The sequence below is a fragment of the Perognathus longimembris genome, chromosome 4 (genome assembly GCF_023159225.1).
Source record: "Perognathus longimembris pacificus isolate PPM17 chromosome 4, ASM2315922v1, whole genome shotgun sequence".
In the NCBI taxonomy this organism is placed as follows: Eukaryota; Metazoa; Chordata; class Mammalia; order Rodentia; family Heteromyidae; genus Perognathus; species Perognathus longimembris.
The window spans coordinates 90,978,033-91,114,057 of record NC_063164.1 but is presented as its reverse complement, the minus strand read 5'-3'; the positions used below and the strand labels follow the sequence as shown (position 1 = coordinate 91,114,057).

The following is a 136,025-nucleotide window of genomic DNA, read 5'->3' as shown; positions in this document are numbered from 1 at the left end:
CTTAATAAATACCTCTGCATTTTCCATCCCACTACATTCTGGTTTTCACTATTGCAGGTACCTATTTTATGTATTAATCCTCATCAGATATATGATTTACAAGTAGTTTATCCCATTATGTAGGTGTCCTTTTCACTTTTGTGTCCTTTGACATCACGTGAACGTGATTTTAATGTAGTTTAACTTCTTTTATTTTCCTGTACTTTTTTTTTTTTTTTGGCCAGTCCTGGGCCTTGGACTCAGGGCCTGAGCACTGTCCCTGGCTTCTTCCCGCTCAAGGCTAGCACTCTGACACTTGAGCCACAGCGCCGCTTCTGGCCGTTTTCTGTATATGTGGTGCTGGGGAATTGAACCTAGGGCCTCGTGTATCCGAGGCAGGCACTCTTGCCACTAGGCTATATCCCCAGCCCTTTCCTGTACTTTTGGTGGTTGCTTTTTTTTTTTTTTTTTTTTTTTTTTTTGCCAGTCCTGGGGCTTGAACTCAGGGCCTGAGCACAGTCTCTGGCTTCTTTTTGCTCAAGGCTAGCACTCTGCCATATGAGCCTCATTGCCACTTCTGGCCTTTTCTATATATGTGGTGCTGAGGAATCGAATCCAGGGCTTCATTTATACGAGGCAAGCACTCTTGCCATTAGGCCATATTCCCAGCCCCTGTACTTTTGGTATTATCATAATATCTACAATGTCGACTCTTCCAGCTCATAAAGAGAACATCTTTTATTAATGTCTGACCTCTTCAGCATTGTTTTTAGTGTACAGGTCTTTAGCCTCCATGGATAAGTTTTTTTTTATATTTTACTGTGTTTTGTTTTGTTTTTGTTTTTTTTTGCCTGTCCTGGCCCTTGGACTCGGCCTGAGCACTGTCCCTGGCTTCTCTTTCCTCAAGGCTAGGCACTCTGCCACTTGAGCCACAGCACCACTTCTGGCCGTTTTCTATATATGTGGTGCTGAGGAATCGAACCCAGGCTTCATGTATACAAGTCAAGCACTCTTGCCACTAGGCTATGTTCCCGGCCCCTATTTTACTGTTTTTAATGCTATCATAAACTGAATTAATTCCTTTCACAGTGTTCCTAGCATGTACAAATACTGCTAACTTTGTAAGTTCATTGCATTCCACAGTTTCACTGATTGTTTATTCCAGCAGTTTTGTTGGGTGGATTTTTTATTTTATTGTCAGGCATTTATAGCAGGTCATCTGCAAACAGGTAGTTTTACTTCTTTCCAGTTTGGATGCTTTTTACTCCCTCTTGCATGGACAGTTTTCTTCTAAACTGTGTTTCTTTGAATGGTTCCTGTTGCTACAATACACTTTCTCTTAGCAGGTTTGTCCATGTTGCTGGATTGAGAGGTCCCTTTTTGTCTGACTCCATGTTGAAGGGAAGTGATATGCAGGTCAGGTAGATCTGTGCCAGTCAAACTCTTTTGGCAAAATTTAAACAACAAAGAGTTTTGGAGGTAGGATTTACCTGGAGTCAACTGAGTTTACAAAAGCTAGCTCATGACAAGTACTTTAAGATCCATCCTCTGGAGGCCCTATTGCAAATGCTCGAGAGATCAAACTTAGTTAACAAAAGACAGAAAAGCCATAGTTAAAGTTTGGAAACAGTTGAGTGACTGAGTGAGCAATCTAATTCTATCAGGTTATTTTTTTTGTTTTTTTTTTTGTTGTTGTTGTTGTTGTTGTTGCCAGTCCTGGGCCTTGGACTCAGGGCCTGAGCACTGTCCCTGGCTTTCTTTTTTGCTCAAGGCTAGCACTCTGCCACTTGAGCCACAGCGCCCCTTCTGGCCGTTTTCTGTATATGTGGTGCTGGGAAATCGAACCTAGGGCTTCATGTATGGGAGGCAAGCTCTCTTGCCAGTAGGCCATATCCCCAGCCCCAATCCAATTCTATTGTATACAGCACTTTTGGATAATAATATTGACAGCATTGTTAGAAACATTAGGTTTTCCTTGTTACAATTAAAAGTAAGGTTTTAACAGTACAAGAAATGTATCCAATGCCTAATGTATGAAACTGTAACCTCTCTGTAATTCAGTTTGATAAAAAAAAAATGTATATAAAATAAAAGTAAGGTTTTTCCAAATGGCATTTAGACAGTATAAAGCCATGCTATATATAACATACAAACATAACACAGAAATACTCTTTTATTGGCCACCCAGAGGCCAAGGGCATTAGAAACAATTTAAGGAGCTCTCCCACACTAGAGACTACTTGCTTCAACTTCTGAGAGCCTGGGGAGTGAGATGAGACTAATTCTCTCTCTCTCTCTCTCTCTCTCGCGCACACACACACACACACACACACACACACACACACACACTTAGGAGAACAAAAGTTCTTTCGGGCAGAGAACAGACTAGCAAAATCTCAGTAGAGACACCAAGTAGAAGGATTCCAGAGGAAATAAAAACCTGGAAAGGCAGTTAATTTCCTGGGGAACATCTCCAAGATGCAGGAGAAGATTCATTCGACCATGAAAGAATTGTAAATGTGGAGAGTGTCTGCTTAGAAATAGGTCATGATAACACTGGCTAGTGACACACTAATCCTATAAGGTAGATGGGTGAACCCACGTAGTACCAGAAGGAGGGAAAAGAACCAGGAGTCTATGCCCTGAGTGGGCAGATACATCTGACAACCTTTCTATAGGTCTAAGTCCTGTGGTAGGGACACGAAAGCCTAGACACAGGGGACTTCAAACCAATTAGAGGAATTACAGCAGAAGAGATCAAGGAAGAGTGCTCTCTTGAGGCTAGTTGTAGGTTGGCCACGCCACTTTATACAGAGGGTGAGTGTGTAGATAGTGTGTCTCAAAGGAAGGAAGACAACTCCTGCCATTGCCCAAGCAGAGTGTCCCTTCCTATAGAGACAATCTTACACCTAGAGCTCATGGAAAGATAGTCACTGTAACACACAAGGCAGGTAAAACAATGAGTCATTTCCAATACATACTTTAGTAAGCAGGACACGTGTAGTGTAGCTCCTTCTCTATATCTCTATTTCTTCCAATGTCTGTGTTTCCCTGTGGCCATGTTCATTGTCTAACAAGGAATAAGTAAGCCAAGTCCTGCATGTCCCCTGCAGTCTAGTGGGGCAGAGGAGGCTAGAAATCTGAGTGAGCACCTGGTAGGAAAAGGAAGCACTTAATTACCTTGGAGGAAAATGAGCAGCACCTGGAAGGAACTTCAAGTTGTGCCTAGCTGAGCTTCCCAAGATAATATTGAGTAAGGAAAAGAAATCATTGTAGTCCAACAGTAGAAAACACTTGTGAAGCGGTGAACAAGCATGTCTCAATCTGGACAAAGTTCAGGCATGGTTCAATCCTCCTGCAGAGACAAACACATTAGAGCTGAGTCAGAAACAAGAGGAAAAGTGTTGAACCTGGGTAACTGCAGTCGGAATCAGGACACGGGGGATGCAAGGCGAGTGAACCAATGCATACTTTATTCCAAGAGGGCCAGGGTTTATATAGGGATAGAAACCAATTTTACAATTACAGGGTAAAAGATCAATACAGCATGACATTTGTCTCAAATACAGAAGTGGAGGAAATTTCCAATTGTGAGGGCAGGAACTTGATACAATGCCTTTCTAATTACAGGAGGTAGTGACTACAAAGATTGTTGATATCAAAGCAAGGAATTGTATACAACCTAGGTAGAACTATAATTATCTACTAGCTACTATCTCAATCTTGACTTCTCAAGTACTTGTGAAAATAACAATGAAGAGACTTTTCTGTTTATTGTGATAATCTAACATTAAAGGCAGCTGGTCAAGCAAGTCTCCAAGCAAGTCTCCAGGCAAGTCTCCTCTAGGAGACTTGCTAAATAGGGGGAAAAAGGAGATTCTCACAACAACTGGTGGCTACCTTTGGCCCACAAACACCAGAAACTCCTTACTGGGAATGTTTTCCCAAGGGCCTATTAGTGTGCTAATGAGGCATCGGAGTAACCGTGCCGGGGCTAAATTTTTCCACTGGTTGGAGACTTTAATTCTCCAACAATTCCCCCTTTTTTATTAATATTCCACAGCCGCTTCTCTAGAAAGTTTAAGGGCAGTTAGTAAAACATCAGAGGAATTATTCCTAGTGAAACGCTTCATTATAGCTATGATGGAACAATATCCTAAGAAAAAGACACATAAGTATCAAGGCAATAGAGGCACTTCCAACACTATGGGTAATACTTTGCCACCACCCCCTAGGGTCTAGTCCTTCTAAGGTCTGAGCTAGTCCTTGGGCTATATCATCAATAGAGGAGGCATCTGGCAATTCCTTTTGAAAAGCTTCAAAAACCTCCCTGTACAAGCTTTGTTTACTTAACGTACCATTTAGTAGGGCTCCATCCATCTATAAGCATTTGTATATCATTCCATTCACATTTAGAGGCATTATATTTATAAGGTGTTACACAGACATGACTAGAATTCCAATCGCAAGTCAAAAACAATCGTTGCTGTAAAGCCAGATATTTCTGTCCAAGCCAAAACACTCCTCCTTTGACAGCTTCTATCTCATCTTGAAGGTGGGCATTTACTTCCAGCTGGTGTTGCCACAAATTGTGGGAGTCCTGGTGCCACTGCACCATAAAGTCATGAGTTTGTACGGATTGTCGCAATGCGGCTCCGGATACTGCTGCAGTTGTAGCAATGGCAATCAGTCCAACGAGTCCTGCAATAATCAGTCCAATGGCACGACGACTCCTCCTCAGAAGCCGCTTGAAAAACTGCATTACCAATCCTTGTACAGGTCCTCCAGCCCAGGGACGATGCATGCGAACAGGAACCCAAAGGGAGTTGCGCTGGGTTAAAATCATGATCCTATCTTGACTAAAATTAAAGGTGACATTGTTATTCAAGCAAGTATACAATTTACAATTTATGCAGGTAATGGCATTCTTAGTTATGTTTATGGGGCCGACCATCAGTACTTGTGGAAAATGAACACAAGCAGAGATATTATAGGTCTTTACAACTGTGAAGTTGTAGGAGGCCGAGGTTCCTTTAGTTCCTGAGTAAGTTCCATTGGCCAGCAATACAGGAGCCAGAGAAGCTGCTAATTTCCAGAGATGACGTTGTGGAGGAAATAGCCTGTTTCCATGGGCGAGAGCAGGCCGGGGGTCACTAAAGCCTGCTCCAAACCACCCTAAAAGCTGTTTAGCAGACATGGCATTGGACATGTTCATAGATAAAGTAGGGTCACAAGATGAGTTATATTCAGTGCAGTTTTTCAACCACACACCAAAAGGTCCCCAATCATACCAAGTATGTTGGGATGTATTCCAAATAGTTGGAAAAATTCCTCGACAATTTTCCCAACGTCTTTATCAGTAAAGTTCAGGTTCAGATAAGTAAAATTGTCACATTTAGGCAGGCCAGCAGGGCTAGGATAATTATCTAATTTATAAGTATGATATCCCACAGACCAGGAAGACAGTCTAATCAGCCGAGTTCTACTGGAGTTATATGAACCTCCATGCTGAATCCAATATTGATATCTAAAAGGGTAACATGGGGAACGGCCTTGACAGATAGCTTTAGAGAACTGAGAATAAGAGAAGTTAAATGATCTTTCCTCTTCCATAGGAAAGACTGGAATGCCAGACCCATAGGGGGAGAGAGTAAATTAGTAATAGATGTAAAAGAGACAGGGGCTTTTGTCCATAAGTATGGACATAAAGGAGGGTTAGAAATATAGGCCCAATACATTACCTCTGATGTAGCCCCTACAGGTTACCAGTGCACGCCTGTCCATTAGAATGGCCTTATCACTTGGATGAGAATGTTTCACCCCGGTCTTGATGCACAGAGGGATGTTTGTTGCTGGATCCACTGGAGCAGGTGCTAGAAAGATGGGCTGTCTTCTGTAGAAACATAAGCATACCCTCGCCCCTGGGTTAACAACTCCCCGGGGACCCAATCTAGCCCAACCCCCAATCTAATCCAAACAGGCGGAGCTAGGAAGTGTCGCTCAGCTCTTGCTAAAACATCTCCTTGAGACAAATTTAAAAAGTTAAGGACAAATAATGCTTCTGCAATGACAGCAGGGGCTGTTTTATAAATACTTTTCATAGAAGTTGCATATCCCTCAGTACTATCCATACTCCCCCTCTTTAGTTTTGTAATTTGTGTTTTTAATGTATAATGAGCTCTTTCTACTATACCTTGACCTTGAGGATTGTATTCAATTCCTGTAACATGAAAAATGTTATGAAATTCTAAAAATTTTCGTACTTGTTTACTGGAATAAGCTGGTGCATTGTCAGTTTTTATTTGAGAAGGAATCCCCATGACTGCGAATGTTTCTAGTAAATGTTGAATGACATGAGTCCCTTTTTCCCCTGGTAGAGGTGTTGCCCAAATAAAAGAAGAATGTGTATCAATGGATACATGCACATATTGTAAGCGGCCAAATTCAGGGATGTGTGTTACATCCATTTGCCAAATTTTATTAGGAGCAGTTCCTGACGTGTCAATTATTTTTTGAGGGCTACATAAATCTGAATCTCCTTGAAGAATGGAAAATAGATTAGGAATTCTGGGAATTCCTAAGGAAGGGCGAAGCCAATTGATGTCCCTAGTAACTTTTGAAAATTAAGAGTTTTAAACTCTTCAGTACGAATTTTTATTAATTGGGGGGTAATTACTTGTCTTCTAACTAAATATCCCAGACTTAAATGGTTCTTCTGTTTAAATGAATTTTATCAGGGGCTGTTATTAAATTATACTGTTGAAAGTCTAAAGGCAAAATTTGTAACAATTTTGATACAATATTTTTATCAGGTGCAGCAAATAATAAATCATTTTATTGAAAACCTGTAAAACAAACTGGAGTAGTAATTAAACAATCATCTTGATAGCCATCGTTTTCCTATATCCAACTTAAAACAAACATTTTAAATTTCATATCTCAGAATACATTTTTGATCTCAAGTCTTTTACCAAGCCTGGTTGTATTAAAAGAAATCTGGAGCCTAGGTATCACCCATTGCTTCATGCTGCTTGTTTTTCACTTCCAAATTTCTTATCTAGAAAGGCATTCTAAAACCTTTTAAAGTAGAGGCTTTCACACCTTTACCTCGGCCTGTATTTGCATAGAAAAACTGAAGCCCAGGGGGCACATTGCCTCCTGGTTGTCTGCTTTAAAAGAGCCATTTTCCTATATACAGAGAGTTAATGAAAGTTGTGTACTTCTATCCCCCATTAGTTTACATACTTTAAAATATTTACCTGATTATATGTGACTTAAGATTTAGTTAATCTTACTGTTACATTACAGTTTACACTTAAAAAATTTAGTACCTGATTTATTAAAGTGATACCCAAAACAATTGTAATAAGAGTACACTTAGCAGTGTGCCCCAGAATTATAACTATGAGATTTCAGAGTTAGCATATTTGCCTTTTTAATACATCCAAATTGCAAACCTGTACAGAAATCGAGTTATATCAGGTAAATAAACTTTTAACTCTCCTTTAAGATATTCCAATTTTAATCCATCCTAAAGGGCAGTTTTAGAAGTATCAGTCAAATCATACATTTTACCCTGAGGTTTCCAATGTTTATACCTGAAAACAAAAGAAATAAAAGAAAGACCTCCATTGGCCTGTCCTATAGAATGGGCCTATCTCCATCCTACTCCTTAGAGCTTGATGAACTGCCTTGTGGCCAGCTTGCCCTCTCCCACTATGAATGGACGCCACGCTACGGCTGTCCCATCACGTGGATGGCTAAACTGCACTTTTGTCACTTTACCCCTCACTACTGAGGATAGGTTCAAGGGCCCATGCTAAGTTCTTATGTATTTATTTATTTATTTATTTATTTTTAACCATGAATTAAAAGAATTTTTAACTATAGTTCCTTTTAAAATAAATAATCCTTTAAAGCTTTTGGTAATGCCCAAATTCGATGATCTTTTGAAGTTTAAAGTTAAACTAACCTATTTTTACATCATACATTTTTAAAACACATTCACACCCACATACATTTGTGCGCGCGCACACACACATACATACATTCACATATGTAGGTATTAATGTAAACAGAACTTAAAAGCAGTCCAAACAACTATCAGCCGTACATTTTTTAGTGGCAAAAGATGTATTTTCCAATCTTACTCTTGTAATGACCAAAACTTAAAACAAAACCTTTAATGAATGATTTTAGCATTGTTTAGTCTTATTCGCTAGGGCCTATTAGTTTTAGCAAAGTATCTTAGCATACTAAACACTGAAGATAACTGGGTTGGGGTCCCCTGGAGTATTACTGAGTCCACCTAGCACTTGACTCTTAGTGTTTACTCTCAGGCTAAGATTAGCCTAGCCGGCTGTTTGAACTCAGCTCTTAGCAGCCTGCACTATTTCTGCCTTCTTGCAGAAGGAGACACAGTACCTAGTAAATGTTTTGCCCATAGACATGTAAATGGACAACAGAAATAAGGGAAACAAAAGTTTATGTTTAAAACTGGTACCAATCTCAAAGACAAAACTAGTCAAGACAAAACAGAACATAGAAACAGAGGCTTTTACGCCTTGGATGGCATGTCCAGCGTCCACAAGCTGCCAGCCAGAATGATGGAAAGTCCATAGGGCCCTGAAAATTTTCAGGGGGATCCTCCCCAGTGGAGATTTCCATCCCCTGGCAATCAGCCTGCCGAGGCCGCCCACCAGAGGACTTTTTTCCCAATTTAGCACTCCACACGAAACACAACTAATCAAACAAGGACAAAGACACATGAAACATGTAGCGCAGGCGCAAATTAAAAGTGCAATTGCAGTAAAAATTCTCTTGAGAAGTAAAAGAAAAATCACTAGTCCTTCCCCAATTCCAGGCTGATGGACTAAAACAGGGAGTGTCAGCTCCCCTGCTAGTGCCTGGTTGTAAAGAAAAGATGATGGGGAAGCCTCCTTCACTGGAAGGGAGCCATGAGACGGCCCTGTATTACAGCTGTCCTAAATTGAGTGAATCTGGTCAATATCTTGATAATGACAGGTCTGTGCCACACCTCTGGTTGGAGGGGGTTCAATGACAGGAAAAGTTTGATAGCAAGAGAGAGAAGCAGAACCATAGGACTTAGATTAAAGTAAAAGTGGGCTCCGCGGCCGCAATTATTTGTTCTTTACTTTTACCTTCCTGACTGCCCCTGGCAGATCGAAAGAGCATCTGTAGCACTTTGACTGCACTGCTGAGCTGCCTAAATTAGCATCATTCTCTGAAGGAGCATAGGTAGAGGCTGAAGGCTTATTTGATGTTAATTTTTCTTTAACAAAACTGACAGGAGATAGTTCAGGTGTTGCCATGTCTTTTAGCTCCTGCCCAATTTGAGTTTTTACCTCCCCGGACAAATTATAAGCCTTCATAGCTTTTTCCACATCAGCAGCTGATGTTATGATAGCATCAGGAGACATCATGCTCACGGCTGTATGTATTAATGCCCAAACAGACCAAAATGTAACTGGAATCTTGTCTCCACACCGATATTCATTTTCCATATCATTCTCTACTCGTTCCCAGACTTCTAAATCTAAAGTGTCTCCCTCCGGGAACCACAGATTATACTCTACTACCACCTGTCCACACTCATCTCTTTGTGAACACGAGACCATAGCTCCATCCCATTTCAATACATGGTGGATAAAATTAGAAAATGGAGTTGGTTTAGCTTGTCCCATAACCCCGTAATTTTTTAAGAATAGGAGCTCACCACACAGATCCCTTGTCTCCTGTGAATTACACACAGATCCCTTGTCTCCTGTGAATTAAAAATATCTCTCACCTCACTCGAGAGCTCGGCAGTTCCGCAATCTCCTGTGGATCAATTGTCAGGTCCCTGGGTCCGGACGCCAGATGTTGAACCTGGGTAACTGCAGTCGGAATCAGGACACGGGGGATGCAAGGCGAGTGAACCAATGCATACTTTATTCCAAGAGGGCCAGGGTTTATATAGGGATAGAAACCAATTTTACAATTACAGGGTAAAAGATCAATACAGCATGACATTTGTCTCAAATACAGAAGTGGAGGAAATTTCCAATTGTGAGGGCAGGAACTTGATACAATGCCTTTCTAATTACAGGAGGTAGTGACTACAAAGATTGTTGATATCAAAGCAAGGAATTGTATACAACCTAGGTAGAACTATAATTATCTACTAGCTACTATCTCAATCTTGACTTCTCAAGTACTTGTGAAAATAACAATGAAGAGACTTTTCTGTTTATTGTGATAATCTAACATTAAAGGCAGCTGGTCAAGCAAGTCTCCAAGCAAGTCTCCAGGCAAGTCTCCTCTAGGAGACTTGCTAAATAGGGGGAAAAAGGAGATTCTCACAACAACTGGTGGCTACCTTTGGCCCACAAACACCAGAAACTCCTTACTGGGAATGTTTTCCCAAGGGCCTATTAGTGTGCTAATGAGGCATCGGAGTAACCGTGCCGGGGCTAAATTTTTCCACTGGTTGGAGACTTTAATTCTCCAACAGAAAAGTGTCTGCACCATGGAACTAGACAGCGTAACTCAGTGTCTCTTAACCCCATATGTGAGGGAAGGTGGTGAGTTTTCCTTCAGTGGATCCCAGTCACACAAGAAGGGATCCAAGTCAGAAACAGACATTCCATCAGTCAAGCACCAAAAAAAAATGTTACGGAGCATCAGTGCAGCTATCTACCTCCTTCCCTGTATCCAAGAGATAATTCAGCAACATGTAAAGTGTAGTAATGGTGATAGGAAAATTTATTAGGTTATTAGGGTGAGAATGGCCTTTTTTTTTTTTTTTTTTTTTTTTTGGCCAGTCCTGGGCCTTGGACTCAGGGCCTGAGCACTGTCCCTGGCTTCTTCCCGCTCAAGGCTAGCACTCTGCCACTTGAGCCACAGCGCCGCTTCTGGCCGTTTTCTGTATATGTGGTGCTGGGGAATCGAACCTAGGGCCTCGTGTATCCGAGGCAGGCACTCTTGCCACTAGGCTATATCCCCAGCCCCTGAGAATGGCCTTTTTAATGGCATGATTCTCTTTAACAAATGTGCCTTCAGTGTTCACACCTTTAAAACCACTAATTTCCTGATGAAATTGCCTTTTTTTTTTTTTTTGCCAGCCCTTGGGCTTGAACTCAGGGTGGGCACTGTCCCTGAACTTCTTTTTTTCAACTAGCACTCTACCACTTGAGCCACACAGGGCTATTTCTGTTCTTTCTGTTTATGTGGTACTGAGGAATTGAACCCAGGGCTTCATGCATGCTAGGCAAGAATTCTACTAAGCCACACTCCTAGCCCCAAATTGCATGTTTTAGAAATCTTCCTGCTCTGCCTTTTCTCCCAATTCTCACTGTAAAGCTGGCTAAAAGCAGACAGCAAGCAACATCCATGCCTCACCTCCAGTGCTATGTTATCTTAAAATTTCCTCTGCCAAATTCATTAGTTCATTACTTTAAAGTCAACTTTTTTACGGTCTCAGCACATAGACAAAATGTAGATAAATTTCTTGCCAAAATGGAACATGAATGACTCTAGTCCAATTCCCAGTAGAATCTTCATTTCCTCTTGAAAATTGTGAAGATACTTTATTGTCTGCATTTCTGCCAGTATTCTGGCCTTTAATGCTCACACCAGAGTCACCAAGGAAGGTGATTCTTATGTCTTGACTAGAACTTTCAGTACAGTTATAAATAAGATTTACGTTATTGGGGCTGGGGATATGGCCTAGTGGCAAGAGTGCCTGCCTCATATACATGAGGCCCTGGGTTCGATTCCCCAGCACCACATATACAGAAAATGGCCAGAAGTGGCGCTGTGGCTCAAGTGGCAGAGTGCTAGCCTTGAGCAAAAAGAAGCCAGGGACAGTGCTCAGGCCCAGAGTCCAAGCCCCAGGACTGGCCAAAAAAAAAAAAAAAAAGATTTACGTTATTATAATTTTCTTGTTCCTGAACTGAGGGGGAAAGCCTTCAGTGTTTTATCAGTAAAGTATGATTTTTTTTTTTTTGTGGCCAGTCCTGGGCCTTGAACTCAGGGCCTGAGCACTGTCCCTGGCTTCCTTTTGCTCAAGGCTAGCACTCTGCCACTTGAGCCACAGCGCCACTTCTGGCCGTTTTCTATATATGTGGTGCTGGGGAATCGAACCCTGGGCTTCATGTATACGAGGCAAGCGCTCTTGCCACTAGGCCATATTCCCAGCCCAGTATGATGTTTTTTTTAAAAATAGATATGTGGTATCAAATATAATGAATTCTTCTCAGGAGCACATGAAGCCATGTCTATAATTCTATCTAATCAAGGAGCTAAGATATAAAGATCCAGATTCAAAGACAGCACAGGCAGGAAAGTCCATGAGACTTTTATCTTTTATTGTCTCCAATTAACCAGCAAAAAATTGTAAGTGGAGATATGGTGCAAGTGTTAAAATGGTAGCCTTGAGCCTGGGACAGCACACAGGTTCTGAGTTCAAGCCCTAGGAAATTGCACAAAGAAAAAGAGCACATGACACATTTGTAAGGACAGATAATATGCTATGTCATAAAAGAAGTTACTCGGGCTAGGAATATGTCCTAGTGGTAGAGTGCTTGCCTTATATACATGAAGCCCTGGGTTCGATTCCTCAGCACCACATATATGGAAAACGGCCAGAAGGGGCGCTGTGGCTCAGGTGGCAGAGTGCTAGCCTTGAGCAGGAAGAAGCCAGGGACGGTGCTCAGGCCTTGATTCCAAGGCACAGGACTGGCAAAAAAAAAAAAAAAAAAAAAAAAAGTTACTCTAGCTTACTCTTTTCTGTGTACATAGTATGTCAACTTTCTGTGACAACAGCTGAGAAAATAAAGTTGAAGAAGAAAAGATTGCTGGGGGGCTGGGGATATAGCCTAGTGGCAAGAGTGCCTGCCTCGGATACATGAGGCCCTAGGTTCGATTCCCCAGCACCACATATACAGAAAACGGCCAGAAGCGGCGCTGTGGCTCAAGTGGCAGAGTGCTAGCCTTGAGCAAAAAAGAAGCCAGGGACAGTGCTCAGGCCCTGAGTCCAAGGCCCAGGACTGGCCAAAAAAAAAAAAAAAAAAAAAAAAGAAGAAGAAAAGATTGCTGGGCACTGGTGGCTCATACCTGTAATCCTAACCATTCATGAGGCTGAGAACTGAGGATCATGGTTTAAAGTCAGCTCAGACAGACAAATCTTTTTTGTGTTTCTTTTTCTTTTCTTTCTTTCTTTTTTTTTTTTTTTTGCCAGTCCTGGGCCTTGGACTCAGGGCCTGAGCACAGTCCCAGGCTTCTTTTTGCTCAAGGCTAGCACTCTGCCACTTGAGCCACAGCACCACTTCTGGCCGTTTTCTATATATGTGGTGCTGGGGAATCGAACCCAGGGCTTCATGTATATGAGGCAAGCACTCTTGCCACTAGGCCATATTCCCAGCCCAGACAAATCTTAAATGACTCTTATTTTAGTTAACTAGTAAAAAAAGAAATGAAGATGCCTTTAGCCAATAAAGCTAAGCTAGGCCCTGAGTTCAAATCCAGTACTAGCACACCAATACAGACACAGACAGACACATACATACACATGACTTACTTTGGCTCTTGGTTTCAGAGCTTTCAGTTATGTCACTTATCCCTGTCACTTTGGGCATGTGGTAAAGAAGAACTTCATGTAGGGGAGCACTTAGTGGAGCAGAGCTGCTTATCTCCTGGTGGTCCAAAGCAGACAGAACCAGAGATAGCAGGGCTGAGGTTCCAATATACCCTTCAGGAGAAGAGTGTGGAGAGTGAGGAAGGAGGCCCAGCCATTCAGGCCATGTCTCTAACTAGTATAGGAGCTCTGGGAAATTGGACTTCAGTTTTTCCAGTTCTCAGATTTGCTCACTTACTGTAATCTACAATATATATGCGTTTCACTTCCTCTGTATGTGGGTTCGTATACAACCAAAATGTAATGCTGAATCTACAAGATTTTAGGACAAAGTATATAGGGGATAACCAATTAAAGACAATGTTCACCAAGTTGCTTTTGTGTGTGTGTGTGTGTGTGTGTGTGTGTGTGTGTGTGTGCGCGCCAGCCCTGGGGCTTGCACTTGGGACCTGAGCACTGTTCCTGAGGTTTCTTTTTTTTGTTTGTTTTTCTTTACAAGGCTAGTGCTCTAACACTAGAGACACTTCTGGCTTTTTTGGGTAGTTAACTGGAGATAAGAGTCTCCCAGACTTTCTTGCCCAGGCTGACTTCAAAATATAATCCTCAGATCTTAGTCACCTCCTAAGTAACTAGGATTACAGTGCCTATCTCAAGTTGCTTTCTTTTGAAACATCAGTACCAGAACCCAGTATACTATTTCTTAACAGTCCCAACACCTACAATATGGCAAATAAACTTTATACATTTTCAGTGAGTCCTTATGATAACACTTATAAATCTATTTGCTTCATGAAGAAACAGAGGCTGCAGAGAGCCTCTATAACTCAATCAATATTTTCCAATAACTAGAGGCAGAGCATGTGTCCCTGTGGGTGGACCTTTCAGTGTGAGAAGATGAGAAGCCAACCAAAGTCGAGGTGCCAGGCATCCAGACTATACAGGAAGTCTTGGTGTCTCAAGGACTTTTGGAATCAAAGTGGGGTCCATGCACTGTGTATCCCTACATAGATGTCCATGAAGCTACATAAGTCAGTAACTACTTAGGTCATTGGAACGGGCAGTTCCTGTGTTGTCCTAAATGTCAAGCTGAAAAAGTTTTAGAGTAGGCCCTTAACTTGTCAGAAAGCTGAAATCCAAGGATCACTTGGAAGGCAGCTTATGTAAGACTCAAAAGGCTGAATGTGAGGTTGGAGACATGGCTCAGATGGTAGACTGTAACTCAGAGATCTTAGTAACTGCTCAACAATTTTGATGGACTAGCTAGCTCATCATGCTGGACTCAACAGATCATTTAATCTGGTAGACGATGATCAAGACTTCTGAGGACTAGCATAATAATGTCGTGTGTGTGTGTGTGTGTGTGTGTGTGTGTGTGTGTGTGTGTGTCTTTAGTATTACGATTCAAACTCAGGCCAGGATGTCCTACCACTTTATCCTCATCTCCACTTTTGGATATTTGCTGGCTAATAGTAACAAGAATCTCACTGATTTTCCAGTCCAGGTTGGTTTAGAAACTTGATCTTCAGATTTCAACCTCTTTAGTAGCTAGAATTATAGGCATGGGTCATAGGTGCCTTGCTTTTCTGATTATTTTTTTGTGAGACAATTGAAAATGTTATTCATGAGTCAATCTCAAAGATCTGTCTTGGAGACAAATACAAGGAGGAAACAGAAAAAGTTCATGATAAAATTTCTCTCATCTGGGCACTGGTGACTCATGCCTATAATCCTGGCTACTCATGATGCTGAGATGTGAGGATAGCAGTTCAAAGCCAGCCTGAGCAGGGAAGTCCACCTGGCCTCTTCTTTACCAATTAACCAACAGAAAACCAGAAGTGGTGCTGTGGCTCAAAGTGGTAGAGCAGTAACCTTGAGTGAAAGAGCTCCAGGACAAAGCCTAGCCCCTGAGTTCAAGCCCCATAGTACTGGCAAAAAAAATGGGAGTAGGTACTAGCAGAGAGAAGTAAAAGGAGAGGATGTGGGGGTGGGTAAATATGATGGAAGTATTCTATACACATGTATGAAAACAGAATAATCAAACCTGTTGAAATCATTTCCAGACATGGATGATGAGAAAGAGTAATAAAATGGATTGATCGTATCAGGGTACATTGAACAACTAGTACATGGTAATAAAAATGGGGGGAAAAGGAGAATTAAGCTGGATACTAGTGGCTCACACATGTAATTAGCTACTCACAAGGGTGAGGTCTGAGGATTATGGGTGAAGCCATCCTGAGAAGGAAAGTCTCTAAGACTCTTTTCTCCTGTCAACCACAAAAAGCCAGAAGTGGAGATGTGGCTCAAGTGGTAGAGTGCTAGCCTTGAGCACAAAAACTGGGACAGCTCCAAGGCCCAGAGTTCAAGCTCCAGGACTAGAAAAAACCTAGTAATTAATATTCCTATGTAAGAAAGAGATCTTTGTTTAAAACAAAGATTAAGGTGTGCTTAACTCCTACTTTCAGCATGTGGAGCAGAGGTTTTCTGTCTTTTCTATTTCTCTCTACTTTATCTTATTATACTAAAATAAATCCTTGCAAAACTTCTTCCCATGAGACCATGGGACCTTTTGAAATGTTTTCCATGTGTTGATCTCAAGCATCTGTGACATTACATAGAAACTTGGAAGCCAGGAGAGCCTCCTTATCCATCATGCCATGACAGAGATAGGCAAACCTGAGCTAGGAGTTGAACTTCACAAGGCATCATTAGTTTGTAACTTTTCAATCTCTAAATGTCTCTTAGCCAGGATGGAATTTTTTTCTATTTCTACTCCATGGCCTACCTCTCTCCTCTCCCGGGCTGGTCATCCAGGGATGGATGGCAAATGCACAGATGGATGAGGAGGAAGTGGGAGGAGAGAAATGTTCCATTCTCACTGATTCATGGCACCAGTCAATAACAACTGTTTCCTGAGTAACTCAGATACAGTCCTGTGACTGAACATTATCAACTGTGACTCTAAATAGCATGTGGCTGTGTCGGGAGCCAACATCGAAATTCACCCTGACTTCTGGCTTACTCTCAAGGGCGTGCAAGGTCATGGCTTAGGGAGCCAACAACAAAGTTCATCCTAACCTCTGGCTATGTTATTATCTCAAGGACATGCAAGGACAAGGTTTACTTGAAGGACAGTACTAATCCCGAGATGTTTTATTATGTCAACAAGAGTCTGTTATGTAAACCATTCAACCATATCTGGTTTTACTGTCTGTTGTTTACCAATTTCAGGGCCTTCCTGTTTTCTTAAACCTTAGTTAATCCTATGCTATTTCCTGGTTGTCAAACTGTATATAAGCTGGAATTTAAAAATATACATGGCTGCAGTCTTGAGTTTCAATCTTGAGATGCAGACCTCCCGTACCCCATCTTTGCCTCTTGTCTTTATTCTATTGTCTTGTATTTTTCCTTTTCCTTAATCCTCGCCGCCCTCAGTCAGGATTCCCGTTCACTGCCGGCTGGCTCGGCAGGCGGCTGAAAACTGAAGCTGCTTCTTTTTTCCAGGATCCCTGCATTTGCTCCACTTAATGCTAAACCTGTAGGTTTTCTCAACTTTTTTTTTTTTTTTTGCTAGTTCTGGGGCTTGGGACTTAGGTCCTGAGCACTGTCCCTAGCTTTTTGTTCAAGGCTAGCACTCTACCTCTTAAGCCACAGCACCACTTCCTATTTCTGTTTATGTGGTGCAGAGGAATTGAACTCAGGGCTTCATGCATGCTAGGCAAGCACTCTACTGCTATGCCAGCCCATCTCAACTCCTTTTATTCATGCTCCTTCCTTTAAGTGTTGCTTGGATGTCTCCTGGTCTTGACATGACCAGAAGAGGAAATAGGTTGTGCACAACTTATTGTTACAAAGAGTGGCCTTGAGTCAGCCTTTTCCCTTTCAGGTCCAAAGCACCAAGCAATCAGGGGTTAGAGACCAGCCCATAAAAGGGCATGGATAAACTTTCCATGCTACAATTTATCTCACACAAGTCATTTTAATCCATTCACTAATATATGGATCTAAGTGTCAGTCTATGGATGCATGCATTGATGGGAAGAAATAGGCATGGAATTACAGCTTTTCTGTCCATTTTTTCTTTATCTATAAATGTCCCATTTTGCTAGAAATGGAAACAAGGTATTCAGGATTAAGGCATTAACTACAAGGTAGGATGTCCCCTTCTTTGACTTTGAATAAGGCATCTGGGTTTTTGTCATTATGAGAGGCCCCATCCATTGAAGTTAACTCTGGAAGAACCAATTAATTTTGTTTTACAATGCTTCATAACATAGCCAGACACTTAGCAGTTTCAACAGATATAATCTTTTTCACTTCAAAATCTCTTTCCTTGCCTGACATGCAGATTTGATTTCAGAAATCAGGCTTTCAAAGCAATTAATAAAAAGCTAAATTTTGGTTTATAGAAGTAGGATATACTCATACATTCTATATCCAGAGGAGGATATAGGATGCTTGCTCTGCATCTAAAACTAGGCTAAATTAAGTTTTTAAAGTTTGGCTAATAAAGAATCTTCGATTAGCACAGAGAAATTACTACTGAAAATTATTCTAAAAGAAAAAGTAGAACAGAGACATCTTTCTTATTGGAAGGTGGTTAGGGAACTCCTCTTAAACTGATGAGTTCTAATCCAAACTAAAAGGGTATTCCAAAAAGAGTACCTAGAGAGTTGGTATTCAAAGGAAACAATTAATTGTTGAAATTTTGAAGAGGAAGGGCTGGGGATATAGCCTAGTGGCAAGAGTGCCTGCCTCGGATACACGAGGCCCTAGGTTCGATTCCCCAGCACCACATATACAGAAAACGGCCAGAAGCGGCGCTGTGGCTCAAGTGGCAGAGTGCTAGCCTTGAGCGGGAAGAAGCCAGAGACCGTGCTCAGGCCCTGAGTCCAAGACCCAGGACTGGCAAAAAAAAAAAAAAAGAAATTTTGAAGAGGAATTGGGAGAAATAACGCATGGTCAAACCTGCTATTAAAATGCTCCAAAAGGGGGCTGGGGATATGGCCTAGTGGTGAGAGAGCTTGCTTTGTATGCATGAGGCCCTGGGTTTGATTCCCCAGCACCACATATACAGAAAACGGCCAGAAGTGGCGCTGTGGCTCAAGTGGCAGAGTGCTAGCCTTGAGCAAAAAAAGAAGCCAGGGACAGTGCTCAGGCCATGAGTCCAAGGCCCAGGACTGGCCAAAAAAAAAAAAAAAAATGCTCCAAAAGATTATAGTTACAACTTTGGTGTTCTGAGACTTTTTTTTTTTCTTTGCCAGTCTTAGGGTTTGGACTCAGGGCCTGAACACTGTCCCTGGCTTCCTTTTGCTCAAGGCTAGCACTCTGCCACTTGAGCCACAGCGCCACTTCTGGCCATTTTCTATATATGTGGTGCTGGGGAATCGAACCCAGGGCCTCATGTATACATGAGGCAAGCACTCTTGCCACTAGGCCATATCCCCAGCCCTGTTCTGAGACTTTTGAGCTTCTGAAGTTTGACAGGAAAATTAAGCTCTATCTTGGTAATTAACAGGGAAGAAGTATGAGCTATTAAGGTTAAGGAGGGTGGTTGTGATTTGCATAAACAAAAGGCCCTGGGGCCTCTCTTGCTTTGCTACTAAGCTGTAACTAAGTTCAAGGCCCGATACCTTAAAAACAAAACAAAACATGATTCCATTTATATGAGTTAGATAACACTGGAAAGCTCATAGATTAGAATGTACCCAGAGATTGGATGCAAGAGAAAGTGTGAAGTAGGTGCTCATAGTTTCAGTTATGCAAAAATAAGTTCTACAAGTCAGCTTATATCATTGTGACTGGATAACAATATTGTAGAATATGCTTACAAATTAAGCAGACAGATCTCATGTTAAATATTCTTATCACAATAAAAATTTACACATAAGAAAAAGTGGAATTTTACTTGGAAGGGGAAGTAAAATTAGCAATTATTTGTACCCTATGTGTACTTAATATGTAGATGAAGGGAATATATGTAGAATTGAACTATAAATGATCAACTTCAAAAATATCTACTAAGGGGCTGGGAATATGGCCTAGTGGCAAGAGTGCTTGCCTCGTATACATGAGGCCCTGGGTTCGATTCCTCAGCATCACATATACAGAAAATGGCCAGAAGTGGTGCTGTGGCTCAAGTGGCAGAGTGCTAGCCTTGAGCAAAAAAGAAGCCAGGTACAGTGCTCAGGCCCTGAGTTCACGGCCTAGGACTGGCAAAAAAAAAAAAAAAAAAATCTACTAAAGATTTCAAATACACGCAATTTCCTAATTGTATGTCTTCAAGTTCTAACAGAAATATGTAATATAATACTAAAGTAAATGGAATTTTTGTTATAACCACTGTCAGCTTGATGATATAGTTACTGGTAGTTGGTTTCACTTATTCTTTTTTCTAGAAGACTGTCAATCTTGCAGCTTCATTTGCATTTGTAATGAATGGTGTAAACTATTAAAAATTGGGATTTAGCCATCATCTAAAAATTGATACCCCTAAATTATAATTTCCAGAAATTAACCTCATTTGACCAAAGGAGTAAATTTACTTAGGCTAAAACTGAGAGTGAGGAGTAAGTTTTTCTTCCAAATAATACTCAGTATTAGAGAGGTCTCTTCTTTAATTGCATGTTTTTGAATATGCTTTTAAAGCAGAAAACCCTAGCTACATATATAAAAGCAAAATCCTGAACTTTCAAACCAGTATACTTTTGCCAATCACAGTATGCTTGTGTGTAAATAAGTAAAAGACTTACATAGAAGAAAGTGAGCTAAGGTAGAATCAATAGTAACCTGATTTTAAAATATATACTGATGCCGAGCATTTGTGGTAGCTCACAGCAGTAATCTTAACTAAGGAGGCTGAGATCCTTGTATCCTCGTTCAAAGCCAGCCCAAGCAGGAAGGTCCATGAGACTCTTATCTCCAATTAGCCACCAAGAAGCCAGAGTGGAGCTGTGGCTCAAGTGGTAGAGTACCAGTTTTGAGCGAAAAAACACTCAGCGACAGCGTCCTTGACAAACACACACACACACACACACACACGAACATTTGAAATGCCAAATAAAATTATTTAAAGCATGGTTTAATTAAAATGTCCTGCGTACGAACAAGAACCATGTATCTGGGCTGTTAGTTTAAGGGATACTGGATGACACACAGCAGGGAATATTTGGGAATGTCTGGAAAAAATTTGTAGCTGTTACAAATAGGGGTGAACGGCTGGGAAGTGCCACCTGGGCGGTTCACGAGTGACGTCCGGGAATGTTCTCCAAACATCCCACGAAGCGCAGGATGCCCACTTCAGAGGAGTGCGGGGAGGTAACCCCTGGTCATGGATTAACACTCCTCCAATGCAATGAAAAGGCCGATCGAACGCAAAAGTTACTATTACGGCTCTGGCATACACATACATGGTGCCGAAGCCGGGAGTCGGCCGGCAACGAGGGCGCCGTGTAAGGAGGCCGGTGAGTAAGCGGGCCCCTCGGCTCGTAGGGAAGAGCCGCACTGACCGACTGCGGGTCTGGCTGGCCGCGCATCAGCACACTAGCTGCGCTAGCACCTTTCCAAATAGCCGGGAGCAAAGACGCAGCCTCGGACTCACGACTTTTTCCCGGGGTCCGCACGTGGCCCCTACTTTTAACTCCGCTCTACCAAGTTGTAGCAAGGTGTAGCTCTACCAATGAAGTCCAGAAAGAGGACTGACTCTCCAAAGAACGGAGGGCCGCTGCAGCAGAGCGCGCTTCCGCTTCCGGCACCTTCGCACCGCCCCCCTCCGGGTTAGACAACCAATGAGAATCCACGGAGCCCCGAAGCGCGCCAGCGTCCTTAAAGAGGTCTCGCGAGAATCACTCCGTGCCTGTGTGGTGTTTGTAGACTGGCGCGCGTGGTCGGCGTGACTCCCCTTCCTGCGGACTTGCTCCCGCGTTTCCGGGACAGAGGGCAGCTCCGAGTCTTGATGGTGGGCTTTGGAGCGCCCGGGTGTAGGTATTCTCCACCTCTTGGCTTTGCTCGTGCCCGGGACGGAAGCCCAGAGTAGTTGGGACCCTGTAGGGAGATGGGCCGGGCCGGCGGGGCGGAGCGGGGCCGGGCCGGTGGGGCCCCGCAGTCACTCAACCCCCGGCAGTCCGGCCAGGCGCTGCCGAGTGCCCTCGAGGCCCGTCCCGGTCTCGAAGCAGACAGCTTGGACCGTGAGCTTGGAAGCACTGGTCTCGTGGTGTCCGCTGCACTCCCGAGTGTGGCAGCTGCAGTGGTCCCGTTGGATTTCAAAGTTTTTCCGCCGACCACGAGTGTATTCTAGCTTCCAACACGGGGTCCTTCTCTTCCAATACCGAGCTTACCTTCAAACAAAACAACAGCCTTATGTTTGGGCAGGAACAAACGTTTCTCAGTATCCAGGTGTGGAACCAGAACTTTATTTGATTCTTTCGCCATTCATTTAACATAACACTAATTTCACATTAAAAGCAAGGATAATGAATATAAGAGATAGTTTAATCATAGTGAAGTTGAAGAGGCACCGGTAATGTAATGTTTTCTTAGTTTTAGCCTGTTAAACATAAGGTTCTTAGATATGAGACTTTCAGAATTCCCAGTCTGCTTGTCTAAGGAGCCGACTGTGCCCTGCAGTATAAGTCGCGTTGATTAAATAGAATGTAAATGAAGCCTTAAAAAAACCCTATGTATTATTCTTTTTATTTTAGAATTTGAAATCAAGTGCTTTTCAGGTCTATTTGAACACAGGATCCAAGAATACTTGGAGAGAAATCTGTCCTAGAGGATCTCTACCAACCATAAAAATGAGTCCTGCAGATCCACTGTAAGCCTGTAACTTCTGGAATCTTTTTGATTATCTGATGTCTATGAATTATGATCACCATAAAAGAAAATTGGACTGGGAGCCATAGTCCAAGTACTAAAGCCCTTGGCTATCAACTGTAAGGTCCTGAGTTCAAGAGCTTGTATGCCAAAAAGAAAAGAAAAACGTATTTAATAAACAAAAATAACAACGAGCAGAAGTGTTAGTCATCACAAAGAATACTTGCAGTGTTTATAAGTATACTATATGTTTATTAGGGAATATGCAGCTATATATTGGAATCCTGCAGTAATTTTTTTTTTTTGTGGTGTTACTGCAGATTGAACCCAGGACCTCACAGATAATAGGCAAGGACTACTACTATCCTCACAGCCCTTGCTCCATAGGCACATTTCAGTCACTGGCTGTCCCATTCTGGTCCAGGATCATCTCTAACTGCTGGTTGATACTTTTCAGATGGTTTTCTGCTGCCAAAATGTTTTTTGCTTTTTTTGGGGAGGGAGGGGTTGTATTCTGTCTTTCCCTGGTTGCTTTTTAAAAAAAAATTTTTATTGTCAAACTGATGTACAGAGAGGTTACAGTTTCATATGTTAGGCATTGGATACATTTCTTGTACTGTTTGTTACCTCCTCCCTCATTTCCCCCTCCCCCTCCCCCTTTCGCTTCCCCTGCCATGTGTTGTTCAATTCATTTGCACCAAACAGTTTTGCAAGTATTGCTTTTGTAGTCATTTGGCTTTTTTACCCTGTGTCTCTCCATTTTGGTATTCCCTTTCAGTTTCCTAGTTCTAATACCAGTATACACGGTTTCCAGTGTACTCAGATAAGATAACAGATAGTGCAGGTGGCTGTTTTCTTTATATGTGGTGCTGGGGAATTGAACCCAGAGCTTCATGTATATAAGGCAAGTACTCTTGCCACTAGGCCATATTTCCAGCCCTGAAAGTACTTTTAATGAATTTCATTTGAATTGAAACATTTAATTTTTTTCCTTAGTCAAATTTATTAATGGAAACCTAATTTTGTATAGAGTCAGTCAGGTATTCTACAACGGCCTGAATACAAGTTGCTAGTTTATTAGTATAAAATCCACTTCTAAACTTAGAGGAAGATTTTTCCAAGTTTAATTTTTCTGGAAAAGTACAAAATCAGATAAACCAGATTTTAGAAGTAAGGATAGAAGCCTTTTTTGTGTTAGGATGGAGTATTAAAACAGCAGGATTTAAGGTCCGAGTTGTATAAGAATATATAAACCTGTTTTAATAAGGCTGTAAGTTTTTGGGAAGTTATAGAACCTTTTAAAAATTCATGTACATTTGTTCTATGTTACGTTCATGATCAGGAGAACTATCTGATGTTAATGATCTGTTGAATACTTCCAATTTTCTGGCCAAGTTTAAGGCTAAAAAATGATTTTACTCTATAATTGCTGTGATTTTATGCTGAAGTTCCAATTTGCTTGAATATACTCTTAGTTTGCTTGAATATACTGTACTGTTAATACCTTTAAAGTTGAACTTCTAAAAAATATTGAACTTTTTTTCAGTGATGATGAAAATACATTTAAAATCTTAGTTGCTACAGATATTCATCTTGGATTTATGGAGAAAGATGCAGTGAGAGGACATGATACATTTGTCACATTTGACGAAATATTAAGACTTGCTCAGGAAAATGAAGTAAGTTTGGTTTACATTTCTGTGATTTCTGGTATTTCCTTACCCACAGGCTCTTCTCTCCTGTTAGATTTACTGTGAAAGGTTCCCTTACATGCTCACATTGCCTGCTAATTTTGTTGGCTGCATGTCCTTACTCAAGTAAGAACTACTTTGGTGAGCAGTCTTAAGGTTTATAAATCCTTACAAAGTGCTTCATAAATGTGATAATACCGTGGCAACTTCTACTTGAAATGAGAAGAGTACTCTCATGGTTTTTGCTTTTAAAGAACATACACAGACCATACTGGTAGATAAGACATCCAAAATACTCAGATACAGGGTCACATGTAATAAGAGCCATAATAACTTTGAAGGGAGGATAGACTTTGTGACTGAGAGAGCATGGAGAATGTATGCTTTAAGGGAAGCAGGAGTTAGGGCACTGATGTGAAACTTTATGTGATGTATGTAGGTTTGGCTCACCTGTGTGCTGAAAGTCTTAAAAAATGAGACTATCTGGGGATATGGCCTAGTGGCAAAGAGTGCTTGTCTCCTATACATGAGGCCCTGGGTTCAATTCCCCAGCACCATATATACAGAAAATGGCCAGAAGTGGTGCTGTGGCTCAAGTGGCAGAGTGGTAGCCTTGAGCATAAAGAAGCCAGGGACAGTGCTCAGGCCCTGAGTCCAAGCTCCAGGACTGGCAAAAAAAAAAAAAAGAGACTATGAAGGCTATGGCTTAGTGGTAGAGTGTTGCCTAACATGCATGAAACCCTGGGTTCCATTCCTCAGTACTACATATATAGAAAAAGCTGAAGTGGCACTCTGGTGCAAGCCTTGAGCAAAAAGCTCAAAAAAGCCTTGAGCAAAAAGTTTAGGGACAATGCCTAGGCCCTGAGTTCAAGCCCCAGAACTGGCCAATAAAAGAGAGAGAGAGAGAAAGCCACATTAAGGAAGGCTTCAAATGCTAGAATGTGTGATTTATACAGAGTTGAGTAGAAAGTCAGTCAGCAGGAGCATTCCGGCATGAATTGTGGAGACTTAATTTTTTTTTTTTTTTTTGCCAGTCCTGGGGCTTGAACTCAGTGCCTAGGAACTGTCCCTGAACTTCTTTCGCTCAAGGCAAGCACTCTACCACTTGAGCCACAGCACTACCTTCAGCTTTTTCTGTTTGTGTGGTACTGAGGAATCGAGCCCAGCGTTTCATACATGCTAGGCAAGAACTCTACCGCTAAGCCACATTCCTGGCCCTTAATTTTTTTTTAAAGTTGTATTCAGGATGGAAAGAAGGAAGTGAATGGGAGAAATACCATAAAAATAGGCTTTGTGGGCTGGGGATATAGCCTAGTGGCAAGAGTGCCTGCCTCGGATACACGAGGCCCTAGGTTCGATTCCCCAGCACCACATATACAGAAAACGGCCAGAAGCGGCGCTGTGGCTCAAGTGGCAGAGTGCTAGCCTTGAGCGGGAAGAAGCCAGGGACGGTGCTCGGGCCCTGAGTCCAAGGCCCAGGACTGGCAAAAAAAAAAAAAAATAGGCTTTGCATATTTTGGTTAATTCTAAGGGCTTGAGGATGAGGGGAAAGGGATTATTGTGTCTCAAGTATATTGAGTCTGAGAGTAAGTGATGGTACTGTAGTAGAAATAACTATGTGAAACAATTATTGAGGGCCACTGGTAGTGGTGTGCACCTATAATCCCAGCTTATTGAGAGGCAGAGATAGAAGGATCACTGTTCAAGGTTAGTCTGGGCAAAACTTAATGAGACCCTATTGCAAAAGCAAGCTTGGGGCTGGGAATATGGCCTAGTGGCAAGAGTGCTTGCCTCGCATACATGAAGCCCCTGGGTTTGATTCCTCAGCACCACCTGTATAGAAAATGACCAGAAGTGGCGCTGTGGCTCAAGTGGCAGAGTGCTAGCTTTGAGCAAAAAAGAAGCCAGGGACAGTGCTGAGGCCCTGAGTCCAAGGCCCAGGACTGGCAAAAATAAAATAAAATTAAAAAAAAAAAAAAAAGAACAATTTGGGCACTCTAACACCTATGTCTCCAGCAACTCATGAAGCAAGTGGAGGTAGGAGGATTATGGTTTGAGGCTAGCCCAGGCAAAATTAACAAGACCTTATCTGAAAAACAAAACTGGGGGTTTGGCTCAAGTGGTAGAGGCCCTGTAAGTCTTCAGTACCACACAGACAAAAAAATTATGTGGAAAGAGTGGATTTTTGTTTACACCAATGTATTTTTTATTTACACTTATTCTAGCGAGTAGTTAAATGTCATTCTAAAGCTTGAGAATGAAAAAATAAATATAAATATTGGAGACTTACAAATTAAAGTTTCTGGGGCTGGGAATATGGCCTATTGGCAAGAGTGCTTGCCTAGCATGCATGAAGCCCTAGGTTTGATTCCTCAGCATCATGTATATAGAAAAGGCCAGAAGTGGTGCTGTTGCTCAAGTTGGCAGAGTGCTAGCCTTGAGCAAAAAGACACCAGGGACAGAACTCAGACTGAGTTCAAGCCCCAGGACTGGCAAAAAAACCCCTACAAAAACAAATTAATGTTTCCAGCCTTAGCTTTTCTGGAGATTTTCTATTCAGTCTTATCTGTCCTTTTGTTCTTCCTGAACATCCATCACTCTGTCTGCCTGTCTAGCTATCTAGCTATGTATCTTCATGTCTACAAAATTAGTACAAAATTTATAGCTGTAATTCTGAGATCTAAGGAGTGAGATTTGTAATTTTTTTTTTTTTTTTTTTTGCCAGTCCTGTTGCTTGGACTCATGGCCTGAGCACTGTCACTGGCTTCATTTTGCTCAAGGCTAGCACTCTGCCACTTGAGCCATAGCACCTCCTCTGGCCTTTTCTATATATGTGGTGTTGAGGAATTGAGCCCAGGGCTTCATGTACATGAGACAAGCACTCTTGCCACTAGGCCATATTCCTAGCCCAGGAGTGAGATTTGAAGCTAGCCAGGGCAGAAAAGTTTATGATACTCTTATCACCAATATTCACCAAAAAGCTAGAAATGAAGGTGTGGCTCAAGTGGTAGAGCACCAGCCTTTAGAGAAAATTACAAGTGAGTGTGTGAGGGTCTGCATTCAAGCCCAGACACACACATACACAAAAATAACTTTTGTCATTCTTTTTCCAGGACTGTTGCCCATTTTCCTTTCTATTTTAATTGTTTTCCCCTATATCCAATTCACTTTTAAAATCATAAATTCTGTCACACTATGCTGCTTAATATCTCCCAAATGGCCTTGTATTAAATCTGGAATAAATTGAAACTACAAGACTAACTTAATTTGGCTTGATTTATAGTACTCTATCCATATTGGCATACTTTACTCTGGAACCTGAGTGGCTCTGATTCTCTCTGCTTGCAGCCCCCTGCTCTTGGCAGGGCCAACTCCTCAGGTCAAATTTTGCCTTTTTGAAGAGGAATTTTTTGATATCCCCAGGCACTCTGTAACAGAACTCTGTGACAGTAGTCCTTAGTTGTTGATATTGGCAGTACTGGAGGTTAAACCTAGTACTCATGCTTGGTAGATACGCACTGTACCACTTGAGTCATGTTCCCAAACTTTTTTGTTGCAGGATCTCACTAAGTTTACATGGACTGGACTGGAGTTCTTGGTCCCTTCTAAGAAGTTGGGATTATAGGCCATACCACCGTGTTCAACTTCTTTTTCTGCTTTTTTATATTATACCCTTGTACCTAGAAAGGATCTAAGGAGCAGTAGGTTAAGTGACTGGCAAGTGGGCTTGGCTCACCTACATCTATAAATTTATTGAGTAAAAAGAATGACTACTCTCTCTCTCTCTCTCTCTCTCTCTCTCTCTCTCTCTGCCAGTCCTGGGGCTTGAACTGAGGGCCTGAGCATTGTCCTTGGTTTCTTTTTTGCTCAAGGCTAGCACTCTACTTGAGCCATAGCTCCACTTCAGGCTTTTTGCTGATTATTTGGACATAAGAGTCTCATAGACTTTCCTGCTTAGGCTGGCTTTAAATGATAATCCTCAGATCTCAGCCTCCCGAGTAGTTAGGATTATAGGCTTGAGCTGCCAGTGCCTGGCTTAAATTTTTTATTTTTATTTTTTATTCTTGAAGCAGAGATTTGAGACAAGGTTTCTCCATGCATGGGCACTAGAAGTCAGGTTGGCCATCCTTCTACCCCAGCCTCCCAAGTTATGGGATAAACCTTGGGAATAAAACTTTTCTTTTTTCTCTTTCATCTGTGATTTTCTCTCTTTTTTGCCTTTAAAACTATTTATTGTAACACCATTTTCTGTTTATTAGGTGGATTTCATTTTGTTAGGTGGTGATCTTTTTCATGAAAATAAGCCCTCAAGAAAAACATTGCATACCTGCCTTGAGTTACTAAGAAAATATTGTATGGGTGATCGTCCTGTGCAGTTTGAGATAATCAGTGATCAGTCAGTCAACTTTGGTTTTAGTAAGTAAGTATATTTATGTACTAAACTGGATGTTTACTTAGCTGTGATTTCTTTGTGATACACATACACACATTTACAACCATTAAACCTTCCCTTTAGAGGCTAGAATCATATGAAATGTAATTCTTTGAGTTTTCTGTGTTTATATTTAACTATTACTGGAGATTACATGTCTTCTTACCTTTTTTTTTTTTTTTTTTTTTTTTGCCAGTCCTGGGGCTTGAATTCAGGGCTTGAGCACTGTCCCTGGCTTCTTTTTGCTCAAGGCTAGCTAGCACTCTACCACTTGAGCCACAGCGCCCCTTCTGGCTTTTTCTATATATGTGGTGCTGAGGAATCCATCCCAGGGCTTCATGTGTGCTAGGCAAGCACTTTACCACTAGGCCATATTCCTAGCTCCTTACATTTTTTTATTAGCTTATATTAGTAATATGGTGGGGGTGGATTTCACGGTTACATCTCCACACTTTTATGAATCTTATCCTTTTATCATACTCTTCTTTTTCATAATCATAACTTGGTTTAAAATGGAACTTATTTTTGTATTTTCATACCTAATTTGCAGAAATGACATTCAAGATACTAAGCCTATAGTGATCATGTATATATTTTTTTCAATAGTAGCTTGTCTTTTGACTTTGTTTATGGGCTCTTTTGTTGATATTTAAGGTTGATAGAATCAAATATTCATTTTCTTTGAAATGTGTGCTTCTCGATCTTATAGTAGTATTCCTCCAGAACCTTACAAAGAAACCATTATTTATTTTTTCTTAATTATTGTACAAGATTCACATTACATTTAATTGAAATGTTTTCTTAATTTCCTTCCTGTGTCAGGTTGTCTTTCTTTCCTTGACTTTTATGATGATACTTTTGAAGAGTACTGGTCAAGTATTTTTGTAGGTTATCTCTCAACTCTTGTTTTCTGTACACTGTACATAGTGTGGTATGAGGGGAAGTATCACAGAAGTAAAGGCAATTTGATAGTGTCAGTGGGTGTATGACATGGATAGGAGTTTTCATTGATGAGTTTTAACATTGATGGTTTGGTTGAGGAGGTAACTGCTATGGTTCTTCAGGGTTGTTTTTCCCTTTCCATGTAGAAGTGAGTACCTCAGTCCAGTCCATGCTTGGAAGGATGGGAATTCCATTCTACTTCTGGAGGGAGGAATATCAGAATAGGAATATATGTTCTAATCATACAATTAATATTTTGGGAGAAACATTTAAAAATTATGTTGGAGAACAAAGTTTTTGAGATTTTTGTAAGAAATGTCTGTTTTTAACTTTTCTCTTGGTTAGTAACTTCAAAGAGTTCTGTAACATTTAACACTTGTCTTTACTTACGTTTTCTTTTCATTCATCTTATTTTTATTTTATTTTATTATTATTATTTTTTTTGCCAGTCCTGGGCCTTGGACTCAGGGTCTGAGCACTGTCCCTGGCTTCTTTTTGCTCAAGGCTAGCACTCTACCACTTGAGCCGCAGCGCCACTTCTGGCTATTTTCTGTATAGTGGTGCTGGGGAATCGAACCCAGGGCTTCATGTATACGAGGCAAGCGCTCTTGCCACTAGGCCATATCCCCAGCCCTCATCTTATTTTTAAAGTATATTCTATTTTTGAACTTCTTTTCCCATCCCAAAAGACATGTAGGCATATTTGCTTCTCTCTCTCTCTCTGTCTCTCTTTCTTTCTTTCTCTTTCTTTCTTTCTTTCTTTCTTTCTTTCTTTTTTCTTTCTTTCTTTCTTTCTTTCTTTCTTTCTTTCTTTCTTTCTTTCTTTCTTTCTTTCTTTCTTTCTTTCTTTCTTTCTTTCTCTCTCTTTCTTTCTTCCTTCCTTCCTTCCTTTTTTTTTTTTTTTGCCTGAACCTAGCGCCTGAGCACTGTCCCTGGCTTCCTTTTGCTCACGGCTAGCACTCTACCACTTGAGCCACAGTGCCACTTCCGGCTTTTTCTGTTTATGTGGTATTAAGGAATGGAACCTAGGACTTCATGCATGCTAGGCAAGTACTCTTCTACCACTAAGCCATATTCCCAGCCCCTGCCTTTTTCTTTACTGTTTTTTGTATTTCACCTACCCAAGTTGGGATGGAAGTTAAGGCTTCACATATGCCAATCCTTTTTTTGTTCTGTTTTGAGATATAGGGGATTATTATGCTGCCCAGGTTGCCCTTGGATTTGAGGTCCTCTTTCAGCCTCCCAAGTGGTTGCAGTTATAGTTTGTATACCACGATTCTTGGGTACCCTCCTCCTTCTGAAATAGTTTATGGCGATCTTTGTAATGGAATATCTCTAAGTAGTGAGTGCTTTTTTATTGCGTTTGAGGAGTCCACTGTGAGTATAGTTGCTGGAAAGGCAGTGAGACATAGTAATTAAGACTTTGGATTAGGTATTCTGAGTTCAAATCCTGGTTTAGTAACTAGTTGGATTGAGTCAGTCACCTAACCATTCTATCTCAATTCCATCTTTTATAAACTGGGACATAAGCCACTCTTTAGAGTTGTGAAGATTGAGTTAATAAGAATACTGACTGGCATAAAGAAAAGACTGAAGTAATTAAGATTTTTTTTCTTATCTATAGCATTTACAATCTTATTTAGCTATGAATTCTATTTCTTTCACTTAGCATTTTAATATTTATTCAGTAATTTTGAAAATTTTTATCCATTGGTTTTCAAACTTTGTAGTCCATTCTTTCCCATATGAATTTTTTTTTTTTTTTGAGAGGGAAGAGTCCTGGGGATTGAACCTAGAGCATTGCAAGCAGTTTTTCCACTGACCTATATCTACAGCTCTTCTTACTCTATTTTTTGAATTACAAATAACTTGGTCTTGCACTGAATTCTGCTTAACTTCCTAGTCCAGTTTATTAATTCATATAGGAAAATAAGCAAACCAATGTAAAAGGAAGCTCTTTATAGCTATTAACACTATGGCATGATTTCTAAAGTACGTTTAGTGATAAAAGGAGAGCATAGAAATCAATATGGTACCACCCACATTTATATAAGAAGGAAGAACATGTATTCTTAAGCATATAGGGATATATTTTTGAAAATGTGTAAAAGATTAAATTGCCTGGATAGAAAGTGATGATAGCTGGGATTGTTAATATAGGTCATTTGAATTCCGAAGTATATGTGTTGTGCTTCTCTCTCTGTACAGGTAATTATTACACATTTTTTTTTTTTTTTTGCCAGTCCTGGGGCTTGAATTCAGGGCCTGAGCACTGTTGCTAGCTTCCCTAATCTACCTCTTGAGCCACTGGGCCACATCTGGATTTCTTTCTTTTTTTTTTTGTGCCAGTCTGGGGCTTGGACTCAGGGCCTTGGGTAATGTCCCTGGCTTCTTTTTGCTCAAGGCTAGTACTCTGCCACTTGAGCCACAGCGTCACTTCTGGCCATTTTCTGTATATGTGGAACTGGGGAATTGAACCCAGGGCCTCAAGTATGCGAGGTAAGCACTCTTGCCACTAGGCCATATCCTCAGCCCCTGGCTTTTTTTTTCTATATATGTGGTACTGAGGAATTGAACCCAGGGCTTCATGTGTATGAGGCAAGCACTTTATCACTGGGCCATATACCTAGCACCACAAAATTTTTAAAAATCATTTAGGAGATTGTTACCTTCCCTGTAGTCAGCTATTTTATTCTGTTTTGTAATTCTTTTTTTGTAATTTATTTATTAATTTAAACAAAAAATTTTTGACAAGGTGTTGTGCAGAAAGGGTACAGTTACATAGTAGGGCAGTGTGTACATTTCTTGTGATATCTTACACCCTGTTTTTCTTTCCCTTCCCTAGATCAGGTAGACATAAAAACAATACACAGTGTACCAAGAACATATACAGTAGACACGTTGCCTACGCCAAAGAAAATTCGCCTAGGGCTTTAAATGTAATGTCAACATTAGACAATATGTCGACAGTAGTCTTATATGAACGTACATACATAGCTTTTGAGCTATTGTATTCCACTGAGGTCAATTTTTGACCTTTATATGTTGTGTAGTTGTTTGGTTTTAGTTACATAATGTTGGGTCACTGACCCAATCCTGTGGGAAATACCATTTGACAAGCAGCTTTTGGTTTCACAGACCTGGTCTCTACTGTCTCTCCGTCACCCCATCTTAACAGTCATATATCAGGGAGATCATGCCCCTTTGTTTTCTGTGTTCTAGGCTTGTCTCGCTCAACATTATTTGTTCAAGTTCTGACCATTTCCCTGCGAATAACAATATTTCACCATTCCTAATCGCTATGTAGTATTCCATTGTGTATAGGTACCATATTTTTTGGATCCATTCATCTGTGGAGGGGCATCTGGGTTGATTCCATATTTTGGCTATTGTGAATTGTGCAGCAATAAACATGGAAGTACAAATGTCTTTTTGATATCTTGGGACTTGCTGTTTAGAATAGATGCCTAGGAGTGGTATGGCTGGGTCATAGGGTAGGTCTATATTGAGCTTTTTGAGAAACCTCCATACTGTTCTCCAAAGTGGTTGTACTAATTTGCACTCCCACCAACAATAGAGAAGGGTTCCTCTTTCCCCGCACCCCCTCCAGCATTTGTTGTTGCCTGAGTTCAGAGTATAGGCTATTCTAACTGGAGTGAGGTGGTATCTCAGGGTTGTTTTTATTTGTATTTCCTTTACTACCAGGGATGTTGAACATTTCCTCATATGTTTCTTTGCCATTTTTATCTCTTCTCTTGTGAAGTCTCTCTTTAGCTCCTTTGCCCATTTCCTAATTGGTTTACTGGGCTTGGAGGGGCTTAGTTTTTTGAGTTCTCTGTAGATGACAGATATTAGGCCTTTGTCAGTTGCTGTGCTGGTAAAGATCCTTTCCCATATGGTTGGCTGTCTTTCTGTTTTGGTGGCTATGTCCTTAGCTGTGCAGAAACTTTTTAATTTGTAGTAGTCCCATTTGTTGAGTCTCACCCTATTTGTTGTGCCCCTGGGACTCTATTCAGGAAGTTCCTTCCTGTGCCTATAAGTTCTAGCGTCTTTCCTACTCTGTCCTTCAGTAGTTTCAAGGATTCAGGTCTGATATTGAGGTCCTTGATCCATTTTGAGTTGATCTTGGTGCATGGTGATAGGTTTGGGTCTACTTTGAGTTTTCTGCATATGGCTGCCAAGTTTTCCCAGCACCAGTAGTTGAAGAGGCTATGTTTATTCCATTGTATGTCTTTAGCTCCTTTGTCGAATACCAGCTGACTGTAAAAGTGTGGTTTTATTTCTGGATCTTCAATTCTAATCCATTGGTCTTCTGGTCTGTTTTTATACCAATACCAGGCTGTTTTTGTTATGATGGCCCTGTAGTAGAGCTTGAAGTCTGGTATTGTGATACCTCCTGCACTGCTTTTTTTGCCTAGAATTGCTTTGGCTATTCTAGGTCTTTTGCTGTTCCATATGAATTTATGGATTGCTTTCTCTATTTCAGTGAAGAATGTAACTGGGATTTTGATAGGGATTGCATTGAATTTGTATGACAATTTGGGCAATATGGCCATTTTCACTATATTGATTCTGCCTACCCATGAGCATGGGAGGTCTTTCCATCCCCTTGTGTCTTCTTTGATTTCCCTTATTAGGTTTTTTTTGGCCAGTCCTGGGCCTTGGACTCAGGGCCTGAGCACTGTCCCTGGCTTCCTTTTGCTCAAGGCTAGCACTCTGCCACTTGAGCCACAGCGCCACTTCTGGCCGTTTTCTGTATATGTGGTGCTGGGGAATTGAACCCAGGGCCTCATGTATACGAGGCAAGCTCTCTTGCCACTAGGCCATATCCCCAGCCCCCCTTATTAGATTTTTATAGTTCTCGTTAAATAGGTTCGTCACGTCCTTGGTTAGGTTGATCCCTAGGTACTTTATTTATTTATTTATTTATTGGCTACTGTAAATGGAATTGTTTCCATAGTTTCCTTTTCTGCTTGTACATTGCTGGTGTACAGAAAAGCTGCTGACTTTTGTGGATTGAGTTTGTGTCCTGCTACTTTGCCAAAATGGTTTATTAGGTGTAGGAGTTTGGGGACTGAGATATTTGGGTCCTTCAGATATAAGATTATGTCATCTGTGAATAGGGATAGCTTGATTTCTTCCTTGCCGATGTGGATCCCATTGATGTCCTCCTCTTGCCTTATTGCTATGGCTAGGGATTCCAGCACTATGTTGAAAAGAAGTGGGGAGAGTGGGCATCCTTGGCTTGTTCCTGAGTTTAGGGGGAATGATTTAAGTTTCTCTCCATTTAATATGATATTAGCAGTTGGTCTGTTGTATATGGCTTTTATTGTTTTTAGGAATGTTCCATCTATTCCTGTTCTCTCCAGAGCTTTTTAATAAGTATGGATGTTGTATTTTGTCAAAGGTTTTTTGGGCATTGACTGAGATAACAATGTGATTCTTGATTTTAGTTCTGTTTATGTGGTGAATGACATTGATTGACTTACAGATGTTGAACCATCCTTGTGACTGTGGGATGAAGCCTATTTGGTCATGATGTATAATTTTCTTGATCAGTTTCTGGATCCTGTTAGCTAATATTTTATTGAGGAGCTTTGCGTCTGTGTTCATTAGTGGTATTGGTCTGTAGTTTTCTTTTTTTGTTGGGTCTTTGCCTGGTTTGGGAATGAGTATGATATTAGCTTCATAGAATGAGTTTGGGATTTCTCCCTGTTTCTATTTCACGGAAGAGTTTGAGGAGTATTGGTATTTGCTCCTCACTAAAGGTTTTATAGAATTCGTTGGTGAATCCATCTGGGTCTGGGCTTTTCTTTTTTGGGAGGTTCTTGATTACCCCCTGTACCTTGCTGTAGGTTATTGGTTTATTTAGTTGATTTATTTCTTCTTGGTTCAGTTTGGGCAGTTTATACTTCTCTAAGAATTGATCCATTTCTGTAAAATTATTGGTTTTTAGTGAGTAGAGGTTCTGGAAATAGTTCCTTATGATTGTTTGAATATCGTGTGTACTTGTAATTTTTCCGGTGGAGTCCCTGATTTATGTATATGAGTCTCTTCTTTTTTTGTAAGTCTTGCGAGGGGTCTGTCACTTTTATTTATTTTCTCAAAGAACCAGCTTTTAGTCTTATTTATTTGTTGAATGGTCTTTCTATTTTCAATCAGATTTATCTCTTCTTTAATCTTTGTGATCTCTCTTCTCCTAGTCATTTTAGATTCGATCATTTCTTGTTTCTCCAGTTGTTTTAGTTTCTTTGTGAGGTTATTCACCTGTTCTGTTTCCATTCTTTTAATGTGAATGCTGAGCGCGATGATATTGCCCCGCAGTATTACCTTTGCTGTGTCCCATAGGTTTCTTTGTGATGTATTTTCATTGTCATTGTGGCTCATGAATTCGTTAATTTCATCTTTAATTTGGTCTGTGGCTCAAGTGTTGGATAACAGTGTGGGGTTTAGCCTCCAAGAATGTGTATAGCCTCTGTGGTAACCGTTGTTATTGAGGGTTACCTTTATTCCACTGTGGTCAGATATAATACATGGGATGACGTCAATACTTTTGTATTTGCTGAGGTTCTTTGTGTGGGCTATGACATGCTCTATTTTGGAGTATGATCCATGGGCTGCTGAGAAGAAGGTGTATTGGGTCTCTGTAGGGTGGAAGATTCTGTATAGATCTGTGAGATCCATTTGGGATATGGTGTTACTTAGGTCCTCAGCTCCCTTGCTAATACTCTGGGTGTTGGATCTGTCTCTTGGAGAGAGTGGGGTATTAAAGTCACCCACTATGATTGTGTTTGGGTCTATCTTGGTCTGTAGTTTTGTGAGAATTTTCTTGACATATGTAGGGCCTCTTTTGTTCGGTGAGTATACATTTATCACCATGATGTCTTGATTCTGGATTTTCCTTGTATTAAAATGTAGTGACCTTCTTTGTCTTTTTGAGTTGATTTTAATGAGTAGTTCACCTTGTCTGAGATTAGGATGGCTACTCCTGCCGTTTTTGTAGGTGCCTTTGCTTGGAAGATCTTGCTCCATCCTTTCATTTGGAGCCTGTTTTTATCCCTTGCTGTATGTTGGGTCTCTTGTAGACAACAGATGGCAACTTTTTGTTTGCAGATCCATTCTGCCAGTCTGCTTCTCTCTATCGGAGAGTTTATACCATTTATATTCGAAGAGATCAAGGATAAGAGTGTTTTTTCTCCTTCCATTTTCTTTTTAGGCTGTTTTTTCTCTTTTTTTTTTTCTTGTCTTTAGTGAGCTGCTCTTTCTGTTGGTTTCTGGCTATTGTAGTTTGTTTCTGTTTCTGTCTGTGTGTCCTGTACGATTTCTGTTGGGTGGATTCCCCTCTTAGAATTCGCTGTAGGGCTGGTTTTTTATTCACATACTCCTTTAGATCCTCTTTGCTATGGAAAGATCTGGTTTTCTTCTCGAATATGAACTCCAGCTTCACTGGATATTTTATTCTAGGTTAGCAGTGGTTGGTTTGTAGGACTTGGATGGTGTTCTTCCATTCTCTTTGCGCATGGTAGGTTTGTGTGGAGAGGTCTGCTGTTATTCGGATCCTCTTCCCATTGTAGAAAATTTCTTTGTTCATTTTGGCTGCGTTCAGACTTTGCTCTTTATTCTTGAGATCTGAAGTCTTGAATATTATGTGCCTTGGCGTGGCTTTTCTAGGGTCTGGTGTGCCAGGTGTCCTATAGGCTTCGGTTACCTCGATGAGGTCCCTTGTGAGATTGGGGAATTTTTCTGCAATCACTTTATTGAAAATATGTTGAAGTTCTCTGTTCTGGTATTTGGCTCCTTCTTCTATTCCAATTATGTGCAGATTATATCTCTTGTCTTTGTCCACTAGCTCCTGGATTAGTCTGCCCTGGAGCTTTACCGTTTCTTGGAGTGTGGTAATTTTCTGGTTCTTATCGGCTGCATCATTGTCCAAGAGAGAGATTCTGGCTTCCATATGGTCAATTCTTTGTGCCGTGGATTCAAGTGCGGAGTTTATGGATGTCAGAGAGCTATTTATGGTTGTCAGATCAGCTCTGATCGTGGAAATGTCTTCCTTTAAAGAGTTGTATTTTAAATCTATTTTTTCATGCATTTCACTTCTCAGGATGTTAAGGTCTTCTTTAACAGAGGTTTGGACTGTATCCATTTTTGCTTCCATTTCTTTCTTGGCTTCCTGGATGTCCTTTGAGACTTCCACTCTAAACTCCTGGAAATGTTTTCTGATTTCGTTTCTGATGCTTTCCATCATTTCTGCTAACATAGCCTCAGTTGTTTTTTTATTCTCCATCTCCTCTTTAGTTGTGCTGCTTTTTGGAGCTGGTGAGTTGGCTTGTCCCTTGATGAAATTTGTTATATTTCTTTGTGATTTGCGCATCGGGAGATCTGTGGGTGGCTTCCCTGGTTTGGCTTTGTGCTGGTTCCCGCTGGTCCATCAGTGGGAGACTTGTGTCCTGGCTCTGGGTTTGAGTTTGGCTGTTGACCCTTACTGCCTGCCCAATTGGTGAGCGTGACTGTCTCAGTTGTTGCCGACGTGGTCACCCTCACTGCACTTGGGGGTGGGTAGGTTCTGTGTCTTTCTCTGTGGGATAGTGTCCTGCCACTGTTTTGTGTTGACCCTAGAGTGCCCCTGGTGGGGGTTTGCTGGTCGCTGATTCAGCGTGGTTGAGGCTTTTCTCTTCTTTGGTTGTTTATTCCACTCGGTATCTTGGTCAGAGGAGCTGTGTGGATTGCTCCGGGGCTGGTGTAGTTGAGGGGTGGCCCACCCACTTGTGCGAAATGCACCAATCTGAGTGGGCACTGCCGCTTGGGGGCTCTGCCCTCTTGTGGGGGTGCACCTATCAGCGGGCATTGCCGCTGGGGGGCCCTGCCCACCTGTGCTGGGTACGCCTACCAGAACGGGCCCAGGGTTGTTGGGGTGTGTTTGTGCCCTCCCGGGAGTTTGCTGTGGGGGGGGGCGGTATGTGTGGGCCCCAGTAGGATCAAGTGTCTGGGCACAGTTTGGTGCCCACAGACTCTGCACCTGTGCTGCGAGGGGGGCGTGTGATCGGGGCCAGGTGCCCCTGCTGGGCTGGTATTGCCCACCAGTGTGCCTGTGACTTTTGTTCAAAAAGTCCTCGAGGACCAGGCACCTCAGGTGGGGCTTCCAGTGCCTGCTGGTCCCTGGGCCCCTGTTGGGGAGGGGGCGGGGCCAGTGCAGCCGGTTCAGGCTCCTCTGCTGCCTTGGCGCTGCTTCGCCCCTGCTAGCTCCTGTGTCCTCCCAGAGTCTGAGGGGTCCTTTTGCCGCCTGATTTGGGGGTTCTTTGTTCCCTCAGGGTGGGGAGTTGGAGGGAGGGAGCTCTAGCTTCTTTGTAGGGTTTGGGACTCAGAGAGCTGGTCTCCCGTTGGGGGAGGGGGTAATGGGGAACTTTCTGGTCCTGGATTGTGTGTGTATGTCCTGCGCTGCTGTTGGCACTTTGGGGGTGGGTGCTGGGGTGTGGCCATCGGTTGTTTGGTGGTGGCGGCCCCAGCTCTCCCCTTCTGCACTGCCTGGTTTCCCCGCGCTCCTGTCCCATCCTGGCCGTGCGGTCCTGTACCTCCTGTCTGCCGCCGTCTGTCTCGGTTGGTCCGCGCATCCCCTGGGGTCCGTGGAGTCCTGCTGTCTGGACTCTGCGCTCCTAGCGTGACTTTTTGGCAGTCTGTTTGTTGGCACCAGGTCCCCTTTCCCAGCCTGGCCCTATTTGGGCCAGGGTCGGCGGGTGCGGGGAGGGTCCCCTGGAGATTTTCCAGCTCCATGCATATTATAAGCTCTTCTTTTTTTTTTAAATGTATTTTTCATTTCCTGCGTTTCTCTGTTGCTTCTGGCTGCTGGGTTTGCTGGGTTTGCTGGGTTCTTGATGGGGTGTTGGGTGCTGGAGTTCCCAGCTCGCTATTCAGTTGGAGTGAGTTGGGGTGCCTCCCTACTGTGGCGGCGCCATCTTCCTTCTCCTCTGACAGAGTGTGCTAGTTGTTGGGCTCTGGCTGTACCTTTAAGGGGCAGTCCCGAGAGGCCTGCCTCTTCTCCTGCCCTGGGGCTGCGTGGCTGTTATCCACTCCTACCTTTGTGGGGGGTGTGTGGGGGGGGGGTCCGGAACTGGAAAAGCTGTTTTGTAATTCTTAAGCACCATTATTGAATTTTCTTTATAGTAATTTGTAAGGTATTTAAAAAATATAATTGAAATGAATTGTTGCCTTTAATTTTTTTTCAAAGGTACACTGCAAAAAACAAATAAGAAAAGGTAAAAATACTTTGGCAAGCAGGGCCCTGGTGCTTCTCACCTGTAAGCCTAGCTACTCAGGAGGCTGAGATCTGAGGATCACAGTCCAAAGACAGCCTGGGCAGGAAAGTTCATGAAACTCTTTATCTTCAAATAACCATCACCAGAAATGGGGGTGCCACTGAAGTGGGGTACAGTGCTAGCCATTAGCAAAAAAAAAAAAAAAAAAAAAATTCAGGGACAGCATCCAAGCCCTGAGTTTAAGCCCTAGGATTCTCTTTCTCTCTGTGTCTCTCTCTCTCACCATCCCCACACAAAAAAAGAAAAAAATAAGAAAAAAAAATGAAGGAAAGACAGACATTGGCAAATAGCTTGGCAGTTTTTTCAAAAGTGTTAAGACTGTTTAGCACACATTTACAATGTAATTTAGCAATTCCCTTCCATATTTATCTAAGGGAAATGAAATATAGCTACTCAGAAAGACTTGCATGGTTTATTTATCTATTTTATTCATAGTACCCATGCTCTGGAAACACAGGAAAGTCTAACAGGTATGTAAATAAATAGATTGTAATATGTTCATATAATGGCATATTATTCAATAATGAAAACAATGCCTAATTGATTCTTAATGCAATATGGAAGAATAGGAAAACCATGGAGAATGATTCAAGAAGGCAGACCCTAAAGCAAAACATACCATATTACATCTATTTTAAACTCTCAAAAGGACACACTCAATGTATATATAATGAGAAAATGAAACTTATTGGTTATCTCAAGCCAGGCTTCACGATGACTGATTGTAAAGTGGTATGATGAAAGTTTTAGGATAGTGGAAATATGTTTAATTGATTATGATAGTTATTAAGGCATATACACTATTAAAACTTACTTATATATCCTAAAAGTATAAAGTTGTAATCTAGGTGTCATGTGCTATTTATTGCACTAATGTTAGGAAATGTTATGTACTTCTTAGAAACTTTTATTTTTATTTTTTTTAAGGTTTCCATGGGTGAACTACCAAGATGGCAATCTCAACATTTCAATTCCAGTGTTTAGCATTCATGGGAATCATGATGATCCCACAGGGGTAATTATTTCTTTTTTATAGTTTGTAGAAGTTTTAGAAGTGATCAATTTTTCTGTTGAAAACATTCTTCTATTTTATCCTAGTTTAAACTTGATTTGAGTTTATCCACAGTGCCACTTCTGGCCATTTTCTGTATATGTGGTGCTGGGGAATTGAACCCAAGGCTTCATGTATATAAGGCAAGCACTCTTGCCATTAGGCCATATTCCCAGCCCCTTTTGTCTTTTTTCCCCCAGGGCTTTACCCCTGATGTCACTGATACCCTGGGTATTGTATATACATTTAGGGAAGGGAAGGGGAACTTTAAAATGGAGAGACAAAGGATAAAAGACGAACCAATACAACAGCAATACTTACAAAACTATATGCTGTAAACCAACTGTATATAACTAACTCATGGGGGGGGGGCGGAAGTTAGAAAGAGGGAAGGAGAGAGAAAAATATGGAGGAGGTAACAAGTTGGATAAGAAATGTACTCACTGCCTTATGAAACCACATATACAGAAAATGGCCAGAAGTGGTGCTGTGGCTCAAGTGGCAGAGTGCTAGCCTTGAGCAAAAAGATGCCAGGGACAGTGCTCAGGCCCTGAGTCCAAGCCCCAGGACTGGCCACAAAAAAAAAAAAGACAAAAGAAAATGGTGTCATTTCACATGTTACATTGAAAATAACAATGACAATGATAAACCACTTTTTTCTGTAACTTTAGTTCAGTTCACCTAGCATCATCTTTTTAAAAAAAATTTATTTGTTAATTGAACACAAATATTTTGACAAGGTGTTGTGCAAAAAGGGTACAGTTACATAGTAGGGCAGTGTGTACATTTCTTGTGATATCTTACGCCCTGTTTTCCTTTACCTTCTCTAGGTCAGGTAGACATATATACCATATACAATGTATCAAGAACATATACAGTAGCCACTTGGCCAAGCCCAATAGCATCATCTTATGTGTTCATATGTACTGGCTATTGAGCTATTGTGATCTTCTGTGAGGATTATCCTAGATGTCTACTAATTATTCCCAGTGAAGGAAACTATAGAGTTTATGTTTCTTTGGGTCTGGCTTAGTTCATTTAGTATGATTTTTTTTCCAAGTCCTTCCAAAAACAGGTTGAACATCCCTAATTCAAAAACTTGATATCCAAAGTGCTCTAAAACCCGAAAGTTGCTGCTTAGACAGTTTTGGATTTGGGATCATTTTTATAGTTTGGATTTTCAGTTTAAGATGCTTAGTTTGTAAGTCCTGTCCAAATACTCAAGGACTCTAAACTCAGAAATATTCTCATTTTGGATGTAAGAAATAAGTATCCTGTAGCACGTATTGTTTTCATAAGTAATGTGATAGTTCTGCAGGTCACTTTTATATGTACAATATTATTTTGCATAGGCAGATGCACTCTGTGCTTTGGATATTTTAAGTTGTGCTGGATTTGTAAACCACTTTGGACGTTCAATGTCTGTGGAGAAGATAGACATTAACCCAGTTTTACTTCAGAAAGGAAACACAAAAATTGCTCTATATGGTTTAGGTAAGATGGCTTTATTTTACTATTATGTCTATAGATAATTGTTTAAACAATTAGGAGATTGAAATTTAAAGTTAACTTTGTAGCTCTGTGAAAAAAGTGGAACAAATCTGATCATTCCTTATTAGTGACTAAAAATTGGTACATGTTGTTAAAAATGTTTTAAAGTATTTGTAAGGATCAATAGCTGTTAATTCTTGTTTTTAACTGAAATTTTGGTAAAAAATTTGTTTATTATTGGTTGTTTTGCCCTTTTTTCCTTTTTCAACTTGAATTATAGGATAATTTGCACAACTAAATTGTGGTCTTAGAAGTCTTTTTTTTTTTTTTTTTGGCCAGTCCTGGGCCTTGGACTCAGGGCCTGAGCACTGTCCCTGGCTTCTTCCCGCTCAAGGCTAGCACTCTGCCACTTGAGCCACAGCGCCGCTTCTGGCCGTTTTCTGTATATGTGGTGCTGGGGAATCGAACCTAGGGCCTCGTGTATCCGAGGCAGGCACTCTTGCCACTAGGCTATATCCCCAGCCCTTAGAAGTCTTTAAAGGTGTGGAGCATCACTAACATGTTAACTACTAGTCTCATGTAAATATTGACCATTTGAAATATGGCTAGTCTCAAATTGTTGCTTGCTAACTATAAACACAACATTTAAGACATTGAGGAAAATACGAAATCTATTACTAACAAATTGGATAAGTTAAAAATAACTTTTCCATTGTAGTTTTAATATGACTACAAGGAAATTTTAAATTAGTATTTCATGTGTAGTGTCATGTGTTATATAGCTATTGAACAGTACTAGTCTAGGGCTTTATCATCTCTATTATCAAAAATTTGCTTATTTGCTTTATTAACGTCGCTGTCTTCAATTTACTTAGTGGTCAGTAAGTAAAATAAAAGGCCACACTTATTATTTTGTATATTTTATATATCAAGTGCTTTTTAAGTATATTTCAAGTATTTTTTTCTTCCTGGTTTGGCTTTGAACCACAGTCCTCAGATCTCAGCGTGAGCTGCTGGTACTCAGCTGTCTCAGTTATTTTTTTTTATTTTTATTTTTTTGGCCAGTCCTGGGCCTTGAACTCAGGGCCTGAGCACTGTCCCTGGCTTCCTTTTGCTCAAGGCTAGCACTCTGCCACTTGAGCCACTTCTGGCCATTTTCTGTATATGTGGTGCTGGGGAATTGAACCCAGGGCCTCATGTATACGAGGCAAGCTCTCTTGCCACTAGGCCATATCCCCAGCCCCTATCTCAGTTATTTTTAAGGCAAGGAAAAAAATTAACTTTTATTATATTATTCATGTTATATTATAATCTGTATCTGATTCTTCTTTCTTTTTTTTTTTTTTTTTTTTTTTTGCCAGTCCTGGGGCTTGGGCTCAGGGCCTGAGCACTGTCCCTAGCTTCTTTTTGCTCAAGGTTGGCAGCTCTACCACTTGATCCACAGTGCCATTTCCGGCCTTTTCTGTTTATGTGGTACTGAGGAATCGAACCTAGGACTTCATGCATGCTAGGCAAGCACTCTACTACTGCTAAGCCATATTCCCAGCCCCTGTATCTGATTTTTCAAATGATAAAGCAGAAAGTGAGATATTCTGACATTGATAAGTGATGACTCACACCTGTAATTTTAACTACTTGGGAGGCTGAAAGCCAGATGATCATGGTTTGAGGCCAGCCTAGGCAAAAATGTTTATGAGAAAGTTGTTTACGAGACTCTTAAAAATAACCAGGAAAGACAAAAGCATGAAGAACAATGCTTGGGAATTCTGGTAGTGAAGTTCAAAAACACCAGTATCTCCCATCCCCCCAAAAAACCAAAAAGCAGTTTTAATAGTTTTAATCACTGCATATCAGAAATAAGATATCCTGAAAAATGGTCTCTTTTTCTACATTCAAATTAATCACACCTCAGTTGCCTTACTAGCTGAGCTAAGCTATAACTCAGCACTATCTGAGTTAAAACTAAATCAAATCTCTTCATTTACCATTTTCTCCCAATGGCTCATTTCATCCTGCTCTACCTTCCTCAGTTGGATTTTGTATCTATCCCACACCTCTTCTAATCAGCATCTTCCTTAGCATGCTAGTTTCTTTTCTAGACATGTTCTCTACCTTCTTACTTTCTGTACATCTCTGCTAGACTTCTAAGGGTCCTGTTCTGAACAGAAGAGGGCAATTGATCTTTTTGCTGTCCACTACTTTTCTGCCTCCAGACACACCACTCCTTTGTAGTCCAGGCCAACAGGTTAAACTGCCATCCCTCTTTTTCCTCAAACTTTTTTTTTTGGTTGTTTGTTTTTCAAGTTTTGTCAGTGTTCTTGGGCTCTGACAGCTAAGTAGGTTAACTTTTTTTTTTTTTTTTCGTCTTTTCTTTTTTGGTACTGGTGATCGAATCCAGGATGTTGCACTTGCTAGGCAAGCACTTTGCCACCGAGCTACATCCCAGCCCAATAGGTTAACTTTCTCTTGTACTTAGCTTTACATGCCTTGACAATTGTCTCCAATTAGATGTTCTACATCCTGCATCAGCTGTTTATTTCATTGACCACATTCAAAAGAATTCTCCTTAAGAGGCCACTGTTTTAGTACCATATTATTATCTTTTTATTGAGACCTCTGTAAGTAGCAACCCTGTGTACTTCTCTTTTTCCTCTTTATATTATTCACAATTTATTATTTGGTTTACTTGTTTATCTCCTCTTCCAGGCCAAGACAAGTCTATGGAATACAAGAAGCGTAAAATTATTTGAAAAGACAGTATTTTTTAAAACACCACATACATATTTAAAAACATTGTATATATATCAGTATTATGCTTTTAAAATACTTTATCTCATCCCTTACATCTGTTTTCCATGTGTTATGTATCGTAAATAAAAAAGTATATATACCTATACTGTTTAATGCAGTGCAACATTATTACATTTTTAATAAAAATATAAACACAGGACACAATTGTTTATGTTTTCTTGATTTAGAAGGTACATATGCCTGAAGGAAAAGATATTCTTTGGATGTAGCTAATGGCTTCTGCACAAGAACTTGGGCACACATTTATAAATAATATTCTTTTTAAACAATTCCAGGATTCAGACATACCTTTTTTGGGAGTTGGAGGGAGGGTGCTGGTTCTGGGGCTTGAACTCAAGGCCTGGGCTCTGTCCCTGAACCTCTCTGTGTTCAAGCCTAGAGCTCTACCACTTGAGCCACAGTCCCACTTCTGGCCTTTTCTGTTTATGTGGTACCTAGGAATGGAAACCAGGATTTCATGCATGCTAGGCAAGCACTCTACCACCAACCCACATTCTCAGCCCTCAGACATATCTTTTTTTTTTTTTTGGCCAGTCCTGGGCCTTGGACTCAGGGCCTGAGCACTGTCCCTGGCTACTTTTTGCTCAAGGCTAGCACTCTGCCACTTGAGCCACAGTGCCACTTCTGGCCATTTTCTTTATATGTGGTGCTGGGGAATTGAACCTAGGGCCTCATGTATACGAGGCAAGCACTCTTGCCACTAGGCCATATCCCCAGCCCTCAGACATATCTTAAAACAGTAAAATTCAATAATACTTTTGAGAAATGTGATTTGGGAACAAAATTGTTGATTTTTAAAACCAAACTAAGAAAAGAATGTAAAACTACTACAATGTGCATTTCAGGATCCATTCCAGATGAAAGGCTCTATCGAATGTTTGTCAACAAAAAAGTGACAATGCTGAGACCAAAAGAAGATGAGAATTCTTGGTTTAACTTATTTGTGATTCATCAGAACAGGTAAAAATATTGAGCTTCCCAAGTCTGTTTTTAAGTTCACTTGCTTTAGTAAAATGACCTGTTTCTTTAAGATTGTCAGTGCAGAGTTAGACAAAACTAAGATTTACTTTGTGTAACTTAATTCTGAAACCATTTCTAGAGTAAATACCTATAAGATTATTTGCAGTGAATTGAAGCAGCATAAGAATAACAATGAAGCCGGGCATGGGTGGCTCACACCATTAATCCTAGCTACTCAAGAGGCTGAGACCTAAGAATCCATGGTGAAAAGCCAGCCCAGGCAGGAAGTGGTAGAGAGCTGATTTTGAGCAAGAAAGCTCAGGGTCAGCGCCCAGGTCTGAGTTCAAGCCCCAGGACTGATATAAAAACAAATGAATAAAATAACAATGAATATTCCTAAATTCAGTAAAAGTAGAACCTTAACAGTACATTGTCCCTCCCATGATCTTCTATGCTTCCCCATATCCTAAGGGAAGCATTATTCTCATTTTTGAATTATTACTTTGCTTTTCTTTTATTACTTATGTGCATATACAACCTTATATATAACCTTCACATATATGTATAATATCTATATGTATATAATTTTATGTGTAATCAATTTATATGTGTACTCATGTATAATTATATGTCTATATGTATAACACACACATAAATAAAACATGTTCAATAGTACATTAACAAGAGTCATCCATTTTGATGCCTAGCATCAAAGGGCCGTTCATTTTTTTATTATTTAAATTGATTTATTTATTGTCAAAGGGATATATAGAGGGGTCTGCTGAGCCAGCCAGCAGCGAAAAGGGAATCCTGACTGAGAGTGGCGAGGATTAAAGAAAAGGAAAAATACAAGACAAGAGAAAAAAGACAAGAGGCGAAGATGGGGTACGGGAGGTTTGCAGCCTCAGATTATAACTCAAGACTGCAGCCATGTTTATTCTTAAATTCCAGCTTATATGCAGTATGAAAACCAGAAAATATCATAGGCTTAAAATTCCAGAACACAAAAAGGCTTTGAGTTAGCAATACCCAACATAGCTAAGACAGGATGAGTTTGGTTAACATAAGAATGGACTCATGGCAGACATAGTAAAGCATTTCCGATTTTCCATTAAGCCATGTCCTTGCACATCCTTGAAAACACAGCAAGAGGTCAGGAAGAATTTAGCTGCAAGTATGGCTCCCGACAGAGGGGCTGCAATTTCATATGTAAGGCAGTGAGTACATTTCTTATCAGACTTGTTACTTTCTCCCTCATTTTTCTACCACCTTCCCCCCTCCCCAATTCCCTTCCCCCTCCCCCCTCTCCTCCGGTTGTATGGTTGGTTTATAGCATATAGTTTTGTGTAAGTATTGCTTTTGCATTGGTTCGCCTTTTACCCTTTGTTTCTCCATTTTGATGTTCCCCTTCCCTTCCCTACTTCCAGTAAACATATACAATACCTAGGGTACCAAAATCAGTTAGGGCAGTTCATTTTTACTACATGTAAATGTAATTATTTTTTTCTCAAAGACCACTCTACTTTTTTTTTTTTGGCCAGTCCTGGGCCTTGGACTCAGGGCCTGAGCACTGTCCCTGGCTTCTTCCCGCTCAAGGCTAGCACTCTGCCACTTGAGCCACAGCGCAGCTTCTGGCCGTTTTCTGTATATGTGGTGCTGGGGAATCGAACCTAGGGCCTCGTGTATCTGAGGCAGGCACTCTTGCCACTAGGCTATATCCCCAGCCCACCACTCTACTTCTTGAACTACATCTCCAGACTTTTTTTTTCTGGTTCCCTTTTTTTGGTCGTGGGGCTTGAACTCTTGGCCGGAGCACTGTCCCTGAGTTCTTCAGCTCAAGGTTAGCACTCTACCACTTGAGCCACAGCACCACTTTTGGTTTTCTGGTGGTTAATTGGAGAAGAGGCTCATGGACTTTCCTGCCCAGACTGGCTTTGACCTGCCATCCTCAGATCCCAGCCTCCTGAGTAGCTAGGATTACAGGCATGAGCCACCAGCATCCAGCTTGCTGGCTGTTTTCAAGGTAAGATCTACTGAACTTTTCTGATTGGGCTGCCCAAAAATGTAATTTTTCTGCTCTCAGCCTCCGAAGTGCTAGAATTTTCTCTTTTTTTTTGGTGCCAGTTTTGGTGCTTCCGAAAGGGTCAAGAAGCGCATCCGTGGAATGGAGGACACCAAGAGACGTTCTCATGCAAAAGCAAAGGGTTTATTGTAGGACCAGCATGCTGGGGCTCACAGAACTTGCAGGAACTGAGAGCCCCGAGTAAAGAAAACTCAGGGTTTATATACAGTGGAACAAGTTTAAACCTGGGTCAGGGCCGTTATACAACGCGGGAAGCAGATGTCCAGTCAAGGTATATTCTGCGTTTTTTTAGGAACTGAGGTGATAATTACATTTCTCGATACATTCCGGGTGGGGTCCAGTGGTTACAGCCCTTTCTCAATTTTCAGCCTGCAGCTGTTCCTAGCGTTTAGCACATTCTCTGGGTGGGGGTTAGGGAGGGTTTCAGCTGGAGCTAATCTTTACTGCACAAAGTTTCGGTGGAGTCACCAACTCTACACTTGCTTAGGGAAAGAATTTTCTTTTCCCTTACACTTTCAGGGCCTGGGTGCTGTCCCTGATCTTGAGTCACAGCTTTCCTCTTGGCTTATTGTCAGTTAATTGGAGATATGAGTTCATAGATTTTGCTGTGCCTGGGTTGGCTTCCACCATGATCCTTAGATCTCGGACTCCTGAGTAGCTAGGATTATAGGAGTGAGCCACTGGCACTTGGCTTGTTTTAAGCATTGCTTATACACATCTGGTACATACATGCAAGTGTCTTTCCAAAATATGTAAATACAGTTAGAGCAACATTCTTTTGCTAGTAGTTGTAAGAAATGTAATCTATTGGTAAGATTTCATTGTTGTCTTTTCTCTTTCCTTATTTGTGATTTTTTTTTTCTATCAGGAGCCTGAATTATATTCTTAATAATGTATCTACCTTTAAAAAATTAATGTATTTACTTTTTTATCTTGGTATACACAAAGTAATTTCATTACTATTAACCCATACTCCTATGAGAAACAAATTTGCCAACTATGGTAAAGAGTTTGTGTATATATTTAGTGAATAACATCAGGGTTTTTTTGGTTTTTTTTTGCCAGTCCTGGGCCTTGGACTCGGCCTGAGCACTGTCCCTGGCTTCTTTTTGCTTAAGGCTAGCACTCTGTCACTTGAGCCACAGCACCACTTCCGGCTGTTTTCTATATATGTGGTGCTGGGGAATCGAACCCAGGGCTTCATGTATATGAGGCAAGCACTCTTGCCACTAGGCCATATTCCCAGCCCCTGAAAACATCAGTTTGTAAAGTTATTTAATTTCTTTCCCCCCACCCCCACTCTTCTTTTTGGATATGTGATTTCTTTTTTTAAGATACAATCAGATTTATTTGTCACCATTTACATTCTTACATGTTTCTGTTGTTACTCTTCTTTACGAATTATGAAAAGTCAAAGGTTTCTCATTGTGTGGCAATTCTTTGTTTTGGTGCTTGAATTTAGGACGTGGGCACACTGTTCCTAGTTTTTTCGTTCAAACTGACCAACTACTACTTGAGCCATAGCTCCACTTTTAGCTTTTTGTGGTTTAAGTGGATATGAGAATCTCTTAGATTTTTCTGCTCTTGAACCTGGATCCTCAGATCTCAGCCTCCTGAGTAGCAAAGGTTATAGTTATGAGCCACTGGCGTCTGACTAGGTGGCAATTCTTGAGTTTCTACATTTTATTTCATGTTTTTCTATGTTAATATTTTTTTTTTCCCTCTTGCTGTGAAAGGAGAGTCTGAAACTATGAAGACCTTGCATACAAAATCTTTCAGTAAGGACATTTTGATCCACTTTTAGTTCTCACAGTAGTCTCTCAGCATGACATAATGACATGTTTATTTGAAAATTGGCTGTTCATTTTTTAGTAATATTATAATCTTATACTTTAAATGTTTGTTTCTTACATGAAGCAATCCAAATTATAAGAGATTTCAGCTTTCCTGCCTTTCCTTCATTTTTCTGTTAGTCCTTTTAATTCCTTCCTGTTTGCAAATCTCTTATATTTTATTTAATACTGAAAAATCTTATCTCATGTTAAGTCAACATTTTTACTCTTATATGTGTGGGGCAAGGGGGAATATGCACGTCACCCGATACTAGGGCTTAAGTTCAGGGCCTTGAGCTCTTGCTTCCCTTGAACTCTGGTTCATGGATAGAGGTGAGCCACATCTGCAATCCAACATTTCCCTGATTAACTGGATAAGACTCTCAAATCTCAAAGACTTGCGTGGTTCAGATCTGAGGAGCTAGGATTACAGCCATGAGCTACTGGTGCCTGGCTTAGTGTGGTTTTTTTTTTCTTTTTTTACAGGTTCTGTAGCTTGAACTCAGGGCTTGGGTTCTGTACTTTTTAACTTTTTTGCTTAAGGCTGGTGCTCTGCCACTTGCACCACAGCTTACTTTTATTTTTATAATTGTTTTTAAAGCAAACCAGACAAAAACATCATTAGGCACAATCATTTTAGGGTGTGTGTGTGTGTGTGTGTGTGTGTGTGTGTGTGTGTGTGTGTGTGTGTGTGTGTATGTGTGTATGGTTTGAACTCAGAGCCTGGTTCCTGTCCCTTAGGTTTTTTGCTATCATTTGTGGCTTTTTAGTGGTTAATTAGAGGCAACAGTTTCATGGACTTTTCTGCTTGGGCTGGTTTCAAACCACGATCCTCAGATCTCAGCCTCCTAAGTATCTGGGATTATAAGCATGAGCCACTGATGCCTGGTTGAAATTATTTTTATACCACAGTGCTTACATGTAACTCATTTTGATTTTCTGTCTTTTGTGGTATATAATCAGGTAAGTGTTTTTACTATTGACAGAGCTCTTTTTTAACTTGACCAAATGGGGGTGTTCTTTCTCTGCAGAAGCCTTTATGATCTTCCTTAAAATGTAAAATCTGCTGCTTTTTTTTTTTTTTTTTTTTTTTTTTTTTGCCAGTCCTGGGCCTTGGACCCAGGGCCTGAGCACTGTCCCTGGCTTCTTTTTGCTCAAGGCTAGCACTCTGCCACTTGAGCCATGGTGCCACTTCTGGCTGTTTTCTATATATGTGGCACTGGGGAATCGAACCCAAGGTTTCATGTATGTGAGGCAAGCACTCTTGCCACTAGGCCATATCCCCAGCCCAAATCTGCTGCTTTGTTATTTATGTCTCCTGTTTAGTTGTATCTTGCATGTCTGCAAATTCCTGAAGATCAAGAATTAGAACCAAACACTTGGGCAGTTTCTGGCACCAAGATGGATTACATTAACAATGGATGAAGAAGGAAAGATTTATATAGATTTACTTAATATGAGATTTTTCTGCATTTCGAGGAATTTATGTCATTTCTTTTTTTATAAATCTTGATGTAGGAGTAAACATGGAAGTACTAACTTCATTCCAGAACAGTTTTTGGATGACTTCATTGATCTCATCATCTGGGGCCATGAACACGAGTGCAAAATAGCTCCAACCAAAAACGAGCAACAGCTGTTTTACATATCACAGCCTGGAAGCTCGGTGGTTACTTCTCTTTCTCCAGGAGAAGCTGTAAAGAAGTAAGTTCTTTTTTTTTTTTTTTTTTAAGTGGGGGTAGTCCTGGGACTTGAACTCAGTGCATGGGCTCTGTCCCTGACTGAGCCTTTCTGTGCTCAAGGCTAGTGAGCCACAGTCCAGCTTCTGGCCTTTTCTGTTTATGTGGTACTGAGGAATCAAACCCAGGGCTTCATGCATGCTAGGCAAGCACTCTACCACTAAGCCACATACTCAGCTCCAAGAAGTATTTAAGAATAACCTGCTGATCATCCCCTAGGTTCAAGATATGGACAATATACAATAGTTTTATTAAGTCACTTGTAAAGCTCCATCATTTGTTTAATTTCCATCCTTTTCTAGGTTTGGTTGTTTGTGTGTGTGTGTGTGTGTGTGTGTGTGTGTGTGTGTGTGTGTGTGTGCTGGCTGTCTTTTATAACACAGCTAGAATTGGAGGTCATGTTATGCAAATTAAGCTGGTTCAGTTGGTTATAAGTCCTATGTGAATGCTAGACTTAAAAGATAATTATATAGGTAATCACATAGAGGATCACATATACTTACATACGCACAAGTTTGTAACTTTAAAACTTGAAGAACTTAGAAAGGGGGAAGGAAAAGAGAATGTTAGAGGTGAATAATACTGAAATACAGTATACTCATGAATAAAGATTAAAAAAATACAAAGTTCTCAAATAGAGAGCATGGGGATGGAAAAAGAGTAAGATGAGTGGTCAGTCTGGTTAAAAACTGCATATGCACCTATGAAATACCATGGTGGAACCCCTTTGAACAATCAGCACAGAGCATAGGAACTAAACTTTATCCCACAGACAACCTGGTATTTGCCTCTTAAATGTGAGCTGAGTGGCTTCTTGGCAGCATAAGTGTTGGCACCAGGTTCTGTAGCAAAGGACAGCTCTTGAAATGCAGGGAATAAAGTGACTGATTCTTTATGAGTGTCTAATCAACAATTCCTTATTTTCTGCAGGGGAAAACTTAGTCTTTGCCTGTGGTGAGTTGCCACTTATGCCCTGGTCTTGCTCTGCTATCAGAGCCTGACTTGCTCTTTATCATGATCTGACACATTAACTTCTGGGCTCCCAAGAGGGCCCAAGACCTTCCTGCCTCTGGGCCTTGAGTGTGTCCTTCACCTTTTGCAATTAGGCAAGTTTCTATTCACCATTAAAGGCTCCTGTACTGCAATAAAAACATGTGCCTTCCCAAGATATATTTGTTTCCAGGTACCTAGGACCTATGAATATCGTATTAGGTGGCAAAAGAGAGGACTGAGGTAAAGATTTTTTTTTTTTTTTTTTGCCAGTCCTGGGCCTTGGACTCAGGGCCTGAGCACTGTCCCTGGCTTCTTCCCGCTCAAGGCTAGCACTCTGCCACTTGAGCCACAGCGCCGCTTCTGGCCGTTTTCTGTATATGTGGTGCTGGGGAATCGAACCTAGGGCCTCGTGTATCCGAGGCTGGCACTCTTGCCGCTAGGCTATATCCCCAGCCCTGAGGTAAAGATTTTAATAGGAGTTGCATGGCTGCTTGTGTTGGATTATCTAGATGGGTCCTAAACACAACAGTTAACTCTTACAAGAAGGATCTCAAGGGACTATGACAGTCACACAGAGAAAGAGGAGACAGAGTTCATTAATGTGGCCACAACTAAGGTGCCATCAGATACTGGAAAAGATTAATAGATCCCCTCTAGAGCTTGCAGAAAAAGCAGAGTCTTGCTGACATCCTAATTTTGGACTTCTGTTAGGTAAGGAAGCAGGATGTCTGCCTTTTTTCCCCCTGTGATAATGACAATTAGGATTAAACTGTCAAAAACGTACTTTTTCTCTTTTTTTCCCCTTTATTGTCAAAGTGAAGTACAGAGGGATTACAGTTTCATATGTAAGGCAGTGAGTACATTTCTTGAAAAACATGTATTTATAAGACTATGATTGTAGAAACAAAGTGATAAGTAGTTTTAACCTGTGCATTTTCATAAGGAAATTTACACTGGGACTAAGCTCATACTGTCTCCATTTCAGACATGTTGGTTTGCTGCGTATTAAAGGGAGGAAAATGAATATGCAAAAGATTCCTCTTCACACAGTGCGGCAATTTTTTATGGAGGATATTGTTCTTGCTAATCATCCTGACATTTTTAGCCCAGATAATCCTAAAGTAACTCAAGCCATACAAAGCTTCTGTTTGGAGAAGGTAATTGTTTTAAAATTAATGAGATCTACTTTGATATTCAGTACAGTGGACAGAAGCCTTTATGTTCATGTTTTCATAAAGCTAGTAAGACCCTGTGGTAGTAAATAAGTTTGTGTGAAATATATTTTCTTTTCTTTTATGTCATTGAAATAGAGGAAGGTGAAACATGGAGAAACTTTAATTACACTCTTTAGTTTCTCTCTGCTTTTTTTATCCTAATGTGATAATTAGTTGATTTTATTGATGAAAGTATTATTGGCAGATGGATTAGTTCATTTTACTTATGAAAGCATTAATGGCACATGGGACCATATTTTGGAACTTACCCTCTGTAATAATCTTCACTAGGCACCAGTTTCATGTAAGGTACCCTAAGCAAAATGTTTTGCATCCTGTGCTTCAGCATCAACCCCATATTTCCCTTCATGCACTCATTTCCACCCCTAAGCCTCTGTAGAAATTCTGGAGCCCATACTATACTGAGGTGATACATTAAAGACATGAACTTTTTCGTCTCTTTGCTAGTCCTGAGGCTTGAACTCAGGGCCTGGGCACTGTCCCTGAGCTTCTTTTGCTCAAGGCTAGCACTCTTACCACGTGAGCCACAGTGCCAATTCCAGCCTTTTCTGTTCTTGTGGAACTGAAGATTTGACCCCAGGGCTTCATGCATGGTAGTTAAGCACTCTACCACTAAAGCCACATTCCCAGACTGTCAAGAGCTTTTATGTTAAGGACTGGTATTAGTGGAAGGATTACAAAACACTATATTTTGAAAGATGTTATAAATCACTTGGGAAATAAAGATGACCATATAGTGAAAATTTCTATAGTATGAATATAAGCACTATTTAGACAACTTAAAATTGCATTTAATACTGTGGTTTTTTATCTTTATTTTTATTCTAAGATTGAAGAAATGCTTGAAAGTGCTGAACGGGAACGGTTAGGAATTTCTCAACAGCCAGAAAAGCCTCTTATACGACTGCGAGTAAGTTCTGAACTTATTGTAGCAATATACAGTTTACATGGATTGTTTTGAAAAGTAGTAAGGCAAATATTTAAAATCACAACAATCAGCATTGGAAACAAAGGAATAAAGCTGTAAGGATTTGATTTAATACCAGTTTAACTCTTACAAGTTTGATGTACTTGCATTTTGTCACTTTAAAAAGTTTATTCTGTTTAATACGTTGATATTATCTTTTGTTCTTGCTCTCTTTTACCTTGGTCTTCTTGTAGTTTCTTTTCTTTGCTTTTTTTTTGCCAGTCCTGGGCCTTGGACTCAGGGCCTGAGCACTGTCCCTGTCTTCTTTTTGCTCAAGGCTAGCACGCTGCCACTTGAGCCACAGCGCCACTTCTGGCCATTTTCTATATATGTGGTGCTGGGGCTTCATGTATATGAGGCAAGCACTCTTGCCACTAGGCCATATTCCCAGCCCTTCTTGTAGTTTCTTAAACATAGCAGGTACATTCTTATTTCTTCAAGTCTACTCAAATGCCATTTGTCTGTGGCCTTTTTATGATTGCAACCCCATTCTTTCTCCCTGACACTACTGATGTCACTTATTCTTTCCCTTTTTAAAATTTAAGTAACAAGTATTCCCAATTATATAATTTTTAATTTTAGATATGTAGCCTGTACTCTTCATCTAACATGCTAATCCTCTGACTGTTCTAATTAGGGATGTGATTGAAAATGCTTTTCAGTGTAAATTAATTGATTTTTTTTTCATTTTACTGAATTACAATTTGTAACTCTTGAGATATCTTTTCTTCTTCCTGTCTCTTAGCAGTCTTAGGGCATATGGCTTGAACATAGTCCAATAGAGTACTGACTCCTATGTTTTAGACTTCCTTGTTGATATGTATATTCAGAGTCCCCTAAAAAGCTTGACACTCAGGGAGTGTGAATCTTTAAACCAGTGACATTGACATAATCCAAGAAAATTAAAAATATAAAATCTCAGGCCCCGGCACTGGTCCCTTTCAACAGTAGTAGACTCCATTGCTTTTTACAGAATATCCAAAAGATTATATGCACATTAGACCTTAAGAATTTCTGGGGTATAGGGAGTCAAAGTATAGAAAACAGTTGAAGGCCAAGACTGGATGATTTTGGTAATGGCACTAGTTAATATGACCTAGAGCAATTCAGTCTCTTTTGTATTTTTCTTTATAAATTTCTGAGATCCAAGTAAATTAAATGGTGTCTGGAACAGTAAGTGATTTGGTCCTTTTGCTTTCTCCTACTATCATTGTTGTTTTTGAGCCATTATTGTTACTTACTATCCTATAACTGCAACTTCCTACCTGAACTCTGCCTCAGTTAACCCCTCATCCCACTACCAGTCTCCTCCACACTAATGCCAAATTAGTATGTATATAACAGACTTTGCATGTCTTTCCTGATGAAAACAATTTAATGATTACATCGCACTAAGAAGAACAAGTGAAAACTTTACTGTAGCATAGAGGTGTTTACATGATCTGGTTGAAACCAACCTCTTAGACTTCTTCCTCCTTAGCATATCCTGATTAGTAATATTAGAGTTATTTTACCTGGCCTTCACCCATGCTAGTCCTACAGTGTGAACATACTTCTTTCTTGCTTTCTCTCTCTTTCAGCCACCACTTAAACTTCCCCCTTAAGAGTTACTGCTGCTTGTGTTCTTTTTCTGCTTGTACATCTTCTTATAGCAATGTTCACACTCTGCCTGTAATTATTTACATTTGTTTTTTCTGGTCAGTTCCTGAATTAATTTTGTTGTTACTGTTCTGGTCTTGAGGCTTGACTTTGGTGCCCGGGCACTGTTCTTGAGTTTTTTGCTCAAGGCTAAGCACTTATCACTTGAGACACATGATCCCCCCGGCCCCCAGAAGCTTATGAATTATTTATTTATTTAATTTATTTACTTTGTTTTTTGGTAGTCCTGGGGCTTGAACTCGGGGCCTGAGTACTGTCCCTGGCTCCGTTTTGCTCAAGGCTAGTAGTATCTACCACTTTAGCCACAGTGCTACTTCTTGCTTTTTCTGTTTATGTGGTGCTGAGGAATTGAACTCAGGGCTTCATGCATGCTAGGCAAGCACTCTACCACTAAGCCACCTTCCCAGCCCAGCTTATGAATTTTTAACAACAGACTTGTGAGAGTTTTTTGGGTTTTGCTCCTTTGTATTTTGTACTGGTGTCAGAATTGGAACCCAGGGCCAGCCTTTTTGCTCATTGCTAGTGCTCTACAAATCTCCAGTCTGCATTTTGCTGATTAATTGGAAGTAGTCTCCAAGACTTTTCTGCTCAGGCTGGCTTTGAGCCATAATATTTGGATCTCAGTCTCCTAGATTACAGATGTGCACTATCAGTGCCTAGCTGAAGATTGTGTTTTATTTATGGTTGCATCCCTATCCATTTAGCAGAGTACCTTGAACAGTGAGGACACCCAATACAATTGGTTTTCTGAACAAACTTTGTTACTCTTAAGATCAGGAAATTATAAATAAAGTTAGGTTGGAGTAAAATGGTTAAAATCTAGGTAGAAGTAGCTGAATTGTAGACCACATAAGACCTCAGGTTCAGTCCCCAGTAATTCCCCCTCCCCCAGAGATCTGGTAGTTGAAGCAATTTTTTTTAAATGACATGGTGGTCTTTAATAACATGACAGTTTTTTGATATGGCAGATTATATGGGTAATACAATGATAGTTACTTCAAGGGAACCACATGATCCTCTTCAGGGAAACAAATACTGCAGTTTTTCATGCATGTCTGATATTATTAGTGTTGGGGTTCTGGACACCCCCTTTCTCCCCCCACGGGGAGAATGGTAACCACAAACTCTATGAAAGAGCACCCAGCCTGGCCCTCCGCCAGCGGAAGGCCAAAGGCGTGCTCACATGGGCAAACGCTAAGTAGAGGACGGGTTGCTGAAGCTTCCCCTCCCCCCAGTCCTCCCACATGTTACCGAGGGCGGAGGCGAAAAGGAAGGCATCAGGGACACGCTGCGGTGGTGGAATGCGTCTCAAAGACTTTAATATGGAAGGGCACTTATATAGAAGTAATGGCGGGAAAGAAAGGGGGCTGGCCAAAGGGTCAGTCATAGGCTAGGGGTCACGTTCATCAAGTGACATCACGAAACTTCCCTTTGTGGGCGGGACAATCCCATCATGGTGGCACACACGTGTTCACCTCCCAAGGGGTAGAGGTCAGAAGGTGGGAGGGACTTCTATTGTCCCAAGGCTGGTGGAAGGGCAGTCTTTCCCAGGCCATAATAATCCCCAACATCTCCCCCTTTTTGTTTTTTTCAATAAGCAGGGGATGCTGTAAACACATGGCATGTGTGGGCATAAGGCAAATGCTGACATAAGATCTGTGGGGCCCCTTCCACAAAACTGGGGTGAGGGGTAGGTAAGGGTCCATCCATCTGGCTATGTCCAGAAGTCAGAATCCTCAGCTGGTTTCTGCCAAGTGCAGGAAGGTGCAGACAGCAGCCCTCTTTTGTTGGTGAGGTAGAAGCTGAAACTCTGGCATTCCCGGCAGTTCACAGTAGCTGATAACTCAAACATAAGTGATTAGTGAAACATTCTTTTATATAAACATTGAAGCCAAGGTGTTAAACCTTTGCATTTACTTTTTTAAACATTTCTATCATAAAACATTGGGGTTGAGTGTCAATACCCTCAGCTCCTATTTTCTTTCCAACGGGACTCCCCAAGTCTAGCAGCAGGGGGAGAGGAAAGGAAGAAGCATGGTGCAAAATTCCTTTGGTTTCTTTGTGTGACGCTGTAGGCAGTATTGCCACAGCAAAACATTGAGCCATGAGATGCTCAAGAAGGAATCTAGAAAGCAAACAAGGAAAGGAAGCTTGGTTGCTTCCTACCGTAGGCAGTCCTACTTTCCATGAGCCATGAGATGCTCAAGAAGGAATCTAGAAAGCAGACAAGGAAAGGAAGCTTGGTTGCCTCCTACCGTAGGCAGTCCTACTTTCCATATTTTCATGGGAGAGCAGAAGTCCAACATGGTCCTCCTTTTCCTGGAGAGAACAAGAAAACATTTCTCCAGAGTGGGTGCTCTGGGTTTAATTTTCCAATCTGGAAAAACACATATACTGTACTCCATCCCACACTGATTCGGGATGATTTAAAATTTCTGGATAATTAACATAAGCATAACTAATCCTTAATTAATCCTAGGGAATCCTTAATTAATCCTGGAGAATACCTCCCCCCTTTTTTTTTTTAAAATTATGACACCGGCGGCCACCAGGCAGGGAGTATGGATGGAGGTCTCGTCTTCTGTAGCTACTTCCTGCTGTCAAGGGGGCGACGTAAATCAAGGGCCCCTGGTCAGCCTGGCAGTCCGGTGTAGCTGGCAAAAAGTCCCCATCATTACCATGAGTATGGTCACTAGGGCCAGAGAGCGCTATGGTTTTCTCCAGCCCCCCCTGAGTCTTTGGGCATACCCAGAAGTTTCCAAGGCTGGTGCCTCCAGGGTTCAGGCCTGTGTTAGGGTGACGACTGTGAACGGCAAATTCCCCATTGGTGATCTCAGCAAGAGATGTTATTCTGTCAAAAGACACTTTTGAAAAGGTCAGGCAAAGTATCGACAAGTTCTCAGAGCTGGTTGGCATGAATGGCATAGAACACACCCTGGGCATAAACCCAATTGTAAAGTGAACGAGTAAGGAGAAACGACTGAAAGAAGTGGTTAATGATAGAAAACTGGTTTGGCATAGCCAGTCAGAGGCAAAATAAATAAATATATATATACACCTATATACAACTGGCAAAAAAGAAGAAAATGGACAGGAATTATCTCTCTCGATTTCCCGGCTCTGATCCATTTTGAAAGGGTGAAACAAGGCAGCTCCCTTTAGGATAATATGGCACCATTCTCCTCTCACTCCACTCCACCTTTCCGTCTCCTGGACTGGCTAAGTCCCAGGAATTTTAACGTTTGTGGCTGGAATTGCATTTTCCCATCCGCGTTTGAACTCGGGGCCTGAGCACTGTCCATGAGCACTTTTTCTCAAGGCTAGTGCTCTACCACTTGAGTCACGGTGCTGCTTCAGCCTTTTGCTCGCTCTCTGTGGTTGAGCTCTCAATCTGGCTCTTTGCTGTTAACTGGGAGGTGGGATTTTGGAGAGATTTTTTCCTTTTGCCCAGGCTGGCTTTGAACTATCCAGGGAGTCATAGTCCTACAAGCCCTTTTTATTCCCAATTGAGCAACAAGGAAAAAACACAACAGAGATAATCCATTTGTAACCCGTTGAGAACTGACCAAAAACTGCTTGTGAAGGTTTGGCTATAACACTTAGAGAACATGAGATTTACATGCCATCAACTTGAATCACGCCGTTGAATCCCACTGGCAAGTGAAAGAGAACACAGATAAATGACAGCCAAGGGCAAAGGGTTAAAAGCATTGTGGAATCCTCAGTCTCGGAAGTGGCTGCGTCCCTCATCCCCATTTGGCAAGTTCCATGCCATGCGATGGGGAACTCGAGGCAAGGCTGTAGTGGCTTCTCTTGCTCACATCTTGCTCTGGGTTGCCTGCAAAATTTCTATATAGATTGGTTAGGGTGTTCAAAATTTTTTCAGCACTTCTGGCTCTGGTATATTGATGCCCTTCTGGTTTAAGCAGGGTGAAAAGACTTTCTTAATCACAAAATTCAAAGACTTTCTTAATCCCAAAATTTTACCTGGCTAGCTGTGACCACTAACATAACTATGGTGATTTAACCTGGAGTAACTGTTAAGATGGAACTATTCACATCCTACTCAAGGCTCATAAATCATTCGAGCAGCTTCCAATGGGAGAGAGAGCAAAGAATCATTAGTAGTGAAACAAGGCAGTTTGGGAACAGAATGTGGTGGCAGCTTCCCGTGTCCAGGAGCTGCTGCCCATCCATGCGGCTAGAACATCTGTCCACCTGTATCCTATAAAGCAGTATATTAATCCTGGGTCAGGAAAGTTGAGGTTAATAGTCACATTTGTATGAAGCAATCTCAATTTCTTGATCTTGAGAGTTTATGAGAACACAGGAGAGAAAATGGGAAGGTAAAATCTTAATTTATGCCAAAGAGTTGTTAAGGCTACATGCACACTTTTAACACACTGAGTATAAAATAACATGCTGATTTTATACCATTGTGCTTTTACTACATGCTGCATATTTGAACCTTATGGAAACACACTGAATATAAAATAACATACTGATGTACTTTTACCACATGTTGCATATTTGAACCTTATGGAAATTTTTATAGGCACCTTTATCTCCATCGAACACCGGGATGGAAACCTATTGTTATGCTTTTAAATCTTACCAACATCCACACGCGCGCGCGCGCACACACACACATACAAAAATACCTGAGCGCTCTTTAAAATTGCTTTGATTGGCCATTTAAATTTTCTGGAATTCCAGCGGCAAATGATATTAATTTGCCCATAATAGAACCACGTGGTTGAATAAAAAACAAAAGGGAAACCTGTTAATTACACACTCCCAACATGACAATTTTTAAATCACAGTGGACAAGCAAACCCTTTTATCCATCTAGAAAAACTCCAGTTGATTTTATATCTTTGAACTGGTAAACATGGAAGTTCAATCAAATTACCTATTGCTGTATCAAAACTCTTTGTTTTCCTTTTCAATATTCCATTTTAGTTTATAACTTCAGACTTTCCTGGCTCCAACCCCATCTGCAGCTGTGAGTCTGATACAGAGAAAACGTGCAGGCAAGCACAGTGGGGTGCTTGCCTCTCTCAGCTGCAGCGCAATCGGCCAGCCCAGGCGAGCCTGGCACGCCCCTCACCTGGGGGGAATGGGTGGGGCCCCGCCTCCAATATGGCGTGCCCCATTGTGCTCCACGTGTGTGTTAAGTCAGAGAAATCAGGATTCAACCAACTCACCCGAATTTCTGAGCTTAACGACCATCGGCGGGCATAAAGCAGTTTGCCGGGCTGCAGCAGGTCCAGCCACTCCGGGGCTGCTGCCGCCGCCGCTGCCACCCACGCACCCCAGCGGGGACCGCCTAAACTGCACGCCACGCCTTTTTTTTTTTTTTTTTTTTTAACTCTATCCGCAGCTCTGCCGCCGCCATGCCACAGCTTCCCACATGGCGGAACCGCGCTTCCGCCACGCCGTGCTCGGCCCACCACACTCGGCTGCCCCAAATGCTACCGCAAAAGACGCCTGGTGCCGCCCGGGGCCACACGAGCCCCAGCCCACGCACCTCGCAAACCCGGGGTGGCGCGGAGCACAGTGTACTCACGCTCAGCCCGCGCAAGCCAAACCGCTCCGGCGCTCGGCCACCCACTGCTTCTCAAGCGCCACTGCGGGTGCCTGCCGTCTGGCCGGGGCGCACAGAGCAGAACTAACCGACCCCAGCCCGGGGTCGCATTCCTCTTGCTCCGGCCCCACTGCTCCACTGACACGTTTCCGCGGGAAGCGCGCCCCGCTCCCTCCGCCGCCTGGTGCCAAATCGCCACGGCGGGGCAACTCTCTGGCGCCGCGTCCCGCGAGCCTGTGTCTCCATGCTTCTGCCCCGTCTGGATGGGCAGGACCCTCCTCTAAAACCCTACTTAGCAATCTGTGGGGATACTGTACCCCGAACTTCTCGGCCGTACAATTCGGCCCCACGTTGGGCGCCATTTATGTTGGGGTTCTGGACACCCCCTTTCTCCCCCCACGGGGAGAATGGTAACCACAAACTCTATGAAAGAGCACCCAGCCTGGCCCTCCGCCAGCGGAAGGCCAAAGGCGTGCTCACATGGGCAAACGCTAAGTAGAGGACGGGTTGCTGAAGCTTCCCCTCCCCCCAGTTCCCCCACATGTTACCAAGGGCGGAGGCGAAAAGGAAGGCATCAGGGACACGCTGCGGTGGTGGGAAGCGTCTCAAAGACTTTAATATGGAAGGGCACTTATATAGAAGTAATGGCGGGAAAGAAAGGGGGCTGGCCAAAGGGTCAGTCATAGGCTAGGGGTCACGTTCATCAAGTGACATCACGAAACTTCCCTTTGTGGGCGGGACAATCCCATCATGGTGGCACACACGTGTTCACCTCCCAAGGGGTAGAGGTCAGAAGGTGGGAGGGACTTCTATTGTCCCAAGGCTGGTGGAAGGGCAGTCTTTCCCAGGCCATAATAATCCCCAACATCTAGAAGCAACTAGGCTTAAAGAGCAAATCACCATTTCTTTTCCAAAGCACAGTAAGTTTTTAATAAATTCTTAAACAAATATTATCATGTAGGTAGTATTACACAAACATATATATGCCAGCTAGTGGACTATTATTAAAGTCATTGAATGGATCTTACCTACTTTTATGACTATTGAGGAATATAGAAACCAGGAGAGAGTTGGAACTTGTAGAGACATAATAAAGAAATGCAAATATGTGAATAGAAGCTTAGCATATGATCCCAAGTGTGATGAAGTCTGTGATTGTGATGGAGGTTTTGTTAGGGAGGTACTCTGGATGAGCTGGTGCCATGCTGGCTCCAGAACATTCTTGGAGAACAGTGGCTTTAGGAGAATGAAGAGGTCTGTTTCTAAATTATAGCCATCTTTGGGATGATCTTGCCCTGAGAGAGATTGTTACTTGACCTAAGATACCATGTTTTGAAGGTAATCATTTCACAAAGCTCAGACCTAATTTTTTCCTGTCTGGACTTTCCCAGCATTCATTCTTGTCCAGTTTGAAGAAAGATTCCCATCCCTGGCATTTTCAATTTTTAGGGATTTATCTTTAATAAAAGTTTGTTTAGAAATTTCATCACCTTTCAAATGGTTCGTCTGGTATTGTTGTCATGGGAAATATAATCCTTCCAATATTATGGAAGTGTTTAGTTTGTCTGTTTAGGGATTTGTTCTTTGTTTCTTTCTTTTTTTTTTTTTTTGGCATACTTGGAAGGCAAGTCCACTACTACCTACCTGTTCCATGCTCCCAGTCCTTTTGATTTAGTTTGTTTTTCAGATAGGCTATTATGCTCTAGTCCTCCTGCAGACAAGTAGCTGCTATTACAGAGGCACAAGCCACCATTGTGGAAATTCTTGCTGTAACCTGATTACTTCAAACAAAATATTTTACTTAACCTTTACCTTTTAAATATTTAAATATGTATGATCTTTAAAACATATTGTAGAAAATTAATTCATGAATTTGTATGTATTAAACCATTAAGTTGGGGTTGGGAATACTGGTAGAGTGCTCACCTTGCATGCATGAAGCCCTGGGTTCGATTGATTCCTCAGCATCACATAAACAGAAAAAACAAAAAAAGGCCGGAAGTGGCGCTGTGGCTCAGTGGTAGAGTGCTAGCTTTGAGCAAAAGCCCGGAACAGTGCTTAGGCCCTAAGTCCAAGCCCCAAGTCCCAAAACCCAAAACAAACAAAAAAGCCATCAAGTTATCCATATCAGAGAATATGTATTTTTAAAAATAGACAAATTGTGGGTTTTTAGATTTCATAAGTTATTCTGTATTTCCAGGTGGACTATACTGGAGGATTTGAACCTTTCAATGTTCTTCGCTTTAGCCAGAAATTTGTGGATCGGGTAGCTAATCCAAAAGATATTATCCATTTTTTCAGGCATAGAGAACAAAAGGAAAAAACAGGTAAGCTAGTTATTTTTACAAGTTAAAGAATGTTCTTGGTCTCTTCAGCCTATTCCTTCCCTTTGTTAAGTGGCAAATATATACACACATATATATGCATATATATATCCTACAAAATTAAGAAAAGTGAGGGAAGGCATGGTTTGGGAGGGATGGCTGAGAATATTGAAAGGGATGACAGTGATCAGGACCCACTGTATTCATAAACTGCCTTGTTGAATGGCAACTCCTTTGTACAATTACCTGAAGATAATAAAATATTTTTAAAAAATTAAAAAAGAATGCACTTATAGTTTAGTGAGTTTTTGGTAAAAGAAACAAAATAATGGAAGATGTTTTAGTATAAAACATTGGACAAAATGTAGTTGGAATTAATATTTTATTTTCTCAATTTACATAGCATTCATTTTTTAAGCTTGTGCACTGAAGAAATATCTTCCAAAATATCTTCCAAAAACAGTGGTTTTAAAACAATGTTTACATGGCAAGAGGCACACTGAAAATTTTTGTATGCTTTTTCCTTTTGAGTCTTTGTATATATTTTTTCTCAGTTAGAAATGTTTGTTTCCCTTTGAACCTTATTTGTTCTGCAATTCATTTTTCTTTTTTTTGCCAGTCCTGGGGCTTGGACTCAGGGCCTTAGCACTGTCCTTGCCTTCTTTTTGCTCAAGGCTAGCACTCTGCCACTTGAGCCACAGCACCACTTCTGGCCATTTTCTGTATATGTGGTGCTGGGGAATTGAACCCAGGGCTTCATGTATGGGAGGCAAGCACTCTTGCCACTAGGCCATATTCCCAGCTGTACAGTTCTTTTCTTTTTTTTTTTTTAGATTTATTTTTTGCCAGTCCTGGGGCTTTAACTCAGGGCCTGAGCATTGTCCCTGACTTCTTTTTGCTCAAGGCTAGCACTCTACCACTTGAGCCACAGCACCACTTCCAGCTTTTTCTATATATGTGGTGCTGAGGAATCGTACCTAGGGCTTCATGTATACGAGGCTAGCACTTTACATTAGGCCATATTCCCAGCCCCTGTTCTGCAACTTATTTCAAATGATTTGCATTTGATACTTATTTGTGAGGTTCTGCTTTCTTTGAGAGGAATTGCTTCCTTCTCAGTGTCATTGTCTCTGTAGCATTTACTACATTATATTGTCATTATCTACTCTCACAAGTAGGGAAACTTGTTTTCTCCATTTTGTTTTTAGTACCAGGTCCCACAAGTGCTAGACATTTAATATTCATTTTCCCAACAAAGATCATCAACAGAGCAAATACTCAACCATGACTTCCTGACAAGTTCTTTGTTCATTCCTTGATTGCTGGTTTTAGACAGTGATTCTGCTTGGCAGTGTAGCAAAGTGAATCGGGCATTATTAAGTGAAAGTGGCTTTAAACTGTGAATACATGGTAGTGACTGATATTGAAACTATGGGCCACTATCTTCACTGACCTGGGCACTAGCAGTTTTTCCCGATTGCTTCCAGTATCAGCAGTTATATTGTGCATAAAATGAAAAAAGTAAAAAACAACCCCAAAAAACATTATCCTGAGAGGTTTGTGTGTGTGTGTGTGTGTGTGTGTGTGTGTGTGTGTGTGTTTTAACACACTCTTTGCAGTAGTTTTAAGGGACTCCTAACGGTCTTGGAATACCTTGTAAGAACATGCTCCTTAGAGATATGGACAGGGAATACTGACTATAAGAAAGAAAAACATAACCTTATTAACAGAAATGGCTTGTTACCATGTTGAGCAAGCAGCAGTTGATCAAGTTTAATCAAACCCTGCACTATCAACAACTTGGAGTGAGTGTGGCCATTGTAACATTTAAACAGAAGCTGATATTTTTGACGGATTTATTTTTTTCTAGGAGAAGAGATCAACTTTGGAAAATTTATCACAAAACCTTTAGAAGGAACAACACTTAGGGTAGAAGACCTTGTAAAACAGTATTTTCAAACAGCAGAGAAGGTAATTTCTTAGTTTACCATTTGAGCAAATAGCTATTTCATAGTAACAGATTTTAGTCTTTTTTTTTTTTTTTTTTGCCAGTCCTGGGCCTTGGACTCAGGGCCTGAGCACTGTTCCTGGCTTCTTCCCGCTCAAGGCTAGCACTCTGCCACTTGAGCCACAGCGCCGCTTCTGGCCGTTTTCTGTATATGTGGTGCTGGGGAATCGAACCTAGGGCCTCGTGTATCCGAGGCAGGCACTCTTGCCACTAGGCCATATCCCTAGCCCCATAGTAACAGATTTTAAGAAATGTAAATTTGGTAAGTAAAATGAATCTTCACAGTGATTCTATGAAGTAGAGTGACATTGAATTGTATATTCATCTGTGATTACTGTATTTCAAGAAAAAATCCTTAATATAAAATATTGGTGTAACTATTATTGTTAATGTTATTTTCTTTTTCTCTCTTTTTTTTTTCCTGCTGGTCATGAAGCTTGAACTCAGGGCCTGTGTGCTGTCCCTGAACTCTTGCTCAATACTAGTGCTTTTTCACTTGAGTTAAGTGCCACTTCTGGTTAATTGGAGTTAAGAGTCTCACACACTTTCCTGCCTGGCCTGGCTTCAAACCTTGATCCTCAGAGCTTAGCCTCCTGAATAGCTCAGATTATAGACATGAGCCATCAGCACATGACTCTTCTTTCTTTTTCTCTCTACCACAGAAGTCTTAATTTACAATTTGTTTTTCTCATTAGAATGTCATTTTAGAATTACTTTATAAATAGTCTCATGATGGTGAAACTACTCATTTACTGTCATGAGTGTTTGCCACTTTTAAGATCCTCTACATTTATTTAAGACTGCAGAAATTCATTACTTTTTTTTTTTTTTTTTAATGGGTTTAGGGCTTGAATTTAGGGCCTGGATACAGTCCCTGAGCTCTTTGACTCAAGGCTAGTGCTCTACTACTATCAGCCACAGTGCCACTTCTGGTTTTCTGGTGGTTAATTGGAGATAGGAGTTTCATGGGCTTTCCTGCTCAGGCTGGCTTTGAACCTCGCGGTCCTCAGATCTCAGCCTCCTGAGTAGCTAGGATTACAGGTGTGAGCCACCATTGCCTGGCTTATTATTTTAATACTGCATATCAGAAATCTGCCAGCTGAATCTAACTATGGAAATCACGATCACAGCAGCACTTTATTCTTTTCTGGAAGCTCTGAGGGAGGTGTTTCTTGGCTTTTGGTCCCCTTTATGCATCTTTAAAACCAGCAATGTGTTTCATTTTTTCCCACAAATTACATTACCCTCTGACATTCCTTACTCCTTCTTCTCCTATTCAGGACTATTGTGATTATACTGAGTCCACCTGGATAGTCCTGATAATCTACTTTATAATGACTTGATCAGCATGCTTGATTCCATTGGCAACCTTAATTCTCCTTTACCATGTAACTGACAAATTCACAAGTTTCGAAGATTAGTATGTGCTCATTTTTAGGGGCAGTTGTTTTGCCTACCACAGTGGTTTTAACTTAGTCTCTTAATCATCACTGGCCATTTCTAGACTACATTATAGCCATTCAGACTTCTTTCTGTGCCTTCGTTAGTCTTGGACTTATCTTCCTATTTTTTTCCTAGTTTGATTTTTCTGGCCCTTATTTTTTTTTTTTATCACTCGGTTTATATTCTGTCTAGCTCTTTACTTTTTCTCTGATTACACTGTTCTGTAACTTTCCTTGCTTATTTGCAGTTATTTTATTTTATTTATTTATTTTTTTTTGCTAGTCCTGGGCCTTGGACTCAGGGCCTGAGCACTGTCCCTGGCTTCTTTTTTGCTCAAGGCTAGCACTCTGCCACTTGAGCCACAGTGCCTCTTCTGGCCGTTTTCTACATATGTGGTGCTGGGGAATCGAACCTGGGGCTTCATGTATACGAGACAAGCACTCTTGCCACTAGGCCATATTCCCAGCCCCTCTGCAGTTATTTTATAGAAACATATTATTTCTGTTTCTAGTAACCATATTGTATCTCTCATACAGAATGTTCAGCTCTCATTACTAACAGAAAGAGGAATGGGAGAGGCAGTACAAGAATTTGTAGACAAAGAAGAAAAAGATGCCATTGAAGAGCTGGTGAAATACCAATTGGAAAAAACACAACGATTTCTTAAAGAGCGTCATATTGATGCAGTAGAGGATAAAATTGACGAAGAAGTAAGTAATAACTTTGGATGTTTAGATCTATTCAGACAATCTCAAGAGTAGCTCAGAGTCAGGTACAAGAATCTCATGCTTGTAATCTCAAGGCTGAGATCTGCTGATTGTGATTTGAAGCCAGGCTGGGCAAGAAAGCCCAGGAGACTCTTATCTCCAATTAACTACCCACAACCTCCACTTCTAGCCAGAAGTTCCACTTCTAGCTCAAATTGTAGAGCACTAGCCTTGAATAAAAAGAACTCAGGTATAGCTCTGAGGTCCTGAATTTAAGTCCCAGAAGAAAAAAAGTAGCTTTGAGTTTTTTTTCTGATAAACCAGTACTTAGTACTTAATTGCTTTAATTGTTCAGCTTCTTCATACACACATATATACACACATATGTATGTATGTATAAAGATATCTATATAAAGGTAATAATAATGCAAGATATCTCTATAAAAGTAATAAAATGACTGACAAAGTGTTTAGAAAGTACCCAGTGGTATTGAACAAATGTTAATTTTGTTCCTTAGGAAGTATCTATCTTCTTTGGTAGGTCCTGAGAGTGACTTAAAATGAACCTTGCAAGATAAAAGATATTGACATGGAGAAAATATTTGTATGTAGGCAGAAAAAAAGATTAATATTTTTAATATTAGTACTAATGAGCTCTTCCGAATCTTATTTTTAATAAAAAATTGAACATTTTAGTAGAGTAGTGAGTAAAGTACAGGGGATAGGTGGTTCACAAAAACAAACCACAAGAAACTTGCTCATATATGTGTAAAAGTGATGCCTACTCAAGGATAATCAAATAAATTTAAGCACTTTTTTTTTCCAAATTGGGAGAAATTTGAGAGATTATGGAAAGGATGACTTCTGATGGAAGGATTATGTTGGAATGACTTTACTGAAAATCAGCTTGACAATGTGTATCAATAGACTAAGGCAGACAATACAACTCAACCCTGGGTCTCTCCTAAGAAAATAGTGAGGTAGAGATTAGTGTGTGGGTACGGGGGCGGGTAGTTAATCTTAGTGTTCTATAAGTGATTTATGACACTTAGACAATTAAGTTAGATTGAGTGTTGGCATATAGATAAGATATTTTAAAAAAATACTTATTTTAATTACGTAGTTGTACAAAGGGGTTTCAAATCAAGAAGTCAGATTGCAAATACAGTGTATCTTGATAAATGTCACCCCTTCCATCGTTCTCTCCCATCTTTCCCTATCCCATCCCTTCCCTCAGGCTAGATAGTTCAATTTTTACAAGTGTACCTTGAATATAATGACTTATCTTTCCTCCCTCTATTTCTGTGGCCCTCTTCTTGTAGTCCCCCAAAAAACAAACAAACATGTTTCAGATTCATGGTATTTATTTGGTTAAACAGTTCATGAGTTTTCAAAAAAGTTGCACCATTGGACTCCTCCCCTAGTATAGTATCCTTCAGTCAATTTGTGTGTATCGGCATAGAGCCCTATATATGTTACAATCTGTGTTTGTATTTTAAAGAGAAAATGTGTGATGTTTGTGTTTCTGAGCAGGACTTACTTCACTTAACACAATTTTTTCTGGACCCATCCATTTCCTTGCAAATGAGTAATAAATGAGTAAGATTCCATTGTATATATGTACATTATCTTGATCTACTCATCTGTTTGTTGTTGGGCATCCAGGCTGTTTGCATTATTGTGGCTATCATGAGTAGTACAGCAATGAACGTGGATGTACAATTATTTTTACTATATGTTGACTTGTAATATTTTGGGTTAGATGCCCAAGAATGGTATTGCTGGATCATAGAGTAGTTCTATGTTTTATTTTATTTTTTTGAGGAATCTCCAAACTGCCTTCAAGAGTGGTTATATTAGTTTACATTCTTATCAATGGTATAATAGGGCTCTTTTACCCTGCCTCCTTTCCAGCATTTGCAGTCTTACTGGGTTGAGAGGGAATTTCAGTATTGTTTTTCTTTATGGCCAGAGATGTTGAGTATTTTCTCATGTGTTTATTGGCCATTCCTGCTTATTCTGTGAATTCTCCATTTAGCTTCTTTATTTTGTTTTTTTAATTTTTGCCAGTCCTGAGGCTTGAACTCAGGGCCTCAGCACTGTCTCTGGCTTCTTTTTACTCAAGGCTAGCATTCTGCCACTTGAGGCACAGTGCCTCTTCTGGCCTTTTCTGTATATGTGGTGCTGAGGAATCGAACCCAAGGCTTCATGTATGCGAGGCAAGCACTCTTGCCACTAGGCCATATTCCCAGCCCTTAGCTTCTTTTATTAAGTTACTGATCTGGGGGGAATGAATTCCTGAACTCCGTGTATAGTCTGTCAGATGAATAGCTGGTAAAGATCTCCCATTCTATAGGCTGCCTCTTTAGCTTAATAACCATGTTTTTAGCTGTTCAGAAATGTGTTCATTTCATATAATCTCATTTGTCAATTTTCTCTCCAATTTGCTAAGCCTTTGGAACTACTCAGAAAGTTCTTGCCTGCCTATGACAATATGTTCTAATGTTTCTCCTACTCCTTCCTGTAGGAGATTCAACATTTCAGGCCTGAGATCTTTGATCTGTGTTTAGTTGATATTAGGGCAAGGTGATAGTTGTCCCATATGTATGTCCCATTTTCCTAACACCTCTTCAACAGAAGAGGCTTTTTCTAACATAAATACTTGGTTTCCTTGTCATATGTGAGATGTAAGTATATGGATTTGTTACTAGATCTTCCAGTCTTCTCCATTGGTCTTCAAGCCTGTTTTTGTGCCAGTATCAAGCTGTTTTTGTTAATACAGATGTGTACTCAGGTTTGAGGTCTGGAATTGTGATAATGCTAGCATTGCTGTTTTTGCCTACCTTTGCTATGGCTATTCAGAGCCTTTTGTTGTTTCATATGAACTTATGTGTTGTTTTCTCTATCTTTGAAGAATCACTTTAAGATTTTGATGAACATTGCATTGAACTTGAAGATCAACTTTGGCAGTATGGCCATTTTCATTATATTAGTTCTGCCAATTCCTGAACATGGGAGTTCTTTCCACTTCTATTGTCTTTGATTTCTTTCTTCAAAATTTTATAGTTTTTGCTGTAGAAGTCTTTCACTTCCTTCAGTTTATTACTAGGTTGGTAGGATTTTTTGTTGTTGTTTATTTTTGTTTTTTTGGAGGCTATTGCAAATAGAATTGTTTTCTTGACTTCCCTTTCTGTTTGTACATTGTTGGTAGACAGAAAAGCTACTGATTTTTTTCTAATTTCTCAAGAAGTCATTTATTAATACAGTCCTTATAAAGTGCAATGTGAAGCTGCTGATTTTTGTGGGTTGATTTTTTTTTTTTATCCTAGTACTTTGTCAAAATTATTGATCAGCTCTAGGAACTTAGGGGTAGAGTCCTTAGGATCCCTTATATATACTACTATATTATCTACAGATGAGATAGTTTGATATCTTCTCTTCCTTACCTTATTGCCCTGGGTAGGAATTCCAATATTACTTGAGAAATGGTAGAGAGTGGACCTCCATGTCTTGATCCTGATTTGAGAGAAATGTTAGTTTTATACCTTATGATGCTGCCTGTAGGTTTGTCATAGATAGCCTTAGTTATGTTGAGGTATATTCTTTCTTTTCCTAGCTTCTCCAGAGCTTTTATTAAAAAAAAAAAATATTGTCAAGGTGATGTACAGAGGGGTTACAGTTACATTCGTAAGGTAGTGAGTAGTTTTTTTTTTTTTTTTTTTTTTTTTTTTTTTTGCCAGTCCTAGGGCTTTAACTCAGGGCCTGAGCACTGTACCTGGCTTCTTTATGCCCAAGGCTAGCACTCTACCACTTGAGCCACAGCGCCACTTCTGTTTTTTTCTATTTATGTAGGGCGTCATGTATGTGAGGCAAGCACTCTACCACTAGGCCATATTCCCAGCCAGTACATTTCTTTTCAAACTTATTACCTTCTTCAATTTTCTCCCACCTTCCCTCCCTCCCCAAGTTATACAGTTGGTGTATAATATCATATTGTCTTATAAGTATTGCTGTTGCATTTGTTTGCTTTTTACCCTTTGTCTCTTCATTTTGATGTTCTCCTTCCCTTCCTTGATTCAGACAAACATATATACAATACCAAGGGTATCAAAATCAATACAGTGACAACAGGGGCTAAACCATAGAGGAGATAAAAGAAATAAGTTCACATAGTACATTAGAAATAACAACAACAATGATAAACTGCTTATTTCTATAACTTGGAGTTCATTTCACTTAGCTTCATCTTATGTGATCATATGTGTGTAGCAATTTGAGCTATTGTGATCCTCTGCTAGGATTATCCTAGACATATACTAATTATTACTAATGAGGGAAACCATAGTCTATTTTTCTTTGGGTCTGGCTCACTTCACTTAGTATTTTTTCCAGGTCTTTCCATTTACTTACGAATGGGGCAGAGCTTTTATAATAAATGGTTGTTGGATTTTGTCAGAGATTTTTTCTGTATCTATTGAGATGGCTGTGTGATTCTTGTCCTTGACTCTGTTAATGTGGTTACAACTTTTTTTTTTTTTTTGGTCAGTCCTGGGGCTTGGACTCAGGGCCTAAGCACTGTCCCTGGCTTCTTTTTGCTCAAGGCTAGCATTCTGCCACTTGAGCCACAGCGCCACTTCTGGCCGTTTTCTGTATATGTGGTGCTGGGGAATTGAACCCAGGACTTCATGTATGTGAGGCAAGCACTTTTGCCACTAGGCCATATCCCCAGCTCTGATGTACAACATTTATTGATTTACATATAATGAATAAGCTTTGCTTCTGTTAGGAAGTTGACTTGTAGTGGATGATATTTTGATTAGTTGAATTCAGATAGCAAGTATTAAGGAGCTTTGTGTCTACATTCATGAGAGAGATTGGTCTGTAGTTCTCTTTTATTATTGGTTCTCTGCCTGGTTTCAGGATATATATAGTGCTTAATTAATAGGGTGAATTTGGTAGTGATCCTTTTCTTTCTTTCTTTCTTTCCTTCCTTCCTTCCTTCCTTCCTTCCTTCCTTCCTTCCTTCCTTCCTTCCTTCCTTCCAGTCCTGGGCCTTGGACTCAGGCCCTGAGCACTGTCCCTGGCTTCTTTTTGCTCAAGGCTAGCACTCTGCCACTTGAGTCACAGCGCCACTTCTGGCCATTTCCTGTATATGTGGTGCTGGGGAATCGAACCCAGGGCTTCAAGTATACGAGGCAAGCGTTCTTGCCACTAGGCCATATCCGCAGCCCTAATCCTTCTCTTTCTATTTCATGATAAGTTTGAGGAATATTGGGGTTAGTTTTTCTTCAAAGATCCTATGGAATTCAGCTGTGAATCAGTCCATTGGCACTGGAATTTTTCTTATTGGGAGGCTTTCTAGTACTTCTTCAATCTCATTGCTTGTTATAGGTCTGTTTAAGTCATCTGTATCTTCTTGGTTTAGCTTTGATAGCTGTTGTCTCTTGAAATTTTTTTTTATCTGTTCTGGGTTTTTTCAACTTATTTGAGTACAGGTTTTTAAATAATCATAATAATTTGAATTTCTTTGGCGTTTATTGTGATGTTTCCCATTTCGTAGTTTTGTTGGTTTGGATCTCTTCTCATTATTATTATTATTATTATTATTATTATTATTATTATTATTTTTGTCAAAATAGCTGGAAGTTTGTCATTCTTACTAACTTTTCCAAAGAACCAGCTTTTTGTTGCACTGGTGTTATATATATAGTTTTTGTAGTTTGTAATTCAATGATTTCTGCCCCGATTTTTACTGTCTGTACCTTGTAGCTTGGGGTTTGCCCAGATAGGTGAGTGTGGGGAAGTCACTATTCATGCTCTAGAAGAAAGAAGCAGTTAAAGAAAAAAAATAGAAATATTATCTAATTAGAAGAAGGCAAGTAGGTAAACTGACAAAGAGGGATTATGGAAGCAGAAAGTGCTGTTTGCAGCCTCTATCACTTGTGTCCCTTGTGGGGTTTAGTTCTCTAAGATCCACTTCCTCATGTGCAGCTTACCACCCTAGGTTCTTCACTCAGTCTGTCTCAGTGCATATTCCCAAGACCAGGGATGTGGGGCCCTTTCAACCTGCACCTTGCAGCTGTAGCAGTCATTATTAAACTGGAGTCTGTAAGAGTGAATTGCCAGTTTTCTGCCAGTAGTTCTGTTTGGGCTACTGCTATGCAACTCTCTCCCCAGGTTTCTGGAGTCCCCAAGTAATTTCTGCAGTTCTACAACCGAGACCTGGGGGGAGGGGAGATCTAAGGCAGAAATTTTATTTTTTTCCTATTATTTTTTATTTACCCCTAACCCTAACTGAAACAGAATTTTTTATAGCCATTAAAAATTAATTTTTGAAGAATATAGAAAAATGTTTTCAATATAGTTGGAAAAAGAATTGTAAGATGCAAAGCTATACATAATAGCTTGTTTTTATATATGTATGAATACAAATATTAAGCATACTATTAACAGTTAGAGTTACAATTTCGACTTACAGAGACATAATTTCTGTATTTCCCAAATTGCCCTAAACAACACCAAAAAACCCCACGTTATTTTAAAAGCATAATCCTTTTGACTTTCATTCTAGTGCATTTAACATCATTCTCTTAAAGCCTTAAGGTGTTTTTATTTAACTAGTGTTATACTCCAAAACTGCTCACTTTGTGACTCCTGATATGTAGGCTTCATAAATGTTTAGCATAAATATATAGCATGGCGACTAAATGCATGGGATCTAGATCACACTGCTGTGTAACCATCAGTGAGTTTTCTTTTTCTCTTATGAATGGCAGCACTTTGGTATGCTACATACTACCTTGAGATTCTTATTCTGAGTTCCTCCTACCCTTTGCTAAATCATAAGTCAAACTGATCTTCCCACTTAAAAAACAAACAACTCTCAAGCCCCATTTCCTTTAAACTGCTCTACTTCTTTGTTCCTTCCTTTTCCCCCTCTATCTTTGTTTCTTTTTTAGTGTAAATATCTTAGAGAGCGCTCTGTGTTCAGTACCCTATTTCTTCTCTCTTCTTTTTGCCTAAAATCCATCCATTTCAAGTTTTTGACCCCATCATTCCAGTGAAGTTATTTTTATCAAGGTAACCAGTGGTCTGTATTGCCATATCCAGTTATTGTGGACCTTTTCACTAGACTTTTCTTTTGCTTCCAGGGCTTTACACTTTTTGAGGTTTTTTTTTTCCCCCCCCAGCTCATTGGCTACATATTCTCTCTATTCTTAATTCCTTTCATTTCTTCATTCTCTTACTTGAGCTCTTAGAACTGAGTTTTTGAACCCTCTTTGTTATCTACACATCCTCTTTGTAATCTCATTTAGCTTTCTGCATTCAGAAGTGACTCAAAAGTATCCCAAATTTCCTCTTAACTCCAGACTTCCAGTTAATATCCCTTTCCACATGCATGTTTAATAGATATCCCCAACTTTTCCAATCCTAAATTGAATGACTGACTCTTATACCCTTCTCTCAGACCTACTTTCCCTCTAGAGTTCTGGTAAAAGGACTATTTTTGCAGTTGCTCAGGACAAAAACCTGCAAGTAATCCTTGACTCTTCTGTCTTTCTATCACCTCTGTGCTGACTGTCTGGAAATACTTTGGATTCTACTGTTAGTGTGTGTGTGTGTGTGTGTGTGTGTGTGTGTGTGTGTGTATAAATAAATATATATATTTAATCTGATTCCTTTTACTGCTTTCATAACTACCATTGAGCCAAAATATTTTCAGTGGTCTCCGTACTTGTCTCCATTGCCCTTCTCCTAACTCCTCTGTTCTAACCTCAGTCCAGTTGTCCAGTGATCCTAACATTTTAAAACTAGTAGTTTCTGCCTAAAAACAGTCTTCATTGTTGCTTACAAGTCCTTATTGAATCTGGCTTTCTATTACATCTTCATGTTTTCTCCAGTCATAGCAATTTTCTTACTGTCTTCTAAATATACAGCAGGTATGTTGTCTTCAGTGCATTTGCACATATTTTTTTCCAAGTATGTAAATACTTGAAAGAAAGTCATTCCCTACATCTTAAGAGTCTTCACTCATGTATGGTCTTCTCATTGAGGCCTGTTACACTAATCAGATGTAACTTCTCTTACCACTCACTGCCTCTTGAGGGCTTTATTTTTCTCTGTGTATTTACCTACATTTTAAAGTTCATATATTTAGGAGGATCCACAGTAGTTGTGGGAGCATACTCATTTAAGTTTTTTATTTAAAACCAAAGGGAGGGGCTGGGAATATGGCCTAGTGGCAAGAGTGCTTGTCTCGTATACATCAAGCCCTGGGTTCAATTCCCCAGCACCACATATATAGAAAATGGCCAGAAGTGGTGCTGTGGCTCAAGTGTCAGAGTGCTATCCTTGAGCAAAAAGAAGCCAGGGGCAGTGCTCAGGCCCTGAGTCCAAGCCCCAGGACTGGCAAAAAAACAACAACAACAACAGAAAAACCCCCAAAAACAACAAACAACAAAGAGAATATTTAGGTAAGAAGAACACAGATAGGCATTGGAATCTAAGAGAAAAGCAAGCTTAAGTTTCCCAAGCCCATATTTCCCAAATGGTTTGTGATTGATCAGCAAGATCTGTGAGAAGTTCCGAGGGAGTCATTTTATGCACTTGGGCATAAAATCTAGGTCAGGAAGAAACCACCAGTAAAAATCTGACCCTGAGGATGCCAGAAGTTCTTCAGATAAACACTCACAGAGTACCTGTGAATTAACTTGGTCCAAAAAGAACAAAATAAACACCAATAGGAAAACATGGGGAAGAATAAAGCCCACTAGACAAGTGGATACACAAATAAGGATTAAGAAAAAATGAGCACAGACACAGCAAAGTCACAATAACTGCTGTATATCTTTAATAACACTGAATCTTAATAGTCTCAATTCTCCAGTCACTGGTAGGTTGTATTAAAACACAAGTCTTGACATTCATTGCCTGTAAGAAATACTTCTCACTAACAAAGACAATTATTGGGGGCTGGGAATATGGCCTAGTGGCAACGATGCTTGCCTCATATACATGAAGCCCTGGGTTCGATACCCCAGCACCACATATATAGAAAATGGCCAGAAGTGGCACTGTGGCTCAAGTGGCAGAGTGCTAGCCTTGAGCAAAAAAAAAAAAAAAGCCAGGGACAGTGCTCAAGCCCTGAATCCAAGGCCCAGGACTGGCACAAAACAAAAACAACGACAATTATTGGCTTAGTGTTAAAACAGGACAGAAAAGGGATTGAAAGAATGAAAAATACAAATGTGTCTCAAAAGTAGGCATGAGTAGTTTTACTCATATCAAACAAAGCAGACTTCAAAATTAGAAGAGAAACCAAAGGGAGTCATTTAAAATTAATAAAGGAAACAATCCATAAGGAGAAAATAACTGTTGTTATATGCACAGAAAACACTGATCCATGCAGCAGTTTCATTAAATAAACACTAGTGGACAGATGAACAGACAGAGTGCAACAGAATTATAGTGGAGACTGCAGTACTCATTCTTACCAAGCGACAGTTCATCCAGACAAAAGATCAACCAAGAAACTTTAGAATTAAAGAGTATTATAGACAAAAGGAATTTAACACATCTATGAAGTATTTTATCCAATATCTGTACCATACCTTTCTCAAATTGATCATGTTTTAGGATATAAAGCAAATACAAGAAAATTGCAATAGCCTTCTATATATGGAATCAAATTAGAAATTAATAACAAAAGAAAATACATAAAATATTCAAATGGAGACTAAACAACATATTGTTAAATGATAGTGAGTCACTGAGGAAATTAGAATAGGAAATGAAAATAGTCCTAAATCAAGTGAAAACGAAAACTCAACCATAAGTCTGGGATGCAGCAGTGTTAGGAAAGTTTGCAGCTATGCATGCTTACAGTAGGACAAGTGATCCTTTGTATATAAAGAACATGCTTATTGTAAATATAGCTGTAATTAGTAGATACCCATCAGTATATTTTTGATAAATTTTTATGTATGGCAAAAGTTAAAGATGAAAACTGATATTCTAATAGAAAATTTAAAGTTGGAAGAGTCAATGTGGGAAAGGAGGAGGTTTTTAGACTTCTTAAAAATCTTTGTTAAAAATCCTAGAACATGATTTTCTTTTTCTTTCTTTTTTTTTTTTTTACCAGTCCTGGGCTTGAACTCAGGCTGAGCACTGTCCCTGGCTTCTTTTTGCTTAAGGCTAGCACTCTGCCACTTGAGCCACAGCGCCACTTCTGGCCATTTTCTATATATGTGGTGCTGGGGAATCGAACCCAGGGCTTTATATATACGAGGCAAGCTCTCTTGCCACTAGGCCATATCCCCACCCTGAACATGATTTTCTTAACATTGTTGTTTGATCTAATGTCATGCTCTTTGATAACAATGTTTTAGAAAATGTGTGTAATCAAAATTAGTAGTGTTTCCTCTGTTAACCTGTCCATTCTGTGTTTTAAAGCTCATGTATGCCTGTGTCTGTCTTGGCCCAAACTTATGGAAAAATCATGTGTTCTCTTCTCCTCTTTGTTCATTTATAACTAAAATGACTTTGTTAATAAAGCATATGCAAATATATAAAAATTAAAATAGACATCTTGCTGAACATTGGTGGCTCAGTCGTAGCATCTGTGGATTGTGGTTCAAAGCCAGCCCAGGCAGGAAAGTCTGTGGGACTCTTACCTCCAATTAATCACCACCCCCACAATGGAGGCTCAAGTGATAGACCATTAGCCTTGAGCAAAATAACTCAGGAGCAGCTCCCAGGTTCTGAGTTCAAGCCTCAGGACTCGCACAAGACAAACAAAAAACCAAGTAACCTAATCACCTACAGCTATTGGCAAAAAAAAGAATAAACCAAAACTAGTAGATAGGAAAAGTACAAAAAATTAGGTAGGAATTAGTGATATGCAGGCTGAAAACAACATGAAGAATCAGTAGGAAAAAAAAAGTTCTTTGAAAAAATACTCAAGATTGGCAAACCTTTAGCCAGACTAACCAAAGAAAAGTGGAGCAGTGACTCAAGTGGTAGAGCACTAGCCTTGAGCAAAAAGGCTTGGGGACAGCATCCAGATCCTGAGTTCAAGACCCCAGGACTGGCACCAAAACCAAAAAGTGTGCAAAATAAGAAAATGAAATACCCAGAATGAAGAAACAATCTCCTGAATGGGAGAAATATTTTTCAAGATATTCATTGGATACAGAATATCCAGAATGCAAAGAGGCAAAAAAATTTAAGGAACAAAAGAACAAACAACCCACTTAATAAGTGGATAGATTAATTGAACAGTTATCAGAAGTACAAAGTAATTTACCTGAAAGAATGTTGAGCGTTCTTAGCCATAAAGGAAATACAAACCAAACCACAATGAAAATACTTCTCACCCCAGTCTGAATTGCTGTCAAGAAAACAAATGTGTTGGTGAAAACAAATGCTTCAGGTAAAAAGGAACACTTGTACACTGTAAAATGTAAATTAGGGTAAATGTTATTGAAATAAATATAGAGACTCCTTAAAAAACCAAAATAGAGTTATCTTATGATCCAGCTATGCGATGTTTATGCATATATATTTGAAGAGTGTTAAGTCAACATAAAAGAGAAATACCTGCATAACAATGGTTATAGCATTATTCACAATAGCCAAGTTGTGCTATCAGCCTAGGTGCCTCCAACATAATAAATGGATAAAGAAATGATTATATACATTATGGGTTATTATTCTACTATAAGAAAAATGAACTAATGACCTTTGCATGATCCCATAAAATGGATGGTTCTGAAGGTCATGATAAATAAGTCAATGAGAAAGCCAAATGCATACTTTCATATTAAAAATCTACACCTAAAATGATAACAGTTACAGTAGTTGACAGTTTTTTTTTTTCCTGCCATTCAAGGGTGGTGCATGTTAATGACATCAGTTCTCTAAACACAACCCTATGCTTCTTTTTTTTTTTGGCTAGTCCTGGGGCCTGAACTCAGGGCCTGAGCACTATCCCTGGCTTCTTTTTGCTCAAGGCTAGCACTCTACCACTTGAGCCACAGCGCCACTTCCAGCTTTTTTCTATATATGTGGTGCTGAGGAATCGAACCCAGGGCTTCACGTATACGAAGCGAGCACTTTACCACTAGGCCATATTCCCAGCCCCAACCCTATGCTTCTTGCTATAAATGGAGTTTGTGATGGACCCCAGTGCCCATGTGTTTTAAGGGCTGGCAAGCTAGCCTGTGGTTATGGTGAGAGGAGGTGGGACATTTGGAGGTGAGACTGGGAAGTCCTTTAAGCCTTTGGGTACAGGCTCTTGTTGGAGGTTGGAGGACCCCAGCTCCTCCTTTTTTCTCTTTTTGGCTCCTTGGCTCATGATGTAAATGGATTTTGCTTCACTGTACATTTCCACTCTCATATCAATCAATCATGGACTGAAACCAAAACAAGAGACAAGACAAAATCTTTGCAGAATTCATTTCTCGTGGATGTTTGTTACAGGGATAAAAAGCTGACTGACAGCTCCCCAAACCCTTTCTTCCTCTGCATCCTTCCCAATTCCCTCAACTAGGTGCCCTGCCTTCCTGTCATAGTGTGGACCACTCCTCCTCCTCTTCTGCCTCGTATCACAGCAACACCTGAGCTTGTTGCACCCCATCTCAGGGAATGCCACTATACACCAGCTGCCCATGCCAGAAATACCAGCCTTGTTCCAGATGTCTCCTGTCCCTTTACCTGGCCTCCAAGCGTTCCTGGGTCTGCTTCGGAAGATCTGACTCTTCTCTAACCCCTTCTATACATCCTTCCTTTCACTACTGTAGCTCAAGCCATCCTTACTCAGAAAGCAAAGGCAGGCAGGACATGACACATGGGCTGAAGAAGATGTAGTCAGCCTTGTATCTCTCCCCTGCTCACTACCTCTGTACCTCAGAAAGCTGCTAACTTTCTTAGCCTGTTTGCTCACCTGCAAAAGAGGATTTACCTTGACACTCAGTCTTAAAATGGAGACCCACTGATGATCAAGGGACAGCACTGGTTAAATAATATGGTGAGGGGTAAGGGGTGGACATGGTTCAAAACATATATGTAAAAATAGTAAATGAAATCCACTAAATATTTGAAAATGAGTGGGAGGGAGGCACTGTTAAGGTAATACAACTGTGAATGTACCATGCTCCGAAACCTTCTTTTCAATTAGCATACTCTAATTAAAAGTATTAACTCAGTCCTGAATGCCTTGTAGAATGCAAGGTTACTTATTTTGCTGTTGGCTACTTTTCCTCCCATGTGCTCAGTAGATTGTGAACTTTGTAAGGACAGAATTTTTACCACTTTTGTGCATTTTTATATAATTATGTTCTACGGTAGTTGGTACTTGGTGAATCTGTGCTGAGGAGATAGTTAAATAAATCAGGCCTATCAAATCAGGCCTATCTCACTCTATAGCTGTAGGAGACTTGTGATTTGGAACCATTAAAAATGAAATTTGAGCTGGGCAGTTTGGCTCACACCTATAATCTTAGCTACTCATGCTGAGATTTGAGATTCATGGTTGGAAGCCAGCCCAAGCAAATACTTTTAAGAGACTCTTATCTCCAATTAACCACCAAGAAAACAGTGGAGGTGTAACTCAAATGGTAGAGTACTAGCCATGAACAAAAAATTCAAATGAGAATATAAGACCTGGAGTTCAAGTCCCAGTAATGCCACAGGGATGTGGGGGTGGGGCTGTAGGAGAGGGAATGGGACAGGCAGACAGACAGAAATCTGAAGTAACCCTTTGTTTATTTACTACAAGGATTAGTAAGCACTACAGAACCATGGCTGGCAAATATTCAATAGTTGACTGTTGAAAGAAATGGATCTTTCCAGACTTATTTGTTTTCTTAGAAATAACTGAAGAATCCCCAGGTCTCGTCTGGCCAAATATATGAGAGTGAACTGAACAATGTGACAAAAAGTTCAAGCCTCATAAAGAAAATATTTGTCTTAATTATTTTGCTGAAGTATACTACCCTTTAGGATTATACAAGGTCTTATTTTCCTTTGCTTTTCACTGACCTCGACCATTTTGGCAGCAGGCAATACAAATTTGTTAGAGCCAGGTTTTGTTCTTCAGAATACATTTCTGATTTTTTTTTTTTTTTTTTTTTTTTTTTTTTTTTTTTGCCAGTCCTGGGCCTTGGACTCAGGGCCTGAGCACTGTCCCTGGCTTCTTCCCGCTCAAGGCTAGCACTCTGCCACTTGAGCCACAGCGCCGCTTCTGGCCGTTTTCTGTATATGTGGTGCTGGGGAATCGAACCTAGGGCCTCGTGTATCCGAGGCAGGCACTCTTGCCACTAGGCTATATCCCCAGCCCCCATTTCTGATATTTTAATGAATGTAACTGAGAAATAGTACTATCCATCTTTCATGAGACAAACTATACTTAAATTTCTATACTTAAATTTGTGTTATAAGAAAAAAGCATTTTTTTTCAGGTGGTGGAAGTCAGGGCCTCACACTCTAGGCTACTACCGGAGCCATACCTCAAGTCCTTTTGTTGATCTTCGAAATAGTGGTCAAGAGGTTTTATTGCATGGATTGATCTCAAACTAATCTCTCTGCCAGAGCTGGTGCTCTACGACTTGAGCTACACCTCCACTTTTGACTGTGTTGGTACTTAATTGAAGATAAGATCTTATAGACTTTTCTGCCCAGGCTGGCTTCTAACCTTGATCCTCAGATCTCAGTTTAGAATAGCTAGTATTCTAGACATGAGCCTGGTTTATCTGGCTTAATATTTCTTAACTGTAGCCATTATTTTGCAATTGAAATAACTAATGTGTTTGTGATTTACTCTGTTATGGTTTAGGTACGTCGTTTCAGAGAAAGCAGACAAAAAAATAGTAATGAAGAGGATGATGAAGTTCGAGAGGTAATTTTTGGAGGGTGTAGCAGGTATGAGTTGGGCAAGGGTTGGCTAAGGATGCATTTGGTTTATTTAATGCAAATTTCTTTAACTTTCAAGTAGTTTTGCTTATTGTCTTTATTCTTTGTTTTCCTGGCTCTTGTCTAAAACTTATTTGGAAAGTGGGAAGAAGACACAAGAGCCCTTAGTAATTGGAACAATATTTGGGACCCTGGGAATGTGGCTTAATGGTGGAGTGTTTACCTAGTGTGCATGAGGCCCTGGGTTCGATTCCTTGGTACCACATAAACAAAAATAAATAAAATTGATTTTTAAAAAAGGAATATTTGGTTTCCACCAGACCATCTTAACTATTTAAGAAAATCATACCCTATAGAGCTGACATTTTGGGCAAAAAAGAAGACATTGTTTTGGTTAACAGTGTTATTACTGTGGGTAAATAGATATATTGTCCTGAAAGGTTAAAATTAGCTTTAGAATCCTCATTACTGTCTTAGACTCACTGCAGGTTAGGAACAGCAAATTAGTACACACTTGTTAAAGTTTTTGGCCTCTGTCTGATATTTGGTAAACTCATGATTGAGGTTTATTTTACTTTTTAATTTTCATTTTTTATATGTTTTATGATTACTATCAAGTATGTCAAAGTTGTTTTTGTAAATTGGAAGTTCTATTTTTTTTAGTTATACTCTCAGCCCTTTGGCTTTAGTATTGTTTATTTATTTTCCTGGTTTATGTTTTATTTTGCTTTTTAATCTTCAAATGCTTGTACAATGGGGTTACAATTTAGCATGTCCATTTATGTGTCTAGTGTATCACAATCATAGTAACCTGTTCCAGCAATCTTTTTTATCCTATCTACTCCTCCCCAATGACATCAAATTTTCCACTTCTTTTTTCACATTTGTACACTGAATATTATGACTATATTTAACCTCTTTTGCCTTATCCATTCATCCTGCCACTAACCTCTACCCCCTTCAAACTATGTTTTAGTTTCTTGATATTCATATTGTTAAACTGCCTGTATATATTCTACTTCAAGGAACTTGACTGTGCATAAATGCATGTGCTCCTGTGTGGAGGTTGTATTTGGGGTCTCAGATCTACATGTGAGAAAAACATGGGTGCTTTGTCTTCCTGGGCCTGGCTTACTTTACTAAGTTTATTTTTTTTTCCCCCAGATCCGTCCATTTTCTTGCAACTGACATAATTCCATTCTTTCTAATGGCTGAATAAAGTTCCATTTTGTGAGTGTATTGTGTGTGTGTTGGTATTGGTATAGTTTTAAATAGCTAAATTTAGATATAGCAAGATACAGATACATTGTATAAAAATAGATATAGATACATAGCTACAGTAGATATAAATACAAATTTAGATAGATGTATAGCTGTAGATAGATACTTTAGCTATATAGAGATATATGTAGATATATATGTAATACATTTTCTATAGATAGATTGATGGATGGATGGATTGATTTTCTTCATTGTAAGGCATTTGGGCTGTTTCTATATCTTGGCTATGGTGCGTAGTGAAGCAATAAACATGGATGTGCAGGTGTCTTTATTGTATCCTGATTTATAATCTTGGATAAATGTCCAGTAATAATATCCCTGGATCACGTGTAGTTCTGTTTTTAGTTGTTGTTTTTTGTTGTTGTTTAAAATCTCTATACTGATTTCCTTACTGGATGCAATAATTTACACTTTTGCCAATAGTGTATAAGGTCTTTTTTCATATCATCATCAGCATTTATTGTTCATATTCAATAGTCATTATGACTGAAGTGAGATGGAATCTCAACATTGGTTTGTTTTGATTTGCATTTCCTTTATGGCAGTGATAGTAAGCATGTTTTAGTATATTTATTGGCCATATATACTTTTTATGAGAGGTATATGTTTGCTTCCTTTTCTTTCTTTCTTTTTTTTTTTTGGCCAGTCCTGGAGCTTGAACTCCAGTCTTGAGCACTGTCCCTGGCTTCTTTTTTGCTCAAGGCTATCACTCTGCCACTTGAGCCACAGTGCCACTTCTGGCCTTTTTTAGTTCCTTTTCTCATTTATTCATTGGGCATTGAATTCTTTAGGGGCTTAGTTTTTTTAATTCATTGTATATTTTGATTATGAGACCCTTATGAGACATATTGTTGGCAGAGATCTCTCATTCTGTAGGTTATCTTTTTAGCTTAGAAACCATATCCTTTTCTGTGCAGAAGCTTTTTAGCTTCATGCAATCTTTTTTTTTTTGGCCAGTCCTGGGCCTTGGACTCAGGGCCTGAGCACTGTCCCTGGCTTCTTCCCGCTCAAGGCTAGCACTCCGCCAACTTGAGCCACAGCGCCGCTTCTGGCCGTTTTCTGTATATGTGGTGCTGGGGAATCGAACCTAGGGCCTCGTGTATCCGAGGCAGGCACTCTTGCCACTAGGCTATATCCCCAGCCCCATCTTCATGCAATCTTATTTGTGAATTTTTCTATTTGCTGAGCCTTTGGAATTCTACTCAGGAAGTTACTGCCTATGCCAGTAAGTTCTAATGTTTCTCCTTCTTGCTATACTAATCTCAATGTTTCATGTCCTACATTGAGTTCTTTGATCCACTTTGAACTGATAGTACATTTAGTACAAAATGACAGGCAGAAATCTAGTTTTAGTCTTCTGCATATGGATGTCTAGTTATCATCCCAACAACAGGTGTTTGAACATACTTTGTCAAGATTCTGATAGCTTATAGGTGTATGGGTTTATTTCTAGATCTTCTAGTCTGTTCTGTTGTTCTTCAGGTCTGTTTTGTGCCAGTACCTACCTATTTTTGTTACCAGAATTCTTTTTTTGGCGGGGGAGGGGGCAGCCTGGGGCTTGAACTCAGAGCGTGGGCACTGTCCCTGAGTTTGTTTTGCTCAAAGCTAGTATTCTGCCACTTGAGCACTTGAGCCACAGTTCCTCTTTTGGCCTTTTCTGTGTATGTGGTACTGAGGAATTGAACCCAGGGCTTCATGCATGCTAGGCAAGCACTCTAACACTAAGCCACATTCGCAGCTCCTAAAATTCTGTAGTAAGGTTTGCTGTATGGAATTGTATCTCCAGCATTACTTCCCGTTCTCCCCTCTCCCCCCCCCACCTCAGGATTGCTATGTCTTATTTCTGGCCTTTTGCAATTCCATGTAAATTTTTTGGCTGATTGCATTGAATTTGTAATTTTCATTTCAAGTATCAAAGTTTTTGCTCTGGCAAGCCTTTATAGCTGAGATTGCTGCCATGTGCTACCATTCCCAGCTTGTTGAGATGAAGTTCTCAATTTTCTACCCAGGCTGACCTTGGAACTGATCTGCCAGATCTCTAATTACTGAGTCTGGGATTCCATTCATGAACCACTATGGTCAGACGTTTTATTGCTTTCTGTCAGTGGACACTACATAGTAAGCATGTTAGACATTATAGTTTTTGCTAAGAGTACAAATATGAAAAAGTTATGTCTAATAATTTGGTATGTAAAGGAAAGTATCTGCCTATTTCTGAAGCTTATTGTTTTTAAATTCATCTTTATATTTAAGGGTTTCATGTCAACATGTCAGTTTATGAGCTCAATGCATCTTGATCAATGTCATCTGTTCCATCACCCCCCAATCTGTCTCATCCCCACCCATCCCCTTAAGTTTCCTAGTTCTGTTTTTATGTGTGTGCATTGAGTGTTATGACTGTATGAAGCTTTTTTATGTAAATCATGGCTGGTTGGAGAGTTAAGTGCCTTTTGGGCATCTAGAGAGATAAGTGTGTGCAGGTTTTCTTTTGTGCTGTTGCTACCACTCACACGACACTTTGTTTTTTTTTTTTTGGCCAGTCCTGGGCCTTGGACTCAGGGCCTGAGCACTGTCCCTGGCTTCTTCCCGCTCAAGGCTAGCACTCTGCCACTTGAGCCACAGCACCGCTTCTGGCCGTTTTCTGTATATGTGGTGCTGGGGAATCGAACCTAGGGCCTCGTGTATCCGAGGCAGGCACTCTTGCCACTAGGCTATATCCCCAGCCCCACTCACACGACACTTTGTAAACCGGGTATCTCATGCTCCTAGATTTGCTGTGCTTTCATATTCCTATGAAAGGCTCTGTGATTTCGTTTCTGTGCATGCTGTGCTTTGCCTGTACCATGCCGGGCTGGCTGTGGAAGAAGAATTTAGAAGCCTTTGTTTGTGCTCTGGCACTATAGAAATTACAATGCATTATTTTTTTTTAATTGGACAGAATTGGGGGTTGGGAATATGGCCTAATGGTAAAGTGCTTGCTTCGTGTACATGAAACTCTGGGTTCGATTCCTCAGCATCACATATATAGAAAAACTGGAAGTGGCACCGTGGCTCAAGTAGCAGAGTGCTAGCCTTGAGCACAAAGAAGCCAGGGACAATGCTCAGGCCCTGAGTCCAAGCCCCAGGACTGGCAAAAAAATGAAACATCATAAAATTGGACAGAATTTACTTTTGAAACTTTCTACTGGCCATCCTTTTGGGAATTATTTTTCATTTAACAATTTTCTCTAAATTTTCTTTAATAATTAGTCTGTTAAGACATGTTCTTTTAATGGATCAGTTTATATGTTCATTTCCCAAATTACATATAATTATGGTACAAGTCTTTTTAAAATATAATTTTTAAGAAATTCTAATAATTGAAGTAAAGACCTCATGCATTCCAGGCAGGTATTCTATCACTTGAACTCTATTTCCAGTCTTTGGGTTTTACTTATGGTTTTGAAACAGGTCTTACTACTTTTGCCTACATTAGACTTGAACTCATAGTCTTCCTGCCTTTGCCTCTTGAGTATCTGGGATTACAAGTATCCACCACAACATACAGCTTCCTAGCTCTTTTTTTTTTTTTAAATTCTTTTTTCCCCCCCCATTGTTGTCAAAGTGAAGTACAGAGGGGCTACAGTTTCATATATAAGGCAGTGAGTACATTTCTTGTTCAACTTGTTACCTCCTCTCTCATTTTTCCCCCACCTTCTCCCTCCCCTTTTCTTTCTCCCCCTATGAGATGTACTGTTGGTTTACACCAAATGGTTTTGTAAGTAGTGCTTTTGGAATTGTTTGTCTTTTTATCCTTTGTCTCTCAATTTTGATATTTCCTTTCCCTTCCCTAGTTCATTAACATGTATACACAGTATACAGGGTACTCAGATGAGCTACAGTGATAGCAGGGGCACAACCACAGCTAGGGGCTTCCTAACTTTTAAAATATAATTCCTACCTCCTGCTTCCTGGCTTTATTCATGTTTTCCCTTACTACCTTGTTCTCATCTTCTCATGAATCCTTGTTTGTCTTTATTTTATGGTATCATAAATCTTAGAAATCTAGTCATGTGTTTTTAGACCAAGAACTTTCTAAGCAAGAAAGATCGTTGACATGGTGTCCTAGTATATATACATAAATTTCAGAGAGCTTTTCACTTTCGTTTTCTTTCTTAGCCAGGCCAAATATTATTGTATTGTTAACTGTTCTTCATAGATTATCTGTTTGGGGATTTGAACTATTTCCTAGTTGTAATAAAAATGTGTTTTTTTATTCTTGTTACATTTTAAGAGATCAAATTGTAGTAAGAATTTCTATTTTTGTTTGGTTTTGTTTTGGGAGGGGCTTGAACTAAGGGCCTGAGCACTGTCCTTGGCTTCTTTTTGCTCAAGGCTAGCACTCTGCCACTTGAGCCACAGCGCCACCTCTGGCCTTTTCTAAATATGTGGTACTGAGGAATCGAACCCAGGGCTTCAGGTATACGAGGCAAGCACTCTTGCCACTAGGCCATATTCCCAGCCCCCAAGATTTTTTTTAACGCAAGTTTATAAAAGATTATTGTTATGCTTTCCTATTTAAAATAATATTTTCAGGGAAAAAACGTAATGCTCAATAAAAAAAGCACCCTAAAATGTTACAACTTAGAAATAAAATCTAGTTTTTGCAGGATTTTTCACATTTATTCATGAGCCTATTCTAAAAAGCATGTCAGCAACTATCTCATGTTGTTTAATGGAGTGTAGGTAACTCATAATTAGTACAAATAATAATGTGGGCAAAATTCAATGTGCGTATGAATCACCAAATGATTGTGAGGATGCTGCATTACCAACATCAATGTTCCTCCTGCTACCCAGGCAATGAATAGAGCCCGAGCGCTTAGATCTCAGTCAGAAGATCTCGTTTCTGCCTTTTCTACTGATGACCTCATGAGTACAGATTTAGCAGAACAGACGGCAAATGACTCTGATGACAGTATCTCACCAGCATCCAACAGAGGAAGAGGCCGAGGCAGAGGACGAAGAGGAGGCAGAGGGCAGAATTCAGCGTCAAGAGGAGGGACTCAGAGAGGCAGAGGTCAGCACCATCTTTTGCACTCATTGGATTGTATACTGTAGTCAGAATTTAGTTGTGAGTTTTTGTTTCTAAAAAGTTTTTAAAAATATTGTATTGCATAAAGATAATCATTAGTGTAGAATTTCAAATGACAACATTCAACATAGGATTTTAATTACTCTTAACCTTTTTTTTTTTTTTGGGTGTAGGCCTGGGACTTGACCTCAGGGTGTTGGGCACTGTCCCTGAGCTTTTGTGCCCAAGGTTAGCTCTCTACTATTTGAGTCACAACTGTCACAATTATATATATATATATATATATATATATATATATATGTATATGTGTGTGTGTGTGTGTGTGTGTGTGTGTGTGTGTGTGTGTGTGTGTGTGTATATATATGCTATTGACGGTCTGGGTCTCACAGACTTTCCTGCTTGGGCTGGCTTCAAACCATCATCCTCCTGAGTAGCTAGGATTACAGGCTTACAGGCATGAGCCACCAGTGCCCAGCTTAATCCATATTGTTTGAAAGCTATTGTATTTCTTGTAAAATACCTTTTAGATACATAGATTGTTTATATTTACTCTTAGGTGCCAAAATAATTGTCCATAGGAGTTTTAAGTGCTAAAATGAGTAATAATTTAGTTCAAAATCTTTCAGGAGAAAAATTTTCCTTTTCTTATGGTGAATATTAATTATTACATTTACATTTTGTTGTTATTGTTGTTTGTGGGGCTTGAACTCTGGGCCTGGGTGCTGTCCCTGAGCTCTTTAGTTCAAGGCTAGCGTTCTACCACTTGAGCCACAGAGCCACTTCTGGTTTTCTGGTGGTAGTTAGTTGGAGATAACAGTCTCATAGACTTTCCTGCCTGGACTGGCTTTGAACTGAGATCTTCAGATTTCAGCCTCCAGACTAGCTAGGATTATAGGCGTGAACCAGATTTTTTTTCTTAAACTTCAACTGGACATATCTGAATCCTATGTGACCTAAAAGTCCCAGAGACAAGTCATGGTGGCACACATTGTAATCTCAGTACTAAGGAGTCTGAGACAGAAAGATGATGAGTTTGAGGCCAGCTTGGGCGCACAATGAAACCCTATCTCAGAAAACCACAAAATGAAACCAAAAAAAGAGTTTGGAAAGTGGTTAAACTCTAGATTTTATTCTTAAATACACCTTTGGCATTTTGGGGACCAGTTGTTTTGATATAACTGTTTAGCTTTCATTTTGGCATGATGTAAGAAAGACTTAACTGATGATTGGATTGTATTGACTATTTAGTATTTTTGTGACAGGCACTGGTCTGGATATTTCTACTCAAAGCAGGAGTTCAAAGGCCACTGGACCAAAACTTAGGAATATGTCTATTGTGGACGGTGAGTATGGAGTATAAATGATGATCTAGCAGTTACTTATGAAGTACAACGTAGGAAGACTGAAGAAATCTACAGTAGTGGCCCTCATTTATGTCTGTTGCATCCACTGAAATTAAGATCATGGGATACATTATTCTTTATAAGGTCTTTGTCATGCATCAGAGCTACTAAAGTTTTAAAGTATTTTATAGTGGGCTGGGAATGTGGCCTAGTGATAGAGTGCTTGCCTCACATACATGAAGCCCTGGGTTTGATTCCTCAGCACCACATAAACAGAAAAAGCCAGAAGTGGCTCTGTGGCTCAAGAGGTAGAGCAAAGGGATAGAGCTCAGGCCCTGAGTTTTTGCCCCAGGACTGGCAAAAAATAAAATAAAATAAAATTCTGTAGTTCTTCAGTTTTAGACAGTATACTCTTGTTTATAATATTGACAGAAGGGTTATGAATCCATAGAAGGTGAAGACGCTATGGAATCAATAGGATGGTTGAGAAAAGCTAAAACCATACTGCTTGAAGTCCATTATCTGGTAAAATAGAAGACTTAAAAGCCTTCCTTACTAATTCATTTTATAGATGAAGGAGCTGAGCTAAGCTAATTTTTCTGGTTGATTAAAAACTACTAATTGTACCAGTACTAGTATTTATAAAACAGTTAATGTATGTCTCTTATAGCTCTAGGGGGTAGATATGTAGGTACTTGTGCTGTCCATTTTATAGGAAAAGGAATTGAGGTTCAAAAGAGGAGTCACTAACCCAACATTCAGCTGTGTAACTAGTTACACAATTAATCATTAGAACACAACTTAGACTCATCCCCACATTCTGTGGACTACTGAGCCAATAATAGACTTACCACATTAGTGACCAGAGCATGATGAGATTAGAAACCAGCTAATGGTTCTCAGTAGAGGAATCTTTCCACTATATAGATTAGCCTAGATAATTAATAAAACTAGTAATAACCTATGTAGCCTTTATAATTATTAATACACTCCAGGAGATGAAGTATGCTGCTTCAGAAAATTTTGTCACTTCCTTAAAGGATGTTTTCAACCTTTATTAACTGACAGCTGATACTAGAGAAGGACACAAATATTAAAGTAGCAGAGACTCCTGAGGACCTTCTTGAAAAAGTTTTATTGCTGCATTTTTATTCAAGAATTAGTACATCAGAGAACTCCCCTAAAATTCTTAACTGTGTCTTCTTTTTTTTTTTTTTTTTTTTTTGGCCGGTCCTGGGCCTTGAACTCAGGGCCTGAGCACTGTCCCTGGCTTCTTCCCGCTCAAGGCTAGCACTCTGCCGCTTGAGCCACAGGCGCCGCTTCTGGCCGTTTTCTGTATATGTGGTGCTGGGGAATCGAACCTAGGGCCTCGTGTATCCGAGGCAGGCACTCTTGCCACTAGGCTATATCCCCAGCCCTTAACTGTGTCTTCTTAAAAATCAGTCTTTACTGCCAGTAAGAAAGTGACATCCAGAATAATGCTGTCTGTTCTTGACAGTTTGAATATGACAGCAGAGAAGGAAGGGAGATGTCAGTGGGGAGAAAAGGCAGCATGATGTATTTAAAGGATCCAGGCTGAATTCAACTCTTAATTCAGCATCGAGCAGCTGTGTGATATTAGTCAAACCACTTCCTGTTGTTTACATGAAAATGGGAATTAAGTCATCTTGTACTAAAAACGTAAACGGGGAAAAAACCGGGTACATTAGTATGCACTTAGGAAATGTTATTATAAAAAGTGAGAGGGCTGGGAATGTGGCTTAGTGGTAGAGTGCTTGCCTAGTAGCATGAATGAAGCCCTGGGTTCGATTCTTCAGCACCACATTCACAGAAAAAGCCGAAAGTGAGCGCTGTGGCTCAAGTAGTAGAGTGCTAGCCTTGAGCAAAAAGAAGCCAGGGACTGTGCTCAGGCCCTGAGTCCAAGCCATAGGACTGGCCAAAAAAAGAAAGAAAAAAAAAAAGCGAGGAAAGAAATGTAAAAGAGAGTGAGTAAAATATGAATATTTTCATGTTAAACCACTAAAAGTTGGAACATGCTTCTGACAGAGTCATATGGGTTACCAATTACCTTAGCCTAGGGTGCCTTGTCCTGGCTTAATTATTTTGTGTGATGCATAATTATTTTGTATGATAGAATTGTAGATAGAATTAATTACTTAAACTGAGTCTTTTTTGTTCAGGTATAAGCTATAAAGTATAACGTATAATGCTGCCTTTTTGTGTTGTGATGGTGGTGGCAGTGATCTACTTTTCAATTCAGTTTTCTGTCTTTGGTATTCTGCCATTTTGCAGTTATAAATCTATACATTCTTCTTGTGGGGTGGGGTAGTACTAGGGATTGAATTTAGGACCTTGAACACCCTTGATTTGCTTGCTCAGAGATATTACATATATTATATATAATGTATAATACAATATTTATATATTACAATATGTACTAATATAATAATATGTTACTATTTACAATCTACTGATTATCATCTATAGTCATTATTTCTAGGGAGTCTTGGGTGCAGATATTACTTCTGTACTATTATTTTACTTTTATCTGTATCTTCAGTGAAATAAATATAAGACTTTTCATTCTGTCCTTCCAGGGATCATAACTTCTCTTGTACTTTGAATTTCCTTCCTATATTATATTTGGAATAATTAGATCTGATCAGTCTTCTAGCTCACTCATCAAAACCGTGTTTGAATTTTTTATGTTTAATTTTTTTGGAGTCAGTAGTGTAGAAATTCTATCTAGTTGTTTTAAAATATGACCTACTTTCTTTTAGTTGTTTCCTTTAAGAATTTTATGTAAGAAAAATGAGGGAGGAGGTAACACGTCTGATAGGAAATGTACTTACTACCTTACATATGTAACTATACCCCCCCATCATCTTGACAATAAAGTTAAATTAAAAAACAATTTTTTTTTGCCAGTCCTGGGGCTTGGACTTAGGGCCTGAGCACTGTCCCTGGCTTCTTTGCTCAAGGCTACCACTCTACCACTTGAGCCACAGCGCCACTTCTGGCTTTTTCTATATATGTGGTGCTGAGGAATCGAACCCAGGGCTTCATGCATGCTAGGCTAGCACTGTACTACTAGGTCGCATTCCTAGCCCCATAAAAAACTAATTTTATGTAGTTATTTTTAGGTCTGTTTAATTTTTTACATGTGTATAGTAAAGATACTTGTTTTGTGTCTAATTGCCATTAGGTCTGAATGTGTTTGGCCTTGTTGAGTTGTCATCCCTTTCATTTTTATTGGTTCTCATTTTGGGTGACTTACCTCTTGACCCTAGAAAATACCAGTAGGAATAATCTGACACCTTAGATCAAACTCTGTAGAGAAGGTGGTTCTTTGTTTCCTCAGGTTTCTATCGCACCTCAAATATTGAACTATTTTCAACTAAGTGTGTAACTTGAGGGCTGTCTGAGCCACTCAAATGTTATGTGTTGGTTTACCTTTGCTGCTCATTAGCTTTTGTGGTCCCAGTTTATGATAGGGAGGAAGCATTTCCATTTTGGGAACTGTCAGAAGCCCTTGTGTGGTTAGCTCTTTGCCTTTTCCTCCACAATTCTTAAAAACAGTATTAACATTTTCTCTGAACAATAGATGTCCTCAGGGAAATGTTTGAGATAGTAGCTTATGTTGTTTCATTAACCTAGCCTGTCTTTAAGGTGATTTAACAAATTTGCGAGTTGGCCTAATTTTTTTAAAGTAATTGTATTCATCTATGAAAAATGCTATGTCATTAACTCAGATTAAAACAAAGCCTCAGTGCTGGGAATTTGGCTTAGTTGTAGAGTGCTTGCCCATCATGCACGAAGCCCTGGGTTCGATTCCTCAATACCACATAAACAGAAAAAGCCAAAAGTGGCACCCTGGCTCAAGTGGCAGAGTGCTAGCCTTGAGCAAAAGAAGCTTAGGGACAGCACCCAGGCCCTGAGTTCAAGCCCCAGGACTGGTGAAAAAAATAAATAAAACACTCAGATTTTCCCAGTGGTATTCCAGTGCTGTTTGTGAAACAGCATTGTGAAGAACACAGCTCTGGAGTCGGACTTGGATTGGTGTGGTCAGGCCAACTCTGTCCCTGCATTGAGCCCTTACATTGTAAGGAAGAACAGTGCTTGACACAGGTCCATCTTGTTAGGTTCTAGAGGCTGACTGAGTGAAAGGTTATGTATATATAATGATGTAACCTTACTAATAAGGGCTTGACTCTGAAGACCTAGATTAGTATCAAAGCTCCTCAGTCAGTCGGCTGTGTGTCTTTCAGCAGGTTAGTTTAATTTTCCATCTGAATTTCAGTGTCTTCACATATAAGGTGGGGTAGTGATTGCTTCTACTTCACCTGGTTACGTTGAGGAGTACTGAGAGAAAATGACTGAGGTACCTGGTATTATGTCTATATATCTTAAGCCTGAACTAAAGATAAACTGGTTATTTAATAAGCCTCAGATTTCTTAGCTACAACACAGGTATAAAAATTGCATTCTATTGTAGCAAGTTCTGTGTAATATGGAGATTTATTTATGTACTAAAATTTTGTTGGGAAAAGTAGAAATTACACTTTTGACAGCAGCAATTATAAGTAAATGTTGATAGCCCACTGTTCTAGTAAATTCTGCCTTTGGCTACTTCCTCTGTGTATGATTTACTATTGCGCATCTCACCACTGCTGCTGCTTTCACAAGGTTCACTTGAAATTCCACATATATGAATGCTTACTTCTTGATAGGCACTTTCTAAAGCAACTGCAGCAGGTACCTCTACCCTTTCAGCAATTTTCCACGAGAGGTATTAGCACTATTGTACACATTAGGAAATTAAGATTTAAAGAAGCCAGGAAATTTGGCCATACTCATCTATCCAGTCATCCATAATAAATTGCCCTCCTATTAAAAGAGAATGATTATTTCTTATTCCCTCCTCCCACCCCCTCTCATTCATTTATCTTTTGCTAATCACTACAGATTAAAAGAAAGGTTTCTTGTTTTCCAGGTTTTGAGTTTTAGGGCACAGAGGTCAAGAAATGTATTATTATTTTTTTTAATTTAATTTATTTATTAATTGAACAAAATTTTTTGACAAGGTGTTGTGCAAAAAGGCTACAGTTACATAGTAGGGCAGTGTGTAAAGAAATGTATTATTGAGCAGAAATATTCTTGGAAATTTTAATAATCACTGGTTTTTCTGTTCCTTTGCTCTTTGGGGCTGATGGGAGGTAAAAGCAATCATTGAGAGAGCAGATAAGAACTTTGTTTCTACCTTTAATCTCTTCTCTCAGATAGATATCATAAGAATTTGTATTGGAGGGATAAACAAATGATAAATTTAAGCTTGGGAGAAAGAGTCCTGAGGTCTTCTGTCTAGGAGAATTTTGGATTTGTGGGTGTGTATCTTATCCTCTTTTCTTTCCTTGCTCTGTTTAGATTAGGGCTGTATTTGGGGAGATTCCTGGTATTAGCAAACTATCAAGGTTAGGCAAAAATAAACCTTCAAGTTCAGTATTTGAAATTTATTTTAAGTTTGGTCTCAAGATGAAAGAAGTGAAAAGATAAAAGTTAGCCTAACTTCAAGTTTCTAACCATGTTAAAAGCATGGACTCAAGGGAAATTTGTGGAATAAAAGACGTGTGTGTGTGTGTCTGTGTCTGTGTCTGTGAACTAATTGCCTTGGCACTGTCGTTGAGGGAAGCTCCACTTACAGGCATTTTGGTGGTTAATTAGAGATAAGAGTCTCATGAACTTTCCTGCCCAGGCTAGCTTCCAACCATGTCCTCAGATCCCAGCCTCTTTAGTAGCTAGACTTATAGGTTTGAGCCACTAGTACTCAGCCAGAAGACATGCTGTTTTGTAGAAATCCTTTCTGGTATATTTAAATATTGATTGTGGCTTTCAAGTTAGAAGAAATTGAGAAAGTTTATAATGTAGCCAAGGAAAAAACTCATCAACTACAAAGAAGGAAGGGATTAGTTAGGACCTTTCTTCTAGTTGTGTTGTTTAGATGATGAGATTTTATCTGTCACATTTTTTGTACATTATATTTAGTGTGATGTATTATGAATACTGCTTGTTTCTATATTTGAATGAGCTGTGACAGCATGGGATTGACGAATAGACTTTGAGTTATTTGGACATGTTAACTCCATTTCCCTTCAAGTTAAAAAATGTAAATGGTTTTATAATTGGTCATCGTGGATTTTTGCAAATAGGACTTCAAATTGTTAAGCTAAACTAATGTGCAGATTTTTTCTAAGTAATTTTAAAAAGTTCATAATGGGTATTTCATCTTTCTCATTCTAGCTTTCAAATCTACAAGACAGCAGCCCTCTCGAAATGTTGCTACTAAAAGTTATTCAGAGGTAAAAAAAAAAAAAGTTTATAGTTCTGTTTTAATAATTTGTTTTCTATGTTATGGATTGTCAGTTCTTTTTTTTTTCTTTCAAATTTTTATTATCAAACTGATGTACAGAGAGGTTACAGTTTCATACATTAGGCATTGGATACATTTCTTGTACTGTTTGTTACCTTGTCCCTCATTCCCCCCTCCCCCCTTTCCCTCCGCCCCCCCCCCATGAGTTGTTCAGTTCATTTACACCAAACAGTTTTGCAAGTATTGCTTTTGTAGTTGTTTGTCTTTTTTTTACCGGATTGTCAGTTCTTTAACTTACAAAGTAAATGGGAAAGTATGTGAGCCATTAAAAATGGAGAAAACTTTACCATTTCCTTGTAGACTTCTAAGAGTTGTTTTTCTCTTTTTAAAAATACAGTTCATATTGTTGAAGATCTATTAAGTCTTGTGTATATTCATTCATAAGAATGAAAAAATGAACCAAATAGCCTGACTGACACTGGTGGCTCATGCCTGTAATCCTAGCTACTTAAGCTGGCAGGAAAGTCTATGAGACTCATCTCCAATTAAGCACTAAAAAAAAGCCAAAAGGGGAGCTATGGCTTAAGTGATAGAGTGCTAGCCTTGAGCAAGAAAAAGCTCAGGGACAGTGCGTAGGCCCCGAGTTCAAGCCCCAGGACTGGCACACGTGTGCGCGCACACACACACACAGTGAAACAAACAGGCTCATGTATGGAATACTAATATTGAAGATGAATTTGTTGCCATATAGAGGTTTTATTTATACTCAGAACAAACTGAAAGGCTTTAAGCTTTCTGTTCTGTGCTAGATTTAGCAAGCCTCTGCTCTTTATTTGGATTCTGAAGATAGTCCAGCATGTTGGTTCATTTTCAGAACCTGTGTATTGCCCCTTCCAAGTCAATATTCTTCCTCAATGTTTCTTTGACCCTTGTGATCAGAGAATTCTTTCCTCTGCAGGAATACTATGTGCATTATAGAATGTTTAGCAGCATTCTTGGCCTCATGTGTTAGTTTCTGTATTTTGCATTTCAATTAGATGAAGACGCATAATATAATATGTACCAAGTGTCTCTAAATGTTTAAAAGTGTCTACAAATGTAGAACAATAGTATTTTCTGATGGAATAGAAAACCAAAAATGTTTGTTGGCCGTTAACAATAACAAAAAATATGTAACAAAGATAAATGAAACCTAATATTTCCCACATAGTCTGATACCTCATTTAAAATTGGACCTGGTAGTTGAATATGGTGCTTCAGACTTCTAATTCTAGCACTTAAGTGTAAGAGGCAGGAAGATGACCTACCATGCACAACTAATAAACAATTACTTTTTGGGAAAGCACAATAAAGAATCTCTAGCCTTAAAGTAAAAAAAAAAAAAAAGAGGCAGGAAGATGAGTTCAAGGCCAGCCTGGCCTAAACAGTGAAACCCTAACTCAAGAAAAGGGTCCAATGTGTGGTATAAAGACAGGACATGACTATACTTGAGCTTAGGTGATTACTCACTAGTCTGTTTCTTTAAGGACCAAGACTCCTGTGACATACAGGGGAGATGTGAGCTAAGAAATGGAGTGGAGAATACCTTTTGTGAAGGAAGGAAATTGGAGAGATCAGGCTAGGTTTAGTTTAAATATTTGTTGCTTAGGGTAGTTTCTGGGTCCTTTTTTGTAACTCTTGTGTAAAGAAGTTACACACACACACACACACACACGCACACAGAAAAACACCATTTAAAGATTCAGTTATTTAATTCATTTTTTAATTCAGGTGTTCTATTTCCAAAGCCTGTGCTTTGTTTTGTTTGCTTACCTCCTCTTAGATGATTGAAGTGGATGAATCTGATGAGGAAGAAGACGCGCTTCCTACCACAGCAGCAGATCGGAGGTAGGCCAGAAACTTCCTGCAAAAAAACAAAAAATGAAAATGAAAAATAAAAGATTAGTTTATAAAGTTGATGGAGTGTTATTACAAATATTTTCACTGAGAACTTAGCCTATAATTCATTTCCTTTTGTATTTATTTCCCATTAATTTATTGATAAGACTGTTTTGGTTTAGGGCTGGGAGTATGGCCTAGTGGCAAGAGTGCTTGCCTCCTACACATGAAGCTCTCAGTTCGATTCCCCAGCACCACATATACGGAAAACGGCCAGAGGGGGCGCTGTGGCTCAAGTGGCAGAGTGCTAGCCTTGAGCAAAAAGAGGCCAGGGACAGTGCTCAGGCCCTGAGTCCAAGGCCCAGGACTGGCCAAAAAAAAAAAAAAAAGAAAGAAAGGGCATCTAGGATTTTCATCTTTTTTAAAACAATTGTTTGGCTCATACTTTTGAAGGTTTTTTTTTTCTTTTTTAGTGAAAAAATTCAAGTTTGTAGTTTTAAGAAAAAAACCAAGCAGAATCTTTAAGAATATTGGATCAGGGTGTCGGTGGCTTATACCTGTAATCCCTAGCTACTCAGGAGGCTGAGATACCAGGATTGCAGTTTAAAGCCAGCCCAGCAGAAAAGACCATGAGATTCCTGCCTCCAGTGAACCAGCAGAGGCAGGAAGTGGAGGTGTGGAGCTCAAGTGGTAGAGTACCAGACTTCTGGTGCCGGCACATACATACATACAAAGAATAGTCTATACACTACCATTACCAAGAGAGAAGGACTTTGTATTCCATTGGAGTGCTTGTTTTCAACATGACCGTGCTCATATTTGAATAACAGAGAAAGTAGAGTCTAACAGTGGTGGCTTTTCCTATTGCAAGTTGGAGGTTTAAGCTTTTGAGGTACAAAATGTGTCTTAAAATGAAAGTAACATTTGTTTAGCTAGTGAACGTGATATTTTTTGTATATAATGAATCTAATGTAATTTTAATCGACTTGGTAATTATGTTATTAAATGGCAAAACAAATGCAGTGTATTGAAACTACAAACACTACACTGAAACTGAACAAAATCCTGCTAAAATAACTGGGCTTTTGATTTAGATCATGTGGAAACTGAGAAATAAATGTATATAAAAAATGTAGCAGAGGATATTCATTCCACTTTTTAAACTATTACTTTGTGAATTGTAATAAACCAAGCTGTACAATTTAGTTTATGAAAACAGCACCTGCGCTGTTCCAAAATGGTGATAAATATTGTAGATTTATGTATATATATATATCCAATATATATACACACACTATTTTCTTATGTCATCTATGACTTTTTATCTGTATACTTTTTTCAGTGTGATTGTTTTTTTTTTTTTTTTTTTGGCCAGTCCTGGGCCTTGGACTCAGGGCCTGAGCACTGTCCCTGGCTTCTTCCTGCTCAAGGCTAGCACTCTGCCACTTGAGCCACAGCGCCGCTTCTGGCCGTTTTCTGTATATGTGGTGCTGGTGAATCGAACCTAGGGCCTCGTGTATCCGAGGCAGGCACTCTTGCCACTAGGCTATATCCCCAGCCCTCAGTGTGATTGTTTTTAACATGCTAAAAGTTATAAGTATAAAAAAAAGACTGTTTTGGTTTAGTATTTGACTTCTTTGTTGTAACTTTGTATATATCCAATTGCATATTATGAGCCAATAGAAAAAGGATAATGCACAGTATACCTTCAAAAATACTGATATGCTCCTCCTTTTTTTTGTTTTCCTTTGTTTTGTTTTTACCTGTTGCTTTTAACCTTGATTTGATTCAGTATGGCATTTTTTATGAATACCACTTGACAAATTAGTGCTTAAAATAACCGATGGCCTTTTGGTAAAATACTTCATGTTAAGTACTTTTTGTGTTAAATTAGAGCAAATGGAGGACTTAATATATTTAATAAAGTACTGCCTTCAGGCAGGTTTAAACTGTATTGGTGAAAAGAGTTGCTACATTCAAATCTACTAAATGGTGATTGAGTCAGTACATAATTATAGGAAATTTTATCAAGCAGACACTTAAATTTGAGGTCTTATGGACCCTCAGATAGGAAAAAGCAAGGAATGTGGACTGTGGTAGAAGAACAATTTCTGGGGAGAGGTGAGCCTTTCCTAAGATCCTTTCTTGTTACAGGAATGATATTTGAATAAAAAATGTTTCAAAATTTTCAAAAGTAGTATGGTAATAGATACATTTTAATATAAGGAGTGTAGTACTTAAAATTCTCTTCCCTTTTTTATAGGTGAGAAAAGTGAAGTACAGAGAACTTGAATAAGTTATCTAGTAAATTAAAAAACTGGAATCCAAGCTTTGTTTCCAGAGGCAATTTCTCTTTCTTATAATTTTTATTAACATATATTATTTGTACATAGGGGTTCTAGTGTGATACCTATAAAATAGTTACAACGTACCTCAATCCAAATTGAACCCAAGAAGCCTTATTTTTTTAGATGTTTTTATTTTTTCTAATGTAGATAGGATAAATTTATATTTATGTGTTTACTTTTGTTCAGTGCATTTTTGATTAAGAAAAAATTCTGTTCTAGTTCACTGTCTGTTGTTGCTGTTGTTACTTTGGTTTAAAAAAATTTCTTTTTTTTACCTTTTTTTTTTTGCCTCAGGGGCTCATCATCCAGCAAGCGCATGTCCCAGAGCCAGATGACTAAAGGAGTCAATTTTGAATCAGATGAGGTAATAAAGTAATTTGCTAAATTTTAACTAATATTTAACTGTTTATAAAATGAAAATAAATAGCACTAGTTAGATGCTAAACAAATTCTTTTTTTTGGTGGTGGGGGGAGGGTCATGGGGTTTGAACCCAGGGCCAGGGCACAGTCCCTAAACTTTTTTGCCCAAGGCTAGCACTTTGACCCCACAGTGCTACTTCTGGTTTTCTGGTGGTTAATTGGAGATAAGAATCTCATGGACTTTCCTGCCTGTGCTGGCTTTGAACTGTGATGCCCAAATCTCAGCTTGCTGAATAGCTAGAATTACATGTGTGAACCACTGGTGCCCAGCTCTAAAAGTTATTTTTAAAAATAGCTTCACTGGTAACTTTTCTTTGAACCATAATGTTAAGTCAGTAAGTAACCTTTGTTGGTGTCCATCATTATAAGTACTTCATATAAAAGGCCTAGGGACTTTAAAATATGACTTCCACTCAGCTTTTATTTAATTTTCTTTGTTAAAAGAATCAGAGTAGTTTTTTAGCTTCTGCCATTTATATCTGGAGAAATAATGGCAATGATAATGAAAGAGTTTTTCATGTTGCTTTAATAGAATGTTTATAAGGCACTCACTGTGAGCTCCACATTGTTTTTCTATAAGAAGGGTCATGGTGGAGATTGTCTATCATGGAAGTGTTGGAGCATGGACCAAAATCCTATCTCCAGGATGTGTGGGAAAATTCTGGATGGTTGTCTGAAGTAGACAACTATAAAATCTCCTCTAACTAGAATAAAGTAAACCCAAACTATTCATCTTTTCTTTAATAATTTGAGTTAAGTTGAATTTGAGTTATCTAACTGGAAGCCACTGAGGTTTCCTTTCTAAGGCTGTCAATGAAAGCAAGGACTTTTCTAAGTTTTTGTTGAATTGCTTGAAGGTTTTTGGCCTATCACCTCCTTCACTTGTTTGTTTTTATTTAGAAAATATACTTGAAGTAAATGCATATAACATAAAATGATCTTAACCATTTTTAAGTATACAATACAGTAGTATAAATATATTCACATTATTGTAAAACAGATCTCTTAACTTTTTGTCTTGCAAAGCTGAAAGTCTGTATCTCTTTTACCCCTTAAACAAGTCCATAGTTCCTTCTCTCTCTAACCCTTTGTGGTAATCACTACTTCTCACTACTTTTCCTTCCTATGTATTTTTCTACTCTAGATACTTCAAGTGGAATCTTAACAGTATTTATCTTTTTATTCCATTTTGCAAAATGTTCATAGGTTCATCCATGTTATGGCATGGAATTTAGCTCTTTTATTTTGAGCCTCTACATGAATATGACAATGGTTACTGGGGAAGGTTTGCTACAATTCATGATGCAAAGAAAAATTACAACAAGAGCTGTCCACCTATTGAATGCTAACCTGTTTCATGCTAACATGTGGTTAGATGTTAAAGTTCTGCTTCACCAAGACCCCACAAACTTTGGAATCCATCACCTATGGATCCTGAAAATATGACACAACATAAATCATCCCTCTTAGGGTTGTTTATTGCAGGTGTTTCAAGAGGAAAAAAAGTAGCTTCTGTTAGGGCAGAATTTTAAAAATGTGATGATATCTATATAAACCACAAGAAGCAGATTTTTAGATGAACAAATATGGGCATCCAGTGTTGAACATGAATCTGTCATTAATAAAATCTGCGTTGTATTTGCAGTGAGCATGTTTTAGGTTCAGTTGCCACAAATACATAAAAGGTGTAACTTTGTGAGTTGATGAATATGTTAATTAGCTTGATTGTAGTAACTATTTTGCTGTTTATATATTTCATAATATATTGTGTATCCTAAGTACACAGCATAAAATTTAATTTTAATGGCTCAAAAATCTTGTTTTATGGAAAAGAACGATTAGCAAATTCTCTTCATCTTGATTTCGGGATTACCATAAAGCTATAATTTGGGCTTATCTTATGTTTGTTTTCATTCTAAAATTCATTAATATATGTGATATTCCTATTTATTCTTACCATGCACATAACTTATAGCACATCCATTTGGGAACTTTTAAAGTATCCTATCTATTTGTTTTTGAAGTAGAAAGATTGAAGGATTTCTTTGCTACATTGTATTTTCAGTCACTCTGAGGGTGTACTCAAGTTGTAACATTTAACAGAGGATAGGTAAGCAATGATAGCTGCCTCTGAGTCAGAGCTTCTGTATGGTTTTAATACTTACGGCTTTCCAGAAGACAAGACATTTATAATATAATGTAAATGAGGGAAAACAAATTGTTCACAAACCAGATAGGCATACTTTTTTCCTGGTTTACCTGCACCTTTATTAAGGCTAACAACTAAGGAAAATGAATGTGTATATATTATTGGTATGTATAATACACACACACACACACACACACACACACACACACACACACACACACACGTATATAACTTGAGAAATCTTTATTTTGGGGCATGGTGATATATACCTGTACTCCCAACATTTGGTAGGTAGGATTATTTGTTCAAGGCTACAGAGTGAGTTCAAGAATACATCAGGCTATATAGCAACTATCTGTCTAAATAAATAAATAAAATAATTTAATTTATATTTTACATTTATAAAGGAATGGAAAAATTAAATCTATCCCATGTGACTCATGATACTTTAGCATAAGTTCTTGTTTCAATGAAGTAAGGAGCATTCACTGACTTAATAACATTTATTTATTATTTCAGGATGATGATGATGATCCTTTTATGAATATCAGTTCATTAAGAAGAAACAGAAGATGATATATTGAATGAAAGTCAGACATTTTCAAGATACAGAAAAAAGTAAAACATTGCAAGATGAGTTTACAGTTGGAGATGTTTTAAATATTGCTGTTTACTTGAAGAATTTGCAAAAGAGTAAGCAGAGAACCTAATGTAGAAGAGTTTATATTTTCAAATACAATTTCCTGAACATGATTCCATTACTTACGTATTTCCTAGTTTAAGGACATAAAACCAATATTGGCTCTCCTTTATTTTATTTTACTGTCTTTTTTTTTTGCCAGTCCTGGGCCTTGGACTCAGGGCCTGAGCACTGTCCCTGGCTTCTTTTTGCTCAAGGCTAGCACTCTGCCACTTGAGCCACAGCGCCACTTCTGGCCATTTTCTGTATATGTGGTGCTGGGGAATCGAACCCAGGGCCTCATGTATATGAGGCAGGCACTCTTGCCACTAGGCCATATCCCCAGCCCCTTACTGTCTTTTTTAGTACTGGGATCAAGTCCAGGACATTGCTCTTATTAAGCAAGCACTTTTCCTCTGATCTACATCTCAGCTCTCCTCATTCTTTGTAATGTAGTTGTTAACATTGCTCAGAATGCTGTATAACATTTAGAACATTATTTTCCTGATATATTCATGTGAATTCTACTAAGAGCTTTGCTTAAATGCTGTTTTTGAGATAGGATTAAAATAAATCCAACATTATACATTTATGCTTTAGATAAGGATTTTCATTATCTTAATATTACGTTTGACCAAAGTTGAAGGGTAGAACTTACAAAATGTAACCTCTTCATAATTTTTAATATTTTCTGAGAGGTTCTGGATTATTTGAAAGTAAAACCTTGTGTATGACAACTGCCTTGATTGTCATTATAGTTCCTGTAATCTCAGCCTTACAAATTTTGAATGGTTAGAAGTGCCTTGTATGTGAACAAAAAGTTTTTTGTTAGAAAAAGGAAAAAAGAAAAGGGAATGAAGGGAGGGCGGTTTTTCATTTTATTTGTAGCAAAGACAAAGATTATGTTCCATTGAATGGTAGTAATTTTCTATATTTACTTTATTATTAGTGACATTCTCATTCTCCCTCTCAACTGAAGGGTTAAGAAAATTATACACTTGAAGTTTTTTAGACCTGAATTATTAGATTAAACTATAGAAATATAGCTTCTGTAGAATATCATTTCCAAGCCTTGCCAGTAACACTTTATTTTAACTTTGGTTCCTATACAGCATTACTGAATGGACAGTCCTAGAAATCTTAGTCAAATAGCTCATATAAATTTATGTTTTAAGAAGGAAGCAAAAATGTTGCTTCTTCACATGTAAGTTTCCATTTTTCTCTTTAATACCCTATAAAAGAAAAATCTTTGAGAATACTGATTTCAAGAGGAGTTAAAGCCCCTTTAGGAAAATGTAGACCTTGCTAATACAATATCATGACATATCTTCACAGATAAAAATAAACACTTGGCTGGGGATATGGCCTAGTGGCAAGAGTGCCTGCCTCATATACATGAGGCCCTGGGTTCGATTCCCCAGCACCACATATACAGAAAATGGCCAGAAGTGGCACTGTGGCTCAAGTGGCAGAGTGCTAGCCTTGAGCAAAAAAAAGAAGCCAGGGACAGTGCTCAGGCCATGAGTCCAAGCCCCAGGACTGGCCAAAAAAACAAAACAAAACAAAACAAAAAAAACCAAATACTTGTTGGAACAATATTCATGATCATCAAAATAAGATCATACTTGGATTTATTAAGTTTTAAGAAAGAGCATTTGGATAGTGGCTACTGTGTTAGAGTAATTTAGAAATGGTCCAAGTCAGCTGAATGTAGTGATCCTGGGATTTGGGAGGCTGAGGTAGGATTGTGAGTTCAAAACCAGCCTGAGCTACATAGTAATTTAATACCTTGTCCTGCTTACCCCGCAAAAAAGAAAAGAAGTGCCTGAGTCAACAATGATAGTGTATAACATTCTAATGAGTTTTAAAATGTTCCTAAGCATGAACATAGGAGTATTTTAGCAGGTAGCATTCATTAACTCAGAAAAAGGCATTGTCTTGTCAAATACTCATGGGTAAATTTCCCCACATCTTCATTGCAATCCCTATTTAAATCCAAAGTATTAATAGTGTTTGAGTGGAACAAAGGTTTTTGTGTAGGCTCCGTGGACTGGGCTAAGTGGAGTTTTTTTTTTGTTGTTGTTGTTGTTTTTTTGGCCAGTCCTGGGCCTTGGACTCAGGGCCTGAGCACTGTCCCTGGCTTCTTCCTGCTCAAGGCTAGCACTCTGCCACTTGAGCCACAGCGCCGCTTCTGGCCGTTTTCTGTATATGTGGTGCTGGGGAATCGAACCTAGGGCCTCGTGTATCCGAGGCAGGCACTCTCGCCACTAGGCTATATCCCCAGCCCTGTTGTTGTTTTGTTTTTGGCCAGTCCTGGGCCTTGGACTCAGGGCCTGAGCACTGTCCCTGGCTTCTTTTTGCTCAAGGCTAGCACTCTGCCACTTGAGCCACAGCACCACTTCTGGCCATTTTCTATATATGTGGTGCTGGGGAATCGAACCTAGGGCTTCATGTATATGAGGCAAGCACTCTTGCCACTAGGCCATATTCCCAGCCCGAGGACTGGGCTAAGTGGTAGAGTAGAAGTTGCTAGTGATAACCAGTGCTCCCCTTGCTCTTGGCACACACTCAGACTGAACTTCAGGACAATGTCAGCAATGGCTGCTGGGAAACATATTTTGTTTTACATTTGCTCCAGGGTACCATGGTATGAAAGGGGCTGCTGAATGCAGTGGAATTATCTGCAGAGGAGAGTACCTAGGTGCAAATCTCTTCAACTCATTTAAGCTGTTTTGTGAGTCATTAATTAGTGTTTATTCAAGTAGACTTGTTAGTAGTTTGTGTACATCATGCCCTTGAATATAATAAAACACTTCTTTTGACTAAATGTTTTTACGTCCTTGATTTGTAGATGAAGGCTGCAAGGTCCATGTTTTTTAGGTTTTGGGGTTTTGGTGTGTTTGTGGGGAGAGGGGCTTGCTGATCATTTCCAGACCTTCTGGTTTGTAGCTGTCCAGGCTTTCCTCCTGATTCCAGAGCTCCTGCCACCTGTTGTCTCTGGAGGCTGTGAGAAAACAGCAACAGAAACACCTGAAGAAAACATTTGTGGGGAGTCCTTCTATGCTTGCCAGAAAATAAATCTCTTTCCACTGTCTGTTTCCTGTCATACAAACTACAACAGAGTTATGAATGCACTGCACTTTTTCTAGGAAATAGAGCTGCTTAGAGAATGCAAGTGCCTAGGCCAGTCAATGACTTTTAATTCAGATACATATAAAACATTATTTTCCTGAACCACAAAAACTAGATCATGGGAAAGAAGTCCTGTAATTTAACAGATAATTACAAAGTGACTACCTGTCACTTTATGATTGGCAAGTCAGGAAATAGTTAACCTCTAGTGCCAGGGAAAGCCAACCCTGCCTTGTCTCTGGGAATGGTCCTGCTACAATTCTGGTTTTTTTGTTTTTGTTTTTGTTGCCAGTCCTGGTGCATGGACTCAGGGCCTGAGCACTGTCCCTGGCTTCTTTTTGCTCAAGGCTAGCACTCTACCTCTTGAGCCACAGTGCCATTTTCAGCTTCTTTCTATATATGTGGTGCTGAGGAATCGAACCGAGGGCTTCATGTATACAAGGCAAGCACTTTACTACTAGGCCATATTCCCAGCCCCTGCTACAATTCTAATTTCTTACTTGTGCCACAAGGTGGTGCTGCCACTGTTTGAAGCTGTTGTGATATTTATATGTATGATATTTAATTCATAATATTTTGTGGTTTTAAAAAAAGTTGTTATAAAAGTTTTATGTAATAAAGATTTGGCTTTTGTCAGCCCATAGAGCTTCCATATTCTTGATTGAAAAGTATCCCATTTTAGCATTTGCTCATCTTTTTAATAAATTTGAATTTAATGTTTATTTATTAGATCTGAAAGTCCTGATTCTGTTTCCCTTCCCCAGTGCTGGAATTGTAGCCGTGTACCACGACTGGCTCCCTTGAGTTTAACTACCATAGTTTATTCTACCACCCTACCTACGGTTGTGCATTTTGGTATTTATGCTATTTCCAAATACCAATAATACTGCAATAGTGATTAGTATTTTTATATTTTTGGAAGTATATCTTCAGAGAGATTCCTACCTGTGTGATTCTTGAGCAAAAGAGTAAACATGTACTTGTGTTCAAATATTGCTATTTTTTTTTCTTATTTTCTATTATGTGGGACTTGGGCTTAACTCAGGTTCTCTTGCTTTTGCTCGGCTTTTATTTCACTCAGCACTTGACACTTAACCTCCAATTCTTGCTTTTTTGTTAGTTAGAGATAAGAATATCCTAGATTTACTGTTGGGGACTGTTTTGGCCTTGGTGGAGGAAGGGCGCCAAGAGCGAGACGCTGCCCTTTCCCCAGCCCTGGGACAGTGTGGGAGGGAGCCCCTCCCACCTTCCGGCCTCAACTGGAAAAGAAGCCCCCTGCCCCTGAGGGGCAAACATGTGCGTGCCACCATGATGGGGTTGTCCCGCCCACAAAGGAAGTTTCATGACATCACCTGATGGACATGGTCTTTAGCTTATGACTGGCCATTTGGCCAGCCCCCTTTCCCCCCATGACCGCCATATAAGTCCCCCTCCCAAATTAAAGCCTTTGAGACGCATCCCACCATCGCGACGGTTTCCCTGATGCCTTCTTCTCCCCCCCCCCCACACCCCCTGCTCCTGGTAACATGTGAGGGGACCGGGGGGGAGGGGAGGCTTCAGCAACCTTTCCTCAACTTAGCACAAGTCCACGAGGGTACGCCTTCATTTCCCGCGGGCGAGGAAGTAAGGCCGAGTGCTCTCTCATAGTTTTTGGAGTTCAACCATTTCTCCCTGTGAAATTGGGGAGAAAGGGATCGTCCAGATCCCGACAATTTACCTTTCTTGGGCTGTCTTCAAACTAGGACCCTCAGAATTTAGCCTTCTGATTGTTGTAAGGTTAATTATCAGAGAAGCCACATTTTGAAGGATTGAAGCGTGGAGTCTTTATTAGAATGCTAGCAGTCTGCAGGTAGCCAGTTGTTACAAAGGCCTGCAGCCTGCAGATACTCAATACTGTCAGGAAACAGACCTGAGAGGGGAAAAAAGAACACAAACAATACCAACAAACCAATTTAGCTCCAATGGAGAGCTTAAGTGGGATGCCATGGTGACCAGAGAGGACACAGGACACCCTGATGACCAGAGATGAGACAGGACACAGGACATGAACATGGAAACATGGCATGGCACCTGAGCTGGTCTGGCTCTAAATAGGGTCAGGTTAGGGGGCAGGGTCACAGGAAGCTCCCAGGCCCAAGCACTTGACTGGCAGGTTCAGTATCTTGTAGGCCAGGTGCCCACCCCTGTCTCTAGGGATTCAGGAACATCCATCACCTGGGGGTGTGACTTCACTTCCTCTAAGGAATTCAAGCATACCCATGAAGATAAGATGCCAGATCTACAATTCACCATGTGGCCAAGATGGCACTGACCAGACCTGACCTTAATTCATGAGTAGCTAGGATTACAAGTGTGTGAGCCATAGCCCAAATTCCCTTTCTACAGGTGATGACATTTTTAATTCCCACCAACGATACTTGAGTGTCTGTTTCTCCATAGCCTCAGAATGTGTTGTTAGGCTTTTGATTATTTGCCAAAACAATGGATAATAAATGGGATCTTAGTGGACTACATTGGGTGCCTTTTTTTTTTTTTTTTGCCAGTTCTGAGCCTGAGCACTGTCCCTGGCTTCTTTTTACTCGAGGCTAGCACTCTACCACTTGAGCCACAGCACCAGTTCTGCCTTTTTCCATTTATGTGATGCTGAGGAATTGAACACAAGACTTCGTGCATGCTAGGCAAGCACCCTACCATTAAGCAATATTCCCAACCTGATATTTGGCATTTTTTATTATTAATAACCATATAAAATTATGCTTAATATCCCTTATAGCTCCTTCCCCCCTTTATTTTTTGCCAGTCCGGGGAGCTTGGACTCAGGGCCTGAGCACTGTCCCTTACTTCATTTTGCTCAAGGCTAACACTCTACTACTTGGCCACTTCCAGCTTTTTCTGTTTATGTGGTGCTTAGGAATTGAACCCAGAGCGTCATGTGTGCAAGGTAAGTACTCCCAGCCCTATAACCCATTTTTGATGCTTGCTTAATTATGTATTTTGTCAGGATTTTTAGTCTTCCCCAGTATTAAAAGTGATTAATACAGATACTGACCCTTTGTTTATATTTTTTTGTAATTTGTATTTTTAAAATATCTTTAACTTTATTTTTTATTTATTGATTTTTTTTTTTTTTTTTTTTTGCCAGTTCTCGGGCTTGGACTCAGGGCCTGGGCACTGTCCCTGGCTTCTTTTTGCTCAAGGCTAGCACTCTGCCACTTGAGCCACAGTGCCACTTCTGTCCATTTTCTGTATATGTGGTGCTGGGGAATTGAACCCAGGGCTTCATGTATACGAGACAAGCACTCTTTGCCATTAGGCCATATCCCCAGCACTGTAATTTGTATTTTGCTTTTTTTTTTTTTTTTTTGTCGGTCGTGGGGCTTGAACTCTGGGCCTGGGCACTGTCCCAGAACTCTTCAGCTCAAGGCTCTACCACTTGAGCCGTAGCGCCACTTCTGGTTTTCTGGTGACTAATTGGATATAAGAGTTTCATGGACTGTCCTGCGTGGGCTGGGCCTTGAACCATGATCCTCAGATCTCAGCCTCTTGAGTAGCTAGGATTACAGGTGTGAGCCACCGGCACCCAGCTTTGCTTAATATTTTTTAAATGCCTTAGTTTATTTTCATATAGTCAGGTTAATCTTTTCTTCCATATCCTAGTAGTTTGTCTTGTAAATGTTGTCATATTGACTAGAAGTTATTTTAATGAATTTTGAATTTTAATCATTTCACAGTTTAATTTATGTTCAGTTTATCCATGATTAATGTTTTTGTGCCCCCTTTTGAGGAAAACTCCCTACCGTAAAGTGATGAAGGTTCTGAATCTTTGTCATCTCCCAAAAGTGTATGTTTTTCCTTTCATCATTACTCTATTATACAGCTATGAGTTGATTTTTATCATGTTTCATTCTGATTCATTTAAAAATTCAGAGGAGAGGGAAGATGGCGCTGCCACAGTAGGGAGGCACCCCGACTCGCTCCAGCTCAATAGTGAGCTGGGAACTCCAGCACCCAACACCTCATCAAGAACCCAGCAAAACCAGCAGCCAGAAGCAGTGGAGAAACGCAGGAAAAGAAAAAGGAGCAAAAAAGAGCCGAAAACGTACACGGAGCCGGAGAATCTACAGGCACCCTCCCCCTACCAGCCCAACCTGGCCCGAACAGGGCCAGGCTGGGAAAGGGGACCCAGCGATCGGCAGACCGACTGCTGGGAGCGCAGAGTCCAGACAGCAGGACTCCACGGACACCAGGACTCCACGGACACCAGGGAGAGTGTGGACCAAGACACACGGCGATGGTGGAGACGGGAAGTTCAGGTCCACACTGGGAACGGACGTAAGCGGTTGGGGAACCCAGTGGTGCAGAAAGGGAGAGCCGGGCACGCCACCACGACCTTTCGCCATACCACATCACTCCACCCCCGAAGGACCAACGGTGGCGTGGGACACACACACAATCCAGGATCAGTGAGTCCCCCATTACCCCCTCCCCCAATGGGAGACCAGCTATCAGAGACCCAATCCCTACAAAGAAGCTAGATCTCCCTCCCTCCCCCTCCCCACCCCAAGGGAACAAAGAACCCCCAAATCAGGCGGGAAGCTGCCATCAGGCTCTGGGAAGTCACAGGAGTTTAGCAGGGGAAGGGCAGAGCAGCCCCAAGGCCGCCCAGGAGCCGGAACTGGCCGAACCGGCCCTGACCCCTTCCCAACAAGGGCCGGAGGACAGCCGGCAGTGCAAGCCCCATCCAAGGCTCCTGGACCTCGCGGGCTTTTTCAACTAAAATCACAGGCGCTGGTGGGCAATACCAGCACATCAGGGACACCTGGGCCTGATCACGCGCCCCCCTCGCAGCAGAGGCACAGTCTGAGGGCGCTAACCCGCGCCTGGACAGTTGATCCCACTGGGCCCCACACATACCGCCCCCCACAGCGGACTCAAAGGAGGGTGCAAGCACAACCCAACAACCCAGGGCTCGCTCTGGTAGGCGTACCCCTCTCAGGTGGACGGGTCCACAGTGGCAGCGCCTGTTGTAGTGGGTACACAGCGCACAGGTGGGCGGAGCCCCCAGCGACAGCTCCCACTCTGGTAGGTGTACCTGGCTCAGGTGGGTGGGGCCACAGTGGCAGCACCCACTCTGGTAGGCGCGCCTACACAGGAGGGTAGAGCTCTCCATTGGCCTGTTCCCACTCAGTTTGGCGCATTTCGCACAAGTGGGTGGGCTGCACCTCAACAACACCGGCCCCGGAGCGGTCCACAAAGGAAAGCAAACTGCCTGAGAGGTGAGCTCCTCCGACCAAGATACAGAGTGGAAAAAAGAACCAAAGAAGAGATAAGCCTCCACGCCACGCTGAATCAGTGACCAGCAAATCCCCAACAGGGGCACGCTAGGGTCAGCACAGCACAGTGGCAGGACACTGTTCCACCGAGAAAGACACAGAACCTACCAGCCCCCAAGTGCAGGGAGAGTGACCACCTCAGCAACAACCGAGAAAGTCATGCTCACCCATTGGGAAGCAAGGATCAACAGCCAAACCCAAACCCAGAGCCAGGACACCAGGGCACAAGGCTTCCACTGACGGACCAGCAGGAACCAGCACAAAACCAACCCAGGGAAGCCACCCACAGATCTCCACATGCACAAATCACAAAGAAATGTAACAGTTCATCAAAGGGCAAGCCAACTCGCCATCTCCAAAAAGCAGCATGACTGAAGAGGAGATGGAGAATAAAAAAGCAAATGAGGCCATGTTAACAGAAATGATGGAAAGTATCAGAAACAAAATCAGAAAACAATTCGGGGAGTTTAGAGTGGAAGTTTTGAAGGACATCCAGGAAGCCAAGAAAGAAATGGAAGCAAAAATGGATACAATGCAAACCTCCATTAAAGAAGACCTTAACATCCTGAGAAGTGAAATGCATGAAAAAATAGATTTAAAATACAACTCTTTAAAGGAAGAAATTTCCACGATCAGAGCTGATCTGACAACCATAAATAGCTCTTTGACATCCATAAACTCCGCAATTGAATCCACAGCACAAAGAATTGACCATATGGAATCCAGAATCTCTCTCTTGTACGATGAAGCAGCCGACAACAACCAGAAAATTACCACACTCCAAGAAACGGTGAAACTTCAGGGTAGACTAATCCAGGAACGAATGGACAAAGACAAGAGATATAATCTGCGGTTGGAATAGAAGAAGGAGCTGAATACCAGAGCAGAGGGCTTCATCATTTTTTCAATAAAGTTATTGCAGAAAACTTCCCCAATCTCACAAGGGACCCCATCCAGGTAACCGAAGCCTATAGGACACCTGGCAGGCCAGACCCCAGAAAAGCCACCCCAAGGCACATAATATTCAAGACTTCAGATCTCAAGAATAAAGAGCAAATTCTGAACGCAGCCAAAGCGAACAAAGAAATTTTCTACAATGGGAAGAGGATCTGAATAACAGCAGACCTCTCCACACAAACCTACCAAGCGCGAAGTAAGTAGAAGAACACCATCCAAGTTCTACAGGCCAACAATATGCAACCTAGGATTAAATATCCAGCGAAATTGGAGTTCACATTTGAAGGGAAAACCAGATCTTTCCATAGCAAAGAGGATCTAAAGGAGTATGTGAATAAAAAATGAGCCCTACAGTGAATTATAAGAGGGGAGCCCCACCCAACAGAGATCGTACAGTACACACACAGACAGAAACAGAAAGAAACAATAGCCAGAGCCCAACACAAAGAGCAGCTCACTAAAGACAAAAAAAAAAAAGGAAAAAACAGCCCAACAAGAAAATGGAAGGAGAAAAAACACTCTTATCCTTGATCTCTTTGAATATAAATGGTATAAACTCTCCGATAAAGAGGAGCAGACTGGCAGAATGGATCCGCAAACAAAAAGTTTACATCTGTTGTCTACAAGAGACCCACCTTACAGCAAGGGCCAAAAACAGGCTCCGAATGAAAGGATGGAGCAAGATCTCCCAAGCAAACCACCTGCCAAAGCGGCAGGTGTAGCCATCCTGATCTCAGACAAGCTGGACTTTTCATTAAAATCAACTCAAACAGACAAAGAAGGACACTACATTTTAATACAAGGAAAAATCCAGAATCAAGACATCATGGTGATAAATGTATACTCACCAAACAAACGAGGCCCTACATATGTCAAGCAAATTCTCACAGAATTACAGAACAAGATAGACGCAAACACAATCATAGTGGGAGACTTTAATACCCCACTCTCTCCAAGAGACAGATCCAACACCCAGAGGATCAGCAAGGGAGCTGAGGACCTAAGTAACACCATATCCCAAATGGATCTCACAGATCTATACAGAACCTTCCACCCTACAGAGACCCAATACACCTTCTTCTCAGCAGCCCATGGATCATACTCCAAAATAGAGCATGTCATAGCCCACACAAAGAACCTCAGCAAATACAAAAGTATTGACGTCATCCCATGTATTATATCTGACCACAGTGGAATAAAGGTAACCCTCAATAACAACGGTTACCACAGAGGCTATACACATTCATGGAGGCTAAACCCCACACTGTTATCCAACACTTGGGCCACAGACCAAATTAAAGATGAAATCAACGAATTCATGAGCCACAATGACAATGAAAATACATCACAAAGAAACCTATGGGACACAGCTAAGGCAGTACTGAGGGGCAAGATCATTGCCCTCAGCACTCACATGAAAAGAATGGAAGCAGAGCAGGTGAATAACCTCACGATGAAACTAAAACAACTGGAGAAACAAGAAATGATCGAGTCTAAAATGACTAGGAGAAGAGAGATCACAAAGATTAAAGAAGAGATAAATCTGATTGAAAATAGAAAGACCATTCAACAAATAAATAAGACTAAAAGCTGGTTCTTTGAGAAAAAAAATAAAATTGACAGACCCCTCACAAGACTTACAAAAAGAGAAGAGACATATACGTAAAGTCAGGGACTCCACTGGAAAAATTACAACAAGTACACACGATATTCAAACAATCATAAGGAGCTATTTCCAGAACCTCTACTCAGTGAAAAACAATAAATTTACAGAAATGGATCAATTCTTAGAGAAGTATAAACTGCCCAAACTGAACCAAGAAGAAATAAATCAACTAAATAAACCAATAACTTACAGTGAGATACAGGAGGTAATCAAGAACCTCCCAACAAAGAAAAGCCCAGGCCCAGATGGATTCACCAACGAATTATACAAAACCTTTAGTGACGAGCTAATACCAATACTCCTCAAACTCTTCCGTGAAATAGAAACAGACGGAGAAATCCCAAACTCATTCTATGAAGCTAATATCATACTCATTCCCAAACCAGGCAAAGACCCAACAAAAAAAAGAGAACTACAGACCAATATCACTAATGAACACAGACGCAAAGTTCCTCAATAAAATATTAGCTAACAGGATCCAGAAACTGATCAAGAAAATTATACATCATGACCAAGTAGGCTTCATCCCACAGTCACAAGGATGGTTCAACATCTGTAAATCAATCAACGTAATTCACCACATAAACAGAACTAAAATCAAGAATCACATTGTTATCTCAGTCAATGCCCAAAAAGCCTTTGACAAAATACAACATCCATACCTATTAAAAGCTCTGGAGAGAACAGGAATAGATGGAACATTCCTCAAAACAATAAAAGCCATATACAACAGACCAACTGCTAACATCATATTAAATGGAGAGAAACTTAAATCATTCCCCCTAAACGCAGGAACAAGACAAGGATGCCCACTCTCCCCACTTCTTTTCAACATAGTGCTGGAATCCCTAGCCATAGCAATAAGGCAAGAGGAGGGCATCAAAGCGATCCACATCACCAAGGAAGAAATCAAGCTATCCATATTCACAGACGACATGATCTTATATCTGAAGGACCCAAAAAACTCAGTACCCAAACGCCTACACCTTATAAACAATTTTGGCAAAGTAGCAGGATACAAAATCAATCCACAAAAGTCAACAGCTTTTCTGTACACCAGCAATATACAAGCAGAAAAGGAAATTATGGACACAATTCCGTTTACAGTAGCCCAAAAAAGAATAAAGTACCTAGGGATCAACTTAACCAAGGACGTGACGGACCTATTCAATGAAAACTATAAAAATCTAATAAGGGAAATCAAAGAAGACACAACGAGATGGAAAGACCTCCCATGCTCATGGGTAGGCAGAATCAATATAGTGAAAATGGCCATATTGCCCAAATTGTTATACAAATTCAATGCAATCCCTATCAGAATCCCAGTTACATTCTTCACTGAAATAGGGAAAGCAATCCATAAATTCATATGGAACAACAAAAGACCTAGAATAGCCAAAGCAATTCTCGGCAAAAAAAGCAGTGCAGGGGTATCACAATACCAGACTTCAAGCTCTACTATAGGGCCATCATAACAAAAACAGCCTGGTATTGGCATAAAAACAGATTGGAAGACCAATGGATTAGAATTGAAGATCCAGAAATAAAACCGCACTCTTACAGTCAGCTGATATTCAACAAGGAAGCTAAAGACATACAATGGAATAAACATAGCCTCTTCAACTACTGGTGCTGGGAGAACTGGGCAGCCATATACAGAAAACTCAAAGTAGACCCAAGCCTATCACCATGCACCAAGATCAACTCAAAATGGATCAAGGACCTCAATGTCAGACCTGAGTCCTTGAAACTACTGAAGGACAGAGTAGGAAAGACGCTAGAACTTATAGGCATAGGAAGGAACTTCCTGAATAGAGTCCCAGGGACACAACAAATAGGGGAGAGACTCGACAAATGGGCCTACTACAAATTAAAAAGTTTCTGCACAGCTAAGGACATAGCCACCAAAACAGAAAGACAGCCAACCATATGGGAAAGGATCTTTACTAGCACAGCAACAGACAAAGGCCTAATATCTGTCATCTACAGAGAACTCAAAAAACTAAGCCCCTCCGAGCCCAGTAAACCTATTAGGAAATGGGCAAAGGAGCTAAAGAGAGACTTCACAAGAGAAGAAATAAAAATGGCAAAGAAACATATGAGGAAATGTTCAACATCCCTGGTAGTAAAGGAAATGCAAATAAAAACAACCCTGAGATACCACCTCACCCCAGTTAAAATGGCCTATACTCTGAACTCAGGCAACAACAAATGCTGGAGGGGGTGCAGGGAAAGAGGAACCCTTCTCTATTGTTGGTGGGAGTGCAAATTAGTACAACCACTTTGGAGAACAGTATGGAGGTTTCTCAAAAAGCTCAATATAGACCTACCCTATGACCCAGCCATACCACTCCTAGGCATCTATTCTAAACAGCAAGTCCCAAGATATCAAAAAGACATTTGTATTTCCATGTTTATTGCTGCACAATTCACAATAGCCAAAATATGGAATCAACCCAGATGCCCCTCCACAGATGAATGGATCCAAAAAATATGGTACCTATACACAATGGAATACTACATAGCGATTAGGAATGGTGAAATATTGTTATTCGCAGGGAAATGGTCAGAACTTGAACAAATAACGTTGAGCGAGACAAGCCTAGAACACAGAAAACAAAGGGGCATGATCTCCCTGATATATGACTGTTAAGATGGGGTGACGGAGAGACAGTAGAGACCAGGTCTGTGAAACCAAAAACTGCTTGTCAAATGGTATTTCCCACAGGATTGGGTCAGCGACCCAACAGTATGTAAATAAAACCAAACAACTACTCAACATATAAAGGTCAAACATTGACCTCAGTGGAATACAATAGCTCAAAAGCTATGTATGTCTGTTCATATAAGACTACTGTCGACATATTGTCTAATATTGACATTACATTTAAAGCTCTAAGTGATTTTTCTTGGGCTTGGCCACGTGGCCAACTGTATATGTTCTTGATACATTGTATATTGTATATATGTCTACCTGACCTAGAGAAAGGAAAGAAAAACAGGGCGTATGATATCACAAGAAATGTACACACTGCCCTACTATGTAACTGTACCCTTTTTGCACAATGCCTTGTCAAAAAAATTTGTGTTCAATTAATAAATAAATTAAATTTAAAAAAATGAAAACAAAACAAAACAAAATCCATTTGTCCAGCACCATTTGTTGAAATAACCACTCTTTTATCTATAGAATCAATCTTATTTTGTTGTTATTCTTAAAGGAAGTCTTTGGAATTACATTTTCAAAGAAAGTGTATACTTGTGTGTAATGCCATACAGAATTTTAACAAAAGCATAGTTTTTGTTTGATTATTCTTCTTAGCTATTGTAAATTGCATTTGATTTAATTCAAACCTTGATCTTATTCCCCAGGCTTAACTATGCATTTCTTTGGTACAGAAGCTAATTTTGGTTTTCTTAGCAAAAGTTTCCTATGTGAGCTCAGAAACATAACATATCCTTGCTGGAATCTTGTAGCCTTTTTTGCTATCAACTCCATTAATCCCATTAAATTGGGTTCTTTTGCCCATAAGTGACACAACCTGGTCAAGAGTAAAATTTTTCCTATTCTACCCCCTTACCTGTCCTTCCTTCCAGTCTGTAAAATGTGCTGTGTGCCCCTGTTCTCAAGACCGCGCCTACATTGATCAACCAGACAACCCAAGTTTGCTTCCAGATCTGACCATCAGCACATACATATTTTTGTTTGATTCTCATGGCATTATCTTCTTTTTTAAAAAAAAAAAGGAAGTGGTGAAAGACATGTGCAGAAGAGCATACAAGTAATAAATGTTAGGAAGTTAATATTGAAGAAATAATTAAAATTACTTGAGTCCTGGTGGCTCCACTCTAATCCCAGCTACTCTGGAGTCTGAGCAACTGGCAAAAAGGCAGGCTTAAGATGTGGCTCAGCTAGAGGAGCATAAGCTGAGTAAGCCTAGGGCTCTAAGTTCCAACCCCAATACCAGCAAATAATGAAAAAAAATTAAATTAAAATTCCAAACTTTGATTTCAGTTAAAAATTTCTAATGTGGAGCACTTCTGTGTGTGTCTTTGTTTAGTTGTATAACAAAGCCTTACAGACAGGTGCAAACAGTAAATTCTCTTTTGCAACTCAGAACTCATTGAATATGAGATTTTGGTACGTGTAAGAAGGAATATGATTCCTACAACAATTGGCAATGTGGGGGTTTGTTAACTCACACAAGTTGGCTCTGAATAAAGTTGATGTAAAAGTTAAAAATAAATTTCTAATGTAAATAGCAGAGCTGAGATTTAACAATTCTGTATAATTAAAATCCTATTGTCACATGGCCACATCGTCTCCTACCTACTGAGGCTTATTATGATTTACAGCCAACAACAGTGTCATATCCTGAAACTTCATTTGATAGTTTGTCACTGTCTCAGGCAGGGTGAACAGAAGGAAGACAGTCCTTTGGGGAAAAGCATTTCAAATGGTACAGATTCATAGTAACACTGAGTAGTAGCTTTGCTTGACCTGTTCACCAAGTCTTGGTGTTGAAAATGTAAATGGTTTCCTAATGGTGTAGGTAAGATTTACAAATAAATGATAGAGTGGGATGGGCTTTTGCTAGGATTCTTGGGGTTCATAAGTCTTAACATTCATTAGCTAAAACCCTATTTTTTAATTTAAGTTTTATTGTAAAGATGATGTACAGAGAGGTTACAGTTACATAAGTCAGATAATGAATACATTTATTTTTGAACAGTCTCTGCTCCCTCATTTTCTCCTGGTTTTTCCCCTCCCATCCCCTCCAAGTTGTATAGTTCATTTCCAACACAGTGTCTAGTGAGTATCACTGCTAAATTGGTTCACCCTTTGTCCCACCATTTCTGTGCTTTCTCTTTCCCTCCCCAAATCAGAAAAACTTATATACAAGACAAAGGGTACAAAAATAAAAAATGGTGAAAGAAGGGAAAAAAGGAAAGAAGAAAAAAAACCACAAACAGTACAATAAAAAATCTCTTGCTTCCATTTCTTAGAGTTCATTTTGATAAGCACCATTTTATATCATCATATGCACATAGGTATTGAGCCTTTTCAGTCCTCTCCTAAGACTATATTCCTTTGTTCTCACCATGTGAATTAATCATGTCCAAGTGTAATTATTTGTCTTTTACTATCCATTGTGTTTACTTGTAGATTTATAGCAGCATGGAGATTCCTCAAAAGACTAAACATAGAGCTTCCCTGTGACCAGCAATTCCACTCCTGGGAATTTATCCAATAGACCACAAACAAGGCCACACTAAAGCTACCAGAACAACGATGTCCATTTCAGCATTGTTTAATCAAGATATAATAATCAAGATATGGAATCAACTAAGATGCCCCTCAGTGGACGAATGGATTAAGAAAATGTGTTATATATACACAATGGAATTCTATGCTTCCATCAGAAAGAATGATACTGCCCCATTCATAAGGAAATGGAAAGACTTGGAAAAATTATATTAAGCAAAGTAAGCCAGACCCAAAGAAACATAGACTGCATGGTTTCCCTCAATATTGTTTTGATTTTCATTTCTTTTATGGACAGAGATGTTGAACATTTCTTCATTTGTCTATTGGCCATTCTTATTTCTTCTTCAGAGAAGTCTTTAAGTTCCTAGCCCACTTATTAATGGGGTTGTTGTTTCTTTGAGGATTCGTTTTTTGAGTTTAATTTTTTTTGGATCTAAGTATATTTCAGGTATGAAGCCCTTGCCTGATTCATAGCTAGTAAATGTCTTCTCCTAGAATGTCTTTTCCCACATTCTCACAGAATGTGGACTATTTATCTTGCTAGCTATGTCCTTTGCTATGCAGAAACTCTTCAGCAAAACTTTATTTAATAGTGATTTTTCCACAGGAAATTTTTCTAGGATTTTTTTTCCTACTCAAATCACATGTGAGCTTTTTTTCTAAATATAAGAAGTTCCAAACTATAAATAATATACAGGTATATTTCTTTTTTTTTTTTTTTGGCCAGTCCTGGGCCTTGGACTCAAGGCCTGAGCACTGTCCCTGGCTTCTTCCCGCTCAAGGCTAGCACTCTACCACTTGAGCCACAGTGCCGCTTCTGGCCGTTTTCTGTATATGTGGTGCTGGGGAATCGAACCTAGGGCCTCGTGTATCCGAGGCAGGCACTCTTGCCACTAGGCTATATCCCCAGCCCCATATTTCTGAATATAGTTGCTTTGTTCCTTTAAGAAAAGTTCATAAGTATGAAGTCTGGTGATATTTAAGGATAGTACAAACTATCAGATCATTTAATTGTATAGCTGGATGTATATTTTTTTAAATGGCAGGCTGGAAATGCAAATGGCTAATAAATCTAAGACTTTGTTAGTGATTAAAGTTTAAGTGACATATCACTTTTACTTAACTGTGTTAGCGTCCCATCTCTGACAAAATACCTAAGAGAAATCAACTTAAAAGAGAACTTACTGGGGCTGGGAATGTGGCTTAGTGGTAGAGCGCTTGCCTAGTATGCATGAAGCCCTGGGTTTGATTCCTCAGTACCACATAAACAGAAAAGCTGGAAGTGGCGCTGTGGCTGGTAGTAGAATGGTAGCCTTGAGTGAAAGAATCTCAGGGACAATGCCCAGGCCCTGAGTTCAAGCCCCAGGACCAGCCAAAAGAAAAGCACTTACTGAGCTTATTTTCTGGGGCAGGACTATGCTAATGTGTGAATGTTGCTTGTATGTGCATGTTTCTATATTGGCTGCCCAATGGAGGCCCAAATCTGCCTGACCCATGATCTTAACCATTAGCTTATGGGTGAGGAAGAGTTTTAAAGCCTAAAAAATCAGTGGAAGAAACCTTTTACAGTGCATTTCATTAAGTCAGGCGCTTGTTAGGGAACAGTGAAAGAGGTGTTTTCATGTGGCTGGTGGGAGTATAAATGGATATATCCTTTCTACAAAGCAATTTAGAAAAATTATCATAAGCCTTGAGGCATTTTTGAAATTCTATTTTTTTTTAATCTATCCTACCTAATAATGCAGGCCAGCAGGAAGGAAACGAGTTGAAGCTGAATAATGGATGCTTGTCTTTCCTCCAGATAAAAAGCCTAAAAATATTTATATAAGAGACTACTCCACCATGCTTTATTTATTATAGGGAAAGTATGCTATGGTAGTCCATGTGATAACAGTTTTTCAGCCATTTAAAAAGGTCTTATTGATAAAAGTTTGATAACTTGGGAAATGCTTTCAGAATAATATAGGCATGACATGAAGTTGATGCATTTTCAATTATATATAAAATAGTGCAAGTACACTAAAGTATTAAGGGCAGAATTGGAGTAAATGTTTTCTTATGTTCTTTCATACTTTTCAACTTTTCATAAACACCATTCATATCGAGAGAATAATTTTTTATATTCAGAATAAAAACCCATTGGTTGTTGGAAGAGGACAATCTTTATCTGTAACATATTCCTTTTTACTGTTTCTGGGTTACTGTCTGATCAGCCAGCTGAGCCAACCTGACTGAAGTTGTAGGTTATATATAAGGTAGCTTTTGGCCAAGAGGACACTGAATCTATGTTTCCTGCAGAACAGAGCCACTAGTGTTTGTGAGAAGCATCTCAGTTATCAAGCAGTGAAATTAACAGCTCTACTTTATTTCTGTGAGTGCTATGGAATTATTTGCCTTAAACAAAGTCTGTTTGTGTTCTCCCATATTCTTGCACTCAGTATTTAGTAAGAACCTGCTCTGTGCCTAGCATCATGCTCTGCTTGGTTTAAAAGGAAGAAAAAGAAGGGTACCTGCTCTCAAAGAAACTTAGTGTTATCGAGAGGCAGAGAGAAAATAGCTATGTAAATAACAAAAGGCTAAAATAAACGGAGCGAAACACAAGATGAACCCAAACAAGGGCCCCAAGAGCTTTCTAGAAAGCACTTGCTGTTAAGACTTTATTTACCAATTAAATGTCTGGGCATAGTGTAAATGGCATGATTGTTATCCTCATACAACTTACCCTTAATTTCAACCTTTTAAAATAATTGTTTTTATTTGTAATAGTATAACTGGTGTAAGATTGCACTTATAGGCTGGAGGTATGACTCAACTTTTAGAGTGCTTGCCTACCAAACACATGGCCCTGAGTTCAAACTCTGATGACACTACAGCACATCCTGGATTTTCTGTTGATTACATGTGTCACAGTCCTGCAGATGCCCCCTGTCTGGGGGTAGTATTTAGAATGAGATGATTTCTAGCCTGGAAGAACTGACAGTTTTGTGGAAAAGAAAGTTGTATGACAATAGTAAGAATGCAACAAAGGAAGCATGGCAGTACTGTTAAAAGAGTAAATAGAGGGACCTTGAACTTGCTTGTCTCAGGTCCTTAGAGGTCAAGGGGATCAGAGTCTCTTCAGAGGGGAAGCAATATTCAAACTGGCTTTTGAAGAACAGAGTTTTTCTGGCTCCTAAGTGACAATGACAGAAATGACAGATGAGGTAGAAAAACGATTTTAAGTACATAGCAGCATGACAGTGCTGAGGTGTGAGATTACCCTAAGAGTTTCACCTAAGTGATTAGAGAACCGGAGAAGGAACAAGTTACAGGAGAGTGAAGAATGGGATCTAAGGAGTTTAGTTTGAAACTAACCTTCTGAATATTGCCTGTGACCATTCCAGATAAAATTATCCAGTTAAGCCAGGCACTGGTGCCTCACGCCTGTAATCCTAGATACTCAGGAAGCTGAAGATCTAAGGACTGAAGTTTGAAGCCATCCTGGCCAGGAAAGCCCATAAGACTCTTATCTCCAATTAACCACAAGAAAATCAGAAATGGCACTGTAGCTAAAAGTGGTAGAGTACTAGCCTTGGGCACAATAACTCAGGGACAGTGCCCAGGCTCAGAGATCAAGCCCCAGAATGGGGGAAAAGTCTAATCAACAGTGAATGTGTAATAAAGGTCTGGAACTCTGGACAGAAGTGGCAAATGGGATACTGATCTTGAGTCACTATTGAGTGATAAAAGGTTAAACCACAGGAGTGGTTGGTTGAATTATCCAGAGGAACATTTGATTCAAGGGAAGCAGTTTGTGGAAATTTATATAGCTATTCTCTAGTATAGTTAATACACTATGGGTTCAATAGATTTCTATTAGTTGGTCCAAAAGGCAAGCCAGCATTTATAAAGCTTGTATGTCAGTTCAAGTAATATACAATTTAAATTTGCTCCACAGATTCTAAGTGGGAGTTGGATATACTACATTTGGAATTGATTCTGGTGCAGGGTGATATATAACAATCTAGCTTCAGAATCTGACTTATGTAAGTCAGATAATGAGTTTGTTTCTTTTTGAATAGTGTTATCTCTTCCTTCATTTTCTCCCAGTTTTTTCCCTCCTGACTCCCCTCCCCAAAAGTTGTATAATTCATTTTCAACATAGTATCTGGTGAGCACCACAGATGCATTTGTTCACCCTTTGTCCCACCGCTCTCCCTTTCCCTCCCCCAAAGAGATAAACTTACATACAAGACAAAAGGTATATAAATATGAAACAGTGACAAAGGAGAAAAACAAACAAAAACAAAAAGCAAAATAATGAAAAGCCTCTTGTTTCAATTTCTTGGCATTCATTTCAATAAATATCATTTTATATGATCATATGCACATAGTTTTTGAGTCTTTGTGATCCTCTCCTAAGAATATCCTCTTTTGGTCTCACTGTGTGAATGTTTAGAGTCCTGTTTAATCTATCATGTATTTTTTTTTTTGTCTTTTGCCATCCATTGTGTTTATTTGTAGATTTATAGGCATATTCTAATTACAGCAAATGAGGGAAACCATGCAACCTATGTTTCTTTGGGTCTGGCTTACTTTGCTTAATAATTTCTTTCCAAATCTTTCCATTTCCTTACAAATGTTGTGGTATCATTCTTTCAGATGGAAATATGGGTTTCCATTGTGTATATATACCACATTTTCTTAATCCGTTCATCCACTGAGGAGCATCTGGGTTTATTTCATATCTTGGCTATAGTAAACAATGCTGCAATGGACATGGTTGTACTGGTAGCTTTAGTTGGCCTTGTTTGGGGTCCATTGAATAAATACCCAGGAGCGGAATTGCTGTGTCACAGGGAAGCCCTACATTTACTCTTTTGAGGACTCTCCATACTGCTCTCCAGAGTGGTTGAACAAGTTTACAGTCCAACCAATGGTGTAGTGGTGTTCCCTTTTGGCCACATCCCACCAGCATCTGTTATTGTTAGTTTTCTTGATAATGACCATTATAACTGGGGTGAGGTGTAATCTCAATATATATATTTTTGCCAGCCCTGGAACTTGAACTCAGGGCGTGGGCAGTATCCCTGAGCTTCTTTTTTTTTTTTTTTACAGGTCACTTGAGCAGATGTTTATTGAGCACCTATCAAGTGCAAGGCACTGTGCTAGGTGCCACGGAAAATACAAAGTGAACATTGAAGTCCCTGCCCACGAGGAGCTCACAGTCTAGAGAGGCAAGACACAGTATACAACCACACAATCAGCTGCAGTGACACCAGCCAGGGCATCAAGTCCTGAGCTTCTTTTTTACTCAAGGCTAGCACTCTACCACTTGAGCCACAGCACCACTTCTGGCTTATTCTGTTTAAGTGGTACTGAGGAATCTAACCCAAGGCTTCGTGCATGCTAGGCAAGCACTCTACCACTAAGCCACATTCCCAGCCCGCAATGTTGTTTTGATTTGCATTTATTTTATGGCCAGAGCTGTTGAACATTTATTTCTTCATGTGTTTATTCGCCAGTCTTACTTCTCTGAGAAGTCTCTCTTTAAGCCATTAGTCCATTTGTAAATTGGGTTGTTGTTTCTTTGAGGGTTTGTTATTTGGGGGTTTAATATTTTGAGCACTAAGTATATTTTCGATATGAGGCCCTTGTCTTATGCATAGCTAGTGAAAAATCTCCCATTCTGTGGCCTTTTTATTTACCTTGTCCTTTGCCATGCAGAAACTCTTCAATTTTATGCCATCCTATTTATCCATTGTTTCCTTGTTGTGATTCTGAATCTTTACTTAGGAAGTTTTGACCCATGCCTAGGAGCCCTAGTGCTTCCTCTACCCCTTCCTGTAATATTTTCATGGTATCTGGCCTTACATTGAGGTCTTTGATCCATTTAGAACTGATTCTTGTGCAGGCTGATATATGAGGATCTAACTTCAGTTTTCTGTGATTGTATAGCCAATTCTGCCATCACCATTTGTCTTTCTTTCATCATGTGTTTTGGGTTACCTTATCAAATGTTAGGTGGCTATAGGTCTGTGGGTTCATTTTTGGGTCTTCTATTCCATTGGTCCTCAGATCTATTCTTGTGCAGTACCAAGCTGTTTTTATTACTATGGCTCTGTAATAGAGTTTGAAGTTTGGTATTGATGTTCCTGTAGCACAGTTCTCCCTGCTAAGGGTTGTTTTGCTATTTGATGTCCTTCTGTTCCAAAGGACATAAGTTTTTCTGTGGGCTTGCTGCTCAGTTCTTATTCTGGGACACTCATTAATTGTTATGGTGAGATACCCATTTTTTAAAATTCAGTTATGCTTTAATTTACATGGCACTTGACATTTTTTTATGGTTTCATTGTCCATCAGCCCAAGAAAGGGAACAGAAAGTAAAGCTTTGAGTCCTTTCAGTTTGATACTTGAAACATCTTTATTCAACTTTTACTTTTGATGGAATATTTGAACCAATGGAAGTTTCTCATCTATGATCTCATAGAAATGGCTATTTTATCTTCTGTTCCCAATACTGAGAATTTTAGTACCATCCTGATTGCTACTCCCTTGTCCCCTAGAATTTTTCTTTCTGGGAACTTATACAATAATGTATTTTTCACTAATATCCTGAAATGTCATAATTATGTGCCTTACTTCAGTAGTTCATCATGCTGGACATTTGGTTTACACTTTCACTTTAGATGCTTATATCTAGTTTAGGTACTTCTCTTAAGGTATTTCTTTGATAATGTCCTTCCCTTTTGAGGTAAACCACCCTAGCAGATGGTTAAAAATATAAAAGCTTGGGCTGGGAATATGGCCTAGTGGCAAGAGTGCTTGCCTGTATACATGAAGACCTGGGTTCGATTCCCCAGAACCACATATATAGAAAATGACCAGAAGGGGCACTGTGGCTCAAGTGGTAGAGTGCTAGCCTTGAGCAAAAAGAAGCCAGGGACAGTGCTCAGGCCGTGAGTTCAAGGCCCAGGACTGGCCAAAAAAACAAAAACATAAAAGCTCTAGAAGTAAATTGCCTGAGTTCAGAATGCAAACAACTATTTACTGTGTGTGTTGTGCTTTTTTCCTCTTATTATTTCTTTTTGACTTCAGTTCATTTGAGAGAAGCACTGAACTCTTCACTTTCATATGTTTTCTATCTGTAACTATTATTAAAGATGTAAAAATTGAATTACTATTTGACACATACTGACTCATACACAGTGTCCTTAGTCTCATTCAAAATGTGCAAAATGAGTTGATTGGTTCTGTAAAAGCAGCTTGTGTCTTACTCTAATTCATTAGAGCAAGGATAATTTACAGAACCCATGAAGCATCTGAAGAAAAAGCTTTAGTGTGTGTAGTCAGGCAAAGGAATGTTCTTGCTTCATTACAGACAGTCATTATACAAGTTCAAGGTAAGTTGGAGAGGCCATAATTGGCTGCAGTTTCAGGAGGGCTGAGTGGGCCCCTGCCTGGCTGAGAGGAGGGCTGGATGACCAGAGAAGAGGAAAGGAAGTGATTCTAGACTTCATGCCTACCTTCTACCCTTAAGTGTATGCCAGTTCAACTTCCAGCTGTGAAACCAAAACCAATTATTCTGTCCCTGGAGTCCATTCGTACTGCCTACTTGGCAGGAGAAGCCAAGGATAATCAGGTGCCTGGAGAACCCTACAACCAATGCTCGTTAGGCCATGAAGTCTGTAAATATGTGGCAGACAATGTCTGGCAAATAGTTTGAAGACTATTACCTGAAATAAGTAGCAGGTATTTAATTTGCAGTAATAAAATTCATTCTTGGCATACTATAATTTAGCCTTGTGGGAAAATATATCTGAAAAATCACAATAAAACTATGCTAATAATAATGAAAAACCATTGCAAAAAAACTATGCTAAGATTTCTTGTGCATGGCACTGTACCAAATATATAGATGTCCCAGCTCCCCCCCCTCACTGATTCAGATCATTGGTGTCTATGATTAATACACAGAGTGGTAGCTGGCTTCATAACATTCTTTATTGACCTGTTTCCCTTCTTTGTCTCACTTCCCCACTCCTTAGTGGTGTTGACCTTATTTTTGTCTCAGAATATGCTAAACTGGGTGCTGTCCCTGAGATTTTTCCCCCACGGCTAGCACTCTGACACTTCAGCCCCTGCTTCACTTCCAGCTTGTTTGGTGGTTAATCGGAGATAAAAGTCTTGTGGACTTTCCTACCTGGGCTGGCCTTGAACCATGATCCTCAGATCTCAGTCTCCTGAGTAGGTAGGGTGACAGGTGTGAGCCAGCAGCACTGGCTCATGACTCCATCTCCTTGGACAACTCCATCTTCTTCCCTCTTCTTTTCCCCCTCTGGCCTGCCTGTCTGCTCCTGGTCTTTCAGTACCGAGTTGAAATTTTCTGACACTTGAGACTTCTCTGACTCTACCTGCATAAGTACCATCTTGTATTTTACTACAGTGGTACAGACCCACACTTGTTAATTGTTCATCAAGAAGACTGTGTTCCAGGAGTTCAAAGAAATAAAAAGGTTTCAAGGTGAAAGGAGGGTGTCCTTTCTTCTCAGGACCAGCGAGAAGAAAGGAACTTGGCGGGAGGGGCCTGCTCCCCAGAATTAGGATGGGACAAGGATGCTCATTCTCCCAGGACAAAGTGGGTGCTCAGAAGATACCTGGATTTGCAGGACTTCTTCAGGAAACCCAAGAGCATAGATGTGTTGGCAGGGCCAGAGGACACACAAGTTCAGGGCACAATTACAAGCCAAGAAATGATTGTATGTCTTGTAACCACAGCTACAAGGTGGAAGAGTTATCAAACAGGGTGCATCTCTAAGAACTCCACATAGAAGAAGGGGGGGGGTGGCTATTAACCAAGGCCAGGATGATGAAACACCTTGCTCAGGCGTCTCACACTGCTGGGAAATGGTAAAGCTGCTTTCAGACCAGGGCCTTGGGTTCACCAGGTTCGGGCAGCTGAGTGGTCGGGAAGGGGTCACTGGGGGAGACGTCATCGTGGGAATGGAAACAGGTGGGCACGATTTCCTGAAGAAGCAGGTGGTGGGTGGGTGTGCTGGAGAGCAGCTCTCGAAAGTCAGTTTGGGAAATGCCCATGGCAGAAAAGTCTCACTTATTCAAGAAGTAGGAACACAGCCAACTTCCCTTGTTTCATCTACTTCTTTGACTTGTCTGGACTGCTCTGAGCTGCGCACATTGCACTCCTGAGGCTGTCCAAGGAACAACAGCCCCTGGTAAGCGCGCCTGCACGTTGGAAATTTCACTATGGGGAGCTTCACTAAACTTGTTCCTTCTTCGGCCAGGGCTCAGGGATACCCTCGAAACGAAACCGCCAACGCTAACATTCATGTGGGAACACTTAGAATGTGTCTGTTTGTGAAGGACACCGGTGGGAGCCAGCCCTGTCAGCACCCCACCCGCCTCGTCCCGCCGCGCCCCTGGGACTGCCCCCCTTGCACCCGCTTGCTTGCGCGTCCCCCGGAGCGGCCGAGCGGCCGCGGCTGCGCTGAGGGAGCGGGCTCGGGCGGGGGCAGCGGCGGGCGCGTCATCGCGGCCGCAAGAGACGGTGCTCTGCCCAATGGGCAGAGGCGCCTGGTGCGGGCAGAGATATAAAAGTGCGGAAAGGATCTCACCCGCGCGCGCGAGCCAGCCAGCCGAGGGCCGCGAGGTCCAGGCCGGCTCTGCGCCCTGCGCTGCGCGTCCTGCTCTGCCCTGCGCTGTCCTGGCCTGCGCGCCCTTCCCTGTCCTGTCCTGTGCTTCCCTGCTCTGCGCTTCCCTGCGCGCCCCGCTCCCGGAGCAAGTGCGCCCGGAGTGCCCGGGGAAGTAGGGGCTCCCGTAAGATGCTCCCGCACTTCTTGCTGCTCTTCCTCCTCCACACGGGGGAAGCCACGGAACGTCCCGAGGGCCGGGGCGACGAGCAGAGCCTGGCCATGGCCCTGGCTGTGCCCAACGCGTCGCGCTTCTTTTGGAACAACTACACCTTCTCGGACTGGCAGAACTTCGTGGGCAGGAGGCGCTACGGGGCCGAGTCCCAGAACCCCACGGTCAAAGCCCTGCTCATCGTGGCTTACTCCTTTATAATCGTCTTCTCGCTCTTTGGCAACGTGCTAGTGTGCCATGTCATCTTCAAAAACCAGCGGATGCACTCCGCCACCAGCCTTTTCATTGTCAACCTGGCGGTCGCAGACCTCATGATCACCCTGCTCAACACCCCGTTCACGCTGGTAAGGCCGGCGGGACGGCTCTGGCCACCGCAGCTGCACGCGTTGGTCTCCGCCCCCTGCCCCTCTCGTCGTTCTCGGTCTCTCCCTGGGGCTTCCCCACTCCCACTCCTCTTTCTCCTCGTTGCTGTCACCTCTGATTCTGTCTTTGCCTTAATCTTTCCGTCTCTTCCTCTCTTATATTCACCTCTAGTTTCTTACTTTGCACTCTCCCCTGCTTTTCAGTCTTCCTGTCGGTCTCTCAGGCTTTCTGTTTCTCTCAAGTCTTGACTTCCACCCCCAACCGCAATCTCCAACTCCCTTCTTAGCTCCTTTTCTTTTCTGGTAAGTCTTTCTAAGGGTAAAATTTTCTCTCTATTCCCCCACTTATTCTCATTCCATGGCTTTCTCTCACGTTTACTCCCTTATCCCCTCCCTCTCTTCTTTTTCTCCATTACTTCCTTCAGCTGCTGACACTGCATCAAACATCTGAGTGTCTGCATCTGGCTGAAATAATTGAACATTTGCTGTTTGAATTCGTTGCATTGGACATTTTTTTATTACCAAGCTTGATTTCAAGCACCTGAAATTACTAAGTCTGAGATGATTAGGCCAAGTCATCTCCCCACTCGCCTGAGTGAGCCTACAAAATGCTGTTCTTCTCTCTCCTCCCTTCAGAAGGTGCTGCTATTTTCTACACGCAGTAATTGTCAAGGAAACTTTGCACTTCCCTAGGCTGCATATTTACATTGCATTTCTCTTCTGTGGCTGTGTTGGGATAATATGAAGATGAGGTGGACTTGCACCAGGCTTGGGCAGGTCTGGGGCATTCGTCATGGCAGTTCTTCTCCTATAAATTGAACACACACACACACACACACACACACACACACACACACACACACACACAAAGAAATGAGAGACAATGGAAGGATGAACCCCTTCAAGATTTTCCACCTATGTGCATGTTCTTCTAAATCTCTCATCTTCAGAGCACTTGCCTAGCCTCTTGTTCTCTCTTAGGAGAACACTACTTGTATTTTGTAGGTAAGGGAACTAAGGTGAAGAAAGGTTCAACCCTTATCCAAGACCACTTTAAAGAGCCATAGTGACATCCCTAATTCAAGTCCAGTGTCTGTCCACTAGGTAACTCATAGGCATGGGGAACATTCTTGAATCATGTCCTAATTTCGCTGTTCCAAACATGAAGTTGTCCTGTTCCCCTCCAGCTTCCATGTAACCTATTGATGGCCCCCTGGATCCTCCAATCACCAGCAAGGACAGGAAGGTTTCTGAACAACAGTCCTTCTTTCTTACTGCACAAGAAAGCAGACACTCTGGTGCTGTGTTCTTGGTTTCTAAGCTGAGAGATGGAAATGCCAAGATTTGAGCTGGGAAACCCCAAAGCATAGTCATGGTGCTGCTGCCCAGAGCCACGTGGAAGGGCACAAGACCCAAGAGGGACCAAGGTGGCCATGGATCCAAGGCCATGGATAGCTGACCGCCCCAGGGGGTCTCCTTCAAGAAAAGACATGGAGGTCTTAAAAGCTCAGTATTCCCTCTGGCACAAGCACAGCCTTGAGCATGACCCATGGCCCCCATCCAAACTCATGTTAGAGTTTTCTTTCCAAAGTGATACCAATGAGGAAGAAAAGTTTTCTTTGTGGGGAGGGTCTTCTAACCCTGCAGTCTACTCAGCCTTTGGCTGTTGGTAACTGTAGCTTCCTTTCCCAGCCTCCCTACTTCAAGTATTAGAGTCAAAATGAAGCCCAGCTCTCATCTAGACAAACCAAACAATTGCTATGGTTCTCACGGTAGGGACACACACAGGATGTCTCTGAGCTCACAAAAGACAGTCTTTCATTTTGACCTGCCAGAGTCCCATGGTTGGGTCAAAGGAAACCTTGCAAAGGATATGACATTTCCACGTGACCTAGATGAACAGCAGTCTCCCAGGTCGAGAGTCAGATGAATGCTCAGTGCAGCCAGGGAGAACAGGGCAAGGAGGTTGCAAATTTCACTGTGCATGGAGGCTCTGTGTAACTAGAAAAGCAGACAAGAGACACAGCAGAGGGGAGGCAGTGAGGGTGAGGTCAAGAGATGAGGGTAGGCCAGGAAAGGAGCCTGGGGCCATGTTGGATGGGCTTGGATATTTATGAGCATCTGGCTCTGTCTGGAGAGCTGTGATGATGCTCAGCTGGATGATGACAGCCATCTGATTTGTGGTTAAGAGAAACTGGTAGCAATGTGCAGGCTGAATTATTGAGAGGCAGGACGGCAGAACAGGGAAAGCTGTGATGAGGCTGTAACAGGTCCATGACTTTGGGTCTGAAGAAGAGGGAACAGATTGGAAAAAATATTTGGAGATTTGGTTTTGATCAGTCACTGAGTATGGGGAATGAAAAGCAGGAGTATGTGAAGACTGCTTTCTCTGTCATGTTTCCTGGATGCTCAAGCTTCAAATGGTTTTGAAGCTTTTCATCTTCGTGGAAATGCAGCCTGTGGCTGTTGTCCTTGGGTTATAATCTGGCCAGTCTTGTACACTTTTCTGTGTCTATGCCAGCTAAATCGACGCACTCAGACTTCTAGTCTAGTGTCTAAGTCTCTTTTTTTGGGGAGGGTGTAGTGGAGTTTGAACTCAGGGCTTGCCTACCAACCCTTAGCCTTTTCACTCAAGGCTAGTGCCCTACCACTGAGACATAGCCCTACTTCAAGCTCTTTGGTGGCTAAGTGGAGATAAGAGTCTCACAGACTTTCCTGCCCAGGCTGGTTTCAAGTCATGATCTTCAGATCTCAGCCTCCCGTGCAGCTAGAATTACAGCCCTGAGTCACTTGCACCTAGCTAGTATCTATGACTTTTGTTCTGATCTCCATATGGGTAAGTCCTTCCTCATTGTCATAATGGCAAATTATGACACATGCTTGCTATGAAAAAGGCATACTTATATCTACTCTACATGTGTAATCCATCTTATTTGATTTTCCTATTAGCTATGTGGAAAGGCTTAACTTGGTTTACAGAGGAGGAAAAATGGGCCTCAGAGGAACCTAAGTGTCTTGGCCAAAATTCTGCTGTGAGTCTCTAGGTACAGAGAATATTCTTTCTGTTAGGCTCAATGGCTGTCACTACTCTTCTTCTGTCCCCTCCCACATATACTTGCTGCCTCCCTCTAGCCCCCACTCTTCATGTCCAGAGCATACTGCTCAGACTGGCAGCTCCTCCATCAGAAGCGAGACACAGCCTCTCTTGGGCATACAGTATTATTCAAGAGCTACTCAAGCATTAATTGACTGAGCAAATCATGCAGAATGAAACATGGTGAAGACAAAGTCTGCTTCTAGGGTTATACCTCTCTCCAGTCCAACCAAAACTTATTTAGGCCTCTGGGTCACCTTCCCAGATGATGAGATGCAAAACCAATATAGACAAAATTTCCTAGCATGTGACTTTGGAATATAGCTGAATGGCACAGTGTGTGTCAAGCACCCTCCCACCCCCCGTCCTGCCAAATCCTAACACAGCTATATTGTGACTTTTTTCAGGCATTTGCTCACTAGACTGAATTCTGTTAGGCCAATAAAAATTTTATTGTACACAAAATATAACATTTCTTCTCCTCCTCCTCCCTCCTCCTCCTCCTCCTCCTCCTCCTCCTCCTCCTCCTCCTCCTCCTCCTCCTCCTCCTCCTCCTCCTCATTCTTTTTTCCAGTCCTGGGTCTTGAACTCTGGGCCTGGGCACTGTCCCTGAGCTCCTTTTTGCTCAAGGCTAGCTCACTACCACTTGATCCACAGAGCCACTTCTGGCTTTTTCTGGTAGCTAATTGTAAATAAGAGTCTCACAGCCTTTCCTGCCTGGGCTGGCTTTGAACTACAATCCTCAGATTTCAGCCTCCAGAGTAGCTAGAATTATAGGTGTGAGCCACAGCACCCGGCCTTTTTCACTAGCATTTATTAGTTGTACAAAGGAATTTCATTGTGATATTCTACAATATGCCATGATCAATTCACCACCTCTTATCAGTTTCCCTCATTTTCTTTCCCACTACTTATTTAAACAGCCTTCTATCAATGTTCCAGACAGTATCTTTATTGTTTCATAGACTTTATACTAAGCCCAAAAGGTAAGCACATTTCAGCACATGTAAACTGTTCAGAGATTTTACATATATTGGCAGCCAAGGCCTGTCTGACCTGTGGCTGCTTGTTTCCAGGTTCGATTTGTGAACAGCACATGGGTGTTTGGGAAGGGAATGTGCCACATCAGCCGCTTTGCCCAGTACTGCTCCCTGCATGTCTCTGCTTTGACACTGACGGCCATTGCTGTGGACCGCCACCAGGTGAGA

At 40.4% G+C, this 136,025-nt stretch overlaps 2 protein-coding genes and 1 non-coding gene across 8 annotated transcripts in view; all 3 read left to right on the top strand.

Moving 5' to 3' along the window:
- The first annotated feature begins 21,469 nt into the window (after nucleotides 1-21,469).
- Mre11 (MRE11 homolog, double strand break repair nuclease) lies at nucleotides 21,470-105,295 on the top strand. Of its 5 annotated transcripts, none has more exons than XM_048345642.1 (21): nucleotides 21,470-21,594; nucleotides 22,315-22,430; nucleotides 23,976-24,108; nucleotides 28,380-28,540; nucleotides 40,735-40,822; nucleotides 42,211-42,352; nucleotides 46,006-46,120; nucleotides 51,554-51,739; nucleotides 53,753-53,924; nucleotides 54,832-54,912; nucleotides 64,416-64,542; nucleotides 66,410-66,510; nucleotides 68,527-68,700; nucleotides 83,531-83,593; nucleotides 89,728-89,947; nucleotides 91,225-91,305; nucleotides 97,603-97,661; nucleotides 99,495-99,562; nucleotides 102,188-102,262; nucleotides 102,964-102,966; nucleotides 104,987-105,295. In XM_048345642.1, exons 2-19 carry the CDS (start codon nucleotides 22,411-22,413, stop codon nucleotides 102,231-102,233), a joined length of 2,037 nt encoding a protein of 678 aa, XP_048201599.1. In that variant the 5' UTR covers nucleotides 21,470-21,594; nucleotides 22,315-22,410; the 3' UTR covers nucleotides 102,234-102,262; nucleotides 102,964-102,966; nucleotides 104,987-105,295. The 5 variants fall into 5 exon arrangements, with proteins under 5 accessions (XP_048201599.1, XP_048201595.1, XP_048201596.1 ...); XM_048345638.1 differs by having other exon boundaries at nucleotides 21,470-21,598; nucleotides 99,495-99,559; nucleotides 102,193-102,262; XM_048345639.1 differs by lacking the exon at nucleotides 102,964-102,966 and having other exon boundaries at nucleotides 99,495-99,559; nucleotides 102,193-102,262.
- A 14,973-nt stretch (nucleotides 105,296-120,268) lies between these two features.
- On the top strand, nucleotides 120,269-120,396 carry LOC125350953. The gene has a single exon (XR_007210859.1). It is a non-coding gene; the product is annotated as a small nucleolar RNA SNORA40 (small nucleolar RNA).
- A 10,925-nt stretch (nucleotides 120,397-131,321) lies between these two features.
- The window catches only part of Gpr83 (G protein-coupled receptor 83), a 10,925-nt gene continuing 6,221 nt past the window's right edge, over nucleotides 131,322-136,025 (top strand). The window contains exons 1-2 of one of the 2 annotated variants that reach the window (XM_048344306.1): nucleotides 131,322-131,705; nucleotides 135,894-136,019. In XM_048344306.1, the coding sequence (XP_048200263.1) occupies nucleotides 131,322-131,705; nucleotides 135,894-136,019 (510 nt within the window). The remainder of the gene's footprint in view (nucleotides 131,706-135,893; nucleotides 136,020-136,025) is intronic. The other variant, XM_048344307.1, reaches the window with a different exon arrangement.

Excerpts from the sequence above, each read along its gene's own strand:
- Mre11 (XM_048345638.1), top strand. The coding sequence starts at position 22,411 with ATGAGTCCTGCAGATCCACT. Across the intron at positions 68,701-83,530 it reads AGGATAAAATTGACGAAGAA|GTACGTCGTTTCAGAGAAAG; the intron begins GTAAGTAATAAC and ends GTTATGGTTTAG. Across the intron at positions 89,948-91,224 it reads AGGGACTCAGAGAGGCAGAG|GCACTGGTCTGGATATTTCT; the intron begins GTCAGCACCATC and ends TTTTTGTGACAG.